Source organism: Odontesthes bonariensis, chromosome 18 (genome assembly GCF_027942865.1).
Source record: "Odontesthes bonariensis isolate fOdoBon6 chromosome 18, fOdoBon6.hap1, whole genome shotgun sequence".
NCBI classification, from domain to species: domain Eukaryota; kingdom Metazoa; phylum Chordata; class Actinopteri; order Atheriniformes; family Atherinopsidae; genus Odontesthes; species Odontesthes bonariensis.
The window spans coordinates 24,062,729-24,204,343 of NC_134523.1; the positions used below are offsets into that span (position 1 = coordinate 24,062,729).

General features: G+C 40.5%; 4 protein-coding genes across 7 annotated transcripts; 2 read left to right on the plus strand and 2 right to left on the minus strand.

Moving 5' to 3' along the window:
• The first annotated feature begins 17,534 nt into the window (after positions 1 to 17,534).
• Positions 17,535 to 39,043, plus strand: rxrba (retinoid x receptor, beta a). Of its 4 annotated transcripts, XM_075450132.1 has the most exons (13): positions 17,535 to 17,635; positions 18,401 to 18,561; positions 20,190 to 20,422; positions 21,327 to 21,480; positions 21,609 to 21,788; positions 22,640 to 22,660; positions 24,255 to 24,415; positions 24,654 to 24,783; positions 25,075 to 25,207; positions 28,388 to 28,423; positions 32,313 to 32,404; positions 32,541 to 32,646; positions 33,175 to 39,043. In XM_075450132.1, exons 2-13 carry the CDS (start codon positions 18,546 to 18,548, stop codon positions 33,320 to 33,322), a joined length of 1,410 nt encoding a protein of 469 aa, XP_075306247.1. In that variant the 5' UTR covers positions 17,535 to 17,635; positions 18,401 to 18,545; the 3' UTR covers positions 33,323 to 39,043. The 4 variants fall into 4 exon arrangements, with proteins under 4 accessions (XP_075306247.1, XP_075306249.1, XP_075306248.1 ...); XM_075450134.1 differs by lacking the exon at positions 28,388 to 28,423; XM_075450133.1 differs by lacking the exon at positions 22,640 to 22,660 and having other exon boundaries at positions 17,537 to 17,635.
• An 18,113-nt stretch (positions 39,044 to 57,156) lies between these two features.
• On the plus strand, positions 57,157 to 100,682 carry col11a2 (collagen, type XI, alpha 2). The gene is made up of 65 exons (XM_075449037.1): positions 57,157 to 57,555; positions 68,490 to 68,651; positions 70,179 to 70,389; positions 70,573 to 70,735; positions 70,912 to 71,034; positions 72,884 to 72,997; positions 77,335 to 77,454; positions 78,907 to 79,122; positions 80,307 to 80,360; positions 81,057 to 81,098; positions 81,362 to 81,424; positions 81,590 to 81,664; positions 82,042 to 82,128; positions 82,637 to 82,693; positions 82,911 to 82,964; positions 83,207 to 83,260; positions 83,556 to 83,609; positions 83,832 to 83,885; positions 84,016 to 84,069; positions 84,187 to 84,231; positions 84,356 to 84,409; positions 84,925 to 84,969; positions 85,108 to 85,161; positions 86,042 to 86,086; positions 87,796 to 87,849; positions 87,960 to 88,004; positions 88,206 to 88,259; positions 88,454 to 88,498; positions 88,592 to 88,645; positions 88,837 to 88,944; positions 89,475 to 89,528; positions 89,677 to 89,730; positions 89,882 to 89,926; positions 90,235 to 90,288; positions 90,501 to 90,545; positions 90,691 to 90,744; positions 90,932 to 90,985; positions 91,497 to 91,550; positions 91,689 to 91,886; positions 92,480 to 92,533; positions 92,869 to 92,976; positions 93,080 to 93,187; positions 93,406 to 93,459; positions 93,582 to 93,635; positions 93,762 to 93,869; positions 93,984 to 94,037; positions 94,145 to 94,198; positions 94,509 to 94,562; positions 94,653 to 94,706; positions 94,818 to 94,925; positions 95,029 to 95,082; positions 95,254 to 95,307; positions 95,401 to 95,454; positions 95,637 to 95,690; positions 96,472 to 96,579; positions 96,696 to 96,749; positions 96,961 to 97,122; positions 97,217 to 97,270; positions 97,379 to 97,414; positions 97,525 to 97,578; positions 97,695 to 97,980; positions 98,234 to 98,343; positions 98,661 to 98,729; positions 98,894 to 99,130; positions 100,430 to 100,682. Exons 1-65 carry the CDS (start codon positions 57,438 to 57,440, stop codon positions 100,574 to 100,576), a joined length of 5,433 nt encoding a protein of 1,810 aa, XP_075305152.1. The 5' UTR covers positions 57,157 to 57,437; the 3' UTR covers positions 100,577 to 100,682.
• A 3,520-nt stretch (positions 100,683 to 104,202) lies between these two features.
• hsd17b8 (hydroxysteroid (17-beta) dehydrogenase 8) lies at positions 104,203 to 108,543 on the minus strand. Its single transcript, XM_075449535.1, has 9 exons — positions 108,484 to 108,543; positions 107,475 to 107,677; positions 107,273 to 107,389; positions 106,873 to 106,968; positions 105,960 to 106,045; positions 105,804 to 105,888; positions 105,245 to 105,287; positions 105,007 to 105,081; positions 104,203 to 104,405 (listed from the first exon to the last, which is right to left on the minus strand). Exons 1-9 carry the CDS (start codon positions 108,527 to 108,529, stop codon positions 104,386 to 104,388), a joined length of 771 nt encoding a protein of 256 aa, XP_075305650.1. The 5' UTR covers positions 108,530 to 108,543; the 3' UTR covers positions 104,203 to 104,385.
• A 1,805-nt stretch (positions 108,544 to 110,348) lies between these two features.
• Positions 110,349 to 119,890, minus strand: brd2a (bromodomain containing 2a). Its single transcript, XM_075450372.1, has 12 exons — positions 118,395 to 119,890; positions 115,469 to 115,769; positions 115,036 to 115,173; positions 114,732 to 114,882; positions 114,392 to 114,591; positions 113,655 to 114,173; positions 113,441 to 113,569; positions 113,157 to 113,348; positions 112,804 to 113,066; positions 112,392 to 112,711; positions 112,176 to 112,301; positions 110,349 to 112,077 (listed from the first exon to the last, which is right to left on the minus strand). Exons 1-12 carry the CDS (start codon positions 118,424 to 118,426, stop codon positions 111,950 to 111,952), a joined length of 2,499 nt encoding a protein of 832 aa, XP_075306487.1. The 5' UTR covers positions 118,427 to 119,890; the 3' UTR covers positions 110,349 to 111,949.
• Positions 119,891 to 141,615: the final 21,725 nt, after the last annotated feature.

The window sequence follows — 141,615 nt, forward strand, 5'->3', positions numbered from 1 at the left end:
AGCTTGCCCATAGGAAACCGTTTCATGGCCGAATATCTCAAGAGAGCAGCCAGACGCCTCTCGAATATCTTCGGAACAGCTCCAAATGTTCAACAACAAGCAGGGGTGAGTAGAACATCATGTTATAATGTGAAATCAAGGGCCCAATGTCAAAAAACCGGTCTTATCCTTTAATGTGTATAAATCGTCAGCAATGGAACATTATTTCATATTGCACCATGGATCCGGATCTGCGAGCGAGGAGAGCTGCTATTGTGCTGCTGCTGCTGATGCGACACAGGAGATCACATGATCTACTGTCATTGGATAACGCACTCCGTCTGCCATGGCAAATTTGCATAAACTTCGAGCGAGCCCAACTTTTTGACGTGCCGCAAGTCCCCCGCTCGCCGTGCCGGAATCCCAGCATGCTTTGCGAGCACGGCTACAACGATCGGCCGGATTTCATTGAAAATGAATTGAATGCGTTGGATACGGCTTGCGTTGACAGAACAATGGACGCCTACCGTAAGGGGAGCAATGCAGTAGAAAGGATTTGGTCTATATTGTCATATTTATTCAATAACATGATCTGTCAGATTGATCTAAAGACTTGCACCATGTACTTTATAAAGTAAAAATGTCGTATCTTAAAATAACGTGATAATTTCACGTTATAACGTGATAAATATATTGTTAAAACGTGAAAAAGATATTGTTATAACAATAAACTTTTCACGTAATCACATAGTACTAAGCCTCTTCTTTTTTTTCGTCGAGTGGCAGCAATACGCTGCCGTAACAAATAATCAAACATTTGATCGCTTTAGAATCAAGGTTGAGAAGAATAGTGACAGGCAAAAATAGCCAACCTAAAGCATGCGTCCATAAGAGGGTTTCTAAGGTTTCTAACACAGCGAAATATGGAAAAATACAAAGGGGGGCGAATACTTAAGCCATTGTACATAATGACCACATTAAGCGCTAAATCATAACAAAAATGGTTCACACCAAAAAAAAAATGTTGGTGAGAAAATTCTTAAAGGATTCACACAATGTGCAGGTGGTCCAAAATGTCTTTGTCAGTTTTGTTTGCAATTTAGTTTAAGACTTGCAGAGAGATAGATGCTTGTTGCTTTGTACATAAAAAAGGAACAGACTCTTAATGGAAAGTTTGCCTAAGGTGAAAACTCCTTATCTGTATAATGAACAACTTCACATGAAACAGTTGTTAGGCTAGATGCACATGCATTGTGCTGATAATGTCTTCATTTGTGGAGCGATGTTTTTTCTGATTCATTTCATTCAGTTCATGTACTGTGGTTCAGCTGTCAGACAGCTCTGACACTTAAAGCAGAGAGGAACATGATGGTCTTTCATAGCTGAGGGATTTATCTAATCTTTGTGACTTCTTAGAAAACCATAGAAACACAGACAGCCAACAGTCAGGTCAGGAGAGCACGGACCTCTGACGAAGTTGTGTGATGAGGGATTTCTTATTACTATTGAAGTGTACAGGCAAAAAATTCCAACAATAATTTTTTGAACAAAGTGAGGCGGGACTGTTCATTTGATTGCAATCTGCAGTTCATGTCACAATATGCCACTACTGCCTACTAAAGGGATCTTTTATGTGGTATGCAATAAACTGATGTCTCCTTTAGCTGACTGTTGATTGTCTGCAGATATCCATTCTTAAATTTTTAAGAATAAAAAATTTAATTCAAATTTAAATTCAAGAATTTAATTCTTAAGTTTTTTCTTTTGAATGGACACTATCAGAGTTTTTGGTGTAATTAATCTGCTACACATCCTGAGCTATTCAGTGCTTTTCTGTTTTACCACAAGGGGGCGTTATAGCTCAGAAGTTTCTCAGCTGTGGCTCAACCAAGCTGCCAAAGCATTTTCACACCTCCAGAATTTTAAGTGTTTCTCTTCTTTAAAATTTTAATCAGCAGAGATTTGTCAAAAGTCCTGTTCTCATGGCTGATCAGTTAATTCCTTTACCAGTTCTTTGAAGGCATTACTTGGTTCTGTCAGAGGAAAGACTGTCTCAGATGTTAACACTTCCTCTTTATGACCAAAGAATCTGATTAATGATAGATTATTTCAAAAACTACAACAGGAAAATATCTGGGATTACCTAAAGATGGAAACTCATTCTTAACAAACTGTAATACAGACATGCTGATGGTTTTTCAGTGGAAGCCCACAGGTGTGAAGACAAATAGTCGTTACAATTTTTATAAGAGCATGAAAAAATTAAAAACAGGTTTTTGATGGGGGAGTTTTATATATATATATTTGTATATATTAACCTTAAAATAGTTGCTTTTTTGCAGATGTTTGATAATCCTGATAACTAAAATGATCAGATACATTATATACTTTATAGATCAGCCAGGTACAGGGGATATAAAACGTGTCCTCCATCGTGTTGCCCAAATCAAATTCCAAAGTCAATCTGAACAAACTCAACTGTTCGAGAGCTTTGAAGATGTTAAATAGTTTTGTGTCTCTGCTCGCCAGACCTGAAAATCACAAGCCTTTTCAGTAACATTTTACTTTTCACCCTAAAATCAAAAGCAGATTGGATCCTAGTATATTGTGTAGCTCTTCTCTAAATGGAGATCCAAAGGGGAATTAAAGTGTTCTGATCTGTACAATGCTGGAGCTACTCATGAAATGTTTATATTTAGATACTTACTGTGTCTACCACCATCTTGAAATTAAAGTGTCAAATGAAAGTCTGCTCATCAGTAGTCCTCTTGGGTCATGTGTAGATTTTGATCTCTTACTTTTTCATCCGAACTGGCTGTTCTCCTGTGAAGGCTCCTCCAGAGACTCCGTCCTAATGTGGCCGCTGGACCCAATTCAGGTAGAAGAGGAGAAATCAAACTGAATTCTTTTTGCAGAAAAATCTGTCTGGATGTAATCAATGATTTATGCAATGTCACTACAATACAACTATTTCTTGGGTCGAAAATATCACCATATATGCAAATTTACAGATTTGGTGCAATAAAATTGGGGTTATTATGACTATAGTGCATCTGTAATGTGGTTTGGCAGGAAAAAAAATCCCAAGATATAAACTCTGTAAGTTAAAACTTTGGAGCATTTGGTTGGGTTTAATCCCTGTGACAATTCATCATATATTAAGAAATATTTTGTAATAATTATTGCAAAATTCTGAGTTTCACCTCTGTTTGTCTAAAGCAAACTGCAGTCAGAACACTTAAAAGTAATGAATTATTTTCTCTGTTATACTTTTAGAAACAACGTCCTCGCTGGAAAGACAGATGTCAGACGCACTCCCAGACAGACAGACATTTGAATCAATCAATATCCTTGTCATTGAGTAAAGTCTACTTCAAGTTCACACGTTCTCAGGGGCGTCTGCAGCCGGCTGCTCATTTTGTCCAGGGGAACTCCACTGACCCCTGAGCCACTGCAAGGGATTGTCCTGATGCAAATCAGGAGGGGGAACCAATTCATCGTTGCACAATTCGATTAGACATCTGCATATTGAGCATCTGCACCCCACAAAAATCTGCCAATATCTACCCTCCATCCCCCACTGGTCCCCAGTGGGGTAAGCCCCCCACGACCCCAGGGGCAGCCCCTGTCCCTGCTCTCTAACCGCCTCCCCTTGTCTCCCCCTCTCATCCCCTCCTGACCCTGTCAGGCCCGGCTACAATACCTGACCCCGCCCCATAGACGAGACAAGTGGAGTTCAAGGTAAATGTTCCTTTCTCTAGATCCGTCTGCCCGGCGTGGCCCCTGTCCGGCCCCTGTCCGGTAATCACATGCACCGCTCTTTTTTTTCACACCCTCTCACACAAACAAACTGTTTTTTCTCTTCAACCATTTTTAAGAAAACATGTCTTAAAAGACCAGCATTGAAATTGAGGGCTTTCCTTTCTCCATTGTAAACTGCTCTCATTCAGACATCTTTGCCACTCAGACGATTTCCCTCCTCTTTTATTTTTTTTTGCTCTTATTCCTCATTAGGTTCTCTCTCAGTGTTTGGAAAAGAGCGCAAACATGTCAAGAAGTTTAAAACAACATGCTGAGCCTTGACACACTCAATGCAAACTTGAGGCAGGTTTGACAAATAATATAAAAGGAGATTTAACAGTGACATGTTGAGGTATGAACTGGCATCGCTTGATATATTTGATCTGAATCATTCATCATCCTCCATTAAATCTAAGGTGATGCTGCACTCTATGATGTATCTAATGTATGTCCAGTGCTGGTTAACAACGGTGTTGCCACATTAATGGTCTGGATGTTTAACAAGGCTCTGAAACTCCATGCATTTAGCTTGGTATGCACATTGAGGGTGGAACTTAACACAAATGGAAGTAAATCTTATTGAACCTGCCTTACAGGGCCACGGTTTTGCAGGTGCATCATGAATCTCCCAGCAACCATGACAGTGTCTGTAATAGTAGAACTTCCTCATCGGCTCAATATGACAAACCAGGCTCAATGATCTGACTGGATTTAAAAACAGAAGTCATCTTTCTCTTTCAGAGGATGAACTTGTTTGGGTATATCACGCCTTGGTTTTCCTTATAAATATGGTTCGTTCAGTGAGAAGACTGGAAGCAGAAGTAAGCCAGCTCCTTACTTTACATATGCCTGAAAAGAAAAGAAAATCGGTGAAATAGCTCAGCAACATTTTGTGTAGTTACAAGGTTGTCTTTGCAGTTTTCATCATTTTTAAACTGTGATAAATGTACAGTGTAACACAGATTAGCTGTCACAGGGTCACCAAGGACGAGTTCCACCACTAAAAACTATTGATTTGGACCATTCAGTATGAATTTCTGCCATTTTTTTTTCATACGAATAATAAGAGACTTGAATGAATCCATGCAGGCTTCAGCAGAAGAGAGTCAGAGGGGATATTTATATTTTCAGGGAGTGTAACTGTGATCATGTTTCCATTTTGCTTAAATTAATTGGAGTCTATCAGTTTTCAAGCTTAATTCACTGGACAGACTTTAAGGGATTTTATTTTCCTTTTCATAAAGTGGGGTTGTGTGAGGTACTTATGAGTATTTAGCGCCTTACCTGCAGTGGGCAGCAGTCAGACTGCTCTGAGTTTGGAGAATCAGAAGCTATCCTAATGGGTAAATTAAAGCTAAATGCTAGCTACAAGTGGTCCACCAGTAGAGTGCATTTTTCTATTTAAGACAACTCAAACCACAAAAAAGTCATGTGTTTGAACAAAAGCCAAATATATATATAAATCATTTTATATTGTGCATCAGACTGTTTACTTCGTCACTATTTACTCAGTTAAAGAACATGTTGCTCCCCACTGCAGCCCTGCACTGTATGTTATATTTAAAATAATTAATTAAATACTCCATGAACTCATTATGTTGAACTGCATGTGATCTGATGAAAAAAACCTAACTGAATTGTTCCTGCTGAATTTATTTTATTGCTCAAATTATTTGTGAGCTTTCCCATCTACTCCACAGCCCTTAATTATCTAATGCACATATTTGAATTATGGGACATTTGAACAAACAGATGTGTGAAAAACATGAAGCTTTTTAACAAACAGAAGCTGAAACAAGTCATTTACTGCAGCATCTTAGATACCGTGTCCAGATTGGAGGTTTCATGTACTCATAGCAGTTTGACATAGCAGTCAACTATGTAAAGTCTTCATGCTACGCAAGGTAAAACACATCCAGTGTCCATATCTGTGCTCACATAGAGACTGAAGTATCCTCATATCTGTCTCTCTTTGACAGCAAACAAGTGGATTTCGGTGAGTGTTTAAGTGTCCATTTAAAGGTGAAATAACTTGGTTTATGTATAAAGGTTCTGCCATCATTACATAATTTATTAAGTTGGTAATGTTAATAAAAAGCTCACATTCAAGTGTCTCTCCAGACATCCACTGCAGCAGTTATGGAAGATCTGGTTCTGGAAAAGACACGAAGATCAAGTTGAAACATTGATTCTGATAGTATGAATGCATCCAACACTAAATCTTAAAACACTCCTGCAGGGTTTGCATGTAATCCTCATTGCTTGTCTGTTGCCCCTGATGACTTTGAACCTCGTCTTTCTTATTCTTGGCAGGAAGTGAGTGTCAGCAGCTCTTGGTCGTAAAACTGCTTTTGGTCGCTCTCCCAGAGTGCTGTGGTAGAGGAGAGGACAGAGAATCTCTCTGTTACCACACGATGGCATGGGATGTGAGGAGATCGCTGAGAATGTCAATAGTCACTGCCGCCTGCTCTCAGAGCATCGGGACAACCTAAATATCAATACAGAAGTACAACATCTGGCTTCTTTTTTTTTTTTAGATAACCTAAATATGCCCAAAAAAGACTCTTCTTGCCCTGTTCTATCTTCAGTGCTCCATCTCCAACATGGCTCTAGTTTTATTTATAAAATAACTCTGAAAGGCTGAAAAATAATTTGACGGTTTTGCAATAAAACCACATTTCAGCTTTTATATCTGCCAAAGTTAAAAGAATAGAAATGTACAATTAATGTTATAGTTAACATGGGTATAAACCCCACAGTAAGCAAAAACACAGGTTTTTCAAATTTATTAAGAGTTGGTAATCATGTGTATGTGATCAGGATGTATTTCACTTTGATTTGACCACATTTTCACCTGAGTCTTCATTTTTTATTCACCCTGCAATAAAGACACATGATGCACATGCATACAAAGCTGAGGTTCATCCTGGTAAGTCATGTCTACACTATTTTGTCCTTAATTTAAAAACTCTAATGTTACAATTAAGATAAGATTAGCTAACATAAGATTATCTTGGACACATACAACATTTGCTGTTATGAGAAAACAGTGAATACAGGTTACATAACTTGGTTGTCCCCTTCAGCAGATACAGTCATGTGAGAAAGAAAGTGCCCCCTCCTACAATTCTAAGGTTGTGGACATCAGGACATAATAAAAAAGTATTTGGAATTAGGTAAATAGATCCTTAGATGAACAACAGCACATGACATATGAGACCATGTCTTTATTCATCAAAAAGTAATAATAATAATCATCAATTATTATTTTGTTACAGGATTGTAACAGGGCTGAGATTCTTTCTTATAATGTTCCAATATTAATTTTGAACAGATCAGATAAAAAGCTTTTAAAAAATCCCAGCAGGGAAAAATGATATTTCATATATTATGCTCATTATTTTCATACTCTTAAGTGAAATGTGTCAAATATTCAGTGATTTATGATGAGAGGAATTTTAACATTTTACTAATAGATCTGCCAGAATTTAACTTTAAGGATCATAGATCCAAAACGCTGCTTATACAATCCTCCTTTTTCACTGCAAAAGTAAACAGACTTTCAGAATCAAGCTGTTTCCAGTAAAGGATTTTTAATAATGCACAAAGAGAAAACCGATGTGATCCATCTTAAATTACTGATTGAGTTGTCAAAATGGCTGTCTGTCCTTTTTCTGTGCTGTGGAACTTGAAGCTCAGCGTTCCCCCCATCGGGATATATTTGTAGCTACAACACAATGTTCAAAAGCCTTTGTCCGTCATCCCATTGCTGTGAGCTGCGTCTCAGGGGTTGTGGACAAAAGATGTCAAACGGAGCGTTGGACTTGGCCTGCCATCTCCTCCTGAGGCTGCTCCTAATCCTATTAATATGGGCTATAGAGGGGTATGGATCCTGGACTCCCTTCATCCCTGAAACTATTAACGTATGAGGGGGACCTATATGTTTACTCTGGGCTTGTGTGTGTGTCTGTGACAGTGTGTGTGTTCTCCTGGGTGTAATTGCATTGTAAGAACCTCTTTATCTACCTTGTCATAATGTGTTATCCACTGATGCAGATCAAGGTTTGCTGTCTCTCCGTTTTGCTACGGCATATGTGGACATTTCAATTTCTTGCCAGTCACTGCTGATAAAGTTCAAAACAGCCTCATGAGTTTTATTCAGCTGCTAAAGCTTCACCTTGGATCTTTCAATTCCAAAAATATTTTATGACTGGTAAAGGGAATGTCCTAGAGGAACATTATTCATTTTTCTGCAGATAACTCTGCTGGCCTCTAAGAGTGAGAGTACTGTGTGGCATCATAGTGCATCGTATCATACAAACATAACACAATATAAATTTGCTAAATAAGCAATCCCGTCATATTTGTATGAAAGCTCTAGTCACATCCTGGTCTCACTAAAAAATACAGATACAGACACGAAACAGAAAACTTTGTATACATGCTAACAAACTGGAATTCTGCATTTTTTTCTTTTCCCACCCGGCACATCTTTATAAGTGAAGTATTTCAGTGTAACGTCTTTTGCATGCGTCTCACAGGTTTTGTGTGTTTAGCCAAGGCATTTGGATGCGATCATGCATTACACAGAGGCGACTGTAGCTTAGGAGTAAGAGTGGTCACCTGTCGGTCAGGAGGTTGATGGTTTGATCCTCGGCTTCCCTCCACCACACGTCGAAGGGTCCTTAGGAAGGACCCTGAACCCTACGCTGTAGAGTACAGTTGCTATAAAACATCAGTGTTCAGGTCAAACTCAACTGTTCACTTTGTTTGTGTAGTTTCACAACCCACCTTCAAATGTAGACTTTTACTCCACTTACATGTGATGCAACAACGTTTTGTGTCACTGTTTCTTTATGAGATGATTTTCTTATACAGAAGCATGAAAAAACTGGGAGAAAATGTGCCCGTTGTCACAAATCAACAGATTATGTTTCATGACTACTTTATGTCTTGCCATGAGACTGAGTTGGATGTATTTATCCAATGTCATTTTTAATTATTTTTTATTAAATTGTTTTATTATTTTAGGCAAACAAACAAACAGATTATATTAGATTAATCAACGTATCTCTGATTTTGTATTGCTGATAAGATGCAGCTTTTTGAAAGGTAAAGCCTGAAACTGAAACTTAACACGGTGCATGTGAACATGGGATACCTTCTTATGAATACATCCTATGTTTGTGATTTAAGAAATGTATTGAATAAAGGCACTACGGTAGCTCTTTAATTCAAGAAAAACTTGCTTTGTAGTGGAGAAAAGTCAATTCTAACTTGTCTTTAACAATTTAAAACTACTTACATTTTACAGTTCGGATTATGAAATTTTCCATAGAAACAAATTTAACTTTAAAAAAAAAGAGTAAAAAGTAATATTTTCCACATATTTTGCCAAGTAATTAGGATTTCCACAGCATATCTTGGCTCGACAAACTGTGTAAATACTAAGAAGGACTTTATCGTGAAACCGATCAACTTTGATCCACTTTTCAGTGTTTTGAAATTGCTGATGTTGACTTTCAAGTCTTGATTAAATGCATTGTTATACATCAGTGTCTAACAGCATGCAACTACGGTGACAGGTGAAAAGTGCATTTCCAAAGTCCAGGACATTAAACGGCATTTGTGATGTGTCAACGTGATTTCATGACAAAATCTGAAGGAGTCACAAAACAAAAATCAGTGTTTCAACTCGATGGGTATGAACAATTCATTTTGCGAGATCAAGCATCATTTTTAAAGATTTTTCCCAAATATATCTTGATGTTTTATTCACCATAAGCTAAACTGGAAATAAAGAGAAGTTGTAAACAGAAATGAAGATTTGAAGTAAATAAGCATAGAAAGTACTGGCTCAGCAAAAGATGAACAAGGATCTCCTAGCTAACAGTTGTGTGTAACTCCAACACAAAACCCCAATAGTCTGAAAATATGGAATTTTCTCCCCTGATAGAGCTGATAATCACTCCTTTTATTCCATTTTCAGTAAATACTGCATGACTGTTTTCCTTTATAAAGTTGGAGAAAGTTCACATGTACAAAAAAAGACAAAATAAACTGAATCTCGTGTATGTTGGATGCACACATATGATAGAAGCTCTTGGTGAAAATATGAGAAATGCTTTTCCCACGTTGAGCAAATTTTGATTCATTACCCCCTTTACTTTGTCTCTTTGTGTCTGAGAGGTTTTAAGATTAAAATGAGCGGAATGAAACGTTGTCAAATGGCCTTTTGTTTTCTCTGGGTATCATTTATGTGAGTAAAGTGCACACTGTGGCCACACAGACAGACACACAGCCGTCCACATCCTCTCAATAGTCACATTGGGGTGTACATTGACCAGAGTCAATTGGCTGTCAAACGCCATGCATGATTAGACATCAGTAAGGTATAAGGTCTAATACAGAGGAACCTCCCTAAGCCTGGACGTTGCGGGGGCCCTGCTCTGTGAACCCCATGGCCAACTCTCTCCCTTCACCCCCTACAACCCCCTCCCTTTTCATCTCTCCACCCCAGTTCAATGTTAATGTCCAGTGGTGTCCACTCTTCGGACGTCTCCCTCCAGCAGAAAAACCAGGAGAAGAAAGGACAAAAAGAGAAAGAAAATCAAACTTTCCCTCCTTCTTTTCTCACCCTGGCCTCCTCTTGTGTGCTGTCCAGCTGGCTGTGACCCCTGACCCCCTGACCCTCACTCCTGACCCCTGGACCCGTTCCCACGCCACGCCTTTTTGTGTCCACCTCGCCATGGCAACACCTTGGTCACTGCTGCTGCCACGGTAACAGATGGACAGGGGCTTGGAAATAACTTCATTCAGCGGTGGGGAGAGAACCATGGACAATCTGCTCTAACCCCCTCCACTCCCCGGTCTCAAGCATGTACACACTTGGACACACACACACACACAGAGTGCCCCAAACCCAACTTTGACACCTCCTGTGCCACATTCTAACACCCCAATCCCCTTGGATCCATTTCCTCAGCAGGGGCCTCTGGGTATCAGGGCCTGATAGAGTCATTAACACAGAGATCCCCGATTCTCCCTGGCATTTACACAGGACATACACGGGAATAAGAATAAGTTGCCATTGCTGCCAAAGAAAATCACATTAAAAGACACCCCAAAGTCACCCCCATATCCCATTTTACACCGTTGGTATCCATGGTTTAGGGCGTAGGCTAACTTCTCTGCTGTGCTGTAATTATCTCTGTGCTTCTTTTATTAGCCCCATTGTTTTCTCACATCCTCAGATGAGAAGAGGAGCTTGGGGGATAGTTGTAAAGACACAGAGCTGAGCAGCAGGGGATCTGTTTGCCAACTCAGAGACAAACGACGAACTTAATGGAATGGCTGAGGAGCTCAATAAGGTGCAGCAGGAAAATGAACTGCAACAGTTATGTGCTAATCAGTAACTAACCTCTAAACAAGGTTGTGTGTGTCTTGTCTCCTTTTTTGGGGAACATCTCTCAAGCAGAGACAGTGAATAGATTGAAAGGGAATAGCGTAATTACTTGAGCTGAATAGAGAGTTTATGCTGTCGAAACACACTAGTGTGTGTAAAGAGAGCTCTGATCCTCTGGGTGTCATTTTGCTCTCCCTGCCGAGAGCAAACAAACAAGTAAATAAACAAAATGGCAACCACTGACACAGAGTTCTTCAACTTCGTCTTTGACAATTTTGTGACAGAAATTGAGCTGAGCTCAGACTTTGATTTGCCTTTTAGGAAAAGAAGACTTTCTTAACATGGAAATTTATTAAAGTTTCATTCTAATATTTACTTTAAATGCCAGAAATTAGTGCATGCTTAATTAGTAAGACCAACGGGTCTGATCAGCAAGCAGGGGGGGTTGCCACAAGCAGCCATTAAAGACTGACCATTGAAGCAAAATCACACAAGCGAAGCCACTTATTCAATTTTTCGTATCCCCCTTCTATCCCTGCATGCATCTGCATCCCACTATCTTTCCTTCTACTTTCACCCCACCTCCCTTCCTGTGTCAAACACCCCCTCATTCTACCCTGCCCCCCCATTTCTCTCCCTCCTCTCCCCTCTGCCTCTCGCCCAGTTCATTGTACCAAAGGAGATTTTCTCCATTGAGGCCCAGTCTCTTAGGTAACCCCAGCGCTGCATGAAATGAGGATAGGGATCGAGCGAGAGACAAGGAATAAGTGAAAGAAGAGAGAGAGAGGGAGAGGGAGGGCGGGGAAATTGAGAGGAAATGTAAAGGCGGAGGGTGGGCCCGACAGAAAGGGTTGAAGAAGGAGAGGCAGAAGGATGCAGGATCAGAGGAGGTGGAGGCACAGAGAGTGAAAGATGGAGAAGTAGGACAAGTGCGGTCAGATGTCGACAGCTACTAAAACTCGACCCAGAACGGAGGGACAACGTAAGAGAAGCAAGGATGTCTGTCGCACATGTAAGGATGAATGCTCTGTGGTTGAGAGGGACTTATTGTTGCTTTTTGCAGCAATTCATGATCCAGATTTAAGGCCCCAATGGGTCTTGATACCTGGCACTACTGCCTTCTTGCTTTTTAACTTTAAGTATCGCGTCTTTTCTGTCACTTTTAAACAACTCCAGCAGCCCTGCGTGGTGTTAGTTTCTGTTTACACGTGTAAACCAAAAAAGTTTAAGCTTTTAGGCCTCTTTTGGTTGCAGCATGATCCCAGCATGTCATGGACATGAATATTTTTCACTTGGAGTTTTTGTGAGAAAAATGGAGAATAATATTCTGTTTTAAATAGACACTTTGAAATACAAATGTTTCTAATGCAGGTATTACTCAAGCTGGACTGCAAGTTATACTGGAAAAAGTTTCAACCATTAAGTCATATTGGCATCCATGACTGAACATATTTTCTTCTATGTTCCTTTTAATATGTGAAGAATAAGGTCAATTCTTTTCCAGTTTACTGACTATTTCAGTACAAACCAGTCTCTGTATCACATGACTTTAGGGAACATTTGGAGGCTTTTTTTCTTCTAATATTTTAAACTATTTTTTGGATTTTCTGGCCCTGCAATGTAACAGCAAATTTAGCTCCGAACGCAGACTTAAACTGTGAGGAATGGACTCTCTGAAATGCTGCCATCCTTTGTGACCATGCTACTCTGCACCTCAATGGTGGGCACACAGCACATGGGGTTCCCATGAATAGGCCAGGCCTTACCAAAGACCACATCATTTGGATAAAGACGGGGTCCCACAGAAAGAGAGAACGCCTCACAGAGCGAATCAGATAAAGAGAAAATGTTGCATTCGGCAAATCAGATTAGAGTGAGTCAAAGCTTTACTTTTTAATTTTCAAGCCCCCCCCCCTTACTTCTCCCTCCTCCCTCTAACTCAGGGAAATTTACTGCCACTGTTGCTCATGTGTCTGGTAATAATGTGCTCCACTGCTGTGCTGAGTTATCATCTCAGGCTTTTGTCCTCTTTGATCCATGTGACCGTTGGGGGACCCACTTCTTCTTTTGTACAAGGTCACAGTGCTGGCTCCTTTAGGACGGGCCTGCCCCCGGGTGGTGACCCCTTCGTTTATCATGGTGACACCGGCACAGAAGACAAGCAATGAGTTAGAGCTTTCTCCCTTTACCTTTTATATTTTCCTTGTCCACACCTATTCCTTTTAAAGTGTACCCATAGTTTCATTTTCAGCCATATGTGCTGATGTGAAGTGTGCAGTCAGACACTGTTTGCAAACTTTGCTTCAGCAAGTGGCAGAAGAGATAGTTGGATTCATTCTCCAGCTTTGGTGACTTGAAGCTGAATTCACTTTAGCTGCCCTGCAACACCAGCCGGGTAATCTGGTTATGCACCTGACTGTCAGTGTGTGAACCTACCAATGACCAAGAGATGGATGGAGGTCCGGAGCTGATTGTCCAAACGCAATTCTTGCATCTGCCTTTGTGAAACCAGGAGTTGTGGATGGACATCACGCCCCTGACCTCTGAAAATCAGCAAGGGACGGACCACCATGGATGGGATCAAACCCAGTGGGTCTGTGGGTGGATGAGCGAGGCACACAGAAAGCCAAACAGAGGGAGGGAGAGTGATATTGAATGAGGGAGAGTGTGTGTTTATGTAAATGTAAAGCCTCCAAGAACCTCTCTTGACATTTTTGGAAGTCATCTCAACTTTTTGGAGTAACTGTAAAAGCTTTCTGTCTAAAGTTTTTATTTCTGTCAGAATAACAAGATTTAAAGGCAAACTTTTAGGTTTGTGTTGGTGAGTTTTCCAAATAGCCGACTGTGGAAGTCAGTTATTCATCTTCACAGAACCCTAAAGGATTATGTGAAACTAACAAAGACAAGAAAGTTGTTTCTGTGTCACATGAGTTCCAGCAGGTTTTAGGCTGGGTGAGGATTAACATTAAATTAAATGTCTGCTACCTTTGTTTTATTTTTTATTCTTTTTTCATTTTTTTACAAATGTCTCAACTCTTTTTTTTCCCAACATACAGGTGCAAAGTCTAAATGCTTGTACATGCCATGCTCTGTAGATCAGGAGTGTCCCGTTTTGGAAACGAGGTTAGAGTTTGTCTGCAGTGCAGAAAAGACTGTATACTTGAATGTGTCCGGTTCACTCTTCAGCACCAGAGTCTAGAGAGGGTCTTGCTAAATTTGCACTGTATGGGGTGAGAGTGACAGAAAAAGATAATGAAAGAAGGGTGGGAGTCTGTGTGTGCGTACTCACCCTCTCTGTGTTTGCCCCCGTGAATTTGCTTCTGTGTGTGTTTTCCTGTGTTTGACAAAGTTCAGGGGGCCAGACTTGCAGAAAGAAAAGGGAAAATGAGAGCAAGTGAAGGATTTGAATGAGGTGGAGGGAGAGAGTAGGTTGAAAGAGAAGGCAAAGATCTGACAGAGAGACGGAGGAGGAAGACAAGAGGATATTTTTGGAGGGAAAAGAAGACCAGGCATCTAGATATTTGTGTGACTAGATTGTCTACTGCTTCTCAGCACGAGCGGCAAAAATTGGTGAGACTTATAGAGTGAAGCTGCTGGAAGCGACAACTTAGTCTGGGAAATATGTCTAGAGAAAGGGAAAGAACGAGAGAGGGACAGAGCGGGAGTGTGAGAGGGCGGGAGGGAGATCAAGAGCGAAGCTGCATTAATATGCTAATGTCCTGAGTGAATGCACAACAGGCCCACTGACCAGGCTAATCACTAGTGGACACACACTGAGACTAATCCCTCATGCAACACTCACACACATGCAGGCACGCAGGCACATTAAGCCCAGGGTGAAATATTTGGACAGTGGTATCTTCTGCATTGATTAGCAGCACAGGTTTTCAGCACTGAGGCTCATGTCAGATTCTGACTTTCTGTTTAAAGTCTAATGTGCTCACGATCATATTTGATGATAAGTGTAGTGAATCCTATCACTCCATAACAGAGACCCAAAACTTTATGGAGTATGATTCAAAAGAGAGTCGAAAATAAAATGGTAGAATTGTTTCAGTTGTTTTATCAGTCAAATTACCACAAATAAATGACTGGTTTTACTTGCTGCTGACTGTGAGAAGGGAAAAGTAAAAAGGAAGGTTGACACTGTGGGTTGGAGACTTCAGACATGAAAGTAAATGTGGGGATTTAGTTTGCCATGAGGACAAAGACATGATAATATATTTCAAATCCATGGTGAAGGGGTACAGAGTCCGAATGATGAGCATATGAACAAATAACAAATGTGTCACTGTACAAATACTGACACGTCTCCTCAGTCTTTGAAATCAATCTAATGAGGGATTTCAGGGTCTGTCGACTATTGCTTCTTTGTGCCCCCATCTCATAGCATCTTACATATATTTTATATTGTTGTCATGTTATATAGCTGTATCCACAATACCAGTAATAAAACTCATATTTAAAAAAAAAGTTTTGTTGTTTTGTCATGTTTGTTCCTACGGGGTAGAAAATATGAAGTCCTGAAGTCTGTGTTATTATCAGGAAACAGTTAAACCCACAGGTTGTCTGTGACTGTGAAATATTACTGCATCATGAATTATGAACATCAGTGACTTAGAAATTAAATGATTAGAAATAAGATTAGAAATTAACTGAGATTAACAGTCTATATAAATTTGATTAGCATTTTTCAACCTGCCCTCCCCAGTCAATTACTTTTTTCTGTCTGTCAAATGTATTATGTAACAGAAGAAAAAATGAATTAATGATCTGAAAAAGGTTTCCGCAAAATTTGATAGACAGATAACTAAAAACATTTTATCTTAATCCATCATTTTAGATAAATAAATTTTAAATAATATGCATCGACTATCTTTTTCCAGTAATTGAAACTGAAAATTTCTTCTTGAAACGTAATAAACACGGAAACACTGATAATTCTACAAGTTCTATATAATTATTTATCTATTTATTGTAATGCCATTTTAGTCCCCTTGAGGGTGATAAAGCATCAAAAAACACTGGAGGAAACCATCAAAAACATGCAACAAAACAGTGGAAGGAACAACCCGTCTGAATGTTTTAGTCAAAAGGCTTTTCGAAGCTGGGCGTGGGTGTAAACTTTGAATTCACTGGATGGCGAACATGGCAAGAATCAACACATTTTCAGGGTGATCATAAATACAATAAATAAAGCACTTTTAGTCTGTGATAGTCAGACTGATGTACACTGAAAAGAGAAAGAAAAAGCAGAAAGAAAGTAATCTTAATTAATCAGTTTAGTGTTTCAGCAAATAAATGATCAATATCTTATATCTTTAAATTGTTCCTTGGCTAATAATGGTTCAGTGTTAAATCCATTCATTCATCCATTAACGGAATGCGTTCAGGGATTTTAGTAGTATTTAAAACCAAATTAGGTTAATAATGGATTGTTTTGCAGGTTATATTTGTAATGTATTTGTTTAATCTTTCAAAACTTCTCAAAGAGAATATTTCTATAAAATGGATTTTGAGTTGTGTTTTGTGTTATTTTTCATGGTGTTTATTGTTCAGATGTTTCTTTCTTTGTATTTTACAACCTCCTCCATTTACAACGCACACACATGTAGGTTGAAAACCATAGACTTACTGGCTGACTGTATCTGGCAATCTTTCAAGAAAGTCCACATATTAGCAGTGAGCCATTTAGGTTTACAACGAAGAATGTTTTCTGGACGTCTGTTATTTCTTTAACTTATGTTAACTAGGCCGACATACAGTATGTTCTGCTCTTTCATTGAGTCTACATCAAAAATAATTTAGATGTAAATTACAAACTATTAGGCCTAGTGATATATTTTTAATCTTGAATAGTTTTGTGACCATGAATAGAAATCACATGTCTATATAAGTTTAAATTAATTAATTTATCACTGCTTTAAGATGTTCTCTAAATAAAGGACACAAAGAGGACAAAGTAAAGTATAAAACTGATGCTGAAAATGAACAAATTCTGCCTTTAAACTTACAAGAATGCAAAAAATTGTGCTCAATAAAACCCTTTCCCTAAATTGAACAAAACCTTAGCTCATGAATCTATCAATGTCCGCTAATACCCTTTTCAACAAGTGGCACACTAAGCTGAACTCGTCTTGACCTCCTGACCTCTTGCACTGGATGCCTCCTAAGCTCAAAGACATGTCAACCAGAATAAGGCCACACACACACACACACACACAACCCCTCCCCGACCTTAAAGAAACCAATCTGCAGTGCGTTGCAGTGATTTTGGGGCCTGAGTGTTCAACTGTAATAGAGCACTAAGCCAAATCTTCTACCATCATCATGTTTTCATCGTCGCAGGGGGAGGGAGGGCTGACTACGAGGCAAATCGGGGGGAGAGGCAGACACACACTGGGCCTAGTCGCCACATCTTTTCATACGAAGAAGCTGCGCCGCTAAACCGTCAGTAATATGCCTTTACTTGTACGAAATATGTGTTTGGGTCATTTAGCTGGTCTATACACAGGGAAATGAGACAGCGTGGGAACAACCAGTGATAAGCTGTTATTTTCTCTCTAGCTCTCCTCCGGTTCTTTCAGGCTTTTTAGCTTGCTAACTGGGTTTAGTGGCTAATTGTAGTTAGCTAAAGTCCTTATCTTGTTTTGCCAACGTTAGCCAGATATAACTTGATTTCCTCAAAATGTTACATATCAGTCCTGCTATCCTTACAGATTGTGTAGAGAGATATATTCACTATTTAGTTCACCTCAGTTTTACTCAAGGCTCGGACCTTTAAAGTTAGCTAGTAACGTTAGCATAGCTTAGTTTACGACCTATGTGCTTGCTAATGCTAGTTGACTTCCACAAGCAGTGGTTTGTTGCCATCAGTCAGGGCTCCGTCTAAGCTATGATGGACGTTTTAATTACTGCAATAAGCACTATTGTTTTTTCTTTTTTGTCAAGGAACACGGTGTAATAGCTGTACTGTATCCTGACAATACAGTATTAGCATCAGCTGAACAGCCGGCGGCTTTGCAAAGTCGTACTGTAACGCTGTACAAAATGCCTAAAATGCATCAAATAGGCGAATATTTGCCAAGCATATAAACATCACACAGTCTTGGCAAGAACTGGGTGATACTCATATAATTTAACATTTTTATCACCAAAGTTGCCACTCGCTGCCAATCAATTCATGTGTTTCTCTTTCTTGTGTTGGAATTTTAGACCCGTTTTTGGTTTCCCAAACCAACTCCGGCCCGGGCCTCAGTCCGCGGTCTCGAGTTTGATAGCGGGTTGTTAGAGACGGAAGCACGTCGGCCAAACGCTGCCAGCCAGCCAGCCAGCCAGCCCCTGTGCCCCAGCCACCATCATGGGAGACAGTCGAGGTGAGCAATAAAACGACACATTTTTAATGGCAAAGCTGTAACAAGATTGTCCTTGAAGCCACCCCATCTGTATGCTTACATGTAATAGCTGAAGCTTCATGGATTATATTTTATCCACATTTATAACAATTAGAAAACTAGGAGGATCAAATAACAGGCTATGATGAAACACAAATCTATCCAAAACTCTCCTGACAGCTGTTACAGTCTTACAGATGATTTATTTGCTATAAATCAATCAGAGTTTGTATTCTTCCGAAGCAAAGTGGGCAATTGTAATGTATTTTGTATTATTTAAACCCGTGGTTCACGTTTTCCTGAACACTGTTGCATTTTCAGAATAATAGTTATATTGTTTTGTAGCATGTAATGTAATAATACACATATGGAAACTAATCTGTCATCATCAGTGTGTCAGTATATGAAACATGGGCTGTCAGTTTAATCTGGTGCACAGGATAATGTGATGTTTTGTCTGCATTTTTTGTGTAACTCTCTTCATGATGTTGCTGTGCTCTAATAAAGTTAGAAACATCACTCTTTATCCCTTATACTTATTAACCCTTTAACCAAAAGATCTCACAGCAACTCTTCTTTCAAAGTTGGTTCATACACCAGGAAAGCAGTGGTGCTATATTCAACTGCCTGAAAATAATTAGCAAGAAACTGATTGAGATTTGTGAGGAAGAAATATTTAACTTTAAAGTTTAGGTTTAAGAAATGTGGTTATAGTTCCTTCAGTTTGAGTATTTGATCAGTATCGCACTCACTGTTCTCTTTGGGTTATTTTTGATGATTTGTCAGCACATATAATCAGCTGATCTCATTTTCTTTCCTGTAAACAAGAAAGATAAACTAATTCAGCCAGAAACCAAGTACACAGCCCGAAGCAGTGAGTATGCAGCCAACAAAATGTCAGATTTTAGTAGGGATCATAAGGAACTAAACAGTTAATTTACCAACAGAAGGCTCGTAAATCTGACCTTAAAATAAAGAAAGAAATCACAGACTATATAAAAGGCTTCTATATACATAATAGGATTTTTTGGGGTTAATTAAACACCAGTCAGAGAGAATAACTGCACAGCTGATGTCATCCTCACCTCAGGTAATGTTTGAAAATGATTAATCCTAACTGAATTCAAGCTTTTATCTTGAATTTCTTTCGGGATCAATAAAGTATCTGTCTTTCTATTTATCTATCTAAAATGCCTTCAAATAGCTCAAAGCTGTAAATTTTGCTTTACCTCCTGGAGTTAGTCTCCATGTAGACTGATGACAGTTTCTCCACATTTCTATAGCTGGCACTGGGGCTGATAGTTGAGCATTTTTATTTCTTTTGGATAACGTCACCAGTCAAACCATTAAACTGGCAGCACAAAAAGACTAAATTGGTCTCACTTTTACAGACGGGCTGGAGGAGATGTCTAAAAACCATCAACCATGGGAGCAGAGCGGGATAGAAAACAGTGGCTACACTGTCTTGATAGTTTCCATTAAAAATAAGTTGCTTTAAGGTCTTTTGGGCCACCACAATTCATGGCAGTGACATTGTTAAAAGAGGCGATACACACCATGCACTCACATGATGTTATGTGGATGTTGTCCCTCTGGTTGTCTCTTGTCAGATTCTCGCAGCCCAGACAGTTCGTCTGTGTCCTCCCCGCCTTCGGGCCAACGCTCGCCTTCACTGGTTCCCTCCGCAGCTTCCATGACCTCCCTGCCACCCATTACATCCACCGGGGTCAACAGCCCCGTCAGTAGCATCGGATCCCCCTTTTCTGTTATTAGCTCATCACTGGGCTCTCCCTGCTTACCTGGCACCCCGTCGGTGGGTTATGGCCCAATTAGTAGCCCTCAGGTAAGGAAGGGTTGTGACACAAGTCGCTGTCTAGTTTTTATTTATTTTTTTGTCTGTGTTTTGACACGGATGTGAGAGCCACTGTGCATGATTTGCAGGGAAGCAAAGACCACTCTTAACTTTTCAGCATGACAGTTGTATTGTTTTGTAACATGTAATGTAATAATACACATGTGGAAACTAATCTGCCATCATCAGTGTGGTGCTCAGGATAATATAATGTTATTTTTGTTTGTCTGGGATGTTGCTGTGCTCTAATAAAGTAAGAAACATCATCTATATTAAACTTTTCTGAAAATGATTAGCCAGAAACTGATTGAGATTTGTCAGGAAGAAATATCTAACTTTAAAGTTTCAGTGCAAAGAAATGTCCTCAGTGATTATATTTACTTCAGTTTGATTATTTGATCACTGTTCTCTTTGGGTTATTGTTGATGATTCGTCGGAGCTTATAATCAGCTGAGGAAAATAAACTATATCATCCCAAAACCTATTACACAGCCTGAAGCAGTGAGAGTGCAGCCCAGCCGGCTGCAGAAAATGGCAGCATTAATGGGGTCAAAAGAACTGTATAGTTCATTTACATTTACATCTCAGTGTCATTGGAAAGATAAATTAATAAACTGTAATGATTATTATTCCCTAAACATATTTGTTTAATGTAAATACAAGAAAATCACATCATACAGAAGGATTTGAATACTATCAACTATGTGATTATGAATCCAACTCATTCTTCTAACAGTAATACATCTAATTAAAGTTTTTCTTTATCCTTTAATATGAAGCATATTAAGTTATAAAAGCTTGATGATTTGGGCTTTTTCCAGAGTTTTGATTATTGATCTCTCCGCATTGTTCTCCATTCAAACTTGTATCTTTTGCTGTTGTTTTTGTTTTTCAGATCAACTCAACAGTGTCCATGTCAGGGCTCCATGCAGTGAGCAGCTCCGATGATGTGAAACCTCCACTTGGCTTGAAGCATCTGTCGTCTCACAGCCCGGGGCCGATGCTTTCCCAGAAACGCCTTTGTTCTATCTGCGAAGACAGATCCTCTGGTGAATAGACACCTGCCGTACAACTGTTTGCTGTGTACAGCATTTGAGTTAAAGCCATGGTGTAATAATTAAAGTTTGGTCAAATGACTTGAAATAACTGCAATTCTTTTTTTTTTTACATTTTTCAGGTAAACATTATGGCGTATACAGCTGTGAGGGCTGCAAAGGCTTCTTCAAGCGAACAGTTCGGAAAGACCTGACCTACACCTGTCGGGACAGTAAAGACTGTATTGTGGATAAGAGACAGAGGAACCGATGCCAATACTGCCGCTATCAGAAGTGCCTGGCCATGGGCATGAAGAGAGAAGGTGAGCAAGCAGGAAATTAACCCTGTAGGTTGCTTGTTCTTAACTATTTGCATCTGAACACTCAAAATTAAGCCACATTTATTTGGGTTTTGCAATCGTACTCAAATGTTTAGCTTAATTTTAAAGGTTGTGTCACTCGGGAACTCCACTATAATGACAGTTCAGCTAGTTTAGTTTTGACACCTTCCCTTTGCACTTGCAAACACACGGGCTGTCCCTGAGGGTAGTTACAGTTCATCAAATGTCTCCCCTCACAAAGGTGCATCAGATCCATTTGAAAAATAAGTTTCTTCACTAAAATAAGAGAACACATTTTCTGCATCCTTTCCACCCAGAAGTATCCTAAAATCTTTCACATTCCAGCAACTTTTATAATAGCCAAAGGGTCTAAACCCCACTGCAGATTTTACTCCAAAGGCAGTTTTTTTTTTGCAAACCCGGGCTGATTGGTCTGACACTGGGATTAAAGAGTTGCTGTCACTGCTCGCGGATTATGAGATAGTCTGGCAATTCAAGCAACTCCAAGGGTCTTTTATATAATATTTGTCTTCGTGTCCTGTGTAGTTTTACATATTCAGTGCCAAGAATTGCATTTATAAGTCATTACGGGAGTCTGGGCCTGTCTGAATGAAGCTGTCTGAATGATACACGACTGTTTAACAGCTTGACAAACTAGCAGTGTTGGATATTTTATGTCTGGACTAAAATGTGTACAGTAGAGAATAGAAAGAACGAGTAAAGAGTGGTAGAGAGGGAGGTGGGGGTGGGTAAGTCTTGTAAACACTAACCCCTTGCCCCCTCTCTTCCTCTTTTTTGTTTCCTCTCGTTCTCTCCCCTCCCTCCTTCTGTAGTGGCCAAGATGAACGACAGATGTAAGGAGAAGAGGGAGGGAGGGGTGTGTGACTGTGACTGTGTCTGTATGAGCAATCAACATGCAAAGATTATGACATTGTATTACATTACTGAGAAGGACTTAATTTTAAAATATTTTCCATTGTTTCTTGCCAGTGCTCAGAGGTGGACCTGAGCAAGGCTGAAATTACTTCCACATGTTTGTTTTTTTTTTTTTTTTTTTTTTTTTTAAACCTTTACAAATACACAAACAGTTTGAATATACACACTTATTTTAATCATCATCCTGCTCTCCTTAAAAATGTTATTTATTGTGTACACTCATCTGGCTGCTGCCCAGTGAGGTCACATTTACTACCGCAGAGCAGTTCCACATCTGCTCAGAGGTTACAAGATACTTTGATGCTTGAAAAGCAGCAAGAGTTGTGTTTACAGATTTATTTTCAAGCCAATCTTTGCATTTTAAACCTATTTTTCAAATTTCAAATGGCCACACTTTTGCAAACACAGTCATCTGTGGAGATTGTTGGTTAATACTAACAGTCTTTGCTTGAGTTGAGTTCATTGGTTTCAAACTTTAAGCACTTAAGTGATCAGTAATTGCAATGCAAAATGTACATTTTCTTTCACTGCGACATTGTTTAAACAACTAATACTTGCTGGATTTTAAAGCACGACCCAAGAAAAATTGTTTTTTGGAATAGAATCATTATGATAATGACATCACATTGCTCTTCAAGCCTGTTTTTGATGATCAAATAATAGACAAAATTGTTCAAAACAAAAAAACTTAACTCAATTTTGGTGCTTTCTTGACATTTCCTGTTGAATGACTGAACAGTCAGCCTGAATGGTTGGTGAACAGCTATTTTTTTTATCTATTTTCTTAATATTCCCGCCTTCAATTTTAGGTAAGTAGACCAAGTTGTTGATCGCAAACATAAACCAAAGCAGCAAAGTCACCTCAGTCCGTGTTTGATGATTTCCTGGGGAAAGTAAAACTTTGACTGTGAAAACTCAGAACTTGTAGAAGTGTAGCAGCATAAATATACAGCGTATACTTCTAATTGCCCCGCTTATAGTTAATTAAATCAATTAATTTGGGCTACTGTGAATTATTATGTCCCCCAGCAAATCTGAAATGGATAAAATGCTTCATATATTCTTACAAGTCAGGTTCTAATAAACCTCTACTGAATGGAAAATACAGCAAGTTTATGGAGTTGTATATGTTGTATTTACATGTTGCTTTTTGCAGTAAGCAGGTGTTTTGTTTTTTTTACCATTAGTTTCTCTTATGCTTCCATTCTTGTTGTTATGTAAACCTTATTCCTAGTGATCTTTAGTTCTTATATTTCTTCACTGTACTTCTGTATCCTTCCTGTTGACACATCCATCCCATTTATTATTTTGTCCTCCACCCTGTTCATTACTTTGGCTGCTTTTTTTTTTTCTTCCCTCTCTGACCATCTACATTGACATCCATTGACCCAATCTACCCATCCTCATTGCTCCCTCTCTACTCTTCACACTCTTATTCCCATTAATCTCTTTCTTGTCCTTTATTGTTTATCCTGTGTTCCTCCCCTCCCTTCCTTTTTCCCTATCCTGCAGCTGTTCAAGAGGAGCGGCAGAGGAACAAGGAAAGAGATGGGGAAGTGGAGTCCACCAGTGCAGTGAACGAGGAGATGCCAGTAGAGAAGATTTTGGAAGCAGAGATGGCTGTAGAGCAGAAAACAGAGCTTCATGCAGATGGAAGTTCAGGCGGCAGCTCTGTGAGTAGTCTGAATCACAGGAATTTACTACAAGCTGTGTTCCTTTGAAGTGCTTTAGACAGCATTACCAAATTAAGATTTTGATACAGTTTGAACAAATTACTGTTCAAAGCAGGCTTTATATTTATTCAGAGACTGCGTGTTTGCCTTAATATTCTTGTGAGGTTGTTTACATGAGTAATGCAGTAAAGTTCTGATGAAATCATCTCCAATGAAGCTCCACCTCTGTTCATTTCAGCCCAACGATCCTGTCACCAACATCTGTCAAGCAGCAGACAAGCAGCTCTTCACTCTGGTGGAGTGGGCCAAGAGGATCCCTCACTTCTCTGAGCTGCCCCTGGACGATCAGGTCATCTTGCTGCGTGCAGGTAAGCCTGTTTGACCCGAGAAGGTTTAAAGAAGCATTTGTGATTTTGCTGTTAGGTTTTATTTTCCACTTCTCAGTCACAGCTACTACACTTGTTGTCATATTTTTCCTTGTGCTGTCTTGCTGTCATACAAATGCCAGTTTTTCAGAGATTTTTACTGTAACACATTTAACTTTAGCCACTGGTGGTGGATCTTCGTCAAAATCATACAAATAGAAAGGATGGCTGTAGGATTTCTATGAGATAATATTTTCATACAGAAACATTAATAGCACATCTACTTTTCAACAGGCTGGAATGAGCTGCTGATTGCCTCGTTCTCCCATCGCTCCATCTCAGTAAAGGACGGGATTTTACTGGCCACCGGCCTCCATGTGCACAGGAACAGCGCTCACAGTGCAGGTGTTGGAGCCATCTTTGACAGGTAATGCACAGATGCATGCGCAGTGCATCTCCGACCGGCTTTCCCCATCATTCAACTGTTATCTAAGCGCCTTTCTGAGGCAATTACACTTCATTTTTTAATTCAAAACTAGAAAGGATTTGCTTCTATACAGTGTTAGGATAAAATACACAACCTTCTATTGAATTCACCTAATAAATTGATAGAGGTCCTTATACCACAACAAGGAAAGAGGTAACACTGTGTTTATTTATCAACGTAAATTTGTGCTTTTATAAAGTAATCCAAACATGAATATCATGCAGGTTTAGCCTGATAAGTGACTGGAATTTAGAGTAGTGTCTCTTCTCTCTTTGGTTGGCTGCAACTGCTGTGTTCTGCATTGGCTGTAACTGACTGAGAGACTTTGCTTCTGTAGTGCTGCCTGTAAGATTTTGGCACATGCAAGGGAGGGTGGGGATTAATTGTTACCCATAAACATGCATGCACACCCACACCCAGTCAGTGGCAAAGCACCCATTGTTGCATTATTCTGTGATTACTAACACGTGAACACATATATATATATATATATATATATATATATATATGTGTGTGTGTGTGCATGAGAAAAATCCCTTAAAATAATTTAGATCATCTTAATGTTTAAGTCTTTATCCCATTATTATCAATGTTATAGTGTCCATGCACTATTGTTTTATAGTAGTACTTTCAGCCTTTATATCTAGTCGAGGGTTAAAAGCGCATTAAGCAGTTTGCTTAAATTATCACGACTAACTGCTGTGTTTAGGGGAATGTGTCAGGAGAACACGCAAGGCAGGACGTGATGCAAAAAGTACACTGTGGAAATAGGTGTGTTTTATTTACAGCTGTACAACTGTTTTTTGTGTTGATATCCATAACACGTGTGTTTGACATGTCAACAATTGTGACAAGCGAGTGGAAAGTATCATACAGGTCAAAGGAAAAGAGTATAAGTTTAAGTGCTCGTTACATTCTCACCTGACCTGATTTACCAAGCACTGCATTTGATGATAAAGTAAAACCCCAATCACATCACAAGGTGTTAATTCACTGTTAATTACACAGTAATTATATTGATATTGAGGGTCAATTTTACCTACAAATCCAATCAGGTTTAAATCAAGCCAACTTGGCTCGTGGCAAATGGCTATATGATGTTCCTCTGCTCTCCTGAAGCAGCAGGCTTCTGTTTGGGCTTGGCATCAGAATCTGTTTGATGCTATTAAACCACATTTTCTTCGAGGAAAATGTAAAAAAATTCAATCATAAGCTGAATTTAATTTCTTTATACTGTATTGCTCGTTGTAGACATTTATTTGGTTGGTCCTGAAGTGCAAAAGACAACATTATTTCACAGTTCCACAATATTTCGGAAAAAACTGAACACACGCTGTGAAAGATGGCGACCTACTGGTTTTGTCATTCTAGAGTAGAGGAGGTGGAAGTCGGCTTTAGTTTAAAGTAACACTAGAGAAGATTGTAAACCCTAAAATGATGGGCTTCTGACTTGTTTTGAAGTGCATTGACTTTTATTATGCACATTTATGAGTCTGAAACTGCCACAGAGTACCAAAGGGCTGAGATACCACAGGTCACAACTTTGGTTTTCAGCCCTGCACCACACCGTTTTACTTTAAGGTTCTTTGAGATTTCTTTTGATGGCGTCTTTGTGGCCTCTTCACCATGACGACAAATTCCCGTGTGTGGCTATACGTCACACAGAGATTTGTTTTTATGGCAGTGGTTTTGGATCCCACAACATTAGAGAAAGCCAAAGAGCAAAAGATTTGCCAAAGTCTTGTTTTACTTGTAAGTTTCTGAAGGAAGTTAGTCAACCATTGACTTCAGCATCCTTGTCCTTGTCTTTTCTGTCCCTGTAACGGCATTGTAAATTAAATTTAATGTGAATATATACATCGTCCCAAACAGATATAATGCTGGCAGAAATAATAAAATACAGTGGCAGGCTGCAGAAGAATTTATTAAGAAACAACAGTTAGATGATGCGTCTGTCCTCTCCCCTGCTCACATCTATAATTGGAGGGAATAAGACGCAAGCAAAGGAGTTAAGTGGAGGAATAAAGTGTGTACAAACTGGGAATGGAATTAGGTGTATGTAAGAGATAGACGTAGCCATGTTGACATGATCCATTGGTGTGTTTTAAAGCCTCGAGTTCACTATAACTGTTACCATCTTGTTTTTCTTTGGCAAGAAATTATATTCAGCAGATGTTTATAGAACCTGAAGACATCAAACCAAATCCACAATGATGCATAATTTTAAGTTTTAATGGAAAATAATTAAATGGTCTTTGTATAGTTGTCATCAGAGGACAAATTAGCTATTAAAATAGAACGTTTTTATTTATACACAGCTTTAAACGAGTTATTTTTCCCCTCGTAAAGTTGAGCTTTTTAACATGAAGAACTGTACAGATGAATTTGTTTTTTGGCCATACGAGGAGCTTCTGTTTTTGTGACATTAGCATTAGCACCAACACATCACGGTGGGTCCACAGAGGAAAAGAAACAACACCTCACCAATGAGAAGAATGACAAAGATAGTAGGCATGCTTTGTGTTTTCTGAAATGTTGAGTCTGCTTTCTATTTGTAATATAAAATACTTTTCCTCAATGTAGTACTTTGCTCTTGAGCCTGTATTTTTAATGCATCTTTAACCACAGCTCAGTTGAGATATTGTTGAGGTTACATTTCATGATTTGATCAAATTTAGAGAATCACAAATTGAGGCTGAGGGTTTTTCCCACTTATAAACATTTTCATGTTTACTAATGGTTTTCTGCTGTTATGCATTTGGCTATTAAGTTTAATTTTAATTTTCTCTCTGCCTTTTCAAGTACATATGAATATAAGAGTCTTATGTAAGACTGAAACAGAAGTCCGTGTTTAGCTATTTGTTACAGACTATTAAAATTGATTATGTTTTGTGCAAATACACAAAGAAAAATTGAAGCCAAAACATGAATATTCCCAATTAATTCTGTAGAATAGAACCTGAAAATATATACATTATACTACAGTTTCAATCTTGTGAAATTGTATGTAAGCAGAGACTATCTGTTCAGCTGAAGGAGCTCAGTAAACAGAAAGAATACTGTAATAACAATGTAACTGTGTAATGACATTGTAATAACACATTGTGATTGAATACACAGGGCGCACAATGCTGAGGTTGGGGCCATATTTGACAGGTAATTACGCCACTACACAAACACTTTTCTTGAACCCCTCATCTTTGACTCAGCATGAAAATAAACAGAACGAACGCTAACGGGCTGATGTTTTGGGGCTTTTCTTAAGCGCAGCAACAGCCAGCTGGGTTTCTTGCTCCAAAATGTACGTCTGAACAGCAACTACGGAACTTTTTTTTCATCCTTTGATTCAATTAACTTTTTGCTTGCGACTTTGACATCGTAATGTGACCGCCGACAGAATATCAATAATGCCTTTTTATTTATTTATGTTTAAAAAGGCTTGTTGAGTCTTACCAACCTATAAAGAGCAGATAAAAAAAAAAAACACATGTGGATTAGCTTGAAGAAATATGTGGTTTTGTGTCCAAATTTTCTATTTGTCCAGTTCTCGGTTTTTAGTTTCCCTAATTTACTGTGGCGCCTTTGGATGTTTTGTCAGCCCTTATCAGTAAAACTCCTCAGCAATGTGAGAATATTAACGACATACACTTTGGGCGTATACCAAAAATCATTCGAGCCTCTCTCCTCTTTCACAACTGAATGGAATTAACAAATTTATCCGTTGTGTGGGTGTGTATAAAAACTTTGTCATGACTAGGGGTGCAACGGATCAAAAATCTCACGGTTCGGATCGTTCCTCGGATCAGTCACAGATCGGATCATTTTTCGGATCAGCAAAAAAATAAAAAATAGACAAGACAAATAAACATGTTTTGTCTTTTTGTTTATTAACACTTTTAAATTATTAAATTGAAATGTATAAAATCAACTTAAAGTGCACAATTAACATCTTCTTTTCAACATAATCAAAGAAAAACAACTTAAAGTGCAACATAAAAACACACCGATAGCGTTTGTGATGGCTTTAGCCCGGTCGGATTGTGAAGGAAGGGGCTGCTTAAATGCCGCGGTGATGAGCGGTTGTTGAGCCGCTTTCGGTTTCACTCCTGTCAGTGAAACACCGGGGTGATGTCGCTGCAAATGCGTGGCCATGCTCGATGTGTTTCCACTGTTGTGTGGCTTTCTTGTGCCACAGTGCCTACACACCGTCACGGTTTTATCCACCAACCTCTTTCCTTCTTCATTAAATTTGACAGGGAACCCAAAATGCTCCCAAACAGGGGATTTAAATGACGTGGGGCGTTCAAGCTCTTCAGTTCCTCCGCTCGCCATGACCACGCTGTGTTGCAGGTTAGGGGTTTTCTTTATGTTAGCTATCGCTATGTCAGCTACGTGTTATGTCTGTGTGGTAACCTAGGCGACAGGTTTGTGTGGCAGCGCGAGTATATGGAAACAGACGTAGCACTAGAGGCAGCAGTTATCGTTACAGTAGTCACCGAAGTCTAGCCTACTTTTATTTTCCATGCCCACTGTTCTACATGTTGTACGCTGAGGACAATAAATCACAAACGAGCCATAGGACTGTTTGCTTATTGAAGAGGGAACTGTTGCAGACTTTTACCCAGAGTGTGGAAAGTAGCTCTGTCCCTGGAACTAGCATGAATGGTAACGTGGCTGTGTGAGGACTGAACATGCGCACAATTATTTTTTTTCATAAATCAATCTGCGGATCATGTGTGTGCCGAACCGAAATAATTGATCCGAACGGATCACGGATCAATGATGATCCGTTGCACCACTAGTCATGACCGTGCACTTTACTGTGTGCTTGGGTGGTGCCTTTGAAAAAATACATCATTAGATACAAACATGCATCTCTGATCATAAACAACGGAGCAGGAGGTTAAGTCCACAATGCTCATCACTCTCCAGCCTGTATTGTTTTCCTCTTTCTGAAGTCATACCGGCAGGGACACACTTCATAACTCACACAAACCCCCCTTTATGTGTTCTTACTCATCACTTCAATCATGATGAGAAAAGTGTCGGTTTGGTTGGAATTCATTTATAAAGAATCTTATGAGATGAAAGAAATGCATTTCAAGTACAAGGCAAAGCAACCAAATTAACAAACACACCTGTGATATATATTTCACTCTTCATTGGTTAAAAAAAAAAAGAATATAAATACATTTTATAACAGATTTAAAATCGATCTTTTTGACAAAACCCGTAGCTTACTTTAAAGCTGCCATCTGAAAAGATTTCAGTCCTGGTTGAGCTGGTGAAGCTTGTGATGAATGATGGTAACAGCGGACGCTTTTTCACATTACAGGTCACAGAAGTCTGGGGTCAGCAAAACAAACCTACATCATTTTGATTAACTTAATTAAATCCAACTGGTATTGTTTACTCTCACAACATGAATGTGTTAACACCAACCTACAGTGAAAGCTGTTTGTTACCTTGCAGTGAAGGTGGTGTTTTTTGAAGCCTGTCGCTTAAAATATCCCAATCCTAACTAATCACTTTAAGAAAGAAAAATAGATAGAATGACAGTTTTCTTGTTTTGTAGATGCATTTCAGATGTTTTAAGTGCCAAGCTCACAAAGGCAAAGACTCCAAACCTGTTATAAAAAGCTCGGCCTCCTTTATTAACTCATGTAGTGACAGCATTTTAAAAGAATTTCATTAAATTGTTTAAGATTGTCATTTTAATATGAGCCAATCAGGAAATTAAACTTTTGTTAAATTAGATATTGATCATAATTAACTTATCTTTTCTGTAAGTGAAAACATTGATCTAAGATATGACTGTGTACATTTGGACTAATAGAATTAAAATATGTCCTGAGTCATTTACCCTGTACTCTAAAGGACTTTGTTTTTACCACTTCTGATTAATATGTTGAGGCCACAGTTACACTGAAAAAACAAGTGTTATTCTGGTCAGTCTGACCAAAATGGTATGAAAGCAAAGCTCCCAAAACCATACAAACGCACCCAGATAATGTGATTTGGAATTTAATCACTCTGCATGTATACACTCCCACAGGACTCAGATGGGCCTGGGTGCTTTGTAAATGCTCCAAAGTTCCTGCTTTTTGTAAAAAAGTGTAAATTAATAGAGCTAAATTCCACATACAGCTTCTCTCATTCACACATTTTACCGTTTCTTTTGTCAGACAGCTAAACGTGTCAGAAACTGACTGAATATCGGGTTATTAAGGCCAAATACCAGCTCGTTTAAAGCATTTCCAAGCTGTCGCTTTGCTGCAATAGAATCCTGATTTTGTAACCGCAGCATCATTTGACTTAATTACCAAATAACTTAAGATGAAGTAACTTAAAGACAACATATGTGATGTGAAGCCGGCTACACTTGCATGTACCATGATCTGACAAGGTGGAAGTTGGAAGCAGCAGAATGTCTCAAATGTTTTCTCATAGAGTCCAAAGCGTTGAGCCAATCTGTCAACTCACTTCTGCTCCTGCGAACATATACCGGGACAAAGACGGTGGTCCTATTAAATGACCAGGTCAAACTCTAACTGTGGCTCAATTCAACTGTGCATGTAACCGTGTTAAAGCCTGAAACTACTAACATTTTTCTCTCCAGCCTGTTCTCGGTTTTGACATTTTGCAGCCGTTTTTAGTCATCCTGACACATTTGTTAGTCTATCTATTTAAAGACGAGCAAACACTGAGAAAGTGGGAAAGAAAACTGAGTCAGTCAAAGCTGTAACCAGCAGCTTGCCACCCTGGTCCACCTGCAGAACCAGCAGTTCAGCCATGCCTTAACTAGTTAGGAGATGAAGTCACTATGCTGTGAAATAGCCACGTATAACCATGTATGATCATGGAGTCTGTTTTTCTTAACTCTACTTTTCCTTCTCTTTCTCCATCCTGTCTTTTAATTGATTTCCTGCTTCTTTTTTTTCTTGTTCTTCCTCACATGTGTTTCCTTTCTCTTCCATTGTCTGACATCGTCCTACTGTTTCCACACGGGGCTTCCTGCTGCATATCTCTTCTCTTCTCTCTTCAGGGTTTTAACAGAGCTTGTAAGCAAAATGAGAGACATGCAAATGGACAAGACAGAGCTGGGCTGCCTTCGAGCAATCATCCTCTTCAACCCAGGTACGCAGACCGGTAGAAGGTTGAAACACACGTGAAAATATCATTAAGCACATGAAACTGTGTGGAAATGAGAAGCATGTCGAATATGTTTAAGTCTCTTAGATATAATGCAAATATTGTCTGTTTTTTCCTGAAGACGCCAAGGGTTTGTCCAACCCCAGTGAGGTAGAGCTTCTCAGAGAGAGGGTGTACGCATCTCTGGAGTCTTATTGCAAACAGAAATACCCCGATCAGCAGGGCAGGTGAGGTATAACACAGGCCGACAGACATAGAAGAGGAGAAGTCCCTTGTTGTCACTGTAGCACAGACCAGCTCGATCATTTTTTTGATCGTTCAGCATGTCGGAGATTTGCCTCATGATAGAATTGATGCATGCTTCAGATCCTGTTAGAATACATAACCACTGAGCAGTAGTACTTGTGTACAGTATTAAGACTGACCAAACAATGAAAGCACTCCTCTGGCCTGACTTACTCCCACAGATTAAAACGTATGTAACCTGTGGGACATTCTTCATCAGTCAGATGAATCTGCATCAGTCACCAAGCAGAGGCGGAGCTGCACTTTTTAGATATTATGTTGTGGAGAATGGGTTTTTGTGATGCATCTCAGCCCACTTTTCCACTTTCTGCAGCATTTAATTCCACTGTTCTGAGTTCCATGTGCAGTAATTGTAGAAGTAAAATTTCTGATCAGCGTTTCAGACATCTGACTTTTGGTCATTTGGACCTCTCAGTACTTTATCTTCTCACCCGTTCTTTGTAATCCAGGTTTGCAAAGCTCCTCCTGCGACTCCCAGCACTGCGCTCCATCGGTCTGAAGTGCCTGGAGCATTTGTTCTTCTTCAAACTGATTGGTGACACGCCCATTGACACCTTCCTGATGGAGATGCTGGAGGCGCCTCACCAGCTCACCTAGAGGAGTTCGGTCAGCATCCGATGCACACCAGGATTATCAACTCGGCCTCCTGTGTTTGGTCGTTGGCTCTTTGTGTTGGGCCTCACTTAACTTAAGCACCTGCTGGTTTTAATGCACCAGCTTTAACACACATACACACACACACACACACACACACACACACACACGAATATTCCCTGTCACCATGGTTAACTGTCTTCTCACACATACATACACACGTTTCCCTAAACCTGCGTGCATTGATTGACAGACAATATCACTAATGCACCGATAAAATTGTATGGAATGAACAGTATGATTAAAACACATGTACGCATGTGCTTTTACCATCTTCTCCCCTTACTCAGTTTCCCACCAAATGGTTAGTAACTTAATGAATATAATCTCTTTTTATCCCACATATACAGTAAATGTCTTAAGTTAGGCTTCAGTTTTCACATCTTCATGTGGGGTTTCTGCTTCTGCATAACTGATGTTTTTCTCTTGTTTTTACTTGGGTTACTTACAGTTACAGCTAGCTGCACCTCTGTATGTTATCACTAGCTTTTAGATTTGAGCTTGAAATCAGGTGCAAAGCATTAGAATCCATTAAACAAATTCATTTCTTATTGTCAGGAGACGTCCTGTGAAGGACATGTAAGCACCCGACCAGTTATTTCATCAAATCTGGTAAACATGGAATTATTTTATGGTTATTTTGTTTAGTTTTTTTTTTTTTCAATCATGCAGAAACTTGTTTGAGTTTCTATTTTTGAAGTACTGTACTCATGAAATGAGAGCTTTTTCTTAGGCATTGAAATCCAGGAAAAGCGGGCTAGGAGCACTTTGTCTGAACTTGAACTTAGTCCCTCCCACCCTGATGCGCACAGAGAGCTTTGTAAGACAAGAAGAATGACTTGAATTTTTATTTTTTTTGTTCTAAAGCATAGATTTTATCCTTTTCTCTATTTTTGGCAGATGTTTGGCATTTTAAACTGCTTGAGGCTCGCAGGAAGTAAAGCTTCATGCAAGGAAAATTTTTGTTTTTGTTTGACTTTTATCTCCTGTTCCCCAAATCCTCCCTTTACTGGTGGTCATTAATGCACTTTTGTCAGTTGGGACTGTGTAAATGTTCCTACTTCTTAGATATGACCATCTCTTTTCAGACACCTAAGATGAACTTCAAGGTACTAAGCGTAGGGTTTTCTCACTGTTGCATCATTTTTTTTAATCTTTTGGCTTATTGTTGAATTTGGGCAATGATTGGTGACTTCCCGAGCAGATTACAAACAAGTTTAAACTAGTTTGATATTACCTACCAGTGCTGTGGTTGAATTTTACGGCTGTCAGCAGCAGTGTTGGTCTGTCCTAACATTGAGGAAAGCTTTAGTCAACCGTATTGGTCATGAATGAGGAAAATAATCTTCTCTTCCCTCTGAACAATCCTTTGTATAATTGGACAGCTCGTATCTGAGTTGTGTGATTGACTGATCTGAGTGCCTGTTGAGTAAATTGATGTGTCTGACATGTGACTTTTCTACTCAGTAGATAGTGAAGTGTCTTTGGACTGTATGCTTGAGATGTTTGAGAGGCATTGCTCCACTCTAGTTTGTCCTCTTTATGTAATGAAGTGCGATAGCAGCAGAGAGGTGAAATGGAAAGGGAAAAATGCAATTTCAGCTGGTAGTCGGTATCAAATTCGATGCATTTGCAATAACAGTGTTTTGATAACTTTCATTCTTGTGTGACTTGTTGCTGTTATGCAGTAATTAAATCCACCGATGCCGTACAGTTTAACGGAAATCCTACACCTATTACCTGCAGCTTTGGAGCTTTGAGCGTGTATCGGCCCAGTGTACAGACACTTTTGTACAGTAGATGTAAATAATACCAAAAACAAAGCAGAGAGAAAAATATGTGGCTCCACTTAACAAATTTCTATTTTGTGCTTTTGAATCAACGATGGAGTCGTCCCCCATGTAATTGCATCACCATGAAACTGTTTTTGAGCCGAGGGCCAAACCACACCTCATTGCTGATTTTGCACCAATTACTGCCAATGCCTCCTTTTGTTCTCAGTAACAGTTTGGCTAGATTTTGTAGGCAATGGCACTTGACATTTACTGTGATTAAAATTTTTGAAGAGAAACTGGATCTGAGTGTTGCAGCCACCACATGATCAGGAAAGTAGCAGCAGCCTATGAATTGAACTGTCTACATGGGGTAGACGGTTATTTACTTCCATTTGTGTGAGTAAAGTATTTAAAAGAGTGTTGGCATTCTGAATATTCTGATATTTTGCCACCTTATCAGTCACCACATTTAATAGAAATTAGAAACAATATTTTGCAGTATCATTCTACAGGGAAGAGGTACTGCAGTCCTCTACCAGGTGCTAAATCATTGTGTTCTTTTGGTGGAAGACTTGCACATTTACATCAATGCAAACTCAGTATGCAAATACACAGACAAATCAGACAGCCATTCGCCACACCTGCTTACAATGTAGATTTCTCTCTTGAAATGATTTTTATCCTTATGACCCCCGTCTTTGTTGTTGTCTCCCAACTGTGTAAAATGATTACCAGCAAAGTTCTTTTGAATTTTGGCTGTGGCTGATAAGAATTTGTACCCTATCAGGCTGAGCCAGTGTGTTTTTTATGTCTTGGAAAGAAGTTCAGCTGGTGAAAATGATTAAATGAGCTGTTGGATTTTAGGGTCCGTCGTCTGCTTTGAACAGAAGGACCAATGAACATCCTGCCCAGCATGTAGTCCAAATACTTCTCAGAGAGAATCCCTGGCCTCACCCATCTGATGTGGGCACGGAGGCTGGCGGCTGACCTGTAAGACAGATGCCGGGATTCTTTTTTAACATGTAAGAGAGTTGGTGCTGTTTTAGTTTTCCTCCATCTTTGCTTATGTTTGTTCAGCTCAACGATGTAATCAGAAAAGTCAGTCCCTTATGTTGACTCGTTGTTTTGTTTGGTGGCAAAGTAAAGAAAGATGGTTTCTGACTTATGATTGAGATGAGACGCACCGGTATCTGCCAGCATTTTACTGTATGGGCTGTAGTATTGTCTCAGTGCTTTAGTGGCTTCATTTGGTTCAGATGAGCTCATAGCGGTTTGAGACTTGAGTGTGAATGATTCTGTGGCCAATGAGCTTTTAGATCTGTGATCTAGCTTTGAGTTCAGCTGTCCACACAAATTGGGCTTAGGAATGAAGTCTGTGAGGATCAACAGATTTTTAGGACATTTGCTTTGCATGAATAATCTCTGGTTGGTTGATATCTCAGAAACTTTCTTTGCAGGATTTTAGTTTTTGAGTTCCTTGTTGTTTCAGCCTGCTGCAACTGCACCCATGTTTGTAACTGGGGATGGGAATCATTGTGGTCCGTATATACTATTATATACTGGTCACACAGTGCTGACTGAGCAGATACCGATCTCTGTAAATAATTCCTCAAACATTTCAATAAGCAGCTTGTATATCGTAACGTGGTTCAGCAGTTATTTTGGAAGATATGTTTTTAAAATGTAACTCGGTCCATTGAATGATATTAATTGGCCATGAGATCATTTACAGTTCCCATCCCTCCATATACAAGTTTTGCAGTTGCATATCTGTATTTCTTTACATTTTACATTGAGCCTAGCATTTAATGGTGATACATATACAGTTAAAAAAAGCTATACAGTCAGTGCAGGTTCTGTAGCTAAGCCACATTTAGCTTTGCTGAGCAGCCAGGTTTTTTTTGTTGTTTTTAGCTAAAGCTGGTGGTTGGGTATTTCTTTTCTTTTCTTAGCATTTAGTACGTGTGGCCACGTGTATGTTTTTGTGCACATGTGTATGGAATCTGCAGCTACGCCTTTTAACTGGCAGAAACTGTAACTTTGGCTGTGACTTGCTGAGCGCTATTGAATAAATTAGTCGAGTGAAGTAATAGAAGAAGCAGGAAGCAGGAACCATTGGTGTGTTGACCTGAAGCTTTATGAACACAACCTGTTCTCCTTCCTTCTGTGATATTCACGTCTCATTTGCTATACTTAAGACTTAACATCGTATTCTCTCACCAACGTGGGCTCAGATTTACTGGGCTTTGCTTTGGAATGAACTTGTAAAATAAACCTATGATTCTTGGACTGTTTGAGGATGTGAAGCTTTTTAACGGGACAAGCTTGCGTAGGAGAACTGTAGAGAAGGGATTCAGCGCCGCGTGTCCCTCTTTGCTTACTGTACTTGACGGCAGAGCTGCGAGAATCTGCGGTAACCGTGGGAGACCGCTGAATCGCACCGCCCACAATTGTTTGTCGTTGCAACGGTGTGCACTCAAGGCAGACGCATGCTGTGACCTTTTGACTGTGTAACAGTATTGTTGTCGCCATTTTTGTTACATTTTGAAACTTCTTGCGTTTCGAAAATAAAGACGTTGATTATTATGCTTTTTCTTAAATGGATCGCAAGCTATGACTGAAGACTTGATCATTGTGTGTAGATTAGACATGAGGGAGGCGTTGGTGCACGTCCCCTGGAGCCAAGGCCGATCCTGTTCTAATCAATAAGGTTCAGCGTGTGCTATGCAGCCTTGAAACCACCACCCTCACTGTTTTTGTTTTTTAATCACTGCCAAGCTGTTTGCAGCCATCTTAAATGCAGGGCAACTCAGTCCCCAGACTAATCTGTTGTGTTTGTTGTGATTATTGTGCTGCACACTAAAGAAAGTGCTCTAACCTTGGCCTGTCGAATGCATTCTAATCAGGGGCCCTGTTAGGAATGGGATGACAGCTCGTGTGGAGAGGGCCGGCCTGGTCGCTGGAGTAGTAGACCAGTAGTAGACCAGTGGACCCCTCAGGGTGCTCAAGCTGTGCATTGGTGCTTTTCATGGGGTCCCACAGCCTGACAACATACATTTGTGAATGAAATGCAAATAAGGAAGGATTAAACAGGGCTAGCCAAGCCCTGGACCTGCTCTTCTTCAGTCGGATTTGATTGAGTTTATCTTTTCTTCTCTTTTTTTTATTGCAATGTTAGCCTGGTCTGGCTTTAGCTTGAATTTATAAAAATAAAAACCCTCCAGAATCTTTTGGATTCTGAGGTTCAAGCTGTGGTCCTGACTGTTGTAATGCAGTGCAATGGCCACCAGATTTTATGCCCCTGTTTTGCCCCCTCTGAGCAAGATCTGGTTACAGTGGAGGAACTTGCCAGGAGGGATCAGCTGAATATGACGGCTCTCCTTGAGGAGCAGGGGGTTGCTGGTGTTTAACCTTGGCGGACAGGTCAGAAGGAGGGGAATAATAGATGTGGGCTTAAAGAACCTGGATCAAGTGTTGTTGATCAAGAGGAAAAACAGAAATACCTATTTTCTAGTACATCTAGGATCTTCCTTAATTGTTTACTCTTCACCTTAAAAACTTTCACACTGTTTATTTGTCTTGTTTCCTGTCTCTGTTTTCCAACTATGCTATTCACTTTTTCTTTATTACAAAGTATTAAACAAATGCAAGAACTGAAAAATTAGAATGGAACCTGTCTCTTATGGTTAATTTGTCTCTTTCTCTTGTGTCTGTTCTTTGTCCTCTTTGTATTCTACTCCATTGTATATGTGGAGCTGATTGACTTTTGTGTGCTTTGGGGATTAAAGGACAAAAGAAATAAATCAGAATTTTTTTTTTTTTTGGTCATTAATTCTGAATCTTGTTTCTGTTTGTTGTATCATGTCCGAGTAAAAGTTTTAATACTGTATGTGAAGTGTTTCTCATTTATTATTTAAGAAATAAATCACATTTGAAGCATTTTATCAGTAAACATAGTTGCAAAGAAAGAAGAGTGAGCAGAGGGCACTAATTCCAGGATTCCCATAAAATATCCTCCCAGTGTGGATGAGAGGTAACGTCGCAGCTCGGCTCCCACTGTGTCCTGGAGAAATATCAGCTCCTCAGTCCAGCAGGACCCCAGGGCCCCAGCTGACCACTGGCACTGCACTCCTATCTTTGGACCTCTAGAGGGAGCACTGACCTTTTGTCCTGGCTCAACAGTTTCAACAACCACCATCTGCTGTTGTTTCTCCACCTCTTTCACTTGATTAGAGCTGGTCTCCTCCTATTTTACACACTTTGGTCAAAACGGGGCAGCAGAAGTAAGATTACAGAAGTCTTTCTAGTTAAATGCCCCCCTACAGTCGTGGCTCTGTCCCCTCTACCTCGCGTTTAAATTCTGAGAAGGAGAGGAATGAGGTTGTAATTGTTTTTAAGACGGGCACTTTACGGATGCTCTTTCACACTTTCTGCATCTCTCCTCCCACCTCTTTGTCTCCTCCCTCATAATGAAAAGTTCATCCTTCTGTAAACTTTAAAACTGCCGCACAGCTTAAGCTTTCCCTGTTCGGTTGATACGTCGTTACCCTTGTTATTTCCCCATAGGCCTCCTGCATTTTTATGTCTTACCAATGAAATGATGTGGAAAACATACCTCAGGGAAATTATTTAAAAAAGGCAAGAATTAGCAAATAACCTCATCAGATTTACAAGTTTAAGGCTGTTCTTTCAGAGCAGTGGTAGATTAACTACATTTCCAAATGAACTAAAAGATAAAAGGACGCTGAGCATCTTTACATGTTGCAGATATCTGCGCCAAGTGAGCCTCCGTGGAAGCTGCTCCTGTAGTACCAGCAGCTGCCAGCAGAGGGAGCACACACAATGAGTTCTCTGTTGAGGCACACGCAGTCAAGTTCAGTGTATGAAGAGAAGAGCCTGTAGCTTCTCAACATTGTAAAATGCCCCTTTTAATTGAATGACCTTGTTACTTACGTAGTAAATGGTTGTGAAAGTGTGACTCCAGAATAAGATTTTTACCAGGTGAAAGCCGCCATGTGTCCACTTAAAATGATTCTTAAAAGCAACTGTTACAAAGGTTTACAGTATTGTAAATCAGTGTTTTAGACGCTCAGTGGTCAGAGTGCCTTTAACTATATTTTCTCTGGCTGCTGAACCCTTCACACGACCCTCGGCATCCTCGCCGTCCTCTTTCCGAATCTCCCTTTTCATGCTTCACTTCTTTCATCACAGCTTACTTTAACTTTTTTATTCTTGAACTCTGTTCACGTCGCTCTTTGTCCCTTCCTCTGATCATTTTTGACTTTTTGCATCTTTTCTGTAAAAATTTAGATTTCTTCCCGTTTAACTTTCTTGTAGTCCTCTCCCCACAGTTGCTTTCTGGCTAGAACTCTTCATCTCCTTTCCTCCTCCTCTTCCATCCCCTCCACTGTGGCATGTGAGGCTGAACCCTGCAGAAAGACACCTTTATGCCAGGGGTCAAATTCCCTTTAATTTCTGCCTCAGAAATGCCACTTTTCACCAGGTGAATGTTATTGCTGTGCGCTGAATATACAAGCTGTTTGAAGTCACTTGCCAGTCACTTGATTTGGTGGGTCCTGTGTGATAGAAGTACCCCACACATTGCACTAAAGTACACGTACGTACACACACCTGCAGAAAACAGAGCCTGCTTGATGCTGTGTACTTTTCAGACAGGGCTGGATATCAGGTGTGTTTGCTGCTCACAGTTATTTTCTGTAAATAAACATCCGAATCCTCTACAGAATTCAAGCTTTTGACATTTAAAACATTTTCTGTCTCCTTATATAATCCCATTTCAATTTTGTGTCTTTTCATTCCACAGCTGCACAAAAAACACATCTGTCATGCTTTACAGCGTCATATTAATTAAAAGTACTTAAAACTACAAACTTGAATATATTTGCAAGTGCTTTAAAACGTGTATTTAAAATTGTGCCATTACAATTAAAACTCCCCATCATTCACTGTGGGTTGATCGCTGTGAAATCAAAGAAAATTGTTTTATGTCGGTTGGCTAACACTAATTGGTACGCGGCATATCTAAAGGATATCATTTTAAGCTTTTTTGGTTATCTTTTTATGTGCATACCTATGTTTCTTGCATAATTTTTTGTGTTATGAAAAAGCATAACAGCCTGGCACATTCTCCAGTTTGTTGCATCTCAAAGGACCAGACCGTCTGGATGGGAAGAAATCTTGGAATGACTGGTGACAACATTTAGCAAAGCGAAATTACTGGTCAGCCACTGTCCCCATGTTCTTTCAGCTGTAATCATATGCTCGGTTTTTGGGTATACACAGACCAAATCTGAGCCAGGGTACACTTAGATGACTGAGAGCTCCTTCTTAGAAGAGCTAAATGTGGGTGAAAAAACAAAATGTATAATTCTTCAGCTCGGGGACTGTTGGTCTTTGTAATCAAGGGAACATGGCAGACAGAATATGTCAGATGGAGAGAAATACTGAGTCTGAGGTAGACTGTGTGTGTGTGCCACTTGCAGCTGCAGATGCTTAGTCACAGGGGAGTGTTCGAAACTTAATGGGAAACTTGAAAATAACTAATCTTCTACATTATGCAGGCTGAATCGCGCTCTGAAATCACACATTGTCCTGCTGCCTGGAGCACATTATAAGTATCTGAGTATAAATGCTCTTTCTAGCTTTATATTATGACCTTTTCTAGCAATTGTACTATACTTTGATACATTGAATGTATATTTAAACCCTTAAGCTGTTTCTTGAAACCTTGACCTGACGTCCTCAAATTTATTCACCAATGGCTCCATAACTGCAGAGACACTTTGGACCGTTCTGAACTACATGAAGTGTCCTCATACTTATGACCAAGGTGGAGTAAAGTTTGAAAAACACCTTTTTTTTAATTCCATTAAAGTTAAAAATGTTGGTTTATCTTGAGTTTGATGGCAGAAACATGTCTCAGAAAGTCGGGATGGTTATGTTCACCACTGTTCACTGACAATCATTTCTGGAAGTGTTCCTGAGCCCATGCAGTGATTTTCAGGACTGAATGATGCCTGTTTGTAAAGCTTGCTGAGGACCTGAAGATCGCAGGGATCTTCACAGAGATGTCTCCTGATTCTCTTAATCTTTTGATGATATATTATGTACTGTGAATGATGAAATATTTAAAGTTAGGAGCATTAAGCTATGATTCTGCTCACCGCATTGGACATTGTGATGTCCACACAGAGCTTTAACCCTTTTTAACGTCCCTACAGAGAAAACAGCACCGCGACACTGCAGGAATATCACTTGGAAAAGTTATACAAGAAGTTATTGTTTTGCATTCACAAAAGTAACTGCACAGTTTCAACTTTTCTGTTTTACCTTTAAGCAGTTTTTTTTAATGTCTTCTGGATTGATTTGCTTGAACAGTCTTCCCTGCTGCTCTTCCTGTTTTTCGAACATGGCAGTCATATCTGGAGGTTTGCGACCGACCAAAATGATACCAAAGCACTTGGCACGTCTTACTATCATGATGTCAATTAAGGTGCACAATAGTGACACTCAATCTCACGAACGACGAGTATAAATGAATAATTTTTCTAAAATACACAATTTGTAGACGCAGTTCTGTGCAGCTTGTTGTACTTCTGCCCATCTTTACTTTTGAGAGACTCTGCCTCTCTCAGGTGCTCTTTTTTATACCCAATCATTTTACTACCCTGTTAGAAATGAACCCAGTTAGTTGTCACATGTTCCTCCAGCTGTTTCTTTTTAATACCACCTACTTTACCGTGTTGCTGCCATCAAATTCAACATGAGCTCATATTTTTCTTGAAACAGTAAAATGTCTAATTTTTTTTCAACATTTGATTTTATTCATTTACTTTCTATGTTGTGTATAAAATCATGGTTTATGAGATTTGCAAATCATTGCATTCTGTTTTTATTTACATTTTATACAGTGCCCCAACTTTAGGGGACGTTTGTGCACGTAAACACAATCGTAAATTACGATGAATCAGTAAAAAGGACTAACTGAACATAAAGAATATTCTCAACTGCAGAGTTACTAAATATTTGGCATCCGATATGAAACGCATAAATGTTACGACCATTTTACACATAATGCTCGGCAGCTTCTTCAGCTTGAACATTTCATGCTTGGAAACCTTTGAAAAATTGCACAGGTTATGTATAGCAAGGGCTCAATTAGGGATTCCCAGAGAGGAAAAGATTCAATTCATTCAAAAACTGAAGACTACAAGACTAAACATGATATTACTGTTACAATAAGGAACGTCGAAGTGGGAAACCTTTTGTTTCACAGCAATGCACTTAGAGGGAGTCTCTTAATTTCACTGTCAGGAGGGACACTCGGCCGTGTGCGTGGGAGGATTAACGAGCTTGTTTCTGTTTGCCAGGAGCGAACATGAGAGGGAAATCTGTGCAGAGAGAGGAAGAAGGTGAAGATGGAGAGACAGAAAAGGGAAGAGGGAGGGTAATATTTTGATTCTGCAACCTCACAGTTATTTATTCTGCCGCCTGGCCATGTGAATGTTTTGTTCGTACAGTAAAGGCCCGGATGGGACTGAACTGTAGGCAGAGATGAAACGCTCTTTGATGGTTTTCAAAGGACTGACGGACCGGAATGAGCTCATGACCATAACAGTTCACATTGTTTTTATTGCTGGTTTTCCCTGACCTCGTTAAGTGGCTGCAGTGCCTGTGCACAAATACTTTACATCTGTATGATCAGCCTCTTGTTTTGGAAATTAATCATTTGTTTTTGTTCCTTCAGCCACACAGAGTCCTGATTGTGTTCTCTTCCTCCCCTTCTTTCCTTCCACTTATGTCTACTTTTAATCATCTTGCTGGTTTGGAATCTATTCATTTTTTATATTTATCAGTTGATTTTAAAGGCAGGTTAATTAGGGAAGTTTTAGGAACGTAATGTTCACACTTTTTCACAGAATCACATGGAAGCTGGTCGGCAGGACCACAGTCAGAGTTGCTCGTCATTGTGGTTGAAGTTGGGGTTTAAAGGCCTTACTCAGAGGCACCTTAAAAAAGTCTGTAATCGTGGGCAGCTATCTTCCACTTTTTCCCACCCCAGTTTGTCCTGCACCTGTGAGTCCAGATATCAACCTGCCAACTTCCCAGCCTCTTGCTGACATCTGTAATATGTAGCCTGCCATTAGCTAAATGAAAACATACAGCTGCCCAGAGTAAGATTGTCAGTTTAGTTGAAATACTTTGTTATCGTTTGCTAGTCCAGCAATAAACTAGACCCTGTTCCGTGATGTTGTTAGCGCCACACCACAGTTGCTGAAATAATCCCGATTTAGTTTCTTTCTAAAACTGGACTGGCTCAAAACCTCAATTATTCATATAGGCAGCACATTCTTACGTCTGGTGACTGGATGTTTTTTTTTTTTTTATTGCAGGCTGCAAGTGTTGTTGTTATATGCAGAATTTGACATTTTTCAGTGTACTGCACTTGTTTAGTGCAGTTTTCTACCATGATGAATACTGGGGTGGAATGCTCAAATGGTCCACCCATGTGCCACATTCATGGGAAAAATAAATAGCATGTAAGCTTCTGGGCACTAAATCTAACTCTTCCCTCTTGAGTATCTTCCATCCTGTGGCTTCTTCCATCTCTCAGCCCTCATTCTACCTCCTCTTTGGCACCCCTCGTTATCTTCTCACTCTCTGACCTTGTCTTGTCGAGCTTCTCCTTCTTCCTCAGCGCACTTTCCTCTTTCCCTCCATCACATCTTTCTCCCTCGCCATCTTTCTCATATCCCAGGCTTCTCTCCTCTCTACTGTACCCAGAGAGAGGGCCCTGGTCTCAGCAGCTTCCTGTCTCACAAAAGACCCTTCTGTTTCCCCCCTCTGTGTTTCCTTTGCTGCCACCCCACCCCCTTCCTCAACACCCCTGTGGTACATTCCCTCCCTCTCCCTCGGTGCATTCCTTGTTGACCTCGGCCGGCTGAGGAGTCCCTCTGTCAGCCGGCTCTGTGAGAGTGGAACTGAGCGTTCACTGATCTGTAGAAGTAGTCGCTTCAGTCAATATAGGGAGTGTGAGTCTAAATTTGGGTTGAATTCTGTGCAGCAGGACAGAGATGACAACTTATGGGCAGTATGCTGATAATAAAACATTCGTTTTCAAGTCTGTGACCAAAAACATCCATAAAATCACATGAAAGCTCTCCCTTATGTGACATAATTCTGACAATATTCTGACATAATTCTCCTTGAACAACTAATATTTTAGAAATCAAAGTCTAGTATCTAGTATCTAAAGTTTGCAAATATAAAAGTAAAGTTGTTCACCATGAAGGATAAATTGGTAATTCAGCATATATAACATTCTTATTGCTTGGACTGCCTGGCCTGTTGTACATCTGATACCAATAATGCTGCAGACAAAATCCAGTGCAGAAATGAGAAGTTTCAGGTACAGTAAAATAAGGTGGAAAAGCATGCAATTTTATGTTTTTATTCATTTGTTTTTAAAAAGGCTCATGTGACAAAGCTGTTGTATTTGTTGCATGCTGTTTTTTTTTTCCAAACATACAGTACAAAAGTAGAAAATGCAACAGACTGAATGCCAGGATTTGACATGTGGATTTGAGAGTCAGGGAGCACCCTGGACAGGTCACCAGTTCATCACAGAGCCTCTTCTTCTCACAGCACTCCTGGAACTGAAGATCGGAACTGCTGTTTGATGGCAAAAAGTTGTAAATTCTTGATTTTGATTGGATTTCTTGATTGTTGCTGAACAGTGTAAAGGCTTGTTTTGTAGCATTTTTTCATTTGATAATGTTCCAAATGTTTTGGTCTGGACTACAGGCTGGTCAGCTTGGCACCCAGACTCTTTAACAACAGAAACCAGCTGTTGTTACACTTGCAGAATGCAGTTTGTCTTGCTGAAATCAGCAAGGTCTTCCCTGAAAAGATATTGTCTGCGTGGCAACATATGTTGCTCCAAAAACCTTTGTGTAGGCTTCGGCATTTGGTTCCCATAAAGATTTGCAAGTGTCCTATGTTCTAGTACCACCTCCAACATGATGCTGGCTTTGAACTGTTCACTAATATGATGCCGGAGGGTTCCCTCACCTTTTCATCTTCGAGGATGCTGTATCCTTGAAGAAGTTTCAGACTGATTTGTCAGGCCACAGGACAGTTTTCCCACTTCATTTCAGTAAAAGTTTAATGGGCTTGGGTACAACGAATGCAGGAGTGTTTCTGGATCAGGTTTGTTTACAATACCAGAGAAAAGTCTGCATAAACCTACTCATGAGAAGATGTGTCTTTTTCCAAAATTTTTCAGTTTTATAAGAATAACACTCGAGAATTTTGCAATTTTTTGGTCCCCAATGCAATGTTTTGCTCTTTGGCGCCCCCTATAGGTGTGAGATGTACACCACTGTCATTAAAAACAATCTCCGTGTAAGCCCTGCACATTTACAGCCTTACACAGGAATTTGTTGTCATGTTGAAGAAGCAACAAAGACACCATTTAAAGCCCACAAAAATGTCATGCAACCGTAAAGAAAAACAGTGCCGTGCACGATTTGAAACCAAAGTTATGAACTGTAATATATCAGAGACGAGGAATCCGCATTAAAAAAATCAGTGTACTTCAGTACACGGCATTAGCACATAGTTTTAAGGTTCACAGACTTCTCTAGTGTTGCTTTAAAGTGTTGCCGGTGTAAAAGTTTTCTGTCTCAACATTTTTTACGCTGTTTTGTACTGTTTTCAATAAGAAACAGGGTTAAATTATTTATAAATCTTTGCACTCTGATTTTAATCACAAGGCTTTTTATCCAGATATTTGTGCTTGTGCTTATAGCATCTTATTGTAAAGGTGTGTATAATCACTATAATCTGATAGTTCCTCAGTTTTACACTGTTGTTAACCTTATGCCAAACAGTAAACTTTAAAAAAGACATTGAAAAAAACTATAGTTGTTAAAATCATCTTATTCCTCAATGACTGATTGTTTCAGTTTGTTCCAACTCATTTAGTTTATTATATCTATATGACAGTTACACCAGGTTGGGGTGCACAGTTTAAGTTTGTCTACAGACTGATAAGTGGGAGGATGCTTCTTACGAGGTTAAGATCATTTCACTGAAATAAAGTTCTCAAGTTTACTCTTTCAATATGTCATTTTAAGATGCAGAACCTTTTCCTTCTTGTAATGTTGTTATATAACCAATTCTGTACTGTTTTTAACAAAAAGTGATACTAACACCCCTGGTCTTCTGAACCTTTAGAAGCTGAGCTCAGCAGCTGCTGCTCAGGCTCCTCCACAGATCTTTGTAACAGTCAGGTACAGCAAGGTGCCACTCCACTGCCAAACTGAACCACCTGACCTTCCCCTCGACCTCACAGCGTCCACTGATGAGTCTGGGTTGCTGCAGGGCTTCACTACCATCTGTCCTTTCATCATTCAACCAACCAAATACTTGTGATGCTTCACATTCTTGGTGCTTCTCTTCTTTCATCCCTCACAATGAGGAAAGCCCCGACGTAAGCTTGTTTTTCAGGCCTAATCATCTCTCTCTAAAAAGGCTCTCCTGTCCCAGGAGAGTAAATGAAGAAGTTTTTCTTTACTCCCTCAAGTTATTTCACAGGGGATCACGGCTTTTAGTGGAAGAAGATTTAAACCTCAATAAGTTGTGTTTCAGGTCCCCTCTGATTAATTTGTGGTGAGGTTTCTTTCATCGTCACAAAGAATAGCATCTACAATTTAAACTAGAACATTGGGAGTATCCATGGTCTGAATAGTCTGTTTAGTGTTTTTTACTTTGTGTTTCTTGATCTTTCTGGGTTTTCTTTTGAGCTTTGCAAGCTTTCCAAGATCATTAAGTCATATAAAGAAGAATTAAAGTGTTTGTCAAGTAAAACTGACCTTGTGAAGGAGTAGAAGTACTTATTATATAAGTGTTAGTAGTAAGTGACAGACAGAATTTTATTGAAGTTAATTAGATTTAATGATACAGTATTATTTCTCATTATTATTGTTCCAGGTTTATGGTTGACGATGCTGTGTCCTGCCAGATGTTGGACAGATACATGTTAATATGTGCAGCTAGCAAGTGTTTGCTTTAAAATTATCAACTCATTTTTTGCTTTGTTGTAATTTTACTCAGTTTAGAACAAAACATGTTTGTGAGTGACTCATTAACGGGTGAAAAAGTTAAATAAAAACAGGAGTATGTAAACTCTTTAGCTACTGTGGATTCACTTTTCATCTTCGTTTAATGGTGCAGGTGAGCCGATTTTATTTTTTCATTTATTTTGAGTCAGTCCTCCCCTTTAAAACAACAGGTTGTTGGTACAGGCGGCTTAGGATGCTGCTCGGAAGAGTGCAACATCAGGGACAGACCCTCCATACACAGACCGTGTGGCTTCTTTTGAGAATGCAAACTGTTATACGCCATTTCAGAAACGCTCACTTGGGTTGTAACTTCAGGTGCAGATAAGCCATCTTCATGGTTATTTAGGCTGAAGGACTTGATGGACACAGTTTGAAAAGGAGGAGCTGGCGTGGAGGTGGGTTGCAAAGCCGCTTCCAGAGGATGTGGCCGAGGTAGGCAAGCCACCGCAGTTTAAATAAAGCGCTCTTTATCCAATGTACCAACTGAGTATGCAGAATATCTGATTCACGTCGGATAATGTACCAATATGTGGACTGAGCTTGGACTACCGAGCCTAACCAGTGTTATCATTAAGTGCATAATGAATCTCAGACAGATGTTTCAAACTTTAAATCAGATGATGTATTAGTGCTAAACCTAACCAAGAGTCTGAAACTTAAGACCAAAAGTAAAACAAAATTCATGAGCTGGTGTTGAAGCTGCAGTTCGTCCTGGAGCTTATTCCACCACCAACCCTCTAATCTCCTCGCGTAAATTTGTGGCTCTTTTTGAAAGTGTTAACTGTGATTTAAACCATTTCAGAAATGCTCCTTTGGGGTTTTTAACTGAAAATATGGACAAGCATCCTAATTGTTTGTTAGGCTGGAGAACTTGTTTGTATCTTTTGGATGGAGAAGAATAAGACAAAAAGAAAGACTTTTTCACCTTTTGAGCTGAAATGCTCAAAACCTTACCGAGCGGCTTGTTTCTCCTTCGCTGACAGCTGTTGAGGTGACTTCACTTGTGGAAAAACGTTTGACTTTGGACAACTATGCTGCCGTGTCAAAGTCACCGAGGTCCCACCCTGTGTTTTAGTCAGTAGGTCAGTTGGGGATGCATCCATCAGCCCATCCGTCCATCCACCTTCTCCCTCCACACCTCCATTTTATTCTGGAATCTCCATGTGTAAATACCTTTTGATCCCTCCTCCCTCCCTCTTGCTTTCTCCCCTCCCTTTACTCCTGTGCGGACTCTCAATCTTCATCAATGGCCCTCATTCATTCCCTCTCACCCTCTGCATGCCTGTGTGCCCCACCACCACCACCAGCTCTCTCGCCACCCGCCCTCCTCTCCCCCTTCCCTTTCTATTCATTCCTGTGATTTTTCCTGCCTGTACCTTTCCACGGCCCTAAGGTCCCCTCCCAGGCTGCAGTTCCCTCATGCGAGTCCTATCGCTCGGCTCCATCTCTGGCTCTGTTTCATTTCAGGGATTTGTGTATTTAGATGCTGATATAGATGTGGTTTTTTGAAGCTTAGGCAATATTCATCTGCATTTATGAGGGGAAAAAACTAGATTGAATTACACATGGGCACATTTCTTTCAGCATCATGTATTTCTGTGTTGTTAGATAATGATCTTTTATGCTACTGCTTCTGTGTAGAACAATGTGGCTTTTAGACAAATTATTGCACCGCATATGAAACTCAATCCTACAAAATATGCTGAAATGATTTACTTTGAGGCCCAGAACAGCATATTTGGTCTCTCTAACTGCCTTTTATTAGTTCGGCTATTATGTACCATCTGGGCAAATTACCTTCTAAGAGAGAGTAATTGTGCTAAATTGAGCAAATCTTGGAGTTCGACTTCTGCTATATTTAAAACGGAGGAAGTTGCCTTCGAACTCCTCTAAGAAGAATTAGCTTTTGTTGGAAACCAGAGATTTAACAGACGTACAGAAGAGAAACCTGAAGAAGAGGTAACAAACACATTGAAATCAGTTAAACAAACATCATCAAAAGACTTGGGTACTTTAGCAAAATACACGGTGTGCTCATATATACACCTCACCACACACACACACACACACACATGTATGATCTGTTATACATCAGTTGGCACGCTAACTTGAGAGCTCATGAACACTCAGCCCACACAGAAAAACACACCCACTTGTGTGCACCCTTGCTGTACCTCCTCCTCCCTCGCTCTGCCCTGCCGTCACCCCTTGTCCTCTCCCTCCTCCTCCCCTCCTGCCTATTTCGAGGTACAGTGGTTAGTTGGGTGTGTTAGCTGTCCATATTTGAATTCACTGACCCATTCTTTCACTAAATTCCCTTTTTTTTTTTTCCCAGCCCAGCACACCTTTTGCAGCTTCACCACTCAGACCTGAGTGCGTATTCATCACACTCTTTGACCCCTCTGTTAGTGCCGAGTGTATCAGTACACTCCCTTTCTCCGTTTCCTCCCAGGCGAGACCCTGCTCTGATCTATTTCGGAGTGTTGTGGCTAGCAGGGTGTGTGTGCGTTTGTGGCCCTGCCCTGTAAAATACAGACTTTTCAAGGAAGTCAGCAGTATAATATGGCCGCTTTATTGTAATTACAAGGTTCTCCTTTTGGAAATAGCACACAGAGAGAGCTGCCCACAGGCACTTGCTGGGTCCATCTCGCTGAGCCGATGCCATCTCTTGCTTTCCCTCTGCAGACACTCACGTCTCAATGTCATCCATCCTTGAAGTCTTGCTTGCTCTGACCCAGATGTTGCCACATCAGGCAGCCAAGTCAGCTGTATATTAGTCACTCTTTGATATTACAGCCTGTTAAGCACCAGGTTTGTCTGATTAGATGGATTGTGAGAATTCAGTTTGAAGGGTGGTCACATCTGATGGAGGTTCTCTTCAAGGAAACTTTGTGGTAACTGGGTTTTTTCTAACCCTTAAATATCAGCTCAGCTAATTAAAAGGCTTTATTAATTCAGCTTTAGCTGACATTTAAGATTAAATATGTAATTGAATGGTTCATCTTGACTTGCGCCTTCTGGGTAAGACAAACGGAATCACCTGCTTTTAGATGTCAGGATATTTTAGCAGCCACACCTCTTAAAAAATACAGATTCTGTTTCCAGATGATGAAATCATGCTGCTGTGGGGTCACATGTGCAGTCCTTACTTTGGAATTTCGAGGTAGTTCCATAATGTAGATGCTCAGGAGATTATTTGGATTATACTTTTGCAAAGGAAGGACTGTTTTATGCTGCATTTGCTGAAGGGTGTGAGCTTACTGGAGGAATCAGTAAAACTGCTTTATACAAACTTTTAAAGCCAAATTCTTCATTTTACTTCCTGTGACTGTGAAATCATAATGAGATTTAATGGTTACTTTATTAAATGAATGATGCAATGTAAGTGTTCTATGGAAGTGTATGTTTTTAGTGATGCAAAATGAAAAATCAAGCCTTCGTTTACAGAGGTGAACAGAATTACTTTATCTTACCTATCAAGTAGAACTTTCCAACCACATGTAACCTGAAACAACAACCACTCTGCTGCATATGACGCCACCCCAAATGTCTGTGGGTGCAGTTAATTATTTGCAAGTTTTATGCTACACACCTCAGTGGTTGTGATAACATATGTTTGAAACCTCCAACAGACTTTCTCTCCCCTCACAGGTGTGCACACTGTAACTATTTTACATGCTTGTAATAGGAAAATTAGTGTCCGACTTTTTTTCATTTCTATAGTTTGCTCTTTAAATAAAAAATACTGTTTGAATTAAATTTTGTCATCTTTGGACACACCACAAACCAATGCAAGTGGAAGTAAGAATAAGCACCTGTTATGGAGCTGCCTTTAGTTAAATATACTCTGCATACAGCCTTTGGTTTGGGTGTTAGAGGGGAGTGGATGAGAAGAAAAAGTAAAGCAAAGACGATATACAGTACCTGTAAACCCTTTATGATATTGAGTTGTTACACGTTTTTACCCAGCTGAATGAAAACAGCACTTAACTGGCAACTTTTGACTAATTTTTCATTAATTCTTTGAAAGAATATTAAGCTGTGAAGTCACGTAGCATCAGTATCTGTGGAGCCTTATGTGGTATCTGTGTGCTTATACTGATGGAATAAATTACAGCTGGATGTAAGCAACATTTATGTTTAAAGACTTTGTTTGAAGGTAAAAGTTTACATCTAAATATCAGGAAAACTAAAGTTGTGATAGATACTTTAATAACTGCACAACCAAACATGATAGCATATCACAGCATGTGTTTGTTGCTTCCATGTGAACTAACATCTACAACCGCTGCATCTGTTTTGGCGTCTGTTATTTTTTAAAAGTTAACCTAACCCAATTTGCGTTTTTTAACACTCACCAGTGACTTTCTTTCTGCTTTCATCTCCCCATTGCCGACTGATTTCATGAATTAACTTTTATTCTCCTTGTGCTCTCTTTGTCTTTATGATTCCCCCCAAAATGTTCTGTAAGTTATCAAATTATATGAGGTGCACACACAGGCTACTTTTAAGAGACGACTCCTACTTGTGTTAGAATACAGAGGGCATCACAATCATTGAAAATCATTGCAGTGTTTAAACCATGGATGCAACAATGGTTCTTGACTTGAGTGAGGCAATGTGAATAAGAAATGCACATACACTTACGTACAAAGCCCAGTGCAAACTTAAACCACAGATGTCTCTTGGGGTGTCTCTTTTTACAGCCTGTGGCATCTACTTTCAGAGCACAAGGAGGCCAGAACCAAACAGTCTGTCCTCAAAAAGAAACACTCTGTCCAGTGCGTCCAGAAAGCCAAAATAAAAACCTAGAGCAGCAGCAGCACTGAGGGAGCATTTCCTGGACACTTTGATTTAGTACAACTACTTGCAGAGAAAATAGCATCTCAGAAAAGAGGCCATGAATACAAATATTTCCCAGGAAATCAATTTAATAGCACATTGAGGCTGTTTGTTGTTTATGTATACTGATTTTTATTGCATTAAAAGCACCAATATTTGGTTTGAGACTCTAATTTATCTGTGGTTGTTCTTTTGATCTTGGTCCGCCCTTTTTACTTATTCCAAGAAAAAAAACTTTTTTGCAACATCTGAAAATGTTAAATTCTCTATATTTTCCCCTTGGTATTCATATGGTAATGGCTATATATAAAAGTGACCAGTCCTTATTTTTCTATGATTGCTGGATGCAGCAGCCTATATGATGGCTTCACAGAATGATCACATAGCAGCCGCTCCTTCTCATTGCACATACATCAAAGCTCACCAACGTAGTTTCTTATGAGCAGGCGGCACATTTTCTTCTGTTGGCAGTCGTGGATGTAAACTCAAAGACAGAACATTACCGCTAGACTGAAGCTAAAACATGGGCATCGTACTGTTTTTATAACTAGGAAAATAGACGGTGGGGTCAATCTTTGCATGAGGCCACAAGTTAAAAAAAAAACGTCTGAAGGGAAAGCGGCCACGCTGGCAGAAACTGACGCAGTCTCCATGTTGAGGGTTGTGGTACATGTTGTACCGTTTTACCATTTCCGAAATCCCTAACAAAAGTTTAATGTCTGTGTCATTTTCTTTTTAGCCAAGGCATCTGAAACTTAAACTAATTAGGCTTTTGTATAATTAGCATCTATTAGAAACATCAGGGGAACTTTTTATTAAGTTGAGCTGTTGAAAGCTCACGTGTTTATCAGTTAGGGAGATGTACAGGCAGAAATGCACGATGTTTTCGTACTTTAGAACAAGCTATTTCAATCTAAAACACGGTGGGTTACCCTACTCACCCTCCACTACGTTGCTACAGTAGCTCAGAAGGGACATGCCAAACGCGGCATCTAGAGAGGGCTTTTTATGTTTTAATGAGCCCCAATAATAAGCATAACCAACATCTGTCAATACATCTGCATCCATTCAAACTGATACACTTTATTTACTCTTTAAGCTACATACAAATTGTCCTAGTTATATTTCCCGCCTTAAAATGTGTCTTAACTGCCTCAAATTAATCCTCTTTACTTTATTTTACAATATATGCTTACAGTGTTGTAGCTTTCTGTCCTACAAGACATTAGCAATCACATTCTGTGGTAAAGTCAGTAACTACAATATTTTTACTACACTCAAACAAAATGTCATTTTTAATGTATATGTGTGCATGCAAACTCTTCCTCTGATCTGCTCTGTCAGTGCAGTTTTACTGAGTCTGACACACTATGGATTAAAAAATAATGTCGTTCTAGTGAATAGTTTGAATAGTTTAAAATTTAGTGTTACAGGGAGGAAAATGTGCATTATTTTGGCAGGCAGCAGGACACCATCTGATTTGGATTCCTAGCCAATAATAGAAAGGTTTGACTCATATGACTTAATTCTTCTCCTGTTCATGTATCCTGGGACAAGAACACTGATGAAATGAACTGGTCAAATGAAGCTATAACTGCAGATCGACTCATTGGTGCATGTAAACACAGACAGTATGACGGCATATAAAGTGCAACAAAAGAAAATTTCAACACTTGCATTGAAAAATCTTTCTGTATTTGTGACATCCCATTTAAAGTGTCCCAGAACTATTAATCTGTCAGTATCCACTCTTAGGGTAAACAGGAGTTACAGTGTTATCTTTTCTTTTTTCTGTTGCAACTAAGCCTTTTAGGAGAATGAGAGTGAGGGTAGTTATCTTGGAAAATACCACCAACTGCAAACACACCCCTCAGAAAATCACAAACAAATGGGGGAAAGAAATTAAAGGTAGTGAGAAAGAGTGAGTGGTATAGAGGCATCGAGGGATAATTATGGTTAATTACTGCTTTCTGTATGTGAAGTCTGCATTCAAAGAAAGTGGGCTGTGTAAAAGCAGAAGCACTTAAAAGACAGACAGCTGGGCACACAGGAGAGCTTTGAAATTGGAATAGAAGATTCTTTTAAGTGTTTACGACAGGTATAAAGCAACTTTGAAATTATGAAAGGAATGTGTCTTTAGGTTACTGTTAGAATTAGATTTAAGTAGTAGTTTGATATTTTGCACCTTCACAAAAACAGTCAGTGACTTCTATACTTTTTTATGAATCTACAGTTCAGTTCCGTTGGCTCACTGTTACACACGGTTTGCTGCGGTGTTATCGTAGTTTGAGATAATCTTCGAAGGCATTATTTCATTGTCAGTAAATCACACAAAAAAAAGAACAAAACCAGCACTAAAGTGGTTTTGTTAAAATGTTTTTGCCCCTGCGACCAAATCCTGACATTCTTCAGCCTGTTTTCTTCCTCCGTTCCAGAACTCATAAAAACACATAAATTAATGTTGGACTAGGTGACAGATTCCTTAATTACAAACTAAACTCAAATGCTGGGCTGACTCTCTCAAAAACAGTTTTAATCCATGGGCTGTTAGACTATAAATACCTGAAGATAGCCCACAGAAATACAGAGCCGTGCAATATGTATGTATGAATACTACGTTCTATGTCTGATTTTTATTCATTTTACTGTTTTTATAACTTATTTGTTGCATTAGAATTGCTTTTAAATTGAAAAAATGAGAGAAGCTCAAATTAATTCCCTTGTGTGAATGATATTCAATGATAATTAATCTGTTCTTCCTCAAAAATGCCCACTATGAATTATTCCAAGTCAATTTTTCCAGTACTGTCTACTACTGATTGAGTAATCTTTGATAAGCAAATAAATGCAATGAACAATTTTCTAGTCAGATATGTACAAGACCGCATGGTTGTGCATATCTAAACCATCATCTGTTTTTTGGTTAACAGCCAAATTAGCCGCACCAATGAAAAAGAATAGCCCATTTGACTTTAACTTCAGTCTCGCTTTTGCAGTAGAAAAAAAACATGTTAGGCATCAGTGTTTCTTGGCAGATTCTCCAAGTCTTTCTGTCTTTCCAAGTATTTTCTTCATTAGTGTTGATATCCCAATGGACTCTTTTGTAACAAGCATCTTTTTGTGGCTGGTTGTTGTGTATTTATGTCTTATCTTCTGTCTGAGTTTTCTTAACTGCTGCTGCAAACCAAATAGCCCCCCTGAGGGTCTGAACTGAACTATAAAATAATATTGATAATATTAATGATAAAACTTTCTCCGTATGTTTGTGACAGAGAAAATTTGATTTTTTTTTATCTGATCACATCACAGATTTATCCTGAACCTTTCATCCCATTCTCTCATCCACTCTCTGCACCTGAGTTGATGCTGCGAAACTGGGACTAACCAATTAGAGCCAGAGGGGAACTCCGAGTCTTGGTGAAAGGGGCGTGGTTGGTGGCGCGGACAGAAGTCTGATTGGTTGGCTCGGCAGCTCAGCTTGGTGCGCGATCCAGCTGTCTGAAGAACAGTTTACCTGAAAAGTTCTGCTGGGTTTATAAATTTAGCCGCTACGTGTCTCAGAAAGTAGGGAGGTAAAGAAGATAAAGGGGGATACTTTGGCAGCCCCTCTCCGTAACAAAGGCTTTTTCAGAGAATCAGAAACGAGTAGAAAATGCTTTAACTGTCCGCAGAAACTCCACTGACCAGCATCAAACCACGAACTCAGCTGAAAGAAAGTCGCCGTTGTTTTGCCTGTCATTAACACTTACAGTCCGCAATCACAGTCTCTCACATGTACATCTACGTGCATGAACCAAGCGGGCAGTTACGCACGCCCTCTCTCTCTCTCTCTTTCGCTCTCTCTCTTCTGCCTTTTTGCCATTCACTCTCTCTCACTCACGCACACACACGCTCTCACTCTCTGGCTGGGAAAGTAAAGAAGGAGAGAGGGAAAGAGGGAGAAGGGAGGGAGAGCGTAATTCCAGATCTCTCTCTGCTGCTCTCTCCACTTTGGGTACTCGTACCCAGTCTGACTCAATGGGGCATTAGCACTAAGGGGTTAAACGATCAAATAAAAGATATTTATCCACCCCGTACCCCTTTTAGTGTTTAGGTTTTATGCATTAATACAAACATTACTCATCCAGGAAAGTCTCCGGGAGAGAGTTGAAGACGTCTCCAGAGGCGTGCCTTTTTGTCTGCTGCCCCGCAGAAGGTTCAGTCGGGCTCCCCTCGTCGACTGGCTTTCTGTGAGAGGATAACACTCCCATATCCTACATTTACAGCTCAACCAGGCCGGCAAACAACTGCACCACTATGGATATTGGAGAATGTCTGATTCGGAAGAAACGGAGACCGTGGCGCATGGACCTCTCAACCTTCGCCTTGGTGACCGTGGCGCTCGCCTTGTGCCAAACGACCGTTGTGCGAGCAGGTAAGACAATTATTCTTTTGATATTTTTTCAAAAAGACGTGTAGATGTCACTCAGCTGCACCTGGTGTTTTGTTGTCTAAAACTGGTATTTTTTTTTCTAGTCTATTCAAATTAACCGTGTGCGTAATGGATGTGCGCCTCATCCATTATCGGGAACTGGCACACTTGACATACTTCATGCCCAAACATATAACTCTCATTAGTATTTGTTGCTGAGAAACCTGCATATGTTGCCCTAGAAGTCCATGCTTTGTGCGCTTCAGCCAAATTCCCCGAGTCCCGGGGTAACTTTTGCTTACTCCCAACTCCATAATGCTTCATGTGACTGTATCATGCCATGGGCCGTTTTGGTAATTATAATATAATAAGTTGTTGGGAAACACGAATAAATGGTGTGAAATATGAGTACTCAATGATAGAGTTATAGGTAAACAGGGGATTTTACGCGCAACTTTCTAATTATCCATCACTTAGTAAACAAACACAAATTAAACTAAAATTGCCTTTTTAATCTAATTTGGCTTGACGCATGCTATAAAGGCATGCTGGGTTATCGAAGCGTTTGAATTGCTTTTTTATGCTATGAAAATGTACAAATAATTGATTTTTTCTCAATAAAAGACTTCTCACTTCTGTTGACTTAATTTCTTCAGCTCTCTCCCTCTCAGACAGTGCGTGCAGTCTGCTGGTGACAGGTGTCACCTCACCAAATGTTGCAGTTAGACGTTGAAATCAAAATTCTTATGCATCAAGGTGTTTTTAATTGTTTTCGTGATTAATCTTGGCTTAGCTTTTATATTCTACCTTCAAAATAACTTCAACATTAGGAATGCTTATTGTTGTGATGGGCTGTTGGTCATTTTACCCATCTCTGTGCCACTCATTATCCAGAGGGGGGCATAGGGTAGGACGGTGCAAACACCTGCTTTGGTGCCTTTTAGGCAGGATTACACCCCTCATCTCGTTAAAAGATATTTAGTTTGTGTTTTTCACTGAATGTGACGCTTTGTGTATTCTGGGCCGTGGGTACAGGCTGCCAAGTGGACAGTGTTAGGCTGGCCTTTACCAGCTCAGCCTGTGCACCAGCCTGTGCACCATCACTGCCTCTGACTGTTTAAGGAGGGAATATTGAGGCATTTCATTAACTTTATGTTAAGATGACTTAGCAATTTGAATGGTTTGAAACATCGGACTATTTTTTTCATTAGGCCTTAAGACGTTAATAAGTGCAGTTCGGTTATATTTTTGTTTTTAAGCTGTGGAAGATTATGAAAATAGAAAATAAAGTGTCCGGGTTATTTAAAGTTTTACACTATACGGTGCATTATTGTCAAGTTGTATACCCTCTCCTATTCCTACTCTCCCAGGTTACTCTATAGATTAGTTGCCACTGGAATGATCTGTATGCGGAGCAGTTCCCTTGCGCACCGCTAGTCGACTTTGGGTTATTTTTGACACAGAGAAACCATTGATTCACCTGAGTACACATGAGTTCAGATCTAATTGAATGCATTTGATGGCACGCCATGATTTCCATTTTACCACAACAGACACTTTTGAATACTTTAGGATATATGTTGTTAAGTTACAGCGCGAGAGATGTCTGGCTGAGACGCAACATGCACATTTTAGGCAGAGACACCAGAGCAGGTTAAATTTACAGCAACTTTTTTTTAGAATATTTTAGAAATTCGCCCTCATCTTTTGTAGTCTTTGGCCACGTTTCCAATTTCGGATTGAGAGATTACACCTTCCCGTCGTCTCCCGTGTGTATTTTGGAGGCGGAAGCCTGAGACATTTTTACTTTTTATGAATAGGGGATTATTTGGCGGAGCACCTCGGTCGCTGGGGTTTGGGAGTGAAAGATTTTACTGTGTCCTGTCTATGTGCGCTTTATACATTTATGTTTGTGTATATGCGTCCGTAAGCTATGGATGTTTTCTCCCAGCTGAGGGTGTGGAAATGTATGCCTCTTCTGTGTGAATGTGCCTCTGTGTGCAGCGCGTCGGGGGGGTTGGGTTTCTCATCTTAAAGGATGCTTACAGAGGAGGTGTTTCGTTAGCTTAAAAAGTATCAAAATAATTTGATCATGTGATAATGTCAGTGTGACGCAGATAAAACCGTCCTGCTATCTGTAAGCTCGTGTCTGATCTCAGTCCCTGCATGCGCACATTGATCCAGAGCGCCGAAGCGCTGCGTACATGGCGAGTCTGTGTGGTGCAGCTGCAGCTGTGGGTGTAAACCGTTGGAGCGCCCCACCCAGGTAGTGAAAGCCCAATTTAGATAAAAATGGTCAGAATCTCACATGTTTATTCATTGTTCCTTGGGAGAATGAAGTAAAAGGAAGAGGGATGGATGAGGAACGGCGATCACCCAAAGAGCAGCTGGCCCAAAAAGGCATGAAAGCCCTGGTTTGTTCAAAGAGGGAGAAAATCAGAGGGCAATATTTTCTTGACATGGATGTTCCTTAACCTCATTTCAAAGCAGAGAGCTACTCAAAGGGCAGTCTGTGTCAGACTGGCTAAACATAACATAAACTTGCTCTCCCTTTTTTTCTCTGTCTCTCCCATGGTGCTGAATAAAGCTATATGCGTTGGCAGAGCAGGCTTTGACAGCTCACTCCCGTGACTATGGAAGTGTGCAGTATTTCAGGCTTCTGTTAACCTGTGACTCAGGCTGACATCTTTAACTTTGCCCTCTTGATTTTCCACCGCCTTGTCTTAATTTTACCATGGAATCCTGTGGCTTTAGTGATTCACATTTATCCATCCTCCGTCTCTCTTACCCATTGTTTTCCAGGTCCACGCAGGGACATTCTTGGCATGTTGGGAGGATGTTCTTTTTCTTTTGGGACTTGAGGAGGAGCAGTCATCTGGTCATCCAAATGGTCCATCAGTCCCCACTTAACAGCTAACATCACGCTTAGTTAAAAAGTTGCAAGCCAATGATTTACCAAGAATATTCAAATATTTTGATGTGATAACTGCATTTCAAAACTTTGAAAGTTTACTTAAAGCTTAGAAATGTTTTGCCCTGAGCTGAAACTTTCAGGTAGCCCTTGCTTTCATTTTGCATCCACATTTCTGCTCCTAGGCCTGGATTAACAAACCTCCATTACAGCTCAACTGAAAACTTAACCATGTTTGATAAAAAAAAAAAGTGCTGCACTGATTGTGCAACACAATCTGGAAAAACAGGCTGTATGTAACACCAGTTAGTGTCCACCAGTCTACACAGACATAAATGCTGAAAAATGCTGGCATCGCTGACACTTCAATGCAGATTCCCTTGAATTTATGTGGGATTTCATTCTCTTTCTTTGTACCTCTCTGTAACTGTCTCTGGAAAGTTGGTTTTGAAGCCTGTAAAAAGTGGCTTCTCTACATTTTGTAAGAAAACACACAGAAGTCAAAGCTGAGATATGAATTAACACCTCTCAGACCTCAGCTCTAAACCATGACATTCCCTCAAACTGTAAACTTTTAGAAGCCTCTCTGAGACAAAACCACATTAGCAATGTAGACTTTAGGGAACAGAGTGAGCAGAAGATCCCTGTTCCTTTTTCCTCTCTTTTATAGGTGATGATTTGGTGGTTTGTGTGAGTGTATCATTCCTCTGAGACGTTCTGTTTTAGCAGAAGATGTACAAGGACGGCAGGCACGTGTGCCAACTTTATAATGACAGACTGTCTGTATAGGATACTATTCCTAGTCACTGTTATTTTGCTGCTTCTAGGAAGTCGATGTAGGAGGGCGTGGAGACCAGCTGTGTGTTTTACATGTAATGTTAATGTACATCTCTTTTCCAGACACCAGTACAGTCTATCGATTTGAAAATAGTTTTAATTGTTGGCTTTAACTTCAGTGGAAAGTGTTATTTGAGTTTCCTGATGCAAAAAAAACCCTGATTATGTAATATTTTAAAAAGGATAAAGCATTTATTTTATTTCCTCTCCAAACCTTTTGGCTTTGAAAAGGCTTATTGGCCTACATCCTATCCCAGCATGCATTGTGAGAAAGGCAGGGAGACAGCATATTGATACACAGATTAAAACACAGCATGCCAAACACTATTTTCTAACCTATTTTAAGTGAATCCATAGGGTGAAGAAGAATTTGCACAAATACAGTGTGCATGAACAGGTTTAACTTCCAAATAAAACTCTTTTTTACGTGCTTACAAGAACATTAACTGGTTTCCAGTATATGATACCTTTGCTTTTCACCTTAAATGGCGTTGTCTTCAGGTGTTTTATGTTTTTCACTGTCTGAATGTCTGTAGGAGTTATACTCTCCTGAAATATGCAGTGCTGGAGAAACAGCATCTCAGACTAAATGTTTTAGCAAGACCCACAACACAACACGTCACAACTAGTCAAAGTCCTCCCGTTCTCCCCCTGCGGCGCTCTTTACCCACCGTCTCCACACACTTGCTGCAGTTAAATTACACCTATAAAAACACAGAATGTAAGGTGTATTTCCGATGTGGGGATTTCCAAACTAAAAAAGTGTTTTATGATCTATTTGGTTTGACTACATCTGTTTTTTTTTTTAACAAATTTGAATATAGTAGCTGCATATCTTCAAATCTTAGTTTGCTTATATCTTAAGAATAAAACGATATATGGGTGAAATGGAGATTGATGCATCTTTAGGGATCCTGCAGGAAAAACCCTTTAACTCCTCCTGAGAAGGCTAATTTTTGCACATCTTGGGCTCCAGCAGTTATTTTTAATCCCCATCAGCACAGAACAGTTTTCAGTTAAAACTAATGTTTGAAATGTTGAATATCTGTGGACAGATTTAACGTATCATGGAATAAGCAAGACAATGTTAAATTAGTTGAACCGATATAAACTTCAATAGGTTAGACTGAAACAGTCCTTATCAGTCAGCACAGGCACATCAGGGACTTTCTGGTTAATTCATGGCCTTGCTTTTTATTCCACATGATGGTACCTTTTAGGGAACTTCTGACTCTCTCCTGGTCAGGGCCCTCTGGTCCCATGTAGGCCTTGTGGTGTCAGTATCCACCCTCAGATCCAAACTCAGCCTGCGGCCTGCAGCCCTGAAACCACACAAGACTCCAGCATGATACACGCTGGCAGCATCAGTGGAGCACAGACAGACTGGCACAGACCACATAATGCTACACAGGGAGCTGCATACTGTAAACGTTGGCACAGCAGAGCCAGAGTGGATGCTGTAGAGACTAATGAAAAGAGTCATTAATGTAGGTGTTATAGACATAGGTCTGAACAGCCAAAAACAAAGAATAAAGAGCTTAAGGAAAGGTATTATCAGTAGCAGGGGGAAGAAGGTTTTTCCTTGTTTGTCACAGGATTATTTGACTTTGAACAAGGACCTACTGGCCTGTTAAAGGTTAAGTTTAAGGTTATAATCCCATGAATGCATGATGATACTGCAGGAACACACATGCAGCTAAGTTCAGGATTAAACACTTAAATACTTCTGGTATTCATATACAAAAGGCGTTTATATCCAATGTTTAGCTGATATGGAGACAGTTTTTTTTCTTATTTTAATATACTCTGATTTAAATAGTTTGTGAGTTATTTTATTGAATTGCAGCACAGTTCATGTTTTATCTGTTGCCCTCTAGTTTGCTTCTTTTCTTTTTTTACTAAATATCATAAAACATTTTCTCAAGTCTTGCATAAATGTAAGTTACTTACATTCATATAGCTAAAAGTATTGTGCTTCCTCTTTCGCCGCAGCTTGGCAGACATGTTGGAACGTTGACATGATAATTTAACCTACGATGACAAACCAAACCCTCGGCTTATAAAAAAGTGTATATTTAAATGAGTCCTTCTGTACAGTTTGGACCCATAATTGATTTTCTGTCTGTATACTCATTGCATTATAAATAAATCATAACTATAGAGCTCCTTGCTGGAAATTATACTCTGCAGTCTGAGTACTGCTCATACTTTTTACCATTGTGGTTAGCTGGGTGGAGAGACAGCTGGTGACTGAGGAAAAAACTGGAGTTTAGTTTACATTTGTCAGTTTAGATATTTGTTTATGTTGGGCTTTTCAAAATATGTTATATGTTCTCTCTGATTTATCAGCTTAATCTTGGAAACGGCTGGAAGCTGCAGCACTAAGACAGAGGATAAGAGTACAGATGAATTTGTGTGCTTTGGCTTCTGTGTGTGTGCGTGTGTGATCATTTGTGGTCAGTGTAGCACATCCATCTTGCTCTGTGTGTCTAACAATGTGGCCTGTTGTGTAAAGGTGAGAGGTGAGGGGTCAACGTGTCAGCTGACGTGTGCGTCTGGTATTTGGCACAGCTGTGCCAGAGAAGGAAAGGGCACATGTACACCCGCACACACCTATGTGCAGGTACATAATGCTCAAATAGAGATTGCAACGGAAAACATCTCAAACAAAAAAGCCCATCAGAGGAAGTACATGATTTTCCTCTGAAGTGAACTTGTCAGATCCACAGGTCAGAGTTATGTGTAGCTGTACTCACATGCTATACATATAAGTTTATTAATATTTCAACTTGATCAATTACCAATTTGTTTTATCTTAATGGTTTTATCTTAGTTTTATCTAGATTTGCCCAGACTGACTAATTCTTCATAAACTGCTTGAAATAAGCAGGCAGACCAATATGAAATATGTTAATTTTATACTTCTTTGCATCACATGCTTCCCTTATAGGAGTTCTCATTCCTGTTATTTGATCATTTTTGGAGGTGTTAAGGGTGTCATGTAGGCTTTAGCAGAACAAGTTGAATTCCTTCACTGTGTAAACTTTCTTCACCAACAATCCTCTCTCTGACATTATTTACATACGAGGTCAAATCTGCGTTTCCAACGGCTTTGTGTTTAAACAGAAGGGTTGTGTGTATTCTGACGGAATGAACAGAATCAGCTCAATATTTCCTTGTCACCAAGAATTAGTGAAGTTAATTTCTCACTCCTGTGAACGCAGCTATTTATAAAGTGTGTATGCATGTAAACACTTCTGTGTGTGTGTGTGTGTGTGTGTGTGTGTGTGTGTGTGTGTGTGTGTGTGTGTGTGTGTGTGTGTGTGTGTGTGTGTGTGTTTAACATCAAGTGGTTTCAGCCCTGCAACAGACTTCGACTGTGCTCTGTAAAATTAAATCTATTTCAGCTCCATCTAGTGGCCGTTGTGGGGAACTGCAGTGGTTCCAACATCACATGGGCAAATAGCACTGCAACTTTAGCAGCACTTCATTTTACAGATTTGCTGCCACACTGAGTACATCACACATGTTAATTTATCAGGATGTAATAAGCTGGTGGTCTGCTTGTTTGGTCAGTGGTGGTTCTGTTGGACTGATAAGGATAGAGTTACAGTGACAGGACTGTTTCCGTCTGGGGGACCTGTTGACAAAATATAGTCAAACCATATTACAGTGCCTCGTTTTACACCAAAAGCATCTCAGTTCATTTTCAAAGCAGTTTTATTAGGTTTAACTCCAGCTCTCTTGAAGATTATAATCCTAGATGAGCTAAGAAAGTATTTTGGATTTATCAGAATTTAAAGTGTTTTGTTATATATATTTATTGTAAATATAAGTATCCTATAGACTTTATTTAGTTTTCCTGTCTGTGCTATTAATATGTAAACATAAAGAGCATTAAGAGGAGAAAGAACAAGAATTATAATTACCGTCATAAAGTAGAGAAGTTTATGTCATTAAAGCACTGTAATGGTCTCTTTCATTGGACTTTTGCCAGTGCAACTGTCAGTCGGTGTAACTGTTCAGGCTACTGTAATCTCTACTTACACAGCCCTGGTTGTGACTGCTCTCACGTGCCTGGGAGTCCTGTTTCCTGCCTTAATGACAGCAGTGTAATTGGCCCACACTTACATCAAAAGTCTGCAGCCATCTGTGAGCGCTTATGGTAAGAGAGGCTGAGGGAGCAGGAAGAGGAAGAAAAAGAAAGTAAAGAAAGAGAGTTTGTGCCCCTCGGCTGTCTGTTTTCCCACCTTGTCTAGTTTCATATGCGCCACTCCTCGTCCCGTGAGGTGTATAGGTGCAGTTTTCCTTGCCTGGGCTGTGTGTACCTCTGCGTCTGAGTGTGTTATTTTTTGTGGGTGTGTTTTTGTCGTGATTGTGGTCCTCCAGGCAGGAAGGGCCCCGGCTGCAGATGTGAGCTGGGCAGGCAGCGGGGAACAGAGCAGCACATTGTACTGGACATACTGGGGGAGCTCAGGCTGCAATCTGATCCAATATCCTGCCATCACAGAACCATGCTGTCTACTGTCACTGCCCGACCCCCCAAAACACACACACGCTCCACCTTTTCCTGAACCTCTGCCTCCCAACCTCTTCCTCATGTAGATCTCCTTCCTGTTATACCTGTTTGTTTCATTTGCAGCATTCCTGTGCAGAAAATTACTGTAAAAATTGATTTATTCCCATACTTTAAATAACGGATTTTCCCTCAAATATTGGATAAGCATTCAAACTTTTTTTTCTGTCATAAAGTAGAGAAGTGGTCCTCGTATGAAGGTTTATATTTATCACCAGTCTCATACTAATCAGATATTCTTTCATAGAAAACTTAGCTCAGTAGTATAGAATGTTTTTTATATATAATTTATATATAATTCCTTTTCAGTTAATTTCTGTTTGAACTGTCTCATTTTTCTCTTTCTGTTGAATTGTTCAGCTCCAACATCAAGCAGCTTTTTTCAGGAAGTTTCTGTTTGGATGGTTAACAGCATTTCACCACATATAGCTCTTACTTTTCCTCCTCCCTACATATTTCTCTTCCTGGCCTCTCTCCTTTCTCCATCTCATCATTTTACTCTCCTCCTCTTCTTTTTCTCTTTGGTGTAGAGTGACGTTAATAGGCTGTGGTCTAGACGTCCAGAAGCAGTATTAGCGCACCGTTTGCCCCGTCTGAATAAATATTACCATCTGTGGGCTTCTTTGACTAACTCTTACCTCTGAGACGTTGGGTGTCACCTAAACATATGGGACCTCACTGGTCCCATAACCTCTGATGGGACCAGTGAGATTTGAGAACAAAAACAAGGAAATGTCCCATTAGGTCCCAGCATAAAATATGAAAATGGCTTCAATGTGAATGGCTGCAACATTGTTACCTTTATGACATATACATTCATCCTGGTATATGTTTTTGGAACAGATGTGAAGCTTTGACTGAGGATCAATGTGTTTAAAAGTATGTGCTGCGTGATTTCATTTGGTGGCTTTGCACTTCTCACCTCCAGTGGTTTACATATATAGCAGCAATGTCCCAAGTGGTAAAATGAATCTGTCTTATTATCAGATTAAGTGCCATGTTGTTGCATGCTTGGTTGTGCTTGTCAAACAAGTTGAAAGAGGCATAATGACATGATTTCTCCATAAATATTTCTCTGTTTGAGCCTTTGAGGTGAAACTTTAAAGTCTATTTCTTTTAGGCTGTAGAATGAGAAATGAAAACTAACATCCTTTTTCATTGGCTGTGTCATCGATGGGCTTGGTTGTAACCTTTTCATGTATAACGTAGATTTTACTGGAGCAATGCATCACTGACACTGAAAGTTTATTATGGCAAGTATCACAGCAGGGCTGGCTGTGAGTGACTTTAAATGGTTGTTAACAACAAATCTGGCTCTCTGGTGCACCTCATATACACACAGTTTAGCCGGGAATGAGGGTGAATAACTTAGGTCAGGAAAATATGGACACTGCTTGCTTTTTTAATTTTATGGCTGCTTCACGTCAGAACCTGACTCTCAGCAAGAATATTACATTTTATTCAGTTGCTCTGACTGCAAAATTCTTACATTTAATGGGGGCCTTCAGTTTTGTTTGGCATTTTGAGTCCATATCAGCTCTGGATCTAAATGGATATAAAAATACAACTCATGAGAAGTCCTGGGATGAATTTCAAACTAACTAATCTAAATTATGTTAAAAATAAGCTCGCTTCCAAATAAGGTATTATGTAAAATTCCTTATGGAGTAGCACTGCATAGATAGATATGTTTGATATTTATCTGCTGTTTTTAGTATTACCTTAAGGGAATTCAAGTATAAGAAATACAGATGCTCTCAATCATATTGTTTTGCTGCACAGTAATTGAGAGTTGTGTTTTTTGAATGTGAAGCATGTCAGACTGAGCAATCTGAAAACGCCAACAAGCTAAACCACAGTGCAGACTGCAGGTGGAGAAACAGGCTGGTTGTCCTCAGTGTGTGAAAGTGGAGACAGGATATTAGACTGGTGGCTCACTGCCGCTCTGTGCGTGTATTTATGTGCATGTGTTATGTTAAGATGTGTACCGCATACCTTGAGTTTTTGAGGGTTTATACATGTCAGGCGAAACTGTGAAATGATTGTGTTTGTCAAATAAATATTCATTCGACTCAACAGTATCACATCAACAGCCACTTGTTTCAGTTGCTTGACAAACGTGAGCAGAATAGAGGGCACTGTCTCTGTTTTGATGTAAACTGAGCTTTACTGCCCTCCCTGCACTGGTCCATATATGTTGCTTGGACTGTTGCCCATCTGTTCTGACAGTGCTTTCTTTCTTAAAATATACCTTAATGTACAGTGGTAGCCACTGTTGACCTCTCCTCTACCTGATCCTATATCACACTAGTTCTGCAAAAATATTTAAGATTACTTCATAGATCTATTTAAGATTGAAGTGAGCTTTAAAAGTCTGTTGCAGCATTTTTTTAGGAGCCTAAAGGATAACAGCACCACTCTGTTGTAGATACCAGCTGCATAAATCATAATTAATCAATAAATCTGTCCATCTAATGCCAGATGCAAAAACACACATGCCTTTTCTAACATGACAGTGAAACAACTGCTGCATGACATCTGTTTAAATGAGTTGCTTGTTAAAAAATATAATGACAGTTTTCTTTCCTTGCCTCTCTTCCCCTCTGTCATCAGACCCAGTGGATGTGTTGCGGGCCCTACAGGTTCCCTCTCTCCCTGAGGGTGTAAAGAAAGTCCCTGGCTTCTGCTCATCCCGTCGCTCCAGCAGCCCCGATCATGCTTACCGCATCACCAAGAAGGCCCAGATCTCTGCCCCTACCAAGCAGCTCTTCTCAGGTAGGCTTCAGACTAACTGAATATAAGGTTATTTTAGATTGCTCTGTGAATAGCCACAAGGTTGTTTGATCACTGGGACCATAAATAACCATGATTTAAATGTGAGTTTTCACTTTTCTGTTGTAGGTGTTGTGTTTCTGGAGGACGACGGTCTTGGTATCATTAGAGATCTTAGCTTAGACAAAGTAGACCTAATAATATCACAATAAAAAAACTCATTATCTATGTGCTTTACAAAATAATTTTACATTGATGCAACTGATTTAATAACCCTTGACTTAGCATTCCAGAATAACCCTGTTTAGGTACAGTACTACCACTGCAGTTACTACAAGGTATAACATCGTCTTTTTTTTCCTTTTTCCACTTTATTTACCCATGAAGGTCCAATTATATTAAATAACTCTTCTTTCAGCCTGATCAGTCCTGATCAAGATGGCAGCATAAAACAGCAAAAAACAGGGAAAGATGTGCATGCCATACCAGCTAAATATGATGCACATTATACCCCCAATCACAGAAACTATAAAAAAAATAAAAGCTGTAATACTGCAACAAGTTTCATTCCGGGTAGTTGGTAAAAGACCTTAAAGGTGTATAAAGATGAGATTGTCTGTAAGTTGATGTTATTTTGAAGCTCATTCCGTGAATAGGGAACACTGGGTGAAAAAATATTATAGCTTAGCTATAAATTTGGATCCTAATTCTTGCACACTCACATTCAACACTGCTCACTGTAAAACAGGCTATGTATTTCATATTTATGACAAAATTCCACTGTGAAATGTATAACTATCATTATAGCTTGCTGCTTGTCCTTAGATGTTTTTTAAACTGAGCTTTCTAGATTTAATTAGGCTGTTATGCCCTCTGCTAGATTGCTCCAAGTGTAATTATGTGTTGCTTTGTAAGAGCTGAATTAAGAGTGTGGAGGAGCCACAGCACATTAACTTTAGAATATTGTCTGACACCAAGGAGTGAGGAAATAAATCTGAAAGTAGCACTTATGTGGTTGGGAAAAAAAATCCACAAAAGTCTAAGCTGAGTTTCAGTTTATTTTCTGTGAAGCCTTCCTTGCTCACCTGTTATTTTGAGCTCACATCATCTTCTGAATGCCAGCTTCACAGGGGACTACATTCTAATGAATGTTAACCCTGATGGACATCCCACTTCAGTCTTAAAGATCATCATTGGTATCATCCTACACTACTTCTCAATTCTTGTATTTTACTTCCCCAACCACCTGTTTGAAACCTATTTTTTTGCCTCCCTCCCTCTGCTTTCTCCTGACCTTCCTCTTTTTCTCGAAAAGTAAATGTTCTGCTGTCTCCTTCTTCCTCCAGGACAAACTTTAACCTTTGTAGATGTAATTTAATCCTTCTGACTATTTATTTCACATCTGTTGCTGTTTCTGCTCACTTATCTTTGTTTTTACCTTTTCTTAAAACACCCACAATCCATTCTGCCAATCACATGTTTATCGGTCAGTTAATCCTTGTCTCCGTCTGTCTTCTACCTCATCCACAGGTCGTTTTCCGGAGAACTTCTCCATCATGGCTCTGGTCAAGGCCCAGGCTAATCTCCAGGCCTTCCTGCTCTCCATCTACAGTGAGCAGGGCATCCAGCAGCTGGGCATTGAACTGGGACGCTCCCCTGTTTTCCTGTATGAGGACCAGAACGGCAAGCCAGCCCCTGAAGACTACCCACTCTTTAGGGGTGTCAACCTGGCTGATGGCAAGTCAGTAACCAGCAACAACCAGTTTGTGACTGGTTGAGATTATGTGATTTGGGTCATGTGGGTGGTTGGGAATAATATTTCTGTGCATATATTTGGAAATTATCTTTGGTATCTTTTCCTCTAGGTCTGTAGTCACATAACATCCTTATTTTTTTGCCTGTGGTTCCTTCTCCTTGTCTGTAGGTGGCATCGCATCGCTATCTCTGTTTCAAAGAAAAATGTGACACTGCTGCTGGACTGCAAGAAGAAGATGACCCGTCCACTGCCCCGTGGCAATAACGCAGAGATCGATACCAATGGCATCACAGTGTTTGGAGCTCGTCTACTTGATGAGGAGGTTTTCCAGGTTAGTATAATCAACTAAACTATGTTTTTGTTGGATTGATGACTGACGGCACCTGTACGATTAATCAATAACCTCTGCTGTTGCAACCTGCTTCCAAAAGGTTTCAACAAGCTCAATAAATACTCTGGATTTTCACGAGGTTCTATGATCTTACTATATGTGTTTTTTCTTCACAGGGAGACATCCAACAATTGCTGATTGCCTCAAACCCCCAGGCAGCCTATGACTTCTGTGAACACTACAGCCCTGACTGTGACTCCCCTCTGCCCAAGACCCAGGCTCAAGACCCCAACACATACGTGAGTGACACCACATCACAAGTTTACACACATACACGTTCCTGCAGGGAACAGTAACTCTCTTTTGTCTTTCACACATGCTCTTTTACCATCTTAAGATCTTATTGCAATAGTTGTTCATACAAAAAGAATACACAGACACTCACAACTTAAAGGACTAATGAGTACAATCAGTCACACAGTGGATAACCTCAGACTGTCACTGCTGTGTGGCCACAACTCATTCATGAAATTGTAGGCTCATCTTTAGCTCCAATAAAGCTGACCCAATCAGAATCTGTGGACTTTGTTTTCCTTTTCAAGGGTATTTTTCAAAGATAAACCACTTGGAGAAAGAAAACAGGTTAATTGGATCTGTATATTCTGGGTTTATTTTTTCTACCAATTATTTTTTTCTTGAGCTGAACGACAAATATTGTACCTTTGGATCAAGAAAAGATAAGAAAGAGAAATGTTAGGAATGTCACCAGAATACTTGAGTCCATTCCAACTTTTATCATGGAGATCACTTTATAGATAATTCTATTAACTGAAGTTTTTTTATGTTGTGAGCTGCCACTGCAGTTCAGTGGCTAAGACAACACTGAGATATAGAATTTACTAGGAAAGCTACATCATATGATAATGTGGTCTAATATGAGAAAGAAATTATACAATACATCAGCCCTCAGAAAAGGAAATCCTCGGGTTCAGTTTGAGTCATGTGATAATGTCATCAAAGTGCTGCTCTCCCTTTCTGTCCTCCTCCCCTCGTCATCATCAACAGTTTGTATCCATCCACTTTCCTCCTCATCTTCACAGTCTGTGTGTCCCTGAGATAACTAAAGCAAAGCAGAGACATTATCATATCAAAGCATAATAATTCCTTGAAAAATTGACACATTTTTATCATTTCAAACACTGGAATTTTAGAGAATTAACTGTGATTGTTTTCTGTTCTCCTGCAATGGAACACAGAAAGGTAGGGGAAAGGGGATGATACAATCAACCATCAATATCTTTTCCTGTTTTTTTATGGAATGAAAGAAAGAGGACCTGCTGAGTATATAAAACATGCTAATTAAATCAATTCTGATTGGTCTCTTGGTTAAATTGCTACATACAAGAATTTAGCATGAAGATGGCTTAGGTTGTAGCCTCTTTGCTTACTGAGACTGTTGTGCACAATACATGCATTAAATGATTGCAACCTGTCATTCATTCATTTTTCTCTCAAACACATATTGATGATATTTAGATATTTGGGAGCTTACATTCCCCTGACACCAGCATCACCGAGTTAAGGTAGCAAACGACTTTCATCTGCATTCATCCATCCAAAGTTCATCATCTTTTATATACCTGCATGCCTGATCTAAAAAAGTATAAAGTGTCAGTCACTGTACAGAGCTCCCACACTTTGTGTCTAAACCCTGTCATGTTGATGCTGTTGAGATGACTTTTTCTAAAATGAATACAAATCAGTGTGGTTTTATTCATTGATTTCCATCATTGCTTGATTTTTTTACAGTTTTCTCATTCATCAGGGTTGCTCGTCTGGACATTGTATTTTATATCAACACCTTTTAACAACCACCACAGACTCTGATGAACTGAGAAATTGAAAGCTTTGCATTTTGTCATGATGCCCTTTGCTGTCTCTTGCAGTCTTTCAACGTGCTATTTTTTTTTCTTTGGCCCTTTTACCTTATTATCCCCCTGTGGCCTCTGCAACCTCTCCTTATCTGTTCGTGGAAATCAATTTTTCCCCTCTTCATGCATTCTTCATGCTTTCACACACCCTCCTGCCCCCTGCCAACCCATCCTCCTTTTCTTCCTTCCCATCTTTCAATCCCTGCATTTCTCTCAGTACTTTGATGAGGAGCAGGATGACCATGAATACCCCTATTATTATGAGGAAACAACAGGCATTCCCTCCTCCTCTGCACCCCCCTCTCCCCAACCGGGGGACCCCAACCAACAGGTAAAGTGGGAGCACGAGAGAGGGAAAACACAAGCTGGGTTTGTGGAAAGGAAGAGGAATGAGAAAGGCATTAAAACAATAACATTGTATTTGAGTGTAATCTAAGTTTACATATTTGCTGAATTTATTTTAAAAATCATATATTCAAACTTTCATCAATCCAAATGCCTCTCATCTCCCATCGTTCCATAACCTTGTTTTACATCTCACTTTTTCTTTAATCCAGATTGAAGTCTCACACTTCCACTCTCACTCTTTCTATCAAACAAGATTTAACTTTTTTGTCCTCATGTCATTTACACGTTGTAATTTATCCATGTGTGTTCACATGTGGCCTAGTGGGGGCACTGGGGAAGTGAAGGTGCGGCTGTGTTGTCATGCACACATGCATTTTTTCCCCCTCCATTCTCCATTATCCACTCCAGTAAATTTTAGTATTCTCTCCTATATGTTTGTCCCATCCTCTTCTACTTAAACCTAACCAAACAGCCTTTTCATAATGAAAGTGCTCAATTTAAGAGGGACAAGTTCCACAAAACATCAGTATATATTGTAACAGACAATAATAATTTGATTTGCATATTCTTTCTGGTGTTTACTTGAATTTGCTGACACTCCTTGCATGTTCTTTCACGACAAGTTCACCCATTTGGTTTTCAGTTATCACAGAAGCATTTGTGAGATTTGCATTACTGTTTGAACAGGTGTTTCTATTTTCTTATAATCTGCATGATTTCATAATTGTCTTGAAGGATGTTACCGCATGCACCTACTGTACTTCTGCATCATCTGTTTTTCACATCAATTGTCAGTCAACCTACTGTTGGAATATTAATACAGACGATTTTTCATTGGTAGACATATCAGGGTTGTACATTCTATCTTTACCCTAGCATACATGCATGTTATAGTTTGTCTGTTGGAGTTCTGAATTGCATATCCAAGAGGTGTATATTATTATTGGTGGCCTGTTTTCCCATTGTTTTTTGGATTTTTTCTTTTGTTTTCATCCATCTACACTTTTTTTGTCCATCTACAATTTGTATTTGCATGTATTTCTATTATAGCAGCATGAATGATAAGGATTGATCATGTGAAGTACTTTTCATTTTGTGATTTATGTGACTAACACGCATTTGCATGCCAGCTTTACGTCTGTACTGTTTCCTTTGCATGGCTAAACAACAGCAAACTTTTCTGTCTTACAGTTGGACTGTTCAGTGCATTATAGCACAGGAGGTCAGTGCATCAGTGATGTGTATGTTCTGTGCCCGTGTGTGGGTGTGTGTGTGTATTTCTTTACAATCTGTGTGTGTGTTAAACAGCCAGCTTTCCTTGACCAGTCACACCCTCAGTGCCTCTGCTAAACCACAGCCTCCAGTTCCTATTAGCACAAAGATGCTGCTTTGTCGTTTAATATTGGGAATGGCATTACTGGAGAAAACAGCAAAAAAACTGTCCAAATATCTTGGGTCATAGACATCAAATTAAATGTTTTGTAAATTCAATGCTGTTTTATTTTGAGCATCTGTCATTTTCATAGATTTTCATAGATGTATCCCTAAAGCTTAATCGTATGCTGTATCCAGTAATGCCTGCACAGTCTCAGTAAATCATCCAAGCCTGAGCCATCTTTATGTCATTGTTTCTCAAAACATCCACTCTTGTCTTTTTCTCTCTTTCTGTCAATCCCTTGTTTGTGCTTTTCATCCCCCTCCCAACCCCTCCACATATCTTTGTCATCTTCTTCCCTTTTTTTTGTCAATATGCACTTCTACATAATAAACATCTCAACCTAACAATATTCACGGATATTAGAAGAAGGCATTCAACGGGAAAGCAGCCCCCACTAAACCTACCCTTGTAAAAGCTAAATCAACTCCAGCTAAACCAGCCAAGACTGGATCATACAAACTTGTTGTCAAGCCACCTATGCCCACCAAAGCTGCCAAGTCTTCCACAGCCAAGCAGTCCAAAGCTAAACCCACTGCAGCGGACCTCCTCTTGTCTAAGATCAAGCCAACAGCAGCAGCTAAATCTAAATCAACAGTTGCTCCAACTAAAAACGGCAATGGTAAACCAATTGCTCAAAAGAAACCAAATGGTACAGCTAAATCAAATGGCAATGGCAATGGCAATGGCAATGGCAATGGAAAAGCAACTGCAGCAAAATCTAATGGCAAAGCTGAGGCCAAGCCTACAGCCCAGGCCAAAGTGAATGGAAATGGCAATGGCAAGAGTGTAGCTGAAAAGAAAATCAACGGAAATGGTAATTCCAAATCCTCAGCAGAGAAGAAAGCCAATGGAAATGGAAAGGCTACCGTTGGGCCTAAGACGAATGGAAATGGCAGTGGTAAAGCTGCAGCAGAAAAGAAACCAAATGGAAACGGCAAAACTACCACTGAGTTTAAAGTCAACGTTAATGGCAAAGCTCAGAATAAAGTCAATGGTGCGGCGAAAGCTAATGGCAACAACAAACTTACTACTGTGTTTGAAAAGAAAGCTGTTAGTAAAGCGGCTACAAATATGGCAAAAATTGAAACCACTACAAAAACGAAGACTGAGAAAATTGTTAAAGAAGACAAGATCAGCGCAAAATCAGCTGCCAAAGTAGAAGCTACTAAGATGCCAACAAAAACATCAAAACCAGAGCCTACAAAAATGGCTAAATCTGCTGCTACCAAAGTTCCAGCAGCAAAAGCCCAAGGGAAAGCAGAGGTGAAAGAGATTACCAAAGTTAAAACTGTGGTGACTAAAGTCCCTCTGGTCAAACCAACAGTGAGCAAAGCCACGAAGATTGTAAAAAAGGTTTCCAGCCCAACAAAAGTAGCTCCAACAACTGCCTCCGTCCGGCCCACTCCTCCCAGACCCACAAAAACCAAGGTGATGGTGGACATTAATGTCAAATCCCAGCACAGACCTCTCCCACCGTTTGGCAAAGCTATGCTGAGTGGAACTGCGGTCCCAGGGGTTAAAGTTACCAACGGTTATCAACAGGTACAACATGAGGGCTCATGTTTGGGTCGGAATGACCAGAGTTGTGTGTCCCATCTCTCCAGTCTCTGTACCAGCTGTTTCAATCATCCAGGATCTGCAACAAAAAGTTTTTTAAACAGTTTTTAATGTTGGCAGGTTTTTGGGTCTCTTTTATGAATAGTTTGATCTCTTATTAAGTGGCTGGTATTCAAGTTTTGATGCAAATCCTTGATGATGCACAAGCTGGTCGTCAGAATGGAAGTTGGTTCATAACAAGCAGACCGCCTTTTCTTCTTTTCAAATTATCATATCATCCTCACGATCTTACCAAACTCTCCTTATGATATGATACAACGGTGCACATCGAAGCATGGCTGAATGTACAGTTTCAATGTTCTTTACTTGACTTCATACTGCTACCTTCAGGCTGCTGAAACTGGATCTCAGAACCTGAATGAACTCCAGGGCTCCACCTCTTTCTTTTCAGGGAAACTATTAATCCAACAGTCAAATGAATGAGCATGGATTGCTGTGGTACAGACACTAAAACTTAGAAAGTACATATATTATCACACCACACATGTGCAACATAATATAACACACCTGTCTCTTTGTTACCATCTGACTTTTTTTTTAAGTACCTGTGTTTTCTTTCTGACATCTGTCTCCCTGTCTCTTGTCATATTTCTTATCAAATATGAATAAAGCAGCTTCACAGAAACTCCAGGCAAGCTTTAGAGATTCAAGGTTATTATGTAATATGAGACCAACATGTATCAACTTCATGAGATCTGAGGTTAATGGTCATGAGTGGATTCTGGAGAATTTGTAGTATGCATTGCCTGCTAAATTGAATTAACTGAGTCATGTTCTGTGAGGCTGCTGATTGGGGTTGTCTCCTTGTTTTCTAGTCTCTGGTGAAACTAGACATCCCGAAGCATCCAGCTATGATGTTTCTATCTTAGGGGGATGGATAGATGCTCTCAGTCCTACTTTGAACAAGAGTAAACTCTTTTCATTCATGAATCTTGGCTTGTGAGCTTTAAAAGCAAAAATGGTTCAACAATAAAATGAAAAGAAATCTCAACAATGGCTCTCAAAATCTTGCATCTGGCAAAATTTACAGTCATTGATGTTCTGAAATTTCTTTTCAAAAATGGATCTTTACAAGTTTTAAAATGTGAGTTGCCAATAAAAAGAAAATACATGTTGCTTCTGGCAATCACAATTTTATGATGCATTCCATTTTCTTCTTTTAACTCATTATCATCCAGAAGCAGATTTTAAGCTAACCCTGCTCTTCCAATCAAATCTGCTTACTTCCTTCCTGCTCCCTATTTCCTGTCAACCTGACCAATCAGGATGTTGACACTGAGTATTCTGAGGCTGGCCACACCCCTACAGAGACTGAATATTACTATGAGGAGATGATCCCACAGCCAGATGGTGAGGTGATTGGAAAAGAAGAGATTACTGTACAGGTAAAAAGAAAACGACACACTATGACACACATCGAGTCATGAAATAGTCAAAGTTGACCAACAGAATATTCAACTTTCCATATTTAATTTTCAACAATGGATGGCAAATGTCCAGATTACATTAATTTGTACTGTAAAAATTCAACTAAAGTTTAACTCAAAAGATTCATCTTAGCAAAAGAAGCGGATATGATACCTGTATGATGGTGAGCCCAGTCTTTGTAGTTTAACAAAGTAGTTAGAGCTCCGTGTCCCTCTTTACACTTCTCACTCTAACCACACATCACTGTTGTTGGCACCTCCAGAAGCAAATGCACCACATTCATCTGCTTCTGTCGTCAAATATTTTTATGTGTTTCTCCTTTTTCCTAACAGCAAGGTTTATGCTTTGTTCTCATCTCAAGATCTTTTGTTGATCTGGAAGTCATCTTGAGATGAGAACAGAAATCTTGTGAAAAGCAGATCCATGTAAGAATATTTGATTTGCAGGTTTAACCACGGCAACAAAAGGAGATGAATATAATGCATTCCTGTCTGGACAGCAGATATTGTGGGTTACTTCACACCTCTTGGTTGTCAGAATTTAAGAATGAGCATCTTACATTTCTGATCTTTTAGTTTACAACTTGAATTCCTACTTTTTTTATTGCAGATTATCTATGTTAGCCCACTATGATTATCTGGTTTTGTTTTAAATTTTGATGCTTACATGTTTTGCTACTTAGGAGAAAGCTTTTGTCGGGTAAGAAATATTTAGGCAAAGGTCATACACATGACATTATAAACCTTCAGATTACTTAATTTATAAGTGATATTTTTATATCAGGTATCAGATCAGTGTAATCCCACTGGATTAATATTTTTATAATACGTGGTAAGTACGGTACACGAGTAAGATTAAGCAGTTTTTGCTTTGCATAGTACCACACCTAGCAGAAGCTTGTTTTCACAAAGTTTGTCATCATCGGTTTTTGTGTGTTCAGTCAGGACCTTAAAGTTAAGGTTTATTTTCTTTTTATACCAATCTTAAATAAATTTGGATGCAGATGATCACACACAAGCTCATAATGATGTGCTTTGGTGGAAACCTACTACTATAAGCTAAACTGTAGATGATTAACACAGAATAAACAGACTATACCATAATTCACCTGAACAAATCTAACTGGATCAGCTGCATTAAGGACTGACAGAGTCCAACAGTCTACCAGGTGTCTATTTTTTTCTGCCCCCATGTCAAAGTTTATTTTCAAAAGGTAAGACTCACTTCTTTGTATATGCCCCTTCTTGTGTTAAACTCTATATTTCTCCTTTACTAATATTTCCCCATTCTGCATACTTCACTCCTCTTTACTGTTCCTTCCTCCTCTCCCTCCTCTATCTTATTTTGCTTGATTCTTTTCTTTCGGGCCTCTCTGTCTATCCTTTGCAACTTTAATTAAACCAACACAGCCCAACGTGGAACCAGCTTTGGTGGGAGAGGAGGTAGATGCCACCAAGGCAGGCGGTGAGCGTGAAGAGTTCTTCACTGAGGAGTATGTGCCTGGGGACTTGAGCCTTAAGGAATACGACTATTCCTACAAAGACTACAATGATCCATTACCAGAGGCTGGAGAGGTCGATGCCTACATGGGCCCCGCCTTGTCCGCTGTGACAGACGAGGCAGGCGTAAGTAATTTTGCTACAGAGAAACAAAAATCAGTTTCAACCCTTTCTGAATCCTAGTCTTTGTCAAATTGTATTCAGTCATCTCTCAAATGACCTGTTTGAGTTGCCATTTGTCTAAGGCCTGTACAGAGAGGTATTTCTTTCTTAGGTATTTCTAATACTCAACTGTGGACTTTAAGGATAGATTTAAGGTTTTTAAGCCCTATGGAAATCTCAGTAGGATCAGCTGTTACTTCAGTAATGGTTAGCTAGTTAATTATTAACTATTTACACTTAGGCACAGTCAACCTTTAGCCTATAGTGATGCTAATTTTATATATTGGTAGTTAAAATCTGTTGTAGCTTTATGCTGAGTGCAATGCCAGTTCTAAATGTGTATCATAGAAAAGTGTTACAGTGGTACAACAATAGTAATAAGTTGCTGATCACTGGAAACGTCCCAAAAATTATTCCATTATTTAAGATGTTTCTGCAGTCAGGCATGAGGAAGGTCTGAGGACGAAACTTCAGTAATCAGTAAAGTTTAATGCACATGGAGCTGGAGTGTGCAACACTTATCAAAATGGCCACCTTGGAAGTAAGGTTTATATATTTCAGTTTTATACCAGGCAACCTCAATAAGTCAAAGAGAAACATTTCTGAATGCATTTCAAGACCTAGAAGTCAAATCAGTGGTTGAAATTGGCTTTATCTTAAAAAGTGAGTAGTGAGCAACTTAGGATCCCAGGAGGAGAAATGTAGTTGTTGTCGTCATAGAAGCTGTTGGGGATCCTAATAAGCTTCAGTAGTAACCTGAACTGTCACATACACTGCATAAAGAGGCATTTAGAGCAGTCCCTAATGCCATTTATCTCAGTGTATGGCTTTGTTTAGTCGTGTTAAGCCCAGATGACAGTCTGCAAGTAATGGACCAGCAGTGTGGAGAACCACATAGTCAGTGGTATTTGGAAGAAAGCTTATGCACCTATCACAAGCAAAACAGGTTGTAACTTTATCACTCTTGATTCCAACACTTTATTACAATGTGGGTGATTTTTATTCTCAATGCATGCTGTCAAAATACTCATATGCATTCACTGTGTGCCCTTATTTTATCTTATATTGTTGTTTGTTTTTGGTTCATATGTGCACGTGCCTCTATAATGACTGTGCTCTGTTGTTGGCTACATGTGTGTTTTCCTCAGGCTGCTGTTAGTGGCCAGAAAGGAGAGAAAGGAGATCCTGCTGTTCTGGAACCTGTGAGTTGCGACTTTTTTTGTTTCTAAGCAGCTCTACCTGTGCAGGTGCATTTGAACTGGTCGACTCTGTGAAATAAAGAATGTCACATTTTGTAAAAGCCACAGGGATTTGCATCAGTAACGTGACAGCATTGCCCTCTATTTCAAACAAATATGCTCATCATTCATGCACTGTATAATATGAAAGCAATGAATGCAGAGCAATTACTGAGAGAGCACATAAAACCCAGTTCTGTATGGTGATTCATGTCTCTCTTTTCTCTTATTCATTGTTTCCTTGAGGATGCAGCTGAAAGAACATTTACAAACATTAATTAATGGGATTTTTAATCTCTGTTCTGGATTTGACAAGAAGCCTACAGCGAGAAGCTAAAATTGGAGAAATATGATCTCTCCAGCTTGTTCTTGCCAGCATTTATAATCTACAATATTATGCAGGTGAACAAAGGAAGTTATTCAATTATTCAGTTTAGAGATTATTCTCCTTTTGTCACTGTTCACCCTGAAATCCATATTGATAGAAGAATTGCTGCAGTGCTTCCTGTCCTGGTAAAGTAGCTCAGACACTTAACATTATTCTGTTTTTTTTTTAATCAAAACTATACATTTTTAGTCCCAAAAAGCTTTGTTTTTACCATAACTTAATGCCTGATTAATAAAGTTGTGATTTCTTTAACTTTATTTTGACTTTTTCAGGGAATGTTAATCGAAGGAGCTCCAGGGCCTGAGGGACCTGCTGTAAGTCAAAGATAATCATTTATTTTTCATGAAAGACATTTTATGTTTATATTATTTTTCTCCTGAAGTTTGCTTTAGTCAGTACGTAACACATTTCTTTGCGTTAATCATTTGTTTTACTGTAGTACAATGTGCTTGTTGCCAATATTAGACAGTCCCACATATTTATTTCCAGGTTCGTGGCATGTATTTTTGTATGTTTCGTTGAAAACAATTTTCAGTTCCTTCTGAAGAATATCTCTTTTTTAATTCTCCTTCCTCAGGGTCCTACCGGACCGCCTGGCTCTTCCGGACCTCCTGGCTCTATGGGTGACCCTGGAGAGAGGGTAAGTCTTTCCCTTTATTCTAAGATGTGCAGGTTTGTCCAGAATCAGTGCATCAGCAATTCTGAGGCATGACTCTTCAATTCAGTTGAGCTTTGCAAGAGGCACAGTTCATTTCTTGTCTTCTTCATTGTGCCAGCTTTACCACTCCTTCTCTCCATCCTGCAGGGTGTTCCTGGTAAGGCTGGTCTGCCTGGGGCTGATGGAGTCCCTGGACCTCCTGGAACTTCAGTCATGCTGCCTGTAAGTCTTTCAACTTGATTAGAAATGGATAGTTTACAAAGTGTCACAAATGTGAGTGATGTCTGCTTTAACATGTATTTTATGGATCTCTTTAAGAAGTAACACCAGCCCTTTTTAATATCAGGTTTCATCCTGTACTGTCACTACATATAGCTCTATTAAGGTTAACGCTGGCTTTGATTTGATAGCTACATAATGACTTATTATATTCCAACTAGTTGAAGGTTTCTTCAGTTGTTCCATGTAAAGTCTACAAGCATGTCATTCACATGTTATTCACGTTATTGTTCAGCACAGTATTCCTTGATATTCCTGTCTTTGATTAGTCAAATTACTTTGCTTTATAGTCCTGATGCCCTTTCCTTTTCTTTTTACAGTTCCGTTTTGGTCAGAGTGGAGGAGATAAAGGTCCTGCCGTTTCTGCACAGGAAGCCCAGGCAGCCGCTATCTTGTCCCAGGCTAGGGTCAGTTATTACTTTTTATTTGCATTTTCACTGTGCAATTAGTTTTTCTGAAGCATTTCAGTTTCCCAACTGTTGACATCTGTAAAGCATATTTTATACACTTAATTTACAATAGATCCTTCATATTTACTTGCATGAAAATAGCCATTTCAATTATGCACTTAAGTAATTTAACTACACAACAAATATGATATGTACTATACTGCAGAATAGAATATGTGTACAATCATTAAATTTACATGAAATATTTTTAAATTGACATTAAAGTCAGTGATCATTGTCAGTGTGTTATCAGCTGCATTAAGAAATTTAATAAACAACAATAAAAAATGTAGTGTCAAACATCTCAAAGGAAACACAGGAAAACGATTTGCATATCTGTATATTCATAACTTCATAGCAACATAGATTTTAAACTGATATAGAAAAAACTGAACCTCAGAAAGTTGTCTGTATAAGCAGCCATGTGTCTCCATCGTTGTTGACCTTGAGACTTTGCTGTCTGCAGATGGCTCTGAAAGGACCTCCGGGACCAATGGGATTCACTGGACGCCCTGGACCTCTGGTGTGTAACCTGTGAATTTCAACTTGTTCATATCAAGAGTTGTTTGTGTTGTTTCCATTTACAGATTTTAACCTCATGACAGGACTCCTGGAAATACTGTCTTATTGATTGCACAACAGCTTTTATTCCATTTTCTCTCTCATTTTAAATGATTTAATCATTAATATCCAATAAATGATTAGTAGTTTTTGTGATGAGGATTTTTTTTATTTCTCAGGGAAATCCAGGAAGCTCAGGTTTGAAAGGAGAGGGCGGAGATCCTGGTCCTCAGGTAAAACACTCACTTCCCCGAACTGACCACTGACATGCACAAAGTCATGCACATAATTTGTGTAGGAAATTATGTTATCAGCTGTTTTTTTTTAGTGATTATTTGAAATCATAATGTAATTAACCCTTTATAGTGCAAGTTACCATATTTGATCGCTTCTAAATGGAAACCTTCTCAGCTCAAAACAATGACGTAACATTTCTGACAGGCATTTATCACGGGCATCTAATTGTTTTTGTCAGGGTCCCAGAGGACCACAGGGTTTGATGGGACCTCCAGGCAAATCAGGAAGAAGAGTGAGTAGAAACAACCAGCAATTTTCATTAACTTGTTTGTTCTCCTCAGATTTCACACATCTGAGGAAGAACTCATAACTCAGAGACGATTATTGTTATCTTGTGGAGTTTCATCTGATGACAGGGGGCTGTCATTCATAAGTTTTGTACCTCATAAAGGATCCTTTTGGTACTGTGTAAATGAGTATTTTCCCAAACATGCCCTGGAACAACCAGCACTGAGTATTTTTAAAGTGGTAAATGTGTCATGTTTACAGTATCACTTAAAAACGTGTTCTCCATCTGCTGCTAACAGGGTCGCGCTGGTGCTGATGGTGCCAGGGGAATGCCTGGAGAGACTGGAAATAAGGTACAGTAGTTTCTCGCTCGTCTCTTTTTTTTAACAGACAGATCAAGTATATTTATCCCCCTTAAACTCTTTAAATGTATCTCTATATTATGTAGTTGAACCACAGCTGTATCCAAATCAAAAAATCTCTAATGAGAACTAACGTATCAACCCCACTCGTGAAGTGTCTCCACCTTCTGTAGTGCAGTACTATTAGCTCACATGTCGGTGAATCTTTCTCAGGGTGACCGTGGTTTTGATGGTCTTCCGGGTTTGCCTGGTGACAAAGGACACAGGGTGAGTCAAACGATAAGAATGGGTTGTTCATAAATATTCATGTAATATTACCCTCAGTGCTTTGATATGTGTTGGTGGGTGGCAAGCAGCACAAAAATATTCTCATCCTTCCTCTCTTCCTTCTTGTCAGGGTGACTCAGGACCACTGGGACCACCAGGATCTCAAGGAGAGGACGGAGAGAGGGTACATGCATAAAAAAAAGATTCTGGAATTACTCAGAAATATCTTTTATATTGTGGAATTTCCTATCTGTTAATTAACATATTTTTATCCTCTTGTGCCGTCTCTGCATGTTTGTAGGGAGACGATGGAGACATTGGACCCAGGGGTCTCCCAGGTGAACCCGTGAGTGTTTCCATGACAACCAAGCAAATCCAGTCCGCTTAAGTGACATGTTTTTACTGACAGATCTTATCTTGGATGTGTGTGTCTCTCTAATTTGTCCCTTTGTCTGTGTGTCTGTCTTTAGGGACCTCGTGGTTTGCTTGGGCCCAAAGGTCCTCCTGGAATCTCTGGACCTCCTGTGAGTAAAAACGATGTCAAACCACAACATACATTTATGGCAACATACAACTTATCCCTCTCTAACCACACAACACCATCAGCATTTCCTGAAACAACACACTGTAGCTTGATATAACGTTAGGTTAACCAGTAATCTAAAAATGAGCATGCGAAGTTCCCACAGTCTTCCAGAAATAACACCAAGATGAGCAGTATCAGTCAGAGTTCAGATACTGGTCTCAATCAGACACCCATACCTTATATTCATATAAACTAGCGTTGCTTTACTGGAGTGGTAAGGCTTTGCTGTTCTATAAGTGCTCCACAGATTTAACGCTGCACTACGTTTTGTTTGTGTTTTTGTTTAGTTTTGTTTGTAAGGTTAAAAAAATGCTGCATTAGTTAACCTTACAAACATAGCACCTGTAAACAGGGTTCAGATACCCACTGATTCTCACTGTATGTGCAGCTGAGTCTGAAATCTTTTGATTGGTCTCTATTCTGTGAAGCTTTAAGCTTATCCTCTCTTCTTAGGGTGTACGAGGAAATGATGGACCCCACGGCCCCAAAGGAAACTTGGTTGGTAACAGTTACTATGTTATAATGTAACTTATGTATGTAATCATCAGTCATTCTATAAAGATTATCTTTCCCTTCTTTCCCTTTTTTTCCGTGACATAAGTTAATGTTTATCCTTATTCTGTTTTTATCTGTCAGGGTCCCCAAGGAGAGCCCGGTCCTCCAGGTCAGCAGGGAACCTCAGGAACTCAGGTGAGACACTTTCACCCACACAGTTACATCATCACTGATATATATACCTGAAGATAGATCAGTCTGAATTCCCTTATTGGGTCATTACAGAACATCATGAGTGTAATGACTAATGGACTAGCTTTAATTGCTGAGACCTTTACCTGGGTGTTAGTTTGACTCAGGAATGCAGGCACACTGCTTTCTGTAAAGGGAAGTTTATAAAGGGAGTTTAAACCATTGCTTTAAGGCCTTCAACAGCTGGTAAAGCCCAATGTTCCTCATGACTGAATAAGTTCATTGATCATTGGCTATGCTGCTACAGATTTTATGATTGTCTACTCTCTCTCTGAGTTTTAGAGCAAAGTTAGCTTGATTGGCTTTGATTGGTTTTGTTTGAGGCTGCAACCATTAAGTTCGGGTGAGCATGACTAACCTGGTTCATCGCAGGCTATTGGTTTTAATAACCAAATAATTCATTTTTGCTGGGCAGATTTTTCACTTTCATCTTATCTAATTATTACATTCCAGTAAGTTTGTAAAATCATAATTATTTCCTGGTATCTTCTTCAAAAACATTGTTATTTTATCACTTACTGTTGAGCTCTGTGTTACTCCACCATATTATCCATCTCTAACATTAGCATAAGGTCGATGTATTTCTATTTCTATGTTACATCAGTAAAATACAATGTAGTGTCATAACTGTATGACTTCATTGTTCTGCTAAAGCCACAAAATCAAAAATGAACAATATATTGCAATCTTGACAGTTATGTTCTCTCAGTGTCTCAGAGTTGTTCATAGACACATGCAAACATGAGTAAAAGTGAACAGTGTTATTGAGAATCTATTCAATATACTGAGCAAAAGACACATGTTTTTTTGTTTATTTTTGCAGGGAATGCCAGGACCTCAGGGAGCCATTGGACCCCCAGGAGAGAAAGTAAGAGACCATTCAGATGTTATAATAGAAATGATAAAATATTAGATGTTGTAGAGCACTCAGTTTGCTCACCCTAACTCACAGTTTTAGTTGTTGATCCAGATCTGCACCGTATTTAAAGGGTTCTTTCTTTACCATTGCTCAATCTCTCCACCAAGTTTCACAAAATAGTTTTTTTTTCAGGATTTTGCTTACAAATAGACAAACTAAAAAAACTCCAATGAAGATAACCTGCAGTCAAAAATTGGAAAAATAACATCTTCCATATGATGTAAAAAATTAGCTTCTTGCGTGAAATCTGTTCAGTCGTGTATCAGAATGACCAAAGAGCTTATTTATTTTAGTCATTAAACACTCTTGATTCATAATGAAGTGACGTATATTAACCAACATTTGAAAGGAATTGAGTATTTGTCAGTTATATTCCACAAAGGTGGAATGTGTGCTTATATCTTTATTGAGCAGGTCATGACATTAACAGTTACATTTTATAGATTTTATAAGTTTTTTGCTTGATAATTGTTCCATATTTGTGTCTATCTTCAACACCTTCATTACAGGCCCATACCACTCTCATATATATCTGTTAATAGACAGATAAGGAAGTAGTTAATGTAATAGCAGGGAAGTCAAAGGAGTAGTGATAATGGCTACATTACATCTGAGGGAATGTCCTGCTATTTTGCCCGCTGGTTCATTAAGGCTTACTGGACTCTAAAAGAAGTTAGCCATCACTTAACTGATTACACTTTTGATTATTATGCTGTCGCAGGGGAAAATGTCAGCTTCAAAAGAGGTCTCATCAGTTACAGCCATCATCTCACACTGGGTGAAAACCTCAGTGTCCATCACATGCGATCTGATCCCATGCATCCAGACACTGATGTCATTAGCTAAGCTTTTTGTAAACACTGCAGCTAAAACAAAATGAGCACCTGTGAAGTTCACTGATCTTTTTCAAGCTTTGTCTCTGGAATAATGGAGGTCAAAGTACTTCAGTTGAATTCCGGCTCCTCCTTTCTGTAACAATAAACAACTTTAAGACAGTGCCACAAATTTCACCTTCTGAGAACACATGAAACACATAATTGGACCACGTATGTGATGCCTGATCGGGGACCTTTTGCCTCGCTCATAGTTCACTTGCGAAAGTCTTCCAGAAAGGTTCTGGATAACTCGGTGCACCTTATTTACTTCTGAACTCAGAGTTAAGAATGTCGACCCGTAACCTGATAACTAGTGATGTTTACTCACCGATGAGGTTTTTTTTGTTTTTAGCAATAGCAGTTATTAACGATGCATTGAGCTGCACACAAACACCATGGCAGTATGTCCACAAAGATTGAACAGCACTATGTGAGACTTTCATGGGACACAGAGGGGTTTATAGGCCGTAAATCACTGCAGCTTTCGTTATGTTTTATACATGAAGTTGCTTTGTTGGAGTTTTCTTTCTTTCTGAAATCCAACTTTGGAAAGACATTCCAGTTTAAAATTCATACTAGGAACTTAAAATGTAACATACATATCTTAATGCCACCACTGTCTTTATGTGAGTAGAACCTACACAAGCCAGGGTATGTCAGGATGTGCAAGAAGAATGCAGATCAGATTTGTGATTTGTTCAATGGATGAAACCTAAATAAATATTTTTGCATCTTAAATACACAGATTTATTGAGCACATACTTACCGTAACTTGTTCTCCAGGGTCCTACCGGAAAACCAGGTTTGCCAGGAATGCCCGGAGCTGATGGCCCTCCTGTACGTTTGTCTTTTTAGAATTATTATACATCATTACAACTGAATTAACTTAAATCCACCAGTACTGCATTACCTTCCTAAGACTGGAGCTCTCTATCTTCCTTTCGCAGGGACACCCAGGAAAGGAGGGGCCTCATGGCACCAAAGGAAACCAGGTGGGTGTCAATCCTAACTTCATCCAGCAACTTCAATTCTCTTTGTGACATCTAAAAGAGTTAAAAACTTTACAGTTGTTGGTATTACCCAGATTATCTCTCTGTGGATTTAGTAGTCCAACCTAAGATGTCACCAAATATATTTACTTTGAAGCGTGTGTTGCACTGAAAGCTCATCTTTCCTCCTGTAACCTCCCCCAGGGTCCCAACGGTCCTCAGGGAGCTATCGGCTATCCTGGCCCTCGTGGCATCAAGGTCAGTGTACTTAATTACTGCATTTTCTAACAATATATCATTGTGATTGCAGAAATTAGCAAAATGTTGTTTGATTGTGAAATTATTTGGCAGATATTTTATATTACATGTCTACATAGACTAAACTAACACAAAACATTATATTTCCTGTGTGCTGCTATCAGTGCATTGATGATGACGTTCTTTGATTGCAGGGAGGTCAAGGAATCCGTGGACTGAAAGGCCACAAAGGAGAGAAGGTAAGTGAATTTTAAGATATTAATGCCCCCTAACATACATCATGGTTGCATAATAATGGCATGTGCAAACATGCACTCTGTTTTTTCTAACAGGGAGAAGATGGTTTCCCAGGAGTTAAAGGAGATTTTGGTTCCAAGGGAGAGAGGGTAAGATGGAATAATGTAACAGCTGGTTGATTGCCAGATCATTGATAAAATGATGGCTAGATGAATATGTGATGGTTGGATTAATTAAAATTAATCTTTTTAATAATTAAAAATGTTGGCTCATTCTTAAAACTTTGAAAATATGTTGAATATTTTTTTTCTGATGGCTTTGTTTTGCATCTCACTGGCAGGGTGAGGTCGGCGTCCCAGGCCCAAGAGGAGAAGATGGTCCAGAGGGGCCAAAGGGTCGTGTTGGACCCCTTGGTGAGATTGGACCAATTGGAGTTGTTGGAGAGAAGGTATGACTCATTCATCACGACAAGATGTTTCTAAAGTGTATCATTTCCTTCTTAGTTATTAGATTAAAGGTCAGTTATACTGAAACTGGCTTCTAAATGTTTGAGCTACAAATATGATATTTCCCCAAAATTTTATATCTTATTTCTAAAAAATTGTCATAAATTTGGCATGGAAATGGCATTGTACTGCCCTCTTGTGGGTGTATATTCACTCTAGTAAAACAGGTGCAACACCTTTACATTTTTTCAAATTGTATTTAAATTGAGTATTCAAATATACCTATTTAAATTTTCCTATACTACTGTTTTTCTTAGATTCTTGTGTGTTAGCTGTTGCTTAATGCTACACACGTTATTTTACTCCTTATTTTTATTGCAAGATATAATTATGCAGCTACAGCACACCTGCTTGTCAGTATTCCCAGTTTAAACAACCATAACCAAGAACTAAGTAATACATTTTATCGTGTAACAGGTCATCAAACACAAGTACAGCAATTATGATTAGTGACGTCATCACTGTGTTCCAGGGTAAACTTGGTGTGCCTGGACTTCCTGGATATCCTGGAAGACAAGGACCCAAGGTAAGGGACACATGTACAGCATCTATTATTTACACTTATAAATCCATAATTAGTTGGGTTTTTGGTATTTTTATGTGCATTAGTGGTCATGAGGCTTCTCCAGGGTGAGAAGAAGAGCTGATTTTCAGATTTTCTTTTTTCTTATTAGGGCTCTCTTGGATTCCCCGGATTCCCCGGTTCCAATGGCGAGAAGGGGACAAGGGTAAGATATTAGTTAGTTATTATTGTTAGACTTTCAAGGTCAGTATTAGGAATTAAATCAGGGATCACATTGAGATTCTCCAGAGAAGTGTGATGAAAACTGTTCATCTCTGTCTGAATGTGTTGGTAACTTTCTTCTTTTTCAAATTCAGGGTCTTTCTGGAAAATCAGGACCAAGAGGACAAAGAGGACCAACGGTACCTTTTCTAATTTACTAGATTTTTTAAAAGTTACCCCACTCTGTCTGTCTGTCTGCTCAGGTATTAGAAAGTAACTGAACAACAGGCATAAGAGCAGACACCAGCCTGTTTGACCTCTGACCTCATGCAGCATCACTGATGGATGAGACTGCAGAGTTAGACGTTAAACCAGAGGAGATTAGCATAGAAAAGATTTTCAGAAGATGTTTAATTCTTTTGAATCAGTGTAGTCACAGCTGCTATCAGATCTGCAACGTTTTCAAGAACGTTTTCCATTTCTAACACTTATTATTTGTGCACGCCAGGGCCCCAGAGGGCAGAGAGGGCCGAGGGGATCAACTGGTAAACCAGGAGCAAAGGTTTGTTTGCACGTTACAATATATGCTCATCATATAAGATAAGATCATTTTGTTGTAATTGTTGTGAATGTCATCACTAACTTTACTGCTGTTACCATTGTCAGTCACATTATTATTCCCTATGTTTCTACAAATATCTGAATAAGAGTCTCAAATTGCTACATTTTGTGATCTAAACTATTTTTTTCCTGTGATATGTTGGTTATTAATAGGGAACTTCTGGAAGTGATGGGCCTCCTGGACCTTCTGGAGAGAGGGTGAGTCATTTTTCATGACAGGAAAGCATGTCCTGCTGGTTAGATCTTTATTTAAACATTCAAATATAAGCCGTAGAGATTTTAAAGATAGGTCTTCATAATTCTTCTCTGTTCTCATTACATCATATCTTCTTGTCTCAACCAGGGATTGCCCGGGCCTCAGGGAGCCAATGGTTTCCCAGGACCAAAGGGACCTCCTGTAAGAAAAAGTTTTGATACCAGCTTCTTATAGACTCATTGTAGATTTGGTCACTTGGCTTTTAAAAAGATCATTTTACTCCCCTCAATTATTGTCTCATATTTAAAGAAACCTCTTTGTTGATTGTTTGTAAGACCTTTTGTCTGATCAAAGGTTTAATTTATATTTAATTAATGTTTCCTTATAGGGACCCCCAGGAAAGGACGGGCTGCCTGGACATCCTGGACAGAGAGGAGAAGTTGTAAGTGTGTCAAAAAAATTAAAATTCTCTATAATACCAGCAGGAGACAATAGGTGGGAATATTCTCATATTTATTCACAGATTCTGTTATTTGGACATTGTGGCAATGATTTTATACAATGGAAAACTTAATCAAAGATACATTACACAATTTTCTGTTTTTGAATCACAAAAATGTCTGAAGACACCGACTGGAGCGTAACATCAGTTGTGTCTGGTTCATTTTCAATAAACTCCAGTTATAGTGTGTATCTAAGGAAGCTTTTTGTTAGAGATCTAAGCCAGTCGTCTATGCATCTGCTCAGTTACAGTTAGCCTTGAAACTTTCTATCTGATGCTGATCAGGTGACAAGTAAATGCACCTGAGCCACAGCACACATTTTTATTAAATTAGGTGAAATCAAACAGGTGTTTCATGACTGTTACATTTCCACTTTGGTCAGTTTCAGAGTGAGATTGTGATGAGTTGTTTCTCAGAGATGGACTTCACATCTGTGCTTTTCTCCTACAGGGTTTCCAAGGTAAAATGGGTCCACCTGGGCCTCCTGGAGTCGTTGGACCTCAGGTGAGTTCATTCATCATCATGTAGATTTTCTCATCGCTGATGCAGAAAAAAATCAACTTTCAACACAACTTGTTCTTTTTAATCTTTTTTTTTCTTCTCTATGATTCTTCTCTGCCCTCTCCACCGCAATCCTCCCAGGGTCCATCAGGAGAGACAGGCCCATTGGGTGAGCGTGGCCATCCCGGACCCCCAGGTCCACCCGGAGAGCAGGGACTTTCTGGTCCCTCAGGGAAGGAGGGCACCAAGGGAGACCCTGGACCACCAGGAGGCCTTGGGAAAGATGGGCCCCCTGGACTGAGAGGCTTTCCTGGGGAGAGAGGACTACCTGGAACCCCTGTGAGTATCGTCTTGACAAAGTTTAACCTTAAGTTGAGTGATCTGGTGTGTTTTTTTATGCTCTGGGTCCATTGTGGATCTCAAAAAGACTAAATTCAGACAGTGTATCATACTTTATAAACAGAAGGAGACATTCCTATCAAGATGCAGCCTGTGGACAATGAAACATCAAACTATAGCAGTTTAATAACATAGTCAAGGCAAAGAATCATATTAACTATTATGTTTGAAAGTAATACTTAAAGTACATTACGATTCAGACTCAACATCCTTTTAAGGAACTGTTCACAATTCACTCTTACCTCTCCTTAATTCTGGTTCAAACATATTGTGTGTGACTGAGTCATTTTGCTAATATACCAACTTCCTGTTATGTAGGAATGAGTAGCGGTTTGTAATGTTTGACTTGATTTATTTTTATGGAAAAAGTTAAAAATGTAATTTAGATTCACAGAGATCTGTTTTTAGGAGTTAAAATAACCCCATGAAAGACGTTTTTAACATTTAATAACAGAAAATGTTTATTTTGGAAGAAATTAAGTAGTTAAAGAGAGATTAAAAATGGATTAATTCCTTCTGATGTGCATTTCCAGGGTGGTGGAGGACTGAAGGGAAGTGAAGGACCGCCTGGACCTCCTGGAACTGCTGTACGTTTCAAGCCAACTTAGAAATTCATATTCATAATATTTAAAATGGTAATATGTAACTAGCTCACTCAGTTAGTGTTGTATATGTCAGCAAAGGATGCAGACTACTTTGAGTCAGGTCATTTCCATCATTTCTGTTTATTTATCTGTTAATTTTCAGCTAAAAATAATTTCCTGGGTTTTCATTTTCCAAAATGTGAAATAATATAATGTTTTATGGATTTTTTCCAATCAGTATTCATAGTACACTGGACACCTTCCATCCTAATGAAGACTGAAGTATTCACTTATTGAACACCTACTGCAATATGAACTGTCTTGATGTACTTTTATAGGGTTCTCCTGGTGAGAGGGGACCAGCTGGAACTGCTGGACCTGTTGGACCTCCCGGCCGACCAGGACCTCAGGGGCCACCTGGACCAGCTGGAGAGAAGGGAGTCCCAGTGAGTGTTTTGTTGTGTGCATTTAACATGATATTAAATAAAATTCCAAAGATAATAGAAATAACACCAACAAATTCCGCTTTTCTGCCTTCTTCCTCTTAAGGGTGAAAAAGGTCCCATTGGTCCCGCAGGCCGAGATGGCGTGCAGGGTCCAGTGGGTCTGCCTGGCCCTGCTGGAACACCTGGAATACCTGGAGAGGATGGAGATAAGGCTAGTAGCTCCAAATCACTGTCCTGAATCTGTTCAGACTCTCATTAAGCTGCAGGAGGATTGTTTCATCTTCAAAGCTGATGCATAAATGATAGTCTATTCAATTCAGTTTTATTCAAATACTGCCAATTCAAAGTTCCTAGATTAATAAACGTTTCATTCAGTAGAATAACTACACTCTACACATGACTTTAACATGAAATATTTTTACCGTTCAGGGCGAGGTTGGAGAGCACGGTCAGAAGGGCGCCAAGGGAGGAAAAGGAGAGCATGTGAGTAACATGAAATCCGTGCCAAATCGTTGTTTTTGATGGTGACAATCAGAATTTTTTTGTTTGTTTGTCATATCACTGCTGCAGTGCTGCTCATAGTTTCGATGTTTGTTTGCTGTTAGGGTCCTCCTGGTCCACCTGGGCCGATGGGTCCTGTTGGTCAACCTGGTCCTGCTGTAAGTAGAAACATCAGACTTGGTTTTACTCGTTCTCGACTGTACGAACTTGGAGTTTGAGTCGTCTGCTGTTGAGTTCACTGACGGCACGTGCATTATCTTTATTGTACCTCCTCTGTGGTGCAGGGGGCTGATGGAGAGCTTGGACCGAGGGGGCAACAGGGGCCTTTTGGAGCTAAAGGTGATGAAGGAACCCGAGGATTCCCTGGGGCCCCTGGACCAATCGGTCTTCAGGTAAAAACTGCAAAATTTTAATTTTTTTATTTGGACCTGAAGTAATTTGAGCTACACTCTTGTGCTGAGTTCCTCGGCTGCTGGCTTTGTAAAACTCCCCCGTCTGTTCTGCAGGGCCTGCCTGGACCACCTGGTGAGAAGGGAGAAACTGGAGATGTTGGACCTCTGGTGAGTTTCAGAAATACATGATTAGTGTAATTATTGCTGATGTGACTTCTTTTATCACAGTAAAATCATAAATAATGATCAAACTAAAAGCTTCTTTACATTTCCAGGGTCCCCCAGGTCCTCCAGGACCCCGTGGCCCCGCTGGACCCAGTGGAGCTGACGTGAGTGTTTATGACTCTTTTGGCTGTATTGCAAACTTCGACAATGTGAAATTAGATTGGTTGAAACTGTTTAAAGAACATTTTGAAATAAAATTAGAAAAGTATTAATCATAATGAAAGTTAATAAAAGTATTCCATCAAGTTACTTATAATAAATTTTGATGTAACCTGTTATTGATCAAGTTGGCAAGTCAAAACAGAATAAGCTCTTAGTTTTTGCTGCTAATGATTGTGTTCATATTATCATATTAAGTTATTACTATCACATTGTTTTTGCCTGATTCGTGTTGTTTTTTTTGTTTTTTTTTAGGGTCCTCAAGGTCCTCCTGGCGGTTTGGGTAATCCTGGACCTATTGGAGAGAAGGTGCAACATTGAAAGAGTATTTCTGAACGAGTGTGACGGTTTTCTAAAGACAGAAGAACTGAATTAAACGATTTCTTGTTTGCTCCACAGGGAGAGCCCGGTGAGGGCGGACCACCTGGAATTGTTGGAGAGCCTGGAAAGAAGGTGAGTACCTGAGAGCCCGACCCAAACACGCGGTGAGGTGAGATGTCAAGTGACCGATTCTTCACTGATAGCGTCCACGAGTCAGCTAAGAGTTGTGTTCCCCGTTGACAGGGTCCCCGTGGAGAGCGAGGAGAGAAGGGAGAGTCTGGACAACCTGGAACTGGTGGACCCCCTGGAGGACGAGGACGACCTGGAGACGACGGACCCAAAGGAAACCCTGTATGACAAACACTAAAAACACTTACACAGTTACTCTGATGAATGACTTGAGACATGTTAATCTCTGCCATGTTGAACTCTGAGAGTTGTTGCTTTTCTTCAGGGTCCCGTTGGTTTCCCCGGTGATCCCGGCCCATCCGGTGAAGTTGGACCCAGAGTAAGTATATTTTTAAAAAAGCACATTATTTTACTATTTATGTTAGATTTCAAAGCTCTGCTGTGTCTGGCCTCACAGCTGTTAACACTTCAGTTCTGTGTATTTGCTACATATTTTGTCCTGAACTGGATCAGAAGAAAAACCACTGACGCTGGTCCACTTTGCTTTCAGGGTCAAGATGGCGCCAAAGGAGAGAGAGGAGAGGATGGTGAATCAGGAGAGTCTGTAAGTCAAAACATGCTACAATACATACTTTGGAATTAGGTATTTTCTCATGTTTCTGTCTCCTCAATCTCATGACTCTGCATTGTATTGCAGGGCTCCCCGGGACCTCCTGGTGAGAATGGACCACCTGGTCCCCTTGGAAAGAGGGTAAGCTCCTCCTCAACAAACATTCGATGCCCTCCTGAGGAACACTTCCATTAAAACAGATGCATTTATTCTGCTTCTTTCTTTTAGTGCCAGTTAAATGATGCAGTTTACTCACAATCTTTCAAAATTTGAAACTACTTCATGTTTTAAACTTGTTATATCTTCCATGTTTTACTTTCCAGGGCCCTGCTGGAACAAGAGGACCAGAGGGACGTCAAGGAGAGAAGGGAACCAAAGTGAGTCCGTTTTTAAGTGCATTTTAAAGTCCCCTGTGCAATTTAATCGATGTAAGTCATGTACTCATGATGGATCATATGGAAGGCTTCATACCAGAGTTGACTTCTGATCTTTGTTTAGCATCCTAAAGGTGATCATTTCCAACTACTCCTTAGGTTGTAGATTTGTTTTTAAACTTCCACCTGAAAAAAATAAGCCATTAATGAATCGTTATGTAGCAGCTCCACAACTGTAAGACCAACGTGACCCTTATTGATCTAATAAATCCCATCACAAATTTACATTTTTACTTCCATAAAAACTGTGAATTAGAGGGTAAATATCAGCCTCTGAACAACAAGTCAATGAAAATAATGATAAATGTTCTTAAAACTGTTCTAAAAACTGCAGATTTACCCAATTTGCTGCAACAGATCTAAAACACATGAAATATTACAACCATTTCAGTCATAGTTCACGAAGCCTCTTCAACTTAAATGTGCTCAGAAACCTCAAAGAATAGGATTATTTTGCTAGAAATATAGCCAGACCCATTACAAGGAGCTCCAAGAAAGAAAAAGTCAGTATTTCCAGGATAAAACACTTTACTGCTTTTATTCAAGAATTATTATTAAAGTTCATCTTATTTGTATTTCTTGTAAATCTGAGAATATGTGTCAGTTTCTCTCTTATATGTCAGTCTGTGTCTTATTGTAGACAACCGTGATATCTAACTTGTATTGTCATGTAAAAGTAAGTGAAAACTTTTTAAAGTTTAATGATGATCATCACCGTTCACAGGGAGATTCAGGTGCAGTTGGTCCCCCGGGAAAGACCGGCCCTGTCGGCCCTCAGGGTGTACCAGGCAAACCAGGAACAGAGGGTCTCAGGGGACTCCCAGGATCAGTGGTAAGTTCAGCTCTTCAATTCTTTCTTTGCTTGTTATTAAAGAAATTACACGGGAACAAATGTGTTGTGTTGGTGTGTTGGAGGCCACCTGCTGAAGGTGTTCGACTGTGTTTCAGGGTGAGCAAGGATCTCCAGGACCTGCTGGCCAGAAAGGACCACCTGGACCTATGGTAAGATAATGATGCCCTTTTCATTACTTTTATTTTCTTACTCTGAATCTTGACGTACAGAACATTAGTGAATAAATTGTATCGTCTTCTCCCTCAATAATCATTCAGTTATCCACCTTTCTTCTCACTTCATCTTCATACATTTTCCATGTGTCCCACCTCTTCACTGTGATCCTCCTCTGATCTTCTGCCGCTTCTTCTCATCCTGCAGGGACCTCCTGGTTTGCTCGGCCTGCGTGGAGATCCTGGTTCAAAGGGAGAGAAGGGACACCCAGGTCTTATTGGTCTGATTGGACCCCCAGGAGAGCAGGGAGAGAAGGGAGACCGAGGCCTGACTGGGCCCCAGGGATCCACTGGACCCAAAGGAGAGAATGTAAGTTTGACCCGAGGAACAGGGTTAGGGTTGTCATCATTCGTGCCATTTTGCAATAACCCATGAACTCTCTCTCTCTCATGTTTTATTGTAGGGAATGCCTGGAGGCACCGGACCTTTAGGTCCCTCTGGTCCTCCTGGTCTGCCTGTGAGTACCTGTTCTGTTTTGTCCCAGGAAAATTCCATCTTTTTTTTTTTCTCATCTCAGATCCATTCGCGTTACCAGCACAGAATTAAAATCTGATGTCTTTTACAGGGTCCTCAAGGTGTCAAAGGAGCTAAGGGTGCAACGGTGTGTAAACTGTACTTTCAACTTGCACAATTTGAGTGCCTTTTTTTTTTCTTTCTTTTTTGTAAATGCATCAACTTTGATTCTCAAAATCTTTCCTCCTCTTGCTTTAGGGAGGAGCTGGTCCAAAGGGAGAAAAGGGTGTACAAGGGCCTGCTGGGCTTCCTGTAAGTACTTCAGCCTTCTTTGTAAAACTTAAGGAAGAGTGTGATATATACTTTAAATTCATCAACATCACTGTTGGTCATCGGTCAGAGGATTAAAATGTAAACTTGCATCCCAGGGCCCACCAGGCGAGGTCATTCAGCCGCTGCCCATCCAGAGGAGTCCTAAGTCCAAACGCTCCATTGATGCCAGCCAGATGCTGCCTGAGTTTGACCCTGACATGCCTGCATCTGACACCGCTGGCACAGAGTTCCTAGTGGGCAGTGAGGGCATGGAGGAGATCTTTGGCTCTCTCAACTCACTTCGACAGGAGATCGAGACCATGCGTTTCCCTCTGGGCACCCAGGACAGCCCCGCCCGCACCTGCCAAGACCTTCATCTCAGCCAGCCTGACCTCAAAGACGGTACAGAACATATCTCACACACTTACCTGCCGCCTGACCAACCAACAGGTTATGGTTATGTTCTTATTGTGGACGCACCGTTTTCACACATTCACACACTTACGAAAGAAAATTTAAAACAAAAATCCAAAAAATGTATTGGCCACAAGAAAGTAAGTGCAAGGACCAAGTCACGGTCCTGTAAAAGAGTCTCAAACAGAGACTTTGTATCAGACTTTTACAGGTTTTTCCCACCTTTCTTTGCCCTTTACAGGAGAGTACTGGATCGATCCCAACCAGGGTTGCTCCAGAGACTCCTTCAAGGTCTTCTGTAATTTCAGTAACAGCGAGACGTGCCTGTACCCCAGCAAGGGCATCGACACGGTTGGTCCCCCTAATCAGCAACACTGTAAAATCCTGTAAAAACAAGTGTTTGAATTGCAGTATGTTCCGTTTTTTTATGCTTTAAGGTGGAGAGGACCCAATTTCCCATTTTCTAGAAACAATTTCCCTATTCTCCTCACGATTGTTTCCCAACATTAAAAGTAAAACAATGAAAGAAACTGGTTTAGTTATGTTTGAGAAAAATGTGGCTCAGGTTTTGTAGAATCGTTGCTTTCTCTCACAAAATCACATTCATGCAAAGGAAAACCAAACTTAACAGACTTATAATATTTGATTGTGGATTGTTCTGGTGGCAGGTGAAGATGAGCTCCTGGGACAAAGAGACTCCCGGGTCGTGGTACAGTCAGTTTGCCACTGGTAACAAGGTTAGTAATCTTCTGTAACATGAAGATTAGCTGAAAAAGTAACAGTTTTATAGTTTAGTACTGAACCTGTTCCCCTTGTACCCTTGATGGGATTAATTTTATTTTTTCTGTTCATCGTCTTGGTTCTTTGCCAAACCTCCTGTTCAATCTCCTCCTCCTCCCAGTTCTCCTACGTGGACTTAAATGGCGAGCCCGTCGGGGTGGTCCAGCTGGGCTTCCTGCGTCTCCTGAGCGTTCAGGCCCGCCAGAACGTCACCTACCACTGCCATCGCTCTGTGGCCTGGGCTGACCGAAGCGCCAAGAACAACCACAAGAGGGCGCTGCACCTTCGGGGCGCCAACGACGAGGAGCTGAGCTACGAGACCAACCCTTACATCAAAGCCTTGGTCGATGGCTGCTCTGTGAGTTCACACACGTGAAACAGTGCTACAACCCCAATTCCAAAAGAGTTGGGACGCTGCGAAACATTTAGATGAAATCAGAATGCAATGATTTTCAGATTTCATAAACCACCATTGTATTCCTAATGCAAACGTATAAAACGTATCAAATGTTAAAACTGAGACACTTTTCTATTCCATGAAAACAATTTGCTCATCTTTAATTTAATGGCAGTCTCAAAAAAAGCTGGGACAGGTCCATGTTTCCCACTGTGTAGCATCCCATCTTCTTTTAACAACAGTCTGTAAACATCTGGGACCTGAAACCAGCTGTTGGACCTTTGGGAGAGGAATGTTGTCCCATTCTCCAGCTGCTCAGCAGTCCAGAGCTTTCCTTGTTGTATTTTAAATGTTTTCAGTTGGAGAAAGGTCTGAACTGCAGGCAGGTCAGTCCAGCTCCTGGACTCTTGTACTATGATGCCATGCTGTTGGAATAGATGCAGCTTGTGTTTTAACTTAGTCTTACTGAAATATATAAGGCCTTTCCTGAAAAAACGGTCCCTCTCCTCTTAAGTATGATGGACTAAAGAGGAAATTTAAAATGGTGATTTATCTGACCACAGAAGAGTTTTCCACTTTGCCTCAGTCCATTTTAAAAGAGCTTTGGACCAGAGAGGACGGCAGTGTTTCTGGATCATGTTCACATGTGGCTTCATCTCTGCATCTGTGGATGTTACGGTGAACTGAGTTCACAGACAATGATTTCTGGAAGTGTTCCTGAGCCCATGCAGTGATTTCCATGACAGAATATTGTTTCAGTCATGTCCCTTTGCACACAGAGATGTCTCCAGATTCTCTGAATCCTTTGATTATATGAAGCACTGTAGATGATGGAATATTCAAAGACTTCACAACTTTATCTTGAAGAATATTATTCTGAAATTGAAACACACTGTTCTGCAGATTGCTGAACCTCTGCCCATCTCTGTGCTCTTTTTATACCGTCATGTACTCACCTGTTGCTAATTAACTTGATTAGTTGTAACATGTTCCTCCAGCTGTTTCTTTTAGTATCACTTTCTTTTTCAGCCTTTTGTTGCTTATGTCCCAACTTGCTGCCATCACCTTCAAAATTAACAATTATTTTTCTTGAAATGGTAAAATGTCTCACTTTCAACATAATTTTAAAATCATTGCAGTTTGTTTTATGTACATTTTTACACAGGATCCTTTTTCTGAATTTGGGTTGTAAACGTTTGAGAGCTCCACGTGTGACAGGAAAAGCGTAACTGACGTGTCTGTCTCCGTGTCTCTCTGCAGTATCGTAAAGGCTTTGATAGGACAGTGCTGGAGATCAACACACCACAGGTGGAGCATCTCCCTCTGCTGGATATCAAGGTGTCAGACTTTGGGGAAAGCAACCAGCAGTTTGGCTTTGAAGTGGGACCTGTCTGTTTCCAAGGCTAAAAACACACACACATATACACGCCATGCAGAGAACAAAACATGCAAATACTCACATGCACACACATGCACTTAGAGACACACCTATATATGATTAAAAAAGATACATGCCCAGTAATTTGTAAATTAACTTGTAAATGATATAAAACACACACATACCCTCACCGAAACACACACACTTACATATGCAGATGATGTTGTGAGACAAACACACTCGTACGCGCCTGGGGAACGCAACGCCCTCCCAGCAACTAACGGACGTCAGAAGAAGTAAAGAGGAGAGAGATACAAAAACTTGCGAAGAGGAGAACACGAGTGGGAACACGACTGAGAAGAAGGGGAGAAAATCCAGGAGAGAGTTCCTCGGAATGAAACAGGGATTTCTTCACCGGCAGTGAAAGGCGTCGGCCTGAGTAAAAAGCGAGCTGGCAGCATGAGGCCTGAAGCCCCCGTCTCCGATCCCCCTCTCACTCCTCTCTCCTCCCCGCTGACTTTTTTTTCCACTCATCTTTCCTGCTCTACCTCTCCCTCCTCTTTCCAAAAAAAAAAAAAGGGTCACACTCGGACATCTTCCCACTTCTTTAATCCCACGTTCACACTGCAAGCAACATGATCGACTGTCACTCTTTGATGAACTGTTAAATCGTCTGTTCTGGTTCGCAGCTTTGCCTTTTGGTGGGTGTTCGTCCCTATGGACATTCACATATAAAGTTTAATCAACTTTTCTATCTATCTTCCACTTTGGAGCCAAAGTTTCTTGTCATGAACCAAAATCAAATCTAAACAGCAGACACCAAACTCAGACCGGAGCTCGTGGTCTCATGTGTTCGTCTGCTGAAGGTGTGCAAGCTAACTTACCTGGTTGTCCAGTTGTGTAAAATATGAACATCCATTGACTTGTCAGTCATGTTGTTTACAGAGTAACGCTCATCTCAATTCCTGTCGCATCAAAAATAGCCAAAGAAATAATGCCACCAGTTTCCATCCAAAAAACAAACAGGGAACTGACAACATTATACCAACAGGGTGTTGTTTCATTTCTGTTTTCATCCCACAAAGTGCATTTTCTACTCTGCAACGTTCTCTTAACAACTACCCTAAAGTTTTGTTTTACTGTCTAAATGTGATTCTCAGCTCAAACTGATTGAAATATCTTTTTAAACTTGACAATCCCTCCTGAACTTAGCTTTGGACAAACTTACATGAAGTGAAACAAGAGAGAACTGATGCATAGATCAGTGAAACTGAAGCCATTATTTTTGTAAGCTGTGCAAACCTTGATGCTGATGTAGTTGCATGTGACCGGTGCCTTTTAAATGTTCTTTAGATAATTGATCAGGACACCTGAGTGGCCACCACACACCACTGCAGTATTTAATGAGTCACTTTCCAGGCACTTCGAAGCTCCCTTCAATTTTTTTCCTGCAGCAGTGAATAAGATTATGCTTTACTGACTGAAACTGTGTGGCAAGGTGCTAATTATACAAACGTCCTCCATTTTCTTTAATCTCTTTACAATTCCACAAAGCTTTTTACTGGGAAAATGTGCATTACATTCCATTTGTACAGAAATAGTGATATTCTATTGTATTTATTTAAAACAAACAGGGTGCTTTGAGATTAAAATAAGATCCAACCAATATTTCAGTCAAATGTGGTGTATTTCAGTTGTATTTATTTGCTGCAGTTCAACTGAAGCGATTGACTTGCATGTTATGAACTCACAGCCAGCTTGAGTCGTGATGCTTGTGTTGACGCCCTGTCCAAAAACTCCTTTTGTAAAACCAAAGAATCTGTGGCCGTGTCTTATTGTAATATCCCTTTTATAGTGTTTTCATCAACTGTACTGTGCTGTTAAATTTTGCTTCCACTGTAACGATTAAATGGTGACTCTTCAGTTCTGTCACATTTCCTTGTCCTTGCTGCTGTTTTACTCGGCGTGTGTTGGTTCCAGGCTCACGGTGTAGCTACAAACAATCCTATTTTCTTTTATTTCTATATCTGAGACCACAGCGGGGTGAGAGACAGGATGTGAGAGGGACGGGGAAAATACTCTCAGAGCCCAGACGGTGTGATAATCATAAAGTCAAGGGGTAATTTCATACTAGGGTTCTGGTTTGATTTGTTTGTTTTATAATTGTTTTTCTTTTTTGTTTATATAGCAGGAAAATGGGGAGGGATGGCCAAAATCTTAAACCAAAAAATATCTGTCCTCCAGAGAGAATGACCTCAAATATTTCTTTTATTGTGTTGAAGACATTTCAACATAAAAAAAAATATGGTGCTGAAAAGAGAAAAAAGTATTATTTTATAATGTCTGTAAGTAATTTTTAAAAATACTTGTTTCTGTAATATATAATCTTTTTAAAAAGAGCTGCTTGACTCTTGTTTTTCTTCTCTCACCGGTAGCTGTCTTCACCGCAAATGACCACAAGGTGTCGCTGTTTTCTCAGTTCGTCGTGTAAATCAACAGCCATAAAGACAAACTGCTTGCTTATTTCATCTTTTGTGTCACATATTTGTGTTTGTGTCACGTCTGCTTCACTTTAAGAGTTTAGTCTTTAATATAAAAGTGAAATATAGTTTGTTTTCTTCGTATGTAAATAAAAACTGCAGCTCATACAAAGCTTTGAATAAGTTGAGATCCACGTGAGTTTAAATAATTGTAAAATAATTGTGTTATTGTGATATCATAGTTATTGGTAGCATAATTTGCACTGGTGACACGGTTAATTAATGCCTTGGTAACATTAAGAAATATAGCTTCAGCATGCACTGCATGTACTGTTATCTATTTTTTCTCTCTTTTGCTTTTTATTGTGGACTTCGATGTTTCCACTGGTCGTCTTTACAAAATGGTGAAACAGTGCCATCTAGTGGGGAGTCAGAAGTCCTGCTCGTCTGGATTTCTCATCAGTTTGTTGAGATGCTGAATGAAAACAGAGGCGGTATCTTTCTAAGAATCATTAAGATGCACATGAAACATTTTTAAAAGTTAAATCTTTAAAGTTACTTTGTAAAATCCTTACAGTAATCAGACATTTTGAATCTGAGTGCAGAAAGAAAAAAGTGCCTCTTTAAAGACTACAAGGTTTGCTCTTTTTAATGACCACAACAAGAAAATTTATAACTTTTCAAACATTCTTAGCAGTTAATTGGAAAAGAAGCACCAAAACAACTAAACTTTAAACTATTTCAGAACCTTTGAGATTATGAGTGAGTCTTATTTCCAAAGCCTGACTTAAATGTTTGTTGTGAGATTCAGCGTTGGCTGACACCCTGCTGTGGTCACCGCAGAGCCTTTGAGTAAATTAATTAATGACTGAAAGGCTTTTTGAACGTGTGAGAGAGTAGATTAATTTAATCGCTCACCTGGAACATCTGAAACTGAAGAAATCTCTGCTTCAAATCCCAACCAGTCCTTTGACAGCCAGCCTCTAGACGACAGCATGAAGGCTCGTAGAGAACAAACAAAATGTAAAAATGTGGCTGCATTGCATTTTCTGCCGTCAGCCTCTGAGAAAAACTATGTAGATGTGGAGGGAAAAACTTAGCTCATCAACAACTATAGAATAAATAAAATCTTTAATGATGAAATGCTTTATAAATTCAATATTCTGCAGAGAAAACATGACATGCGAGTGTTTATTGGTACAAATAGTGGCCTCACAGTGTATATGTTCACACCCAGATCTACACGATATATTCAACACAATCATGATCAATCAGCCACTGCAGGTACATACATTTCACAGTTAATTATAAACAAACTGGCCTCCTGTTGATGCTCATCAGTGTCACCGACGGCTGGTTTAGCCCATGAAAAGTCCACCTGACAAAGACAAAAAGACATTAAAATTAGGGCTGGGCAACGATTAAAATTTTTAATCTAATTAATCACATGATTTCCCTGATTAATCACGATTAATCGCATTTGTACGCAAAATCCAAAAATTTATTCAAAAGTAGTGTATAGCTTTTAGCATTTAGTTTTATTTTAAATGTGCTGCCATATGAATGAAAGTGCCATAACATTTGTTGTGCAAACACACTTTTAACATCAGCATCTTTCTGTAGTTTTTATGTAGAAGCCTCGCTCCACTGTCTGTTTCCTTGAATGACTTGCTGCTATCAGTTGTGTGTTTTTGCCTTTAAGTGATATTTTAGACTGGAACTACTACGGTGAGAAGACAATTCAACTTGGCAGTGTTTACAGATGACTTTGGTTCTGTCGACTCCGCCGTCTGGAAGAACTTTAAAATGAAAATGGCCGAGTAAAAGTTCCGTACCCTTCTCCATGTTTGGTGGTTAACGCGACAATAACGAGTTAACTCGCCCAGCCCTAGTTAGAATACTGTCAGTCTGAGCTGTGGGTTTGTACGTATTAATATAAGTTAGTGAGGTTTAAAAGTTTTCACACATTGATACTTTACCTGTCACTTCGATACTGGTTCCTGTGATGTATCGAGAGTCGTCTGAAGCTAGAAAGGCACAAACATCAGCCACCTCTGAGGATAACAGACAGAAACAAATCAGCTCATGTCACTGCACACAAAAACTAAGAAAGCAACATCTAAAAGCGTTAAGTGTTGCATGTGTGGCAGAAAACTGATATCCTGCCCAAAGACATGGAGATAAACTATATCAGTGATGTGAAACATCTGCACTGACCCGCGGGCTCGCCCATTCTTCCCAAAGGCACCAGGGACTTCATCTGAAACACACAAAACACCAAGAAAAATAGATTTTAGGAGGATATCACTACTACAGAGGACTCTGTTAGGACCGTGTGATTTTATTAGAGGCTCACATCAGTCAGATCCAAGGTTTGGTTTTCTTTGCTGGGATCTGAACATCTGTCAAGTTTTTATTATTCTCACTTTTTAATAGTTTGATGAGCCGGCTTTTAAATCTTCACTGCTGTGAAAATAAATAATGAAAGAAAATAAATTACATTTAAAAAAAGAGTGAAGGCTGCTGAATTTTAATAAAAATGTTCAAATATAATTTCCGAGAATCATGAAAAATATTCATTAAAATTTGGTCATTTCCATTGATGCCTTTCTGGGTCAAATTAATATTTGGGGTCAAATTCAGGATAGTAGTGAAAGTAGTACTGTGTCGTCTTCAAATGTCTTCATGTTTGTGTGTGTGTGTGTGTGTGTGTGTGTGTGTGTGTGTGTGTGTGTGTGTGTGTGTGTGTGTGTGTGTGTGTGTGTGTGTGCTGTACCTTGCTAATAACCTTTTCTGGTACTTTATCTGTCATTGGAGTCGATATGAAACCTGGCAACACGCAGTTACATCGAATCCCAAACCTGGAAAAATAGATCACATTCCATCAGCTCGGTGCGCTCTGTGCGTTCCTGCTTCCTCAGACTCTTCTCACCTGCTGAGCTCTTTGGCTGCCGTCCTGGTCAGACCTTCAACTCCAGCTTTAGAGGCAGCGTAATTAGCCTGTCCGATGTTTCCCACCTACGACCATCATCCATACACAGACACACACATAACATCAGCTGTGGTGTCACTGTTTAAACCACATATGATATGTGAGAACTATCTGTGAGAACACCTTTAATTTGATCTAAAACTTGAGTCATTTATTTTGACATGATGTTCCTCTTCGGCCTCCTCCCCCACTCAAACGAATAGATTTTAATTGGACTTTTCTTATTTGATTCCTTCAAACTCAAACTCCAACACCTCAGATCTGCTTTTTTTGTAAAAAAGCTTCAGTTTCAAACTGATAATATGGAATTAGTGCTGTGCATGAGTCGCATTTATATTATCTGTGAATTTTTAACTGAACGAGACTGAATGAGCACACGGCACTGAACAACGTTCTTGTCGACAGTCAACAGACTTTTCTATGATTTCTGCATCAGACAAAGGTGTAAAGACCAAAAATACCACGTCTGTAGAACAGCACACCATCTCTCCTGCAGCAGACAGCAAGACAGACACTGAAATTGGGAGAACTAAAGGAAAAGCAGGGTTCAGAAAGAGCTGTAAAGAAGCTAGTGAAGCCTCCCAGCTGAATCTGAAGGAGGTGAGTCAGAGAGCACCTTTAATGTAAGCTGAACTTTTAAAGCTGGCTTTTATGCTTTAACTTAGTTGCGAGCACGTCAACTTGAAGGAAGGCAGGCTGCAGACTAAATAGTCAGCTTAATGACGACGGTATTATGAATGTGACACACAGTTTGGGGCTAAAATGCACTCTGATAACCTTAGTTCTTTGTTTTAAGTGGTGACTTATGAACTTGAACTAAATCAGTTTTAATGAGTGACCTAAACAATCTCACCTTTCCCACGATGCTGCCCACAGTCACGATGGATCCTTTGGGAGCGCCACAGGCCACCAGAGCCTGAGCCACAGCCTGAGTAACCAAGAATGAACCCTGAGAGGAAAGATGTTGAAACAGATTCCTTCATCCTGATCAGTCTTTCAATATTCTGATTTAACTTTCAACAGAAATGCAGGTTTAGGCACAATGTAGCAGGGACATTTTATGTCTTAACTTGTTATTCTTAATTTGTTAAAGATCTGAAATGGAGACATAAACCTGGTTTACTGTGTGTGGATATGGAAAACTGACAGCTTTCACAGTTTTTGTGTTATCGTCCTTCATTTGTTTTGAGCAGGAAAGTGTGTCTCAAGCCTCTCTGAGGCTCTGTAAATGGGGGAGCTGACAGGGCTGCTACCTTCAGGTTAACCTGGATAACTCTGTCGAACTGCTCCTCCTCCATGTTGAGCAGGAAGTCATCCTCAGTGATGCCTGCTGCGTGAACACACACTGAAGGAGGCTGGAAGTACTGAGCCTGCAGAGAAACAGATGGATGGTAAAATAAAACAAAGAAGGAGACGTTCAAAGCATTTCAGCAGGATTCCAGCTGCTTTTCACACCTGTATACTCGTCACCAGCTTCTTCACGCTCTCCTTTGAGGACACGTCCACCGCAGCTGCAATGTGAACCTGCCCTCTGAGGTCCTTCTGCAGACTCTCCAGCGTCTCGTTAGCTGACTCCCTGCTGATGTCAGCGACCACCACGGAGGCGCCCTCAGAGGCTAAACGCTGGCACACTGCCCGTCCAATCCCACTGCCTCCTCCTGGGAAGAGAAGAGCGTAAAGTCAGGGAGGAAAGTGGAGAGGGGGGACAGATGGCAACCAAAATAATGCTGCATGGGGCATAAATTGAGAAAGGATTGATGAACTCAGAGTGAAAGAGTGACAGTAAGACGGTGGATAATGGAGAATAGGAGACTCACTTTAACAAAAGGCATCCGTATATGAACAAATAATATCTATACTAAAAGATAATGAACAGACTAACTGCAAACTGGACTTCAAACAAACAAAACATGATTGTGTCTCATCCTTTATATGAGAGTAAGCTGTATTCTGATCATCAAATTATCTTTTTATTCATGTCAACAAGTTTTGATCGACTGGCTATGGTGATGAAGATTTACTATGCCTCTGTAACTTCAAACATAAGTGTGTTTGTGTGGTAAACAACATCACTAGAAATAATAATAGGCTGGTTAATCTATTATTAACGTAACTGAGAGCTGTAAATCTGCTGAAATAAGTTTTTACGTTAAAATAACTGAATTAAATCAGCCGCGATAGTAAAGTCACTTTGCTCGATAACCAGAAACCAATCACCTGCTTAAGCAACACCACAATGTCTGTCATTAATTGTCCAGAAAGCAGAAACTTTCTAACTTTACCAAACTTTTACGAGATGAGTCCAAAGTTCACGTTTCACCAGTTTCACTGGTCTGAAGTTACGCTGGTTTAAATGGCGCACTGACGGTCAGTCCGACGTTAAAAATAAGATCTTATAAACAGAAGCAGCCTGACTATGCACAGCCATCAAAAATGAAGGATTAATGGTTAAATGTGAACTAACCAGTGACCAGCGTCAACCTTGATATGAGCCTTATGGCGGCCGCCATGATGTTTTTTGTGTTGTTGTAGTTTCTACTTCCTTCGCTAGAGGGCGACAAGGCTGTTGATTCTATTATACTATATTTATTTTCTTATTTTATTTAATTTATAAATGTGTTGATGTAAGCTTCAAGTAATTCAGTCCTGATAAATTCATGAATTTATCGAAAGCAACCGGATTCCCTCTTTTAAAACTGCATGGATCCCAGCTTAACCTCAAGGAAGAAGAAGAATCCAGTACGACATATTCAGGGAGAACCAAAGAAAATTCAAAGATCTAAAGATAAACTCCAGTTTCCTTCTATCTAAACTCTTTTTCTACAACTTTGTCTATTATAGCGAAGGCGATGCATTGAAATCTAGCATGCTCGTATATAGTTCCAGTTCGTTGCGTCCTTTGGTCTCGTAACAGGGGCTATAACTGATATGGGGGTTAGTTAGCTAGTGTAGAAGGAATGAGAGGAAATACAACTCAAAACACTCACCGGAAGTACTCTTATTCTGAAATTACATACAGGAAGTGTGATTGCATGTGTTTAAATCTAGCGTGACAGCAGAGCTGCAATTCCCCTTTGTGACCACAAGAAGGCAGAAAAACGCCTACTTACAAATACAAAGCTATTTTCTCGCGGCGAAATTCTCTAATTTTTTATTTAATAAAAGGCTGGTTTTACTCACGGGGTGCAAAACCAGCCTCACCCAGGGACGGTACACTTGGCGCCACAACCAAGTTTTGAAGAGCCTTGCTTCCACACTGGAGGGAAAACGATCCAGCATCAATTCCCTACCGCTGCCAACATCTAAAACCTCATGGGGAATTGCCTTTGTCCGTGAAGGGGCCACAGCTGCCAGAAGTAACTCTAAACCATCAGAGAGGAGCCAGCTGTGACTGGAAGATGCTGGCAGATGTTGGCAAACAGCTGGTTTTCCCATCAGAGATCGCCACTACCACCTTGAGGCCTGATCTGGTGCTCTGGTCACCCTCCCTAAAGAAGGTATACATGGTCGAGCTCACTGTACCCTGGGAGGACTCCATAGAGGAGGCATACGAGCAGAAACACCTGCGGTATTCCGAGTTGGCCGCAGAAGCTCGACATCAAGGCTGGAATACTGAAATCCGCCCAGTGGAGGTTGGGTGCAGAGGCTTTATGGGAAAATCTGCCACAAAACTTCTGAGGGACATGGGACTTAGGGGCCAGAGCCTGCGCACAGCCGTCAAAGACGCATCAGAGCAGCCGAAAGGAGCAGCCAGTGGCTTTGGCTGAAGAGGGACGACCCCAGTTGGGCCCCCAAGTAGTGCAGCAGGAGGTATGCGGTCAGCCAGCCTAGGCCTGACTCAGGGAACTGTACGCCCCTGCCATGCATAGTCCCCTGAGATGTCTGCCAACAGGCTAATTGGGCTTGGGACGAAAGCTCAGGACTGATCACCCTGCAGCTGGTTATTATCTTGTGTTGGTGCAGTAGAATGTGTAGTCTGTATGTATTTTGTATTGTCATAATACAAGTTCATAGAGAAGTAATAACAGATAAAGAGGGACGGGATAACAAACTGGAGGAGAAACTAACATGAGCATTCCAGAGGCTCCAGTTTCCATGTAAAAAGGCCAGAAAATATAAATTTCCAGAAAATGTAAAAAAGTTTTTTAATGATAAACTGGTGTGAATTCAATGCTTTCATCTCAAACTGGTTAATCTTAAATTAACTTCTATGAGAGTAGCTGTCTGTTTCCAACCAGTGTTCATCTAATCTCATGTAATCCACGCTGCATGAGATCAGATTATTTCCTGAAATGAAATCATCTGTAAATGAAACATCCCCACAGCCAGTGAAAAGATGAACATGTCTCACTTTATTTATGTACAGACGTTCAGATGAAACGAGTGCAGAGGCATTTAGATTTCTGCCAAACTTCAGGAGACAGACCAACATCTGGAGTTCTGAATCATAAAACAGAAAGCTTAAAAAGAAATCTAAACTAGTGGAAAAAAAAAAACACTCAGACTGCAAAATATGTACACTTCTACAATCCTGGTGGTTAATCTGTGCACGTCAGATTTTGACTAAAAACTTTCTGATATCATGAAACAAGCCTCTCTTAAAATCCTCCTAAATAAATAACTTAATGATTTTAATAACAAAAACCCACCTAAAAATCATAGTAGTACCACCCAAACAAACAGTGCATCATTACTACATATAACCATCTATTCTCCACCGAATGTCAAAATCCAATAAACTTCTTCCAGGTTTGCACATGGAACAGCAGAAAAGTCTCAACTCGCTGTTTCTGCCGGGGTTTATGACACAAATACGTAAACATACTCTGAGAATAATATCAAGCTTTCAGCTGCCGAAGATCTTAAAGGCCTCAAATTATTTACTGACAAACCCAAACTGCTTCCCGTCTGAATCAAAACTCGAATCTAAAGACCAGAAGAACTTCTCTTGTTCCAACTTGTGTTCAGATGTTTTATGACAGAAGAAATCAAAACAACCGAGAGGTCATTTGGGCACAGGTGAGTGGACAGGACGCGTCCTCACAATTTAATTTGCAGATTGGTCACATTTAATAAAAACAAACGAAAAAAAAAAAAAAAAAAAAGTTTACAGAAAACTTGGATGAAAAAAAAAAAAATAAAAAAAAAAAAAAAAACAGAAACACAGAAATATCTACGTAGAAGTTGTAACTAGGACACATTTCTGTACAGCGAGGACACGACGAGCCGCTGTATTGCATGCATTTTGTTTTCTACTGAACCAAGGTGCTTCTGCGTGCAGAGATCATCAGCGCCCGCGTCAAAACTATGAGGAACTTCACAAGGATGTCACACGCACACATGCACACACAAAACATGACGCATTCATACACACACACTTCCTCTTTTTCACTCCAGAAAAAAACAAAAAAAAAAAAAACTAAACAACTCTGCCCATGCCAGTTCGATCTTCCCCAGAATGAGGGAATAAATTAGCTCCATAAAATGCTTCTTTATAAAAGAAAATAGATATTTATATAACTGTACATCTCATCTATACAGCATAAAGACAGGGAGCATGTTAAGAAGGGAAAAATCTCCAGAAAGTAGACAGATTCTGGCAGTAGCACCCATATCCCTCCAACATATGCATCAATCTTTATTTGCAGGAGATGGAGCTTCCCCGGCTCCACCCGAGGACGGCAGGACGATACAATCAGCGTCCACCTCTCATCCGTCCTCTGCTTCGTCCAGGACCGGATGAACGAGCCGAGCTCGGGGACAGCTCCATCTCTTTTTCCGGCTTTGACGAGACGAGTCGGACCAGTTGTGCTGGTCTCATCTGATCCGTCCTGCAGCTCCATTGTCAGTAGCTCCGCAACTGTTCAGTCCACCCGGGGGAGGGAAAACCCTGGGTCACATGACCCTTTCATATGGAAACAGTCCGCTTCTCAGCCAGAGTCCGATTCGCTTGTGTCCGAGGACGAAGACGAAGAAGACGATGAGGACGAGTCTGAAGAGGAGCTGCTGGCGCTGAGCCGGGACGGCTGGGTGTGGGTCTCCGATGCCGTTTTCTCAGCTGGAGAAAACAAAGAAGTAAATTCATATTAAATTCACCAACACGTGAATATTTTCCATCCCAAAGATTTCCTGGAGAAAGCAGAACGGAGGACTTACGTTTGGTCTTTGGGGGCTTCTTCCCAGAGTTGAGCTGCCCGCTGACATCCATCAGTCTCCTCTCCAGCTCCAACTGCTTCTCCAGAGCGAGCTCCTCCCGCGACTTGCCAGCACTGTTTTTACTCGCTGAAATTCAGACAGACGAGCAGCAGAAACAATAAGATGAGGAACCAAACATCACATCAGACATGAAGCCTGAGAGTCATTGAAACTCACCATAAGGCTTGCGGGGCTTCTTCCTCAGACACGTCATGACGTATCTCTCCAGCTCCCTCAGTGTCGACGGCTTCAGCGTTTCGAAGTCGATCTCGATCTCCTCGGGGTTGGTGTCTCGCAGCGACGGCTCTCGGGACTGGATGATGTAAACGACGCGGCCCAGCTTCTCGCCCGGCAGCTTGTTGATGTCCAGGCTGAGCTGACGCTTCTCATCGTACGACATGGGTGCCGTGTCCTCCTCTTCATCCGAGTCGAAATGACTCACGATGGGGTCGTGCATCGTCTGCGGCATGTTGAACATCATGCTTGCCTTTTTGGATCTGAAAGGGGACGGAAGGAAAAGATTGTGAGAATAATGAAACATGCACGACACTTTCAGTTCCTACGCCGTCCACTAGGTGGCAGCACTCACTTGCTCTTGTTGTTTTTCTTGCTCGGCGCCTTCTTAATCGGCATGACGGGACAGGCCACTGCTTTGTTGCTCTTGGGTTTTGGAGTCTTGGTGATTTTGGGGGTCTTAGGCGGTTTGACTGGGGGCAGCTCTTCCTCGATCCTCCGATGTTTCTCTTTTTCCACCTTTTTCTTCTTCTTCTTGTCTTTTTTCTCTTTCTTCTTCTTAGGTTTGACTATGGGGCCCTGAGAGAGAGCAGTGAGCTGCTCGTGAACTGCTTTCAGCTGAAAGAGAGAAAAGCAAAAAGAACTCAGTTTCAGGTGGACGGCGCCCTGCGTTTATGTGCACGTTGTGGGGGGGCGCAGAGTCCCAACCTGTTCCTGCAGCTCTGCCAGGCGGTTCGCCCTCTCCTCCTCAGAGTCTGAGCTTGGGCTGCTCTCACTATCCTCACTTTCGCTGCTGAGCTCACTCTCAGATGAGGATGAAGAGGAGGACGACGACGATGAGGAACTTGGTGGTGCTGGAGGCTCATCTGGCATCTTAGCAAAGCAGAACTCAAACACATCCTAGAAGAAGGAGCAACGTGTGAGTCAACTCGTTTAAAAACAGGAATTGTTGTTTAATGCAACAATAATCAGAAATCCCATGAAATAAGCACCTGGAGTTTTCTGGCCATGGCCACCACATCATGATCAGGGGGGTTGTACTTGTAGCAGTTGGAGAACATCAGTCTGACATCAGCAGAGAACTGCTGCGAGTCGCGGTACTCTCTGCTGTCCATCTTCCGCTGGAGAAAACAACAGAAAATAGACGATTATTATTTGTGAGTTTTTCCACATGCAGATGGCTGTGTGGTTTCCTGAAGCAGGTACCTTGATGGTGCTGAGGTCCATGGGCTGCTTAATGATGTCATGGTAGTCATGAAGGCCCAGCGTTGTGGCGTCGACGGGCTTGTAAAACGGCCAGGCGTACGCGGCGTGCTTCTTGGACAGCAGCTCCTTCAGCACGCCGCTGCAGTAGCGCAGCTGAGGGCTCAGCTTGCTGCGGCGCACCGGCGTCGGCAGAATGGAGTCCGGTAAGTCTTTCTTAGGAGGTTTGATGGGTCGTCCACTGACCCCCCTCCTGCTGGCCGCTGTTGCTTTGGTACTCATCATCATTGCCCCGCTGCCCATCCCCATGCCCAAGCCCAGCCCCATGCCCTGGTTCAGGCCAAGCGCTTGGCTCATTCCCAGACTGCTGCTGTGGTCCATCCCCAGAGAGGTGAGCGTGAGCGGGGAGTTGTGTCCCCCTCCCATCCCCAGGCCTATTCCACTGACACCCATGGTGCTCATAATGGGCATGGCTACTGTGGTCGGGGTGGTTGTGTCTGCTTTCCGCTTCACACCTTTTTTCTGTGATCGATTGGACAGAAGATGAGCGTCAGAGTGCTTCAGCTGAGCTCTTCATGCACTTCAAACACACTTAATGCAGTAAATTGTTGTACTGGTTTGTTTCAAGTAGTTTTATCTTATTTTTTATCTGCAGCCACGTGAAGCACTTTGTAAGATTTGTTGAGAAAAGTGCTGCATAAATTCAGATTGTCATTATTATTTCTTAAACTAAAGATTACCTTAGCTGTGGGCTGTGTGGGGAGCAGGCCTGTGATGGTGGGGAGGCTCTGTTCAGTTGGAAGAGTGGGGGTAATGCTCTTGCTCAGAATTGTCTGTGGGGGTGTAGAGAGAATGGAGTCGGGTGTTTCCGGGGTGGGAGGCGAGTATGCCGACTGGGAGACAGCCGGAACTTGATGAGCGGTCGTCACGCCTCCTGAAACTGGGAGACAGAAAGAAACATTACATACATTTTTTTATTAACCTTTATTTATACAGGGAACATCTCATTTACAAGAGAGACCATGTATTTTAAATAAATGTACCCTGCAGGGTGACAGCAGCCCTAACACGTCAGCTCACCTGCATTATTTCGGCCTTTTTTGCCCGGTTTTACTGGTTTGCTCCGTGGCAGGGGAGGTGCCAGTTCCACCTCCTCCTGGGGCATCTGAGCCACTTTCTGCAGGAATGCCTTCTCCAGAGACTGAGCCATCAGGACTATGTCATCCGTTGGCTGCAAACCAGGAAAAATGAACAATACAGTTAGAAAAGTAACAACACAATCCAGAAATCCCAGATTCACAATCTATTAGATTTGACGAGGCCAGAAGCAGCCGACATGAAACATTGTGTTTTTGTGCTAATCAAACATTCTTAAATTGCTTACCTTGTTATAAATGTAGCAGTTGGTGAACATGGTGTTGAAGTCCTGCATGCACTCGCTGGCGCTGCGGTAGAAGTTATTCTCTAACCTCTTCTTAATGCTACCCATGTCCATGGGAGTTTTAATAATCTTGTGATAGTCCTGCGGATGCACACAGAAATTATTTCGATTTTAAATTAGTTGAATTATTTTATAAATAATTATGATTACAATGAATTGAATTCCAATTGGCTTGAATTTGACTTTATTATTTAAGTGCCTTGAGATAAAAAAAATTGTTGCATTTGGCACTATATAAATAAAAATTTGAATTTCAGACAAACTAAAATCTGGTGCAAAGCTTTTATCCGAGTCTTTGTTAAAACGGATTCAGGAACAACTGCTTTCATGGAATCAGAGACTAAATAACGCTCAGATTCTTTACAATTATACTCACAGGCAGGTTGAGCTTGACTGAGTCGACTGGTTCATGGAAAGGCCAGGCAAAGTGATGCCTCCACAAAGACTTGAGCACGATTTTCTGTAGGAACTGGAGCTGGTTGGTCATCCTCCCCTGTCGGCTGGGGTCTTTCACCAGGGGCTGTGGGGGTCCCGAGTGGATTATCTGATTGAGAGGGGGCATCCCATGACTCTCAAAGTCCTCATAGAGCAGTGAGGGTTTTCTGATGCGCTTTCCAGCTGTGCCAGTGTGGTCCATCGTGACTCCCATAAGGCTGACCTCAACCCCAGAAAGAGAGCTGTTGAGTACACAGTTGAGAACCAATTAACTATTTGGTTTAAGTCTTCACAGGAAGACCAACATCTAGCAAGTTTTAATCGTACGGTTTCTCAGCTTTAAAAAAAAATTTAAAAAAATCCAAATACCGTACTTACTAGTTAAACTATTATTTCTGTTTAAATTACTATACAGAGACTCAACAGTCACTAAAAATCAATTTTCCAGTTTAGTTTGAGGAAAAATAAGTACTCATGTAAAACACTGAATTCCTCTCCCCCATAAATATCAATACAAAAGGTCAAAATCTATTATTAGTTTAAAAAGTTCGCTTGTTGGCACAGCCCACATTGTTTTATCAGAATTAATCATGCTCATCCTAATGAGACATTCAGACATACAGTTCAAATTAAATCCCTTTCACGCGACATATTCTTTCATCTCCCTGCAGACATGCATTGGACCAATTTGGAATGTACTTGTGTCAACTCAGCACTCCCATCCCAGGAAGAGCAGGCATGACTACCACTTCCTCCTCTCTACCTTTATCTTGCTGCACCGACTTAAACTCCACCCCCGCTTCTGTGTGGAAAAATCTCTCCCAAGCATTCCGGGAGGAGTTTCGGCTGCCGTTAATGTAACGACTGGTCTCTATAGACCCATTTTCCAACAAACAACATGCCCTTAAACACAAGCACACAGAATTTCCTCCACTTTTTAAGATGGGGCACACCGACTTGTGACATCAGTGGCAATGGGGTTTAGTTAACCACTGTAGTAACGCATAGCAGCTTTCTCCAGGGCTCACAGTTGCATACAGAATCCTGAAGTTCAGTTACACATTCATTGACCTCAAAGGAAAATAAATCCTGAACCTTAAATGAGTCTAATCAAGACAAACACATGATTCTCGTGTCTAATGTTTAAAGGCAGCCCGTGTAAAACAATGCCGGCCTCACTTACCATTGTACCACCAAATGTATAAACTAAAAGGTGCACTCTGCCAAATGTGGTCGTCGCAGGTAAACAAAAAAAATGCAGACCGAATACTGATCAAGTCACTTAGGTTTTATCGACTCCCATTAGCTTACTGTGCCATTCTTTTGTTGCTGAACAGTGCCGACTTGAGGGAATAAAAGGGACATAAACTAAGCTGGGCGTCATGCTTTGTAATGTAACGCCACAAGTTTAGAGAAGTTCTAAATTCACTCAACTCAGGTGTTTTTGGAGAATCATTAATCTACCTACATTACATCAAGTTAATTTATACAATTCTGAGGAAATTGACTTATAATATGTGGTTAGGTAATACAAGCGTCCCACGATCGACAGTCCAAACTCACCATATCCCATCCAATGACATGGGTCATCTGCAGGAAAACAACTACTTCGTGACAGATGTCGTCCGTTACTTTACTTACTGTTTAAATATATATGCATTAACTGGTTTGTTTGCATATCTAGCTTACATGAGTAGTAACCGTGCTTGCATCACAGGATCCCAACTGGCAACTACATTAACAGTTAAACATGTTGTCACAAAATACATTTACTCAAAATCTGGTCATCTTGAATGATACAACTTTTGGAAACTCATTTGACAGTTAGTGTACTTTATTATTAAAAAAGAAAAATAATCATTTACATAAAAAAAGGAAGCAACACTGAACAAAAAATGTTAGCTTTGAAATAACAAGGACAGATTGGGAGGTTAATAAAGGTGCCAATGTTTCATAACAGTAAGAAGATATATATAAAACTAACAATAAGAAACTGAAAAAAGTACAGTCGTAAAAGCCTAAACATAACAAAAGTAACTGCAGCGCGGAGGCGCTACCACGTCAGACTTGAGCGACATCGAAACTGTAACCAGGCAACGACCGAAACACACCACGCTGACCTAACCTCTCACAAGAGTCTGTTTATTTTGACCAAGTTTATTACCAGTATGTGGTATTCTTGAGCTAGCTATGAATAACTTATTAATGGCACAACTGGTTACGGCAGCTGGATCGGCAGTTGTGAAACTGCAGCATGTTGATGCACCGGTGATCACAACAACCCCTGACCGCCACATGGCTACCACAACAAACCGGCTAAATACGTCGGATGTTGTCCCCTGCATCCGCAGCACCGCTCACCTAGCCTAGCTCAGGTAACGTTTCACCGTGGACACATACGAACACACTCAATGTTCACGTTATCAACTCTACGTGTTTTATACGACCACTGTTTTCTCGTATATTATTGGGCACATTGATTTTCATTCAAATGTGTTCGATTGACGGGCCCATCTGTCTTTAAATGTTGTTCTGCGGCTAATGCTAGCAAAAGCCAACACCGACTACCGAGCTGCAGCAGAGCGGCCAACGGCAGAGGCGCCCCGAAGATGGCGCCTGCACAGCGCAATAAAGAGTCGCAGCTTTTATAAATTCAATATTTTTTCATTTCCTCCACATAAAAAAACACTTGTAATAGCTTTAATGACCCGAACTTATTCCCGTGGTACATCCAGTGTCCAGCTCTCACTTCCAATCGTATTACAGCATACGCAAGCTGCAAGCACCGATATAAAGAAAATAAATCACGAGAATTTAAAAATATTCCCTCTGATGGAAAGTTGAGAGTCAATTTTACCGGTAGATACCTGTTAAGGAGCGGGTTAACAGCCATATCCATCAGGATGGATCCGGATTCTGTTTTAGAAAGATTCAAAACCAGGATCCGTCTCCGGTCGTCAGTTTTCTCCGCTCCCCGCCACAGCGAAGTCCTTGCTTCTTTACTTCGGTGAAATGGCGACTGTGCGGCTACACCCGGTACTTTATAGGCCGACCATTCACATGATTGGGCAGACTACCTCGTTTGTCTCCGCCCACTGAAAATGTATTCGCTGTTTGCGATGTCTATCATATTGGCCACGCCCACTTAATGGTGACGCTCCGCAAACAACCTTTGAGGACAACCTATTCGCATGTTTTTTTCTGCCAGTCAAGGATGTTGCACAATATTATTGGTCCAGCCAATTCAGTGTTATAGGTGTGCTGCCTGTAACTGGCTCCCGGATATAATCCTTCAGAAAAAGCGAGGACAACAAAACCACCCAATTCTCCATCATATTATATTACGTCAACGTGTGCAAGGCGGCGACGGGGATTGGTCAGAACAGCTGTAACGCGGGCTTCCAGTCTAAATCCCAAGAAGCCTATTGGTTCTTCCGCTCGGTCACGCGCACCCCCTGAAGAGAGCCTCTCCCTCACGAGCTTCACTTACAGAACATCCGCATTTCTTTCTTCTAGAAAACGCGCGCAGGCGCCATCTTTGACCACAGGAATACATGTGGACTGTAATCGATTTTTATACGACGAAAATACCAAGAACAACAAGGAATACATACACAAGAAGCCATTTTTAGTGTACCAACACAGCTAAGTTCAGGGCCCATTATCTGTAGCGGAGTAGGCTTTGAGGACGGCCAGGAAAACAAGGCCTCGTGGCCCTGATGAGTGCAAAAAAAACACGGTTAAAGCCTATGGTTAAACTAAAAATGTCTGACTATGAGGCCACAGACTACAGCTAAAATTGACTAACATTAAAACATAGCAACAAACGACAAAAAGACCACATTGGCCTGGTCACACTAGCTGACTGTCCACTGAATGACACAGCAGTTTCCTTCTTTGACCTCGCCCTACTTTCAAAGTTAGCCAACAAACCAAAAATATTTAAACTATTTTAATGTAACATTCCAAATAAGCATTAAAAGCAGATACTATTTCTAAATCTTAAAAATACTGATACTATACCTGTTTTTGAACTCTCAAAGTTCAAAAATCTGCATTAACGATTTAAAAATATAAGAAATCACTTATATCAATAATTAACAGAAAATATATACCTGAAAACGACTAAATTAATCTAATCCAACAACAACAACATGGTTACCTAACCACGTTCGCCCATCCCCCACACCAAGGTTACAAATTCCCCACAATGTCACTCAAATAAACGGTGGAAACCAACCACTCAGACTATGCAGTATTAAACATCAAGACAGTTTTGATCATTTTAGCGCTGATTAAAAACAAATTAAACTAATAAAAAGAAAGTTAAATCATCCGAAACAAAGTAAAAATGAACATGATATAATTGCATTTAAAATGTTTTAAAAAGTCTCCACTTGTAAATTCCAAAATAATGCGAAACCTTTCTTCCAATAATCTTCTCGTCTTCCACCTCGACACTTTTTAACCAACACATTTCCCTCAAACATGTCCGCCTTCTTCCCCGGTTCCCTGCGCTGGGTGGGGGAGGGGAGTCATGTGATAAAATAAGCCTGAACGTACTGTTCAAAACCTGAACACGTGGCATTTCACAAAGACCGCGATGAAACGTATCCACAGCTCATAATTTCCCCACCTCCACATCCGTATTCATAGATTTATGAAAGCACTGGGTCCATATTTGAGGATAAAGTTGGCAAAATATCCGAACAAAGAACATACTTTCCCGTTGGACTTGGCTTTCTCCCATTGGTCAAGTCTAACCACGTGATAAAAAATACCCTAGTATTATTGATTGCGCTATTTCCCAAACGTCTTCGCTAATTATCCACATGTGATCGCAATATTTCCTCTCAGTTCACGTATCTTAGTTTGTCTCAAACTGGGTAAAAATGTTGCTTTTCTCCAGATGGCGATTGCTGTCGAATTGTGTCTGTCTTGCAATGTGAGACAATGCGCATGCGCACATCAAATGAAGACGGATGGCCAACAATCCACTAAGAGGAGAAGAGGCTGATCTAAGAGCAGTTTTGTCATATACGAAATGTTCGTGCATTCCAATGTTCTATAGAAAGAAGGTGGGATTCAATTGGGGGGGAACTCATTAGGGTTAGTTTCAGATTAAAACAGGAAGAAGGGATTAGCAGAAACTATCTATGTATCCGTCCATCTTTGAATCTCTTTTTCATAGCGTGCTTTTAGGGCATTATGTAAAAGCGCTTTGAGTTGCACCTGTTTATGAAACACGATTCACAAGTTCACTTCCTTTGCCAAAATACATTATTCTCAGAGTTTTGCATTGTTACGTTATAATAGATGGTGAACCCAAACACAATCAAATAAAATAGCAAGATGAAAGTACAAAAAGTCAGCACTAATGAAAAATAAAAAGTTATATAAAGTATATATAAGTTAGGTAAAATGAGGTGTGACGGTGAATCCAATTCTATAACAACACTCTGTAACAAAATAATTATTTTAAAGATAATTCTTGGTTACTTTATGTCTCTGTCTAATTAAAGATATGCATGAAATCTCAGGAAAAGAACCGGATATCACTTTGTCAGGGCCTTGATTAGGTCAGTTATCTTACCTATTTACATCTTACTCATACTGTTTATCTAAGAAAAATGTTTAGCCCAAAGTCCACTTTATATTTATCTTTTTATTCTCTCGAAGATCCCTGAATAAACTGCTCTGCAAAAGCCATTGCTGATGGTCACTGAGTCGTATTGCGTTATGTTGAACTTTTATGATAAATGGGTTTTAACAAAGCATGGCCTACAAAATAAAAGCTGGATTTATCTATTTTACTGCCCAAATTCAACCACACGGGTGGTTTTTTTCATATTTACTCAGTCTGTTCACAAACACAGAGAAGTGTGTTTGCATAGTATTATTATGAGTGTTAACTTTTTTCATCACACAATAAGGCTCACATTAGACAATATAGCAATTTAGATTAAAATGGTACCCTAACTCCCTGTCTGTACATATATCCAATACATTTGGAGATATATTTAACTACTTTGCTACAGTACTAGTCATAATTAAAAATGTGTATATCAAGATTTACATCTTGTGGTAATATCAGTTGTGTATATTCAAAGTGACATTTTTACTAATCGCTGTGTATTTTGGTTAAATTTCATCACATTCAACTCAAAAGCTTTTTCATACTATATATGTGAAAGTAGAATTACAACCAGCCGAGTATCTGAGCCTCACATTATTTAAATTTATTCTGAATATGAAACAGAAGACCTGAAAGTAAAAGTCACGTTTAAAAGCAAAAGTGATGTTGTTTGTTCTAGAAATAGAAATAACTCCATAGATATCTGAGATGACACTTAAGGATAAGAATCATTTACACTTTTTTAATTGAATCTTTATTCAACCAAGAAATATAGATTCTTGAGGTTTAAGATCGCTTTTCCAAGAGCATCCTGCAGAAGTTAAGCTGCAGCACAAGTCAGCAAACACACATAAATAATGTATATGAAATACGATAGAAATTAACTCTCAGACCTAATACATGAAGAATGTGGGTAAGTTTAGAGAAAAACTTGATTAGCTTTATGAATGAGAATATGTCCATATTGGAGTCTCCAAGAGGACAAAACACACTATCCAACCAGATTATAGACAATGCAGTGGTGTGTACGGGCCATGACAGGGTTCGGATAAATCTTAATGTATCCAGAGCATGTAAGCATTGCAGAGATACATGCAAATAAATAACATCACTATTATCCAGTGGACATTAAAGCTTTCTTAGCTTTCTTAGCTTCAAATATGAAACAATAGAAATCTAAAAATCTTATTATAACAAGAACGTGCTGACTGTAATGTAACACATCCAATAAACTATTAACCGTTAAAATATTTCTTCAGATATTGTTATTGTGGGTCATTTTTGTATCACCATACTGACCAGTGAAGCCATAATTCTGACAATGAGGGATATCTGGAATGAAATTTCAATTAAGAGTGTTTGGTTCTTGTGAAAAGACCATGTTCCTGGATTTTATGGAGAACCAGGCTGTAGCTGAAGATCCAGAGGCAGCCATGCAGGCGGTGGAACTGTAGAAAGGGAGAGGTTGGAGGATTACATCAGAATCATCCTCCTCTGACTCATCAGCAGTGCTCTCTATCTCACTCTCATACACAAACACACACTCCCCTCTCTGTTTCCCTCTTTCTGTTTTTACCAGCGTCTGGCTGCATCACCGAGTCACATGACGGCACTCAGTCCTGAAACAGTTGCCAGGGAAGCTGTGTCCTTCACAACGCCTCAGTCCTGAGTCACAGGTTTACAGATCTACAGTAAACTGCTTGAGTGTTGACTCCAGGATCACAGACTGCATCACACTGTTTGCACAGCCCTGTTGCCAGAATTTGACTGTGCTAAAGTAAATGTTTTGTGAGTGATATGTATTTTTTTTGTTCTCCGTCAGGGCTGCTTGAGAAACTGTTCAGTTTCTTTCATTAAGGCCGTGACTAGCTTTCCATAGCAACAACAGTTTCTTTGACAGCTGCTGTAAGGAGCAGTGTGTGGATACAGACGCACACTGTGCATCCTTTTCAGTAATGCTGCTGTGTTTTTGTCTCTTTACCGTCACTTGGAGGCATATTTCCGTTTCATCTGACCACATAAAGTCCATACCGCCACTCACATGATCTCCTCATTAAATTATTTATCTCTGGAATTACAGTGTTTGAAACAACAGTGCTGATCTTTTCATTCCCAGCTATTTTCCCATCGTATTACTGCTTGCTTTACAAAGCTTGTGTTCACTTGTAATATTCTCAGTGTTGTGTCAACGCTTACATTTTTTTCTACTCAAAATAATGATGAATTTCCCAGAAAAGACACATTTTATCAGTCGCTGCATGTATTTCTGTAGCCTCAGCTGCCCTGCTTGATACCAGACAAGCAGAAGTATGTTTTATTATGACATGCAGCATATCAAGATGTCAATATACAACAGTCATATTACATCAACCTGTTATATTGTAAATAAACCTTTCAAACAAAAGAACAGGCACTTCTTTCATCGTGTTTGTGTTTTAACAGTAATTTTGGCAACAAATCCCCTGAATCTTTTAACACTATAAGAAACTATAATCTGAGAAGAGTCAGCTTTACTGTGAATACAGTAGCATCACATGTAATAAATTGTAATTATATTACATTACGGTCATTTTGCAGACGCTTTTATCCAAATTGACTTACAATAAGTGTGTTCAACATCGGTAGGCAAAAGAACTTTAGGTCACAAGAAATCATAAGTGCATTTCCTTCCAAAACCAAACAGCTAAGAGCATAACTAGTGCTAGAGTAAGTGCGGTAAGTTAGGTACCTAGACAAATGGGGGGGAAAAAAGACAATTTAGATTAAAATTAGCGGTTCCTTTCTGCATTTTAAAGATAAAGACCAGTCTTGGACACCACAGCTCCAAGTAGGTAACTACTACAAAAAACGATGGCTGTTTAATTATGCAGCTATTGAAAGTGAGACTGTAAATGTGTGAGCCAAAGTGGAGACATTTCATTAAACTGGAGCAGGAAGTACGAGAGTCATTTCCATGTCAATGAGGGGGACTTTCTCTTTGAGGAGTTTACCCTGGAAGAGTTACAAAAAAGAGCAAAACTACACAATGATGGTGCTGTCAGTCCAGTGACCAGAGTGTTATAAGCGAAATCCTTTTTTTTTTTTACAGTATTTCCAGTGTGATTTGCATTTTCTGACGGCAATGAGCAGCTGCAGGACAGGAAATACTGAGTGCTGGCACAGATAGAATCAAGAAAGATGATCACTGACAAGAAATGAGATTAAGATTAAGATGCTTTCTAATCCTGTTTGAGTAATCTCTTGTAATTTATGTCTTTTAGTTAGCCTTTTGTCAGAAGGCCTCCTAAAATGTTGTTGTTTCAGGTGAAAGTGCATAAAATAATAAGACAGAAATACCCAAAAAATATGCCAAAAAAGGGACTATAGAGACTAGACTGCACACAACTGTGCGATCAGACAAACAACTGAGTTAATCTCCTTACTGCCAGTTCATCATCTGATGTGCAAAATAATACAGTCAAGAACCTTTAGGTCTATCATTGATATTACATCATTATATTATTATTATCATTGTATTACATCACATTTCTAATTCGTTTTCAAAACTCATAATTACACCAAAGAAGAAGGACTCTTTTTTGCACTTGTTTAGATTTAGGCTTGCTTTCATTTTTCACTTAATTTGCTCCTATCATTTTCTTTTTTAACCATTAGTGAAACGTGGTTCTTCAGGCTCAGTCGGACAGCTGTAACTATTGCTGTTCTAAGCTACTGCCTGTCTTGGCATTTCAAATCTAAAGAGTTTTATCTCCTGGTTTAAATCAAATATAAGAAATAGATTAAAACATTCTGTGTAATCTGAGGAAATTTTACTTTAGCATTATAAGCACATGATCATCACCTTTTATTCTGTTCAGGTATGAAAAGCTACAAATCCATTAAAAAGATATACCAGTATGTTAGCCTATTTTTGCCAAAATACTTAATGTTCTGTTAAATTCTGTCGTACAAAATATGCAAAAACTTGTTTTTTATTGTAGATTTGAGACTTTTACATTTTAAGGTGATCTAAAGTTGTTGTTTTGCGCTGCCAAAAAAAGCAAACAAAGAAAAAAACAGAGGACATTAGACATGAAATGTGATGCTGTTGTCTTTCAGGGTGAACATCTTTAAGCCAGTATATAAACCAGGTGCCCCAACTAAGCTGTCATAGCTTCTGATTGGATCAGGATTTAGAAGACACTGTTAAATAGTGATTCCCAGAAGTAAGATTATGTGAAACCTTGTCCTAGAATTAAGATTGCTTTTGAGGATTAGTCCGAACTTGTTTTGGTGTGAGGAAAAACAACTGCCCGGATGTGATAGAAAATAAAGTTGCATTCATTGAACATCTCATTCTGTCATGTGAGAATATAAAGAAAAAGGAAAAATTTTCATTTTCTGTGTGCGATCCAGAACTAGCCTGGCTGACGCGTCCACATCTCGATGAGATGGTGGTCTGGGACTAGGTGTGCATTTTCTCGTATTTGAGGCGTGGTTTACGAATGCCCAGAGCCGTTTATTGGGCGCTACAAATGTCTATCAAATGGCGTCTGGTTCTTCCCATGCTGCTTTGCGCGTGATTCATAGCCAACTGTATCACTTATACCAGATGACGTATGTAGAGCGACAGAAATTTGACGAGGAAGAAGAAGAAAAAAAAGTCAAATAAAAGTAAACTTGCGTTCTAAGCTACTTAAAACACTTTCTAAGGCTGCATCGAACGGTAACGTTGTGTCCGCTGTCATGTTGGATTAACACTCTACAAGCTTCGGTGTCGCGCATAGACGTCATCATCGTCTTGCTGCTCTCCCCCCCCCCGTTCTGTGATTGGTTCCCTAACTCAGGCAAAAATAAGGGCGGTGGTTTCCAGGCTGCCTTTGCAGTGTGAATGAAATCGCGGGCAAAGCAGCATGGGAATTCCCAGGCTAATCCAGAACAGTCAGTTGTAAAGTAACAGGCTCCACAAACGTTTTAAAGTGCCATCTATTGACCACTCTGGGTCACTACTTTCAGTGTTAAAATTTAGTTTTATATCGCCATCTAGTGGCCGATGAGTTAAACTGCGAAGGAAACAAGCAACAAGCAATTGTTATACTTTTACTTCACATCATGTTGAAACTTTTTTAGTTAGTTAGCATCATTTAGTGCCTTTGCTCTGTTAGAAATATTGATTGCCTTGGATTATATTCCAAGGCAAGTGAAGGAATAATAGCTTATAGTTAAATGTTGACTTCTAACGTTTTAACTATTTTTAATGGTATTTGCAGAGCCATTTTTCACATTTAAATGTCTCAGTTCATGATAAATTAGTTTAACTCACCTCATCAATTTTCACATTTAGAATATGTCTTATTATTATTGGTTGAATTTAAGCCTTTAAAAACAAAACATTTTCTATAGATGTAAACATATATAAATTCATGAATATAAATTTCTGTTTGAACCTGAGATTGAATGATTATAATACTAGACTTAATATAATTATAGGCCAATAGCCCTGGCCAGTGTAATGTCTAAAGTACTGGAAACTGTGCTATTGTGTAGATTACAAAGGTATGTTTCTATTACAGACAACCAATTTGGTTTTAAACAAAAGCTTGGTACTGATTTGTGCATCTATGCCTTAAAGGAAATTTTACATAGATATAATACACAAAATACGACAATATTCACGTGTTTCATAGATGCCTCTAAGGCTTTTGATCGCATCAGTCATGAGAAATTATTTTTAAAACTGTCCAACAGTGGGGTCCCTGGTTTTTTAATTAGAATACTGGTTTATTGGTACTCACATCAGACAATGAGGGTGAAATGGGGTAATGTGACCTCTGCTCCCTTCCTTGTCACCAATGGTGTTCGACAGGGCGGAATTTTATCTCCTTTTCTTTTTAATGTGTATATGAATGATTTGTCATTGTCCCTAAATATGTGTGGAACTGGCTGTAGGGTTGGTGACATAATAGTCAATCACATAATGTATGCAGATGACTTGGTCATCCTTAGTCCATGTACTGCTGGTTTGCAACAGTTACTAAGAATATGCTCACAGTATGGAGAGGAGTGTGACATAAAATATAATGCGGGTAAGAGTAAGATCATGATCATAAGAAGCAGAGAAGATAAACGATCACCGTTCCCTGCCTTCTATCTGGCTGGCACTGCACTCACTGAGTGCAGTGATATCAAATATCTTGGCCACATTATTGCTAATGACCTGTCAGATGATAGAGATATCTATAGGCAACGGCAGAAATTGTATGTGCAAGCAAACATAAATTGTGCCGTAAATTTAGTATGTGCTCTGTGACAGTCAAGATCTCACTCTTCAAAGCATACTGCACACCAATGTACACTGCACACTTGTGGTGCCACTACAAACAAGGCAGCCTTAGGAAACTTATGGTGGCGTACAATGACAGCATGAGGATGCTGCTGAGAATCCCAAGAAGGTCCAGCGTAAGTCACATGTTTGTCAGTACTGGGGTACCTACTTGCGCAGCTGTGCTGCGTAAATTGATGTATGGATTTATGTGCAGGGTATCTGAGTCACATAACGATGTGATTGCTGTGTTGGCTAGCCCTGGACGTAGCTCTGTAAGACTGCAGTCAAGTTTTTGGAGTCACTGGCGAACATGCCTGTATGTGAGATAGTGAGCTATGCAATATCTCTGTGTTTTATTTTCTTTCTTTTTTATTGTTCTTCTGTTTTTAACTATTTTTGATGTTTTGTGATGTTTGATGTGATGTTTTTATGTGTGATATGGATCCCCCTGGGTCTGAAATAAAGAATTGAATTGAATAACCTCCAACCTTCTTGTTTAGGTCAGTGTAGATTACGTTCATGGCTCGAAGCACAGAGTTATACAGCATGCTTGAAGCCCTTCGGGTGCTTCACTCGGGTTTAAAAAAATTGACGCGCCAACAACCTTTACCATTGGCCGATGAAGAGAGTCCAAGGCGATCGAATACATTTCAATCATTCGTGTATCTATTCCTCTACAGCAATTGTAATCCAATGCTCTTCTAACCATAGACATATAAAGATACTTTATCATGTCTATTGTAGTATCTTGACTACATTAACTGACATGCACAACATGGGTCCATGTAGATAGTTTATCTTCAGAGAAGTCCAGAACACATTTTCACAGCACATTGCGGGTAATACATCTCTGGTTAGGTCATGAATGTTACAGCCTACCAAGCCCATAGCAATCCTACAGCACCCCCTAGGGGACTTATGGTAAACCCACAGGATTACTACACTCCCCCACTGTATAAAAACACATGTAAGGGTAATGCAAAAACACTTAACATACCCATCTTACTTGGCCTAACTTACTGTAACAAATCATAGATTTTAACGAAGCCAAGATTGAGACGTAACAAAGATCATGAATTAAACTAAACTCATGAAAACACTATCTAGACAGTACATAAACATCATGGATCAGTACAACAACCTTTTTTTTTTTTTTTTATCTAGGAAGTACAGGGTAGACTGCCTGTCTTCCGTGAGATCATAAGGCGCATTCTTGCCTTTTCTCCAACATGATCTCACTGCTAACTAACAAAGTCTTTCAGGTATTTAGGTGACACCCGATCTCTGGTGGATCGGCGCAGCTCAGCTGGAGGGACTGCAGGTAAGTCTGGTCGTCTGGGAACGGGACCCTGCAGATAAACCTGGTCAGTAGGTGGTGGCTCGGTCTCTGGCTGGCATGTAGATGTCTCAGGCGCCGTTTACACATACCCGGGTATTTTGAAAAACGCATATTTTCTAACCTTCGTTTGCAAAAAAAACTAGGTGCACACAGCCCCGTTTTAAAAAAAAAACACGTTTACATTGATCCGGAGAAATACGCTATCAGGAGCTGTTAAATTACGCCAAGCCTGACATTGGCAGTGTTAGAACAATGAGAATTCCACACAAGCCAATCAGAAGCCTAATAGAGAACCGCTGACAGGAAGAACTTCCGGATCCTTTTCAAGAAGAAAATATTGCGCCAGGCTCATGTGTGTGGACTGATAGCGAGACTGAGCTACTTTTACACGTTGCGCTGGACTATAAAACTGCTAAAGCCGTGAAAAATGTCTTTGTTGTTCAATACATTGTATGACTGTGATTTTCAAAATCACACAAGCGAGTATAGCTCTCAACAACAGAAATGCTGCTAGTACCTCCATGCTTGCTAGATAAACAATGGACGGAGAGAATGTTGGTCTCACGCTAGCATTCTGCCAACATGACGGATAGGGGCGGGTCTCTGTACTATGACGACAACTCCGCATTCCAATCTGAAAACTCCGTTTTCTTCTCTTTCAACCAGTTTACACACAAACGCTAAACGGAGTTTTTAAAAAATCTCCACTTTTGCCAGAGTTTTTTTTTAGTTTTCGGAGGAAAAAACTCCGTTTGTGTATAAACGAAAGGCACAAACGAAGGAAAAGGTCTTCGTTTTTCAAAATACCCGGGTACGTGTAAACGGCACCTCAGGCTCATCGTCCGGTGAGTGAGCCTCTGGAAGTTCTGGTGCCCTTTCCACGGACAGAGACGACTCAGGATGACGAGCCCTCACCTGGTCAACATGTCTCCTCATGCGTTGGCCATTACCCAGGATGACCGTGTAGGACACAGGGCCTGTTGGTGACTCTACAGTAGCAGGTATCCATTTCGGTCCCAGGCCGTAATTCCTGGCGTACACGGCATCCCCAGGCCTGAATTTTCTCAGCCGAGTAGTTTTGTCATGGTTCTCCTTCTGTTTCATCTGTTTGTGCTCAATCTTGGACTTAATGTCTGGTTTTAACAGGTCAAAGATAGACCTCAGCCTTCTGTTCATTAGCATTTCGGCTGGTGATAGCCCAGTCGTTGTCTGTGGTGTAATGCGATAGCTAAATAAGAATCTGGAAACTCGCGCCTCAATGCTGCCCCCTTTCATTTTCTTCACTCCCTCCTTGAAAGTCTGCACCGCCCGTTGTGCCAGGCCGTTGGAGGAGGGATGTAATGGGGCAGATGTTATATGCTGAATTCCATTTTGAGCCATGAAATGGCGGAATTCTGAGCTTGTAAAGCAGCTACCTTTGTCTGAGACCAATATCTGTGGAAGACCTTGTGCTGCACTGGCGTAACTTCTCAATAGTTGTTTGGGTTGTACTGCCATTTTTGGGGTAAACCTCCAAACACTTGGAGTGAGCGTCTATGATTATCAGGAACATTGTCCCTAAGAATGGCCCTGCATAGTCAACATGGATGCGCAACCATGGCCTCTCCGGCCACTCCCACGGGTGCAGTGGTGCATTTGGTGGTGCTTTTCTATTCTCTTGGCATTCTTGGCATACACTCACTTCTCTCTCTATGTCCTGGTCCATCTGGGGCCACCACATGTAAGACCTGGCCAGCGGCTTCATGCGCGACATGCCTGGATGTGACTGGTGGAGCGCTTGCAAGAGTGCTGTACGCCCTGGTGGATTAATCACAGTTCACGCTCCCCAGAAGATACACCCATCTTGCGCATTCAGCTCCTGTCGCCTGCTGTAGAATGGCATGAGCTCTGGATCTTTTATCAGTGGCCATCCACTGAGAATATGGCTATACACTTGAGACAGTGCTCGGGTTCTTGACATGAAACCCAGTGGCCTCTCAGTCCCATCAGGCATCCTGTGTGATAAGACAGCACCCACCCCATAAGGGGATGCATCACACGCCAAAATTAGTTCCCTATCTGCAGAGTAATGAACTAAGACATCGGCTGACTGAAGAGTTCCTTGGACTTTTGGAACGCTTCGTCTTGCTTGTTTGTCCACACCCATTTCTCATCTTTTCTGAGCAGCTGGTGCATTGGGGCAAGCAGTGTGGACAGGTTTGGGAGAAAGTGATTGTAATAATTTAGCAGGCCAAGATAAGCTTTGAGCTCTGTGACATTTGATGGTGTCGGGGCCTCGCTGATGGCTTTGACTTTGGACTTCATTGGGTGCAAACCATGTGCATTCACCTTGGCCACACATCTAATTAAACTCACTGCATTTGACGATGACATTGGACATTGAAGATGGCGCCAGTGTGTGAGGCGTTCCGTCAGCCGCTCCGAATGCTGTGTGTGTTTTTACTGTTTATAACTCTTGTTGCACATAAAGTCAACACTCTGCTGGTGTATGATCACCAAACGTTGCTAGATCTGAGAATCCCTCCTATAGATCTGGTCAACCTGGATCATTATGAACAGCAAACGCTGCCTCCTTTCCTGTCGGACATCCCGGCACACCTCTGCTGCACGTCAGTGCCACTCCCTCGGCGAAAACGCCACCGCCGCCGGGGTAATCGCGGCGGCTGGCTGGTGAGGATGAGGGCTAGGCTGGTGCGTCCCGACCGCGGTGGACATGGCGCAGTGCCTCACCTTTGTGTCCATCGACGTTGGCTGGACCCTGTCGCTGCCTGCTGGCTCAGATCTGTTCCTCCCCCGCGGTCCCTACCCTCCTTGTCTGCGTTGGCGCGGAATGGATCCAGGAAACCTGCGGCCTCTCCGCCGGGTCCCACTGTCAGCTACTCGCCCAGATCCGCCTGCTACGTCCTGGTTTGGCCTGGTTAACGCAAGATCGCTTGCGAATAAAACATTCATCCTGAAGGACTTCTTCACATCTCGTGAACTGGATTTCCTCTTTGTCACAGAGACTTGGCTGAGTGTTGGTGAGTCCAGTGCCTTCACAGAACTTTTACCAGCTTTGAATTCAGTTTGTTTGAGCTGGGAAGTTCTCACACAGTGCTGTGTGCTGTGGTTTATCGGCCTCCCAAATACAACCGAGACTTTTTAAATGACTTTTCTGTATTCTTGGCTGATATCATACCGAAATATGACCGGGTCTTGATTGTCGGTGATTGTAGTGTCCATGTGTGTTGTCCAAAAAAAACCCTGGCGAGGGAGTTTTTGAATATCATTGACTCTTTTAATCTTGTACAGTCTGTATTGGGCCCAACACATGTACAGGGACACACACTTGATCTTGTGTTATCATATGGTGTGACTCTTTTTAACTTAGAGGTCTGTGAAGCGTTTTTCTCCGATCATATGCCTGTATTGTTCGAAGCTGCTGTGTGCTATAACTCAGTTAAACCTCGCGCTGCTGCTCGCAGATGCCGGGTTATTAACCCTTTCACTGCTGCCCGCTTCTCAGCTGCCTTCAGTCAGAACTGCGTCACTCCCGATTCTGTGTGCGATGATACAGAGGCTCTTAGCTCTCAGTTTCTTGACACTTGTCAAATTGCCATTGACTGTGCTGCCCCATTAAAGATGAGGCAGCGTAAAGTTAAATCAGAGCCTTGGTTGAATGAAACAACCCGCAGCACCAGACAGGAGTGTCGTAGAGCTGAGCGCAGATGGAAAAAGGATAAACTGGAAGTGTCTTTTCGAATGTTGAGGGATTGTTGGCGCCGTTACCAGTCCTCTGTGAAAGAAGCTAAACGAAATTATTTCTCTGATCTTATTGCTTCAAATTCCCACAAACCTCGTTTGTTGTTTAAAGTGATAAACTCCGCTCTGAATGCACCACAGACTGTGGGAATTGAGCCCTCCCCTTCTGTGTGTGAAAACTTTCTGCAATTCTTCAATGCTAAGGTCACTTCCACCAGAGCACTTATTTCACCTCCTGCTTATGACCCGTCAGTGTTTGTTCCCTGTACTGCTGTGTTTGACTCCTTTGAGCCTGTATCCCTGGTTCTTGTGCAGGAGACTGTGGAGCACTTAAAACCATCAGGCTCTCCCAATGATCCTGTCCCCCCTCGACTTTTTAGGGAGGTTTTCCCCACTGTTGGGCCTTATCTACACAGCATCATCAATAGGTGGGTTTCACTTGACGTCACTTCCGTATTTTTCTAAGCGCGCGAACCCAGGTGGTGGGCAACCTGAGCTGGAGCCCATTGAAAACACTGTGTTTTGTCTGCCACTTTTTGCCCAAAATACCTCAGTTTTGTGCCATTTTTGGATGTAGCAATCGGTCTAACCGAGAGAAGGGAAAGGGTTACTATCGAGGACCGAAGGTAATCGCCCATAAAGGTGAGAAATGGAAAAAAAAACTCACAGAACAACGCCGCAAAAAGTGGATAGTTAACCTACGTTTACAGACTGGAGGAGCTGAATCTGCAAATGCTCGTGTCTGCGGTGACCACTTTGTCAAAGGTATGTGCGAAATCGAACTGTTTAGTAGTAGTGCAGTAAAGTATTATGTTGTTAAATGCCAATCAACAGTAATGTAATACGGGCTCCGTTTGGGCTTTGTTTTGAAGGCTGCCTCAGCGCGTTGTTAGCTACTGAGTCAGTGGACTGGGCTCCGACGGTCAAGCTGGGTTACCAAAACACAAAGCTAAAGTCACCGTCATCGGTGTTTCATGCAATCTCTGAGAGTGGTTGATCTAAACAAAACAAATTTGTCACAATCTTCACGTTTCAGTAGTATCCACGAAATGCTTAAGTGCTAACAGGGCACATTAGCTCCCAAGTTCTTGACAACAGAATCGCTCGCTCTCTCTCTGCCTTGTGCATTAGGCTAACAAAGACACAATGCATTTGGATCTCGGCATTTTATCAAAACATGAATGCCAACATTCACAGCTCGGCATTCAACATGTTAAGTTCTGCTTTACTGCCCAGCCCTGCACTACACACTGCATTTTCCCCTGGGATAATGCACCATAAACAAACTTACCCTGGCGAACACCAAAACACAATCATTCTGTAGACGTTTTACTCCGAGTTTGCTGATCCATCTGCTGTGGTAATAGTTGTATGCTTCCAAACTTTTGTGGGCCTTCATCTGTTGATTGGTGTAGTAAGACGTCTGGAGAACCAGGTGGCTCGTTATGCCCACAGCCTCTATTTTCGGCAAATCGTTCCGGTTTTGCGAAAATTCGGACATTTTCATTAAGTATGTGTCACGCCCAATGTATTTCTCAACTAACGCCAAATACCTTTCCCTATGTGCCGACTCCAAACCACTACAATATTTACTCATCTCCATATTCTCCATGCTGTTGCTATGCTGTAGTCCAGCTTCCTGCCCACCAACTGAAATTCGCGCGCTCCCGTGATGACGTAACTGAAACCCTCCTATAGCAGCCTGTCCTCTGGAGTGGTTCCTGTACTTTTTAAACACGCAGTGGTACAGCCACTGATTTAAAAAACCTGGTCTGGATCCTGCTGTCATGGCCAATTTTAGGCCCATTTCCAAATTGTCCTTCCTTTCTAAAGTTTTGGAAAAGATTGTTTACTTTCAGCTCATGGACTTTCTAAATGAACACAATGTGCTTGAAATTTTCCAATCTGGTTTTAAAACATTGCACAGCACTGAATCAGCACTTTTAAGAGTTTTTAACGATATCTTTTTAGCCACTGACTCTGGTCACTGTGTTATTCTTGTACTGTTGGATTTAACTGCAGCATTTGACACAGTAGATCATGACATTCTGATCTCTCGCCTAGAAAATTGGGTGGGCATCAGGGGCTGGCATGGCTCAGGTCTTATCTGTCTCATCGGACGTTCTGTGTCAGCCTTGGTGACTCTGTGTCCTCTACTGCTCCTCTCTCTTACGGGGTCCCTCAGGGTTCAGTGCTCGGCCCTCTTTTGTTCTCATTATATCTTCTCCCGCTGGGTTCCATTCTCAGGAAACATGGTATTTCATTCCACTGTTACGCTGATGACACTCAGATTTATGTCCCCCTTAAAAAAGCTGACTCCTTCTCCCTTAAGCCACTGGTTAATTGTTTAGATGAAGTCAAGGCTTGGATGGCTCTAAACTTTTTAAATTTTAATGAAAAGAAGACCGAAGTGATGGTCTTTGGTGGCACCTCTGAGGCCCCCTCAATCAATCTTGGTTCCTTGGCGCAGTACGCCAAACCTGTTATTAGTGATCTGGGGGTAAAAGTGGACGCGTACCTTAAGTTTGACAGCCAGATTAAAGCTGTGGTTAAAACGAGCTTCTTCCAGCTGAGACAGTTGGCAAAAATAAAACCCTTTCTTCCAAGACAGCACCTATAAACAGTAATCCACGCCTTTGTAACGACTAGGCTTGATTACTGTAATGCACTTTTTATGGGGGTTAGTGGGTCCTCCATCGCACGCCTTCAACTGGTACAAAATGCAGCTTCCAGTCCATTTTAGAATTCATTTTAAAATTCTTTTATTTGCTTTTAAAGCCATGAATGGCCTTGCACCTGTGTAGCTCTCTGAGCTTCTGCAGCCCTACGCACCCAGTCGATCCCTCAGGTCAGCTGATCAGCTGCTCCTGAGGGTTCCTAAAACAAGGCGGAAGCTCAGGGGGGACCGAGCATTTTCTGTTGCTGCCCCTAGGCTCTGGAATGAGCTGCCGCTGCACATTAGGCAGGCCCCTTCCTTGTCCTGTTTTAAAAGTCGTCTTAAAACTCACCTCTTTTCTTTGGCTTTTACCACCGTCTAGGTTGTTTATTTTATGTGAACAGTTTTGTTTTATGATGTTTTTATTGTGTTTATTTTAATGTACAGCACTTTGGTAACCTTTGCGTTTATTTAAAATGTGCTTTATAAATAAAATTGATTGACTGATTGATTGATTGATTGTGGCCTAGGTAACACACCTCGTCCTTCAGGAGCTCACATTTTGACCTCTTCAGACGCAACCCGGCCTCCTCCAAGCATCCCAACACTGCATTCAAGTTCTTGAGGTGGTCTTGGGCATTTAGGCCCGTGACAAGAATGTCATCCAGATACACAGACACCATTGGTATATCCTGCAGCAAACCCTCCAAACCCTTCGTTCTTTGGAAAATGGCCGGGGCGGAGGAAACGCCGAAAGGGAGGCGGTTGTATGCGAAAAGACCCTTGTGCGTGTTCACTGTGAGGTATTTCTTAGAATCCTCATCCATCAGAATCTGGGCGTATGCATGGCTCATATCCAATTTTGAAAACTGTTGGCCTCCCGCCAGGGCTGTGAATAGGTCTTCAATTTTCGGAATTGGGTACTGTTCTAGAAGCGACACTCGATTCAATTCAATTCAAATTCAATTCAAATTCAAAAATACTTTATTTATCCCAGAGGGAAATTAAATGTTGATGTAGCTCAATTAAATCAAAGAGTTATTATAGATGCTGATGGCTGTGGGCAGGAAAGATTTCCTGTAGCGGTCCGTTTTGCATCCAAACTGAAGAAGCCTTTGACTGAAGAGACTCTGTTTTCTGATAACAGTCTCATGGAGAGGATGTTCAGGGTTGTCCATAATTCTCTTGATTTTATGCAAAATCCTTCTTTGCATTATTGTCTCCAGAGGTTCCACAGCCGTCCCCAGAACAGAACCAGCCTTCTTTATCAGGTTGTTGAGTCTTTTTAGGTCCCTGGTTCTGATGCTGCTGCCCCAACAGATGACGCAAGAGATTTACGGTGAGTTTGTAATCACCACACAGCCTAATTGACTCATCGGCCTTCAGTATGGGTACGACGGGACATGCCCAGTCTGAGTGTTTGACAGGTGTGATTACTTCTTCCTTTATCAGGTGGTTTATTTCTGCTTCCACTTTGGGGCGCATGGCGAAAGGGATCTGCCTGGGCCTGAAGTATCTGGGTACAGCGCCTGGCACAATGTTAATGGTTGCTTTGACTCCCTTTAACGTCCCCAACTCGTCCTTGAATACGTCTTCATGATGTGCCAGCACCTGCTCCACGGTCAGCATTTCTCCCCCTGCTACACTCACTTTGTGAATTTCTGCCCAGTTCAACTTTAACAGTTCTAGCCAGCTTCGGCCCAGCAGACTTGGTCCAGTCCCACTCACTATATAGAGAGGCAAGTTCTTCCGTTGGTTTTGATAATTCACTTTGACATCGGCTACTCCCAGCACCTTTATGTCTTCCCCTGTGTATGTTTTTAGTTTCAGACTAGTTTGCCCCACTTTGGGCTTTTTCTCATTTTCCCACTTTGCATGGAATTCTGCTTCGTTCATTAGTGTAATACTACATCCAGTGTCAACTTCAAATTTCACATTTTCTCCATGAACCTCCATCTCCACGGTAATTGGTTTTACTTTTGAATGTCTGTCCTGTAGACTGTACATTGAGAAAGCTTGCTCTGTCTCATCTGTTGTTTCATCTTCATCATCTACACTGACATGGTGGGAGTGATTACTCCCACTGGGCGCCCAATTACTGCTGCTGCGGCCCCTTTCCCTTTTATTTGCCTTCTGATCACTTTGTTTTCTTGAATTTTGACATGCTCGTCCAATGTGGCCTATTTTTCCACATGAATGGCATTTTTCTTGCTTGAAACGGCAGGTTGAGGGATCGTGACTGCCATTGCATCTGTAACACGTTTTCCCTTCCCCTCCTGTTTTCCTTTCAGCTGGCCTGAATGCAACGCTGGGATTTCCCCCTTCTCTTATGCTATTGCACGCTGTCTTTCCTTGTAGATCCTGCGTATGTTTGTGTCAGAGCATTCCCAGAAATTCCCGCTCCCCGCTCAGGAGGATGTTCGCTCATTCGCTCCCCGCTCAAAGTTGCGCCAGGACGCTCCGCTCAAAACTCGCTCCGCGCTCACCTTAATTTTCCTGCTGCTCAGGCGAAATCACTCCACGCTCGCTCAAATTTTCAGGAAAAGGAATTTTCTGACATTTTTACTTCATGTAATTATGACAGGGCCCTGGGACACACGGCGTTTAATTTAATGATGTGACCGGTGTATTGTCTTATTTAACTGGCTGTTAAATTATCGCCACTCTGACGTACAAAAAATAATGTTTAGAAAATGTTGGGCGCCAGGTAGAAAACTACCACGTCAGGACGAAGCCCACCAGATTACTCAGCTTAAATATGCATCACACGACACAGCAAAGAGAGAGCCCAGGCTGGGCTAGGCAGGAGGAGGGAGAGGCGTGCGTGTGTGTGCGTGTGTGTGTGTGTGTGTGTGTGTGTGTGTGTGGCCGTGAGAGCATCAGCAGAAACGGAAGCAAAGCAGAGGAAACGTAGCCTAGAAATCTAGACGCCCCTAGCGGCCGCAAATGGAATTTGCTCCGGGGCTAGTCTAGTCACTTGTGGTCGTTTTGCAACGTTCCAAATCAAAACTTGATCGAGCCAATCAAATCGTGAGGAGCGGGGTCGGAGGCCGGGCTACCTAGTGACGACAGAGGTGCGACGTTTCAGTGTGTAGTTCCAGAGAGAGGTAAAAAAAAAAAAAAAAAGTTCCATTAGCTAGCTCTCTTTAGCTTTATAGGGAAACGAAGTAAACTTACATCTGAGAGCAATCCCCAGTCAATTGCGAGCATGATGAACCGAAGACAGCGGGCCGATCTTCGTCTCAGAGCTGACAAAACTCTCCGGTAAGGAATTTGAACGGTCAAATTCCGTTAACGGGACGAGAGTAGTCAAAACGACAAAACCGGAAGTGCGTTGCTCACTGCGGCTAGCTTTACTAGCGCCAAATTCGTGGGAACAAAATTGTAAATAGCCAGTATTTTGTTTTTGATTTTCAACACCTTGGGGATCTAAACGAGTACTTTCTCGCCTGAAAATGTTTCAAATGTTGCTAAAGTTTACAGAATTTAGAGCTTAAGAGAAATCAGCTTTTCAGGCCATAGACTACAAACCACAATGTAAATTCTGTCGCGTTGACTACGTAAAACTTCTTCATCGCTCTGATTGGTTGTTGCGCCATCCTATTGAGTGGCGTTGAACTTGACAGACAGCCGTTTATCCCGCCCACACTGCTATCCAGCGTCACTAGACCCATGTACAGCTTTTTGCTGTACGGGTCTGGCTTGCTAGGCTAGGGGAAACGAGGGTCACGGTTAGAACTAGCACCTGAGCAGTCAGCTTAATTCAGACAATCAGAAAGGGGAATATGTCTTCACGGTACCTGACCTGTTCCGAGCGTTCCCGTGTCCCAAAACTCCAGACGAAATACACAATCCACGCTCGATAGCGTTTGTAGGCCCTACAGTTCGGGCGTTTCCCTGTTTATTATCCGCACTCTCTCTGCAACTAATGCTAGCTCCGCCACACATAGAACACACCGTTGCGCCCTCGACTTGAATTGCTCACTTCCTCATTTACTACGGGTGACAAGGCCCGCGTGGCTGCTTGTCCCCAGCTGTGAACGTAACATCTCGCTCCATTCATGTTGCCCCGCGTTTCCTATTTAATTATTAATTTATTACACTAGACTACATTAAATCAAAAATGTTATTTTACAAATTTTATAATCCAACATTTTTAATTGACGTTGTGAGCGCCTCGGAGCGAACTGGAGCGGAGCGAAATCCTCGCTCCGGCTTTTGAATTGAAAACCGCTCTCCGCTCTCACCATATTTCACCGCTCCACTCCGTTCACATGCTCTGGTTTGTGTGCAGACTCCATAGCTTGGGCGGTTTTTAATGCACTTTCAAACGTGAGGGCGGATTCGGCAAGTAAACGTCTCTGTATGGGCTCATCGTTTATCCCACACACTAGTCGGTCCCGCTGCATTTGTGACAGTGACACCCCATAATTACAGTCCTGTGCTAGCTTCCTAAGTTGAGCAACAAACTCGGACACAGACTCGTCTGGCTGCCTCACACAGGAGTTGAATCTGAAACGCTGCACAATCTCGCTGGGTCGTGGGTTATAATGATCTTTCAGCACCGTCACTAGCTCATCAAATGAGCGGTCTCTTGGTTTATCTGGGCTTACTAAATTTCGCATCAGGCTGTATGTTTCAGCGCCCACTGCACTAATGAGAACGGGCTTCTGTTTGTTTGCATCATTAATGCCGTTTGCCGCAAAGAAATCCTATATGATTTCTATTTATTCCTCCCAACTTTGCGTGTTGTGGTCGAATGCCACCAGTGTTCCAATGGTCGCTGCCATAGCTATTCGCTCAGCTTGCTAGTTAGCTCTTCCCTCCCTCGTAATTTCAGGGAATGAAAATTACAATGATCTCTCACCAAGGTGTCCAGAATTGTCTTTCTGCGTGGAGTCCTCGTCGCCAATATGTAGTATCTTGACTACATTAACTGACACGCACTACCCAGGCTCCGCCCTCGCAGTGACGCAACAGCTTCGGCTCTGCTACACTTACTCAGGCAAACTGCTCATTCAGGTGGATTCGAGTTCCCGAAAAAATGGGAACTCCACCCACTTTGTCGGGAAGCAATCAACTTTGAGCAGCGCCAACGGCCCAGGGTAGAGGCGTGTTCAAGGTAGTGACGTGGTTGAACTGCCACTCAACCCATGGATTGTACACGGAAGCGCTTCATTCAATATCAACATGGAGCAGCGTCAAGCTTTTGACACTGCTGTAGATGCTGTAATGAAAGTGTTCGACGGGAGATTCTCATTAAAAATCGAGCAAAAAACAGCCCTTGAATCATTTCTTGACAGGAAAGACGTTTTCGCCTTGCTCCCTACTGGCTTTGGTAAGAGTTTAATCTACCAGTTAGCCCCGCTGGTAGCTAAATCATATGTCAGAGGAAAGAGTGGTGTGATTGGCTTAAGCTTAGGCACAGCCTTTTCTGGCCACAACCAGTAGCAACCCGAGGGAGGCGGGTTGACAAGGCCATTTCGAATCGTATTCGTTATGGTCTTGGTCAGACCAGAATCTCGAAGAGATTTGAAAGTCTATGTTAATCAGGCTAGACACGCACAACATGGGTCCATTTAGATAGTTTATCTTCAGAGAAGTCCAGAACACATTTTCACAGCACATCGCGGGCAATACATCTCTGGTTAGGTCATGAATGTTACAGCCTACCAAGCCCATAGTAATCCTACAGCGCCCCCTAGGGGACTTATGGTAAACCCACAGGATTACTACACTATGCTTCTAACTACAGTTCATCATGCCGACTTTTCAGCGGTCAAAACTGTTTTATCTTCCGGGCGAAACAACTGCCCTGACAAAGATTGGTTCCTATTTGTGGTGCAGCCCTAATTTGGCTCCTCCTACACAGTTTGATTACATCAATGCATAATTTAAATTAGACTTTGAATAATGTAACTTCCCTTTGTTCCAACAATCAGGTGTCAATTTTCAAACATTCTTCTTGTCCCTGCTGAAGTTCCCATGAGCAAAATACTCAGCTCACACCTGCTCTTCATTGTCTCACTCCCTTCAACCTTCTCCTACAATGTGGACTCACCAGGAAACACCCCAAAAAACAATAATGTAATGTTCCGGTGAACCATGAATTCGACTCAAAGATTAAGTTTTCTTCATGAATGTTTAGAGCAGCTAAAAAAAATTTAACTTTTTGCTTTTTTTCTCGGGAAAAGAAAGTCTTGTGAAGGATGTGTTCTGATTCTTTCACTGAACTTAACTTCACTTACCAGACTGGGCTTTTCTGTGGAATCAGTACAAACCACCGTGTACCTCCTCTATCCTGCTGCTGAACACCAGACTTCAGTAAGTCTGATAATACTGACCTTTTATTCATTGTTTTCTGATATTAAATCTATTCGTGCAACACGTTAAAAGAGGCCAGAACACTCATT

Excerpts from the sequence above, each read along its gene's own strand:
- rxrba (XM_075450132.1), top strand. Across the intron at positions 24,784-25,074 it reads GGTCATCTTGCTGCGTGCAG|GCTGGAATGAGCTGCTGATT; the intron begins GTAAGCCTGTTT and ends ACTTTTCAACAG. Across the intron at positions 25,208-28,387 it reads GTTGGAGCCATCTTTGACAG|GGCGCACAATGCTGAGGTTG; the intron begins GTAATGCACAGA and ends TTGAATACACAG.
- col11a2 (XM_075449037.1), top strand. The coding sequence starts at position 57,438 with ATGGATATTGGAGAATGTCTGATTCGGAAGAAACGGAGACCGTGGCGC. Across the intron at positions 88,945-89,474 it reads TTGGAGTTGTTGGAGAGAAG|GGTAAACTTGGTGTGCCTGG; the intron begins GTATGACTCATT and ends ACTGTGTTCCAG. Across the intron at positions 97,123-97,216 it reads CTGGACCCAAAGGAGAGAAT|GGAATGCCTGGAGGCACCGG; the intron begins GTAAGTTTGACC and ends GTTTTATTGTAG.
- hsd17b8 (XM_075449535.1), bottom strand. The coding sequence starts at position 108,529 with ATGGCGGCCGCCATAAGGCTCATATCAAGGTTGACGCTGGTCACTG. Across the intron at positions 107,390-107,474 it reads AGCTGGTGACGAGTATACAG|GCTCAGTACTTCCAGCCTCC; the intron begins GTGTGAAAAGCA and ends GTTTCTCTGCAG. Across the intron at positions 105,889-105,959 it reads GCAGCCAAAGAGCTCAGCAG|GTTTGGGATTCGATGTAACT; the intron begins GTGAGAAGAGTC and ends CTATTTTTCCAG.
- brd2a (XM_075450372.1), bottom strand. The coding sequence starts at position 118,426 with ATGGATATGGCTGTTAACCCGCTCCTTAACAG. Across the intron at positions 115,174-115,468 it reads CAGTCAAGCTCAACCTGCCT|GACTATCACAAGATTATTAA; the intron begins GTGAGTATAATT and ends GTGCATCCGCAG. Across the intron at positions 112,302-112,391 it reads GAAGCCCCGCAAGCCTTATG|CGAGTAAAAACAGTGCTGGC; the intron begins GTGAGTTTCAAT and ends TCTGAATTTCAG.